The sequence below is a fragment of the Durio zibethinus genome, chromosome 9 (genome assembly GCF_047325235.1).
Source record: "Durio zibethinus cultivar Kanyao isolate XHJ-2024 chromosome 9, ASM4732523v1, whole genome shotgun sequence".
Classification (NCBI taxonomy): Eukaryota; Viridiplantae; Streptophyta; class Magnoliopsida; order Malvales; family Malvaceae; genus Durio; species Durio zibethinus.
Window position 1 is genome coordinate 23,228,220 of NC_143170.1, and position 144,179 is coordinate 23,372,398.

Consider the following 144,179-nt stretch of genomic DNA (forward strand, 5'->3'; position numbering starts at 1 on the left):
ATACCTTAAACCCTAAAACCAACCCTTAATCCCATTCATGCATTTACATTACATTTTACTTTGTTACATGTATTTTTAAATTACCATGCATTCCTATTATGTCATTTATGCATTCATTCATTTTGTTATGTCCATACATATCATGCACTTGTTTTCAAAATTATTTTTAAAGAAAAATGTTTTTAAATAACATCTTAATTAAATATAGTCACTGAGACCTGGTCTAAATATAGAGAAGCCATTGGCGATTATTATTTATGCAAAGTATTATTATATTTTATGGAACAATTTGAAAATCCCTAAGTTAGAAATATTTTTAAAACTCTACCAAAATATAGGAAACTGGAAAATGTATGTTGATGCTTAGGAAATTTTCATATTGATCCAAAAATAAATTGTTTCACTTTAAAAAAAATTAAAAATGTTTTGTCTTTCAAAAAAAAAGAAAATGATTTTCTTTAAAATTAAAAAAAAAAAAGAGGAATTAATCATAAATGTTAGGACAGGACTATTTTTAACCAAAATTTAAGGGTAACATATAATCAATTGGTATTATCTTCAACGAATATTATGGGGGTGCTAATCCTTTCTCATACGTAACTAACTTTTAGACCCAAACTTTATTTTTGCAAAACTTAAATTGTTATTTTATAAAACTTTAAATCTATTTTAAAGGTTTTATGAAACGGATAAAAACTTTTAAGTGACCAATCACACCTTAAAAAAGATTAATGGTGATTCTTTTTTTTTTTTTATCAAAAACACTTTTTTAAATCCCTTATTTTTTTTATTTCCCATTTGTCCGATGCTCAGAACACTACTCCTAGTCCTTAAACATCACACAAATATGCATGCTTGCATAGTATACGTGTTGACTATATATGTAAAACATATACATTTCTTACGTTATCCAACCTTTCATCATCAAACTAAAACTTGAAAAGTCAATTTACCACCTTCAATAACTTGAGATTAATTTAAAAATTTTGATCAATTTACGAAGGATAATGCTTTATATATACATATTTCATACACATAAATTACACACATATACATGAATTTTTTTCAGCTTAGTTCTTATGTTGCCAATTTAGTCTTTTATGTAGATTAGATTTATGTAATTGTTATGTGTATATAATTTTTTTATTTATAAATTATGATATATTAATTATTTCAAAGTTTTTTATTCAATTTGACAATTTGTAAGTTAAAATATGTTATTTTCTGTCATAAAAATTTTCAACATAAGTTGATATATACAGCAAAACATTTAATTCAATAATAAGTATGAACAAAACTAAGTATGAACTTGTAAGCGATCAATTTGATTCAATAATAAGTTCTGTAGCTTACTTCAAATCAGCATACTTTGTTTCAAAACCATTCTTCTTTATCAAAATAACATTATATACCAACAATGAAAAATGAAAAATCTAGCTTCAACTTCACGGCGGTACCATGCAATATATTTTTGTTGGTTTATTTATTTATTTTCTTTTTAATGATCAGCCTAAAGTTCATCAATCTCATCCATACAATAAAACTTGTAGGCTTTTGAGGATTCTAACGATGTCACGCCACCCCAACTGTTTTGTTTCCTTTCTTTCTTGATTTTTTTCCTTTTTTTACATTTAATTATTGATGGGTGCCTCTCTTTAAAAAATTAAAAATTATGTATTATAATAAAATTATTTATAAATTAAAAAATCCAACTTAGAATCAATAAAAAAAAGTAATTTCATTTTTATCTTAATATTTAATTAGATATAAAATTATGATATGTATAGAAAATATATATTATATATACATTTAATCAAATATATATATAATTACCTAATAATATTCATCCATTCATGCAATCAAATTTACAATTGTTCTTTGCTCTTTTAAATTTTATTCAAGGAAACTTTTTAAAAAATAGATTTAATAAAATTATTATTATTTGGTGTCAAAATTAAAAAAAAAACAATGAATTAAAAATGACATATTAAATTAGTAAACAAGAAATGAAATTTTCATGTATGACTGTAATGTTTGTTGGTATCAAATGATGATTACCAAATAATTATCATACGTATATACAAATAAGGCATATATGCACCGCACAAATATATATATATAATGATCTTAAATTATGTTGACTTCAATAAAACTTATATTTGTAATTTTAAAATGTATGCATAATTATTCATTATAGAATCTATTTTTTAAAATATTATGAAAATAAAATTTTCATGATTGCCTAATTTTTTTTAATTTTTTTTCATATTTATTTATAAATATAATATTTTAATTTTTATTGATGTACATTTTGTATCAATTATTTGAACATCTTTTTTCAAAATTTATGTCACGTTGTGTGATAAAGATAATCTTAATTTTTTTATCAACTTTTTATAAAATGATTTTATTTCACTTATTATTTTATGTCATAGTGTTATGTCATAATTATTTAGAGTTAACTATCTCATTTTGTAATTTCTACATCTAATAAAAAAAATTTTGATGGAGTACAACGTAAACGGGGTAGATAAAAAGAAATGCTTTGACATTTTCTTTTGTTTCTCTTTCTATCATCTTTATTTTTTTTTCAACTTTGTCTTCATTATAAAAATCTATTCATGCAATAGATTTTTTTTCTCTTCTTTTTTTCTTTGAAAATTCTTCTAAAAACTTAAAATCTGCTTGTACAATAAACTTATCCGACCTACTTTTCCATTTCTTCACCCCATCTCTAATCTTAGTTTAGGTATAGAAAAAATAAGAAGTGCTCTCTTAGATTGAGTACTAAAATGTTCCTCTGTTTTCTTATGTTCTCTCGACTCTTTTTTCCTCTTTTCTTATTTGATTTTCAAGAAAAATTAGGTTGATTTTTTTTTTTTAGTAATTTATATAATGGCATTTGCTTTAATCTCAATTCACCAATTTGTTTTTATTTTTATAAATGTTTGTTGGATGCTTTAAGAACTAGAAAGATATTTTCAAGTGAAGTTTTTCCAATAGTGGCGTTGACTATTTGGGGGTTTTCTTCTCAATTCTTGCTTTTTTTTATAAATTTATATAAAGAAATCAGTTTCATTTTTTCTTCTTATCATTTTCTTTTTTAGTAAAAATAATACTATGTTTTTTAGTTAATTAATGGATAGTTAGTTTTTTTTAATATTACTTTTTTATTTTTAATTGTGATTTTATAGAATTAATTGTATGAGTTTTTGAGATGATGTAGAATTATGAACAAGTTAAAGATCATTTATGTTGAAATTTTTGTGATTTTTTTTAATTTACATGTGTGAATTTTGACAGCTTGAATACCTTTTGATTTTCTTCAACTACAAAAAATTGAAACCATAATCTATTAAGTTTTGCAATGGTCTAACCAACTATCTCACCCTCAAAGCTTTGTTTCATGCAATCCCCTTATTTTACATTTCTTTTTCCTTAGCATGACATGGAAGTTTCATAAATTTTCTTAATGATTTGAACTTTATTGACAAAATATCCAAAATAATAAGATCATGGGTAGTCCCATCTTTACTTAGTTTTGTGAACATATAATTATCTACAAAAAATAAAGCGAGAAAGAGACGAAAATTTGGTGTTGGAAATAGATCATTCTGATCCATTTTTTTCTAGCAACAATGTGATGCAAAATAGATAGTTTTCATTTTAATTGTTCATGGTGTATGATGTTAACAATATAGTAACAATATTAATGGCATCAAGAGCTAAAGTAGATGGTCTCATCAAATATTAAATGTATGACATTTTTTTTATTTTCCAAGGCTTTAATTTACAAAGGATTTTTAACAAGCTAGGATTATGATCACCTTTTTACTTTGGTTAGTAATGACTTTATTTTTTAATTTTTTGAAGAATTTTTATTTAGTTTGAAAAGATACTTAGGTAAAACAATAATTTCTCTTTATTAATGTAAGAGAGAAATAATGTTACTTGGTTATTGTGTCCACGTTTCATTTTTTATGACTAGAATTGTAGAATTAAAAGTAAATGGAATGATCTCATTTCTACCTGGTTCTATTTTTTATGAATTCTTTTGACTAAATTAAAAGTATATTATTTATTTAATTAAATCTTAATATAGTTTTTAAAGAAAGGATAAATATATGGCTTTAAGAATTATATAATAAACTTTGAAACTCTAGAACTGTTTTAAACTCAACAACAATTATAATCTCCAAAGCTTAGCACAAGTTTGATATATTGCCATTGTTTACTGTTCTCATGGAGACTAAAGAATGGTGCCTAGGAGAAATTAGCTTCTAGATTACCCAAAATGTAACTGCTTTGAATTTATTGCCAATTATTTCACCTACCACTTGTTCAATTCAAACCTTAATATGACCAAATATGCTAGATAGTCTTTCATCACAACAAAAAATTTTCTTAATGCTTTCCACTTGTCAAATTGCTTTAATTTTTACATGGATTTGAGCTATATTAATCCTAAGCACAAATGACAAAAATGTAAGATTAACTTGACTGTCTAAAACTCTTGCACTATTATTTCATAGATATATATATCCCATACTTCTGCTTTTATTGTAACAAAAGATTCCCTTTTTATATGAAAAAGTCTCGTATCAATAATTATGATTTTATGTATGGATAATTCCTTAATATTTTATTGTGACTTGTTCATTCGCAACAAAATATTTTCTTTGTACGATGGTAAAAAAACATGTTTTTTAGGGGAGAGATACTATTTCACCTTCACTAATCGAGTCACAAGTATCTAACATATTCATATCTAATGATTTTCTACAAAATAGTGACGAAAGGTATAACTTGTACAAATCCTTCCTGTTTGCAATTCGATTCGATCCATTAGTTTGTAAAGCTATTTACTCGATTGCAGACATTTCTAAAACAACTCTAACAGAGGGACAAATAGTCAAATTTGAAAGAACTTATTGCCAACCTCTTTTAGATATGAATCCATCTGACGTAGAAGAGAATAACTTGCACCAGTATCTCAATTTCAATTCAAACATGGGTTTGATTCACACTCTATGTTCTGAGAAAGATTTAACATTCGAAAAATGAAAAAGGTAGAAAAAACCAAGTCTTTGTCTAAAGAAAAAAGGGTGGATGTATAGAAAAGCTAGTGTTTTCTCAATTCTCTCAAAATAGAAGCTATTCCAAACATATATACCATGGTTCTTTACTTCGATAAGGTACAAATATCTAACTTTTTTATTTTTAGATACTTTTGAAGATGTATTGTCGATACTAAGTAGTAGTAAATTTGTATCCCATTTTCATGATATTATGGATGAATTAGATATACCATGGCAAATTTTTAGAAAAAATTGCATCTTCCAAAAGAGAATCTGATAAGTGAGATTTTGAGCAAGTGTTTACATAATTTTCTTCTGTTCGAAGAAATGATTCCTCGAAATAATGAGTTACATTGCTATCGACACATTTGAGATGGCCAAATGTTCAGGAGTTCCTCTATTCAATCAAGCTATGTTTTAGATATTATATATATATATCTATGAAATAATAGTGAAAGAGTTTTAGATAATCAATCTAATCTTACATTTTTGTCATTTGTGTTTAGGATTAATGTAGCTCAAGAAAAAGTAATGTAATATTTTTTTTTAATTTATGTATTTCATGAGAAATTCATACAATCAAAGTTATAGATTTTTTAGACCAATGACCATGTGGCACCCACTTTCCTATCCATTTTACTTTTTTTTGCCCAATTAGATTTTTAAAAAAAGAAGTGAACAATTTTACCTTCTCTTACCTTACCGATCATATCTATCTCTTCATTTTTTCCTTTTTTTACTTTTTGGCTACGTTCATTTAGAAAAAAAAAATAAAAGAAGAAGAATAATAGAATGATTGAATAATTTTATAAGTAGAAGGTATAGAATTTTTGCTTTACATTTTCATTTTCAATTTAAAATTGATGATAAAGAGTTTATTTTTTCTTGAATTTCTACGGATTTAAAATTTATAGCTTATTTATAGCTTTTTAGTTGTTTTTTTTTTCATGTTTGTGTTTCTTTCTTTGACTTTATTCTCATACAATCTTGGATTTTTCTTCCTTTTTTTTCTCTCCCAGTTCATGCCCTTTTAATAGTTTTTATGCCTTTTACCTTTGTAAATGAATTTGAAGGTGTTTCAAGCACAAGTTTTAATGCATTGAGTTTGAACTCTATTATCATAAAACTTAATTTCCATTTATGAACTTAATGGATCTTATTGAACTTATTTAGCTATCAATTGTTGTGATATTCTACTTACCAATAATTTGACATTTACAAATATGTATTTATGAATTAGCATATGTGTTACAAGTCAACAATAAAATTTGGAAATTTATTGATTTGGACCATGATTTCAAGTACTGAGACATTTCAATATCAATCCATAAGGTAAACTTTCCTACCCTTCAACCAACCTAATTTGCTTTCATTTTTCATTTACTTTTCCTTTTCACCTACTAATAGTGTTAATCAAATCACTACTAATGGTAAAATTGCAACACAAGTTTTTTAGCTTTAAACACTACTAGTTCAAATGGCTCAAATATTTTTAGTGCTACTATGCCTTTACACCCATCTCATCACTAGCCTTTGTCACCAAATTAAATCTAGGAATCCTATTTTCATCACCAAGGCATGCCTCATGTTACTGTTGGCCATATATTATCAATAGAAAAATGAATAAAAGAAAACTTTATTTTACCTGTTTTCTTCTTATCAAATCATAGTGCAATTTTCTTGTTTAGAGGAATAGGCATCATAAAAAAAACCATAAGCATTTCCCTTGCATTGTGTTAGTCAAAAGTTTGTATTATTCTTATATTTAGTCATCGCATATTTGCTTTCATTGTTTTTATTTGATTTATTTTTAATTTCTACTACTTTATATGGGCTATTTGCTTTTGTTCAATGTTATATGTTCTCTTTGTTTTAAGTTACTATAAGTTTGAAGTATGAGTTGGTTTTTTTCTTAAGCATCACCAATACCCACATGCAATGGATCACAATTTTGTGTTTTAAGTGAATTAAGTAAATATATATTGACCTGTAGCAATTATGTGTTCAAATTTATGTTTTAGGAGTTGTATTTCAACTGTATCTATATATTTATTTTTCAAATTTATTGTTTCATTTATTGAAGATTAAGTAACTATTAACAATATATAATATAATATGGAAAGCATATGTGATTTTAGGGTGTAAGAGAGACTACTAAATTTTTACGCAAAATTTGAATTGGGATTCAAAACTTTAAAAACATTTTTAGCCTTGCTTTTAGGTTCTTTTCATTTTTTTAGCATGAGATTAATGGTGCAATAGTTGTATTTTTTTAATATTTTAATGTGCCTTGCAAAATTTTTCATGTATGAGGTTAATTAATTAATCATTTTGTGTAATTATTTGTTGATGTTAATAAAATAATAATTAATAATAAATGTATGATGATAGTATTTTTTTTAATCTTGTAACAAAGGTTGGGCATTCCGCTAGTTCAATTAAAAGTTCAATTTTTTATCCCTCACTTTAAATCCATGTTGGAAAAGATAATAACACTATATTATCTTATCATTGTTTAGGCTCAAAGGTGAACTCAAAAATAAATTGAGGGAGTCATTGAGGAATGTCCAAAATCAGATAGATAGTGAAAACTTTCAATTTTAAAATTAAATGCAGGTGGCCTTGTACTTTAGTGATATACCATTTTTATACAGAATTAAAGCAAATTTCTCAATACAGATGATAAATTTCATGAGACTCTAGTGTGGTTCTCAAGATGACGAATGATGAAAGTGGGATTGTGGTCAACAATCCAATATCATAAAAAGTGTAGTCAGTCTTAGTTCTCTTAGGGCCGACCTTAGAAAAAAAAGGACAAAGAGAGTCTTATCATTGTTCCTATGCTTTTTCTAGGCCACATGGAAGGTAATAACACACCCTATCCAACAAGAAGTCCTTCATCAAGTGCGTTTTAGGCAAAGGCGAATCTATTTTTAGAATTATGGTGCTTATGTAAGGATTAGAAAAAAAATTTAAAAGAAAATTTTTAATATTAAAAAAATTTCACGAATATATCAAAAAAATATTTTAAATATTTTTTAAACATCTCAAAATTTTTACATAAATACTCTTTTTATGTATAATTGATAAATTTATTATAATTATATATATTACCTTGGTAGTTTAGAATGTGGTATATCTTACATTGAAAAGAAATATTTAATTATTGATATATAAAATTAATATTTATATTAATTTTATTCATATTTTAAATACTTATGTTGAACAGAAATAATTATCGTATGACAAATGTCAACTATTTAAATATAAATAGATTTTTGTTGATAAAGGTCATGATTACACAAAAGGTCATAACCGTTTAAATAAATCTTTGTTTATATTTGTTCATTCATTATAAATAGATCTTTTGGAATAACCATTTTCACTACTCTTGATTGGAAAGTTTAATGTTTTATTATATTCTAAAGGCATAACTGCCCTTAAAAAAATATTTTTCACGCCACAAAGCCAAATTTCTTTTCTATTATTTCTATTCTCTTATTTATTTTTTCTAACAATTTAAAGGCAATTATGAAAATTTCCCATTTTGCATGAGGAATATACAAGAAAAAGAAATTGGCAAATTTGATAAAATCAACTTTTTGAAATATACATGGAAAGCTTCATTTGCCCAAATGATTTCTTGGTGAAATAAATATTAAACATAAGATAAATTTCTTATTACTAGCTTTCTAGTTTTTATATTCTTCTAAAAAATTTATGATTCATAATGCATTATAGACTTTAATAATTCATTAGAGATCTTGAGTCTCATTGAAATTTGTTTCTTTATTAACTATTCTTCTAATTTTTTATTTTGAATTAAATTATTTAATTATGATTTATGATTTTATAGTATGTCATATGTGGATTTTCTTAATCATGGCATTGAATGGTCATGAGCATAAAATGGATAAGGAGTAGTTGCTAGCTTTGGTTATGAATATTTTATAGTCTTGTTATATTTTGGTAAAAGCATGGTTATGAAATCAAAATGATAAATTGTTGAGATTTAATTTAAGGTATAAAAGAATTTATAAATTTATAAATTTTTTCAAAAACGAAACAAGTATATATGTTTTTATCATAAAATCATATTTTATGGTCTTTATTCCATAATTGCATTTTATTGATAAGAGAATAACGTATAATTCATTTCAATAAGAAATAAACATATTAGCTAAGATAACTTCAATTCAATTGGAAAAGTTATAAAATGTTTTATAACTAGTTAAAATGCTTTCTTTTTGTTAGGTGAAAATTTTTTATGTATTTTATAATTTGAATATAAAATTTATAGTATTGTGTGGTTATACATGAAATTTTGACTATTTTTAATAACATGAACCATGGTGGATATAACTTTAGTGTCCATGATCAAATAAATTTAAAGTATCCAACAGTTGGAATGAAGTCTCAAAAGGAAATTATAGAAAGCATAAGTTGACTAGTATTGAGGGTGATTATATTTGGTATCATACTTATTGATGCATACTCTCATATTGAGTTGAAATTAAAGTTTTGAAACTTTTATGAGAAGGAAACAATAAGATATAGAATATTTACTAGTTATCTTTTACTAAGGGAAAATTTGGAGGCTTTTTACTAAAACAAAAACAAACACCAAATAGTGAAAAGATAAATGAAATGGTAACTTGATTAAGTACATATGATATCTTGATAATTGAATGGGACATTCTTTGATAAACGAATGCAAATTTCCACATAATGGAGTGCTAATAATCAAAAGAAATAAAAATTCCTATCATAGTATTGTAAGATTTTAGTATAATTTTATAAGCAAATTATATAAGTTAATAAGTTTAGTACAACTTATTAAAGCAAAATCATAAAAGGTCCTTAAATATCTTAAAATGACTAAAATGGCATGGTTTATTCATTAAGTTTATCTAGTTATAGTAGAAGAATAATTGTATTAAAATATATCAAAGTGTAAAAATATAATGGTTGAAATTTTATATTAATGAATATAGAGTTGTGACCACAACCTATACCATCTATTTCTTAAAATGACAAGAATGAGGCAACAATGTCTAGAATATATAAATGATATGCAAAATGAAAATTTTGGACATATTAGCTTGAAATGATTATATTAGAGATTCAATTTCAAGTGTGGGTAGTTGCTATAAAAGAAAATTAAATTTCAAGATATTTGGTTACTAGTACTACAAGTAGAATGAGTTTAAACCCTTACTATTAGACACCAATAATGTGAACCCAACCTTAAATTTGTAACCTCTAATTACAAATTTTAATGGGTAAAAATAAATTATTATTATATGTCTATTAAGCAATAGTAAAATCCATTCAAATTTTAGAAACTAGTGTGATCCATTGCGTGGGAAGGATGAGTTTTTATACTCTTAATAAAATTTATTATTTGAATCTCTAAAGTAATGAGAAATAATGAAAACTCCACTTATATAAATATAGAAGTGGTGTCGCTTCAACAAGAAGAATTGTGGTATCTCTTGTAAATATTTACAAATAGGATAAGTACAAGACCATAATAATATTAAACCAGTTATAAACTTCTATTAAAAGAATAAATAAGTATTTTGTGTCTTGTATCATTAATTCTAACACTAAAAGATGATGTTTAATCTGTGGATACTATCAACTTTATTAGAATTCTAAGATATATATGGTAATAGAAGGTTTAAATCGAGAGATTCTTTTTTATATTCACAATATTTATTTGTGTGAAAGGTTAAAAATTAAGCACCAATATTTCAAACAAGTTAGGGATTGTTAGTAGTTTAGAAAATGGTGCATCTCACATTGGATAAAAAAAATTTAATTATTGATGTATAAAACTAATTTTTATATTAATTTTATTCATATTTTAAATAATTATGTTGAACAGAAACAATTATCATATAACAAATTGTCATAACTATTTGAATGTAAATAGATTTTTGTTCATAAAAGCCATAATTATACAAAACGTCATAATCATTTGAATAAAAATTTATGGTTGTTCATTTATTATAAATAGATATTTCAGTATAATTATTTTCACAGCATCTGATTATAGAGTTTGAGACTTTATTATATCCTAAAGGCATAATTATCTTTAAGAAAGTATTTTTTATGTCTCAAAACCAGAAATTTTTTTATTATTTATCATAATTAAAGATCCGAAAACCTATTATCAGACATAGATTTAGGAGTTACCACCAATATTTTTTGTTTAGGTGTGAGACAAAATCTATCCTATTTAAAAAGAGGTCCCAAGATTCACTCAGGTATCTTTAAATAGTAGATTTTAGTCCACAAAACCAAAATTTAGATCCGAAAATATGGTTTTACGTGAAGAAGATTATAGCACCCTTACAACACCAATCCAAAAGATAGTACATGTCTGATTTCAAGTTATCGAAGCCTTAAAACATATTTGAAATTTATCAAATAATTTAATATTAAAAATTTTCTTTAAATTACTCTAATATGTTGGTAATAATTTAAGAATATTTCCTCACATTAGGATTATTTAATAAGAGTATTTGTCACACTTTGAAAAGATAACAGCATCGGATTTATTTAATTTTGCTTCTAAAAATAAATATTTATAAATCAAGTTTTATAGTGAGAAATGTTCTCCAATCTATTGGTAAAACTTTTTTGTTAAAAATTATCTTTCAATTTGTTAGTAGGATTTTAAGCAAAAAACATTTTTTAACAAAATTCATTAAGTCCTCTAATAATTTGGTAATACTTAATTAAAAATTTAAATCTTTTAATAGATTGATAAGATTGCAAAATATTTTTTTTGTGAAAACATTTTTTAAATTTGAAAGAAAATAAAAAATTCAAATTAAAATAAATAAAAATTATCATACAAATAATATCATGCAATAATATAATATATCAATTACCATGAAATTAATATAAATTATCATGCAATTAATTAATAATTATGCAATATAATAATAATAAATAAATAAATAAAACATCATTATCAAATTTTCTTTTTGTTTTTGTCATTCCTTAATTTAATTAGCAATAACAATAATAATAATAATAATATAATAATAATAATGTAACACACAAAAAATAAAATAATAATAACAATAAACAAAAAGAAAAAAATCAAAATCAAAATAAAAAATAAAAAGAAAATGAAAAAAAGATGGGTTCCAACCGAGTTACATGTGGACTCCATATGGGTCGCCAGGTTCATATGGATCCTAACTCTAAGAAAAGGTGTTGTTTTATCTCAGGTATAAAAGAAACTTTTCAGCCTTTTTCTTCATAATCAATTTCTACCTTTTCTCTCTAAAATCTATTGTCTTTCATTTCCTTTTAAAGCCTTAATAGAAATTTCATACAAACCCAGACCCTAATCAAAAACTCAGTTTTTATGCCGTGAAATTTAAACAACAATTGGAAATTTCAAAATTTTTTAGAAAACCCTATGAACCTAGAATCTGGTCACCATAAAAGTCTTCCAACCACCGTAAACTTCAACAAAAAATTCATATTCAATTTTTAAAAAAAAACCAAAAAAACATAGATTTTTAAAATTTAAACCAAAAAAACTTAGAACCAAGAATAAACCAAAAGTCCTAGCACCAAAACTAGTAGAAAAATCCCAATAGGAATCCAAAGAACCAACAAACAATGAATCAAACTCATAACTTAAAATCCAAACTCAAAAAAAAAACAAAAATTCAAATCACACCCGAAAAAAAATAACAGGAAAAAATTGCTATAATTCCTTAATTTTCTTGAATGATTCCTAAAATTAAAAACCTATAAAACTTTTTTTCCATAAAAAAAATTTATAAGAACTTGGAAAACTTTTTAAAACCTTTTATTGATTGCCTGCCCGTCCTCTTTTTTTTTTTTTATGTGTGACTTTTTGTTCCTAATGCTTTGTTCTTACAAGGATTTAATCTCTCTTAAATCTGAAAACTAGTTATTGATTTGATTTAACTATGCCATGAATTGATTTTGTAATTAAGTCCCAAAATTTCCTAAAAATCATCAGAATTTTGTTCAAACATTCCAATTTCATTTTTTGACCATTTTTTTTTTTTTTACTTTTTTTTAAAATTTTTTTACATTGACTTTTTTTTTTACTTTTTGAAAAAAGAATAAAATTAAACTAAAAATCAAATTAAATCAAATTAGGACTAAAAATTTTCTTGTTAGGCCCTAAGCTTCCCAATCGACCTTAACTTATGGTCAAATGTCCATTTTCATTGTCGAAGAAACTTTTGGACAGAATGGAGTGTCTACAGCTATCTCTCGTCGCACATTTTTTTATGAAACAAGAATTACGAAAAAACATAAACAACCATTATATCTAGTTCAACTTAAGAATCCTTTAAACAGAGACATGCAATTTTTTTAAAAAAAACTGAATAAAAAATAGGCTTCTCTAAATAGAGGCTAAAAAACTTTAAGAACTTTAAATAAGAAATGTTAAAAGAAATCCATTTACCTGGGTCCGAAAAAATTTTAGCTTGAAATCCAAAGATTCATAATTTGAAAATTCAAGGGTTTACTAATTGCAAAGATTAACAAGGTTCCATAAGAAAATTTGAAAAATTCCAAGACTCCCAGTTCGTAAAAAAATTAATAATGATTTCTAAATTTACGAAGATTCAAGATTCGCAAAGGTTTTAAAAATCACAAAAATTTCAACTTTTATAAAGGTTCTAAAAGTGCATAAACGATTCAAGATTCTCAAAGATTCTAAGATGCATAGAGGTTTCAAGACTCGTAAACAATTCAAGTTTCATGAAAGTTCCAGATTTTCAAAGATCTCAAGTTTTGCAAAGGTTTTAGATTCATAAAAATTTCAAGTTTTCAGTAGTTCCAAATTCGCCAAGGTTTTAGTTTCGCAAAGACTTTTTAACTTCACAAGGATAGAAGATTCACAAAGATAGAAGATTTGTAAGAATTTAAATTCGCAAGAATAAAAGATTCGTAAAAATTTAAATTCACGAGAATTTTAGATTTATGAGGATGAAAATTCTTAAGCTTTTTAGATTCTAAAGAATTCAAATATTTGAATTCCAGATTCGCAAGAACAAGATTTGCAATAATTTTAGTTTAGTAAGAATTTTCAGGTTTGCAATAATGGAATATTCACTAGACAAAGATTCATAAAACAAAGATTTGCATTCAAACGATTTTTGTTAGTGATTCACATCCAAAATTTTAAAGCTTCATATTTGAAAAATTCATGAATTCTTATTAGAGATTTTAAGGCTTATAGCCATATCTCAAATATTCTTCCTAAAAAATTTTAGGGTTTCATATCTAAAAGTTAAAAATTTTCCCTTCAAAAATGTAAAGATTCACATCCAAAATTTTAAAAATTCATATGTGAAAAATTTTAGAGATTCACATCCAAAAGTTAAAGATTTTTATTTGAAAAATTTAAGGATTCACATCAAAATTTTCAAAGATTTACATTCGAAAAGCTTATTTAAACAAATGCTTTATAACATTAAATGTCTGAAAAATTTTCCCTGTCCAAAAATGAAAGTTCTTCCTCATTCAAGGAATTAAAAATCCAATATTTTCTCTCAACAAAGACAAATGTCATGTTAATAATGCAAATGCCTTCTAAATGATGCAAATGTAACAATCCATATTCTCATTAAATGATGCAAATGCAACAATCCAAATTCTCACTAAATACAAATGCAAATGTCATACAATGATTTAAATGTTCTCTACATGCATGCCTCAATCATGATGCAAATGTAGTTATCAAGGATTTAAATACAATGTAAACACAATGTATGTAATGCGAATGTTACTAAATAAATGCAAATTGTGGTAATAAGGTTTTTAAGACTCCAACATCTCATATATTCCTTCTTAGCTTCTTAGCATTAACGATCTTAGAACAAATTTCATCATTTGATCCATGTTATTTTTCTGACCTGGTCACAACTCATAAGTTATGTTGACCAATCTATCATTGTATTCACCCATAGATCAACTTATTTACCCCTTTCAAATCATCTTTTTGGGTTTCTTTCACTTTTTTCATCTTAGATTCTTTTAAAAGAATAGAAAAATCTTTTATGAATATTGTCATTCATTTATTTATCATTATTCTAATTTATGACAAACACTATATATTTCTTCAATTCATTCAGGGGATGTACACTTAGTAAAGAATAAGAAAAATGAGTTATTATTATAAAAAAAAAGATGGTCAAAAACAAATCAAAGATCAAAGTAAGATGCTATAATTATTTTAAATGGGATATCAACATATTGATTTAGAGAATTTTGAACTCTAACTTAAAATTTTTTCTCAAAGACATATTCTATTGATCTTTTCGATCTTTGAAACAAATATTATCTATATTCTTGAGATTTTCAAATGAAGCTATTTTTTTTAGTCAATTTTTACTTAAATCGCCCTTTTAAATTGTCAATTTAAGTTTTCATTTTTCCTCATTTTTTATTTTTTTAATTTTTTTTGCACATCTCCCCCTTATTTTTTATTTAATTTTCACTTCATTTATCAATGACACTTTGATCAAAATCCTAATGACAAACCTACCTTAGTTCAATTCATGATTCTCCAATTCGAGTATTCAAATTCGATGAAAATGAACTTTTAAGGGATAAAACATAGCTAAGGTGAGGGGTCATGAAAGAAATAGATAAGCTCGAACTATATTTGAAAGGTAATCAAAACCAAAGATAATTTCTTTCCATATAGGGTGTCTTAAAATTTTACCCCATCAATTTCTTCTTCTTGTTTCTTTTCTTTCTTTCTTTCTCTTTATCTTTTATCTTTTATCTTTTATTTTTTTTTTCCCTTTTCATCATTTTTCAAAAAAAATTTGAGTACAAAAGGGTTTTGCCCTTGAAAACACTAAGAATGAACAAAATTTTCAAACTTTGCCTTCAATGTGGGGTGATCTTTGTGTAAGGTTGCTAAAGAAAACTTTTAACAAGCTCAATGGGGTAGTAAAAGAGAATTTTACTCCTTTTGTGAACGATAGAAAAAAATGACCATTTATCATTTCAAACATGAATACTCTTAATAAATAACATTTATTGACTAAAAATAAACTTGTGAATAAATCATTGTAAAGATCATGTATTGTATTACTTTCACCTTTCAATAAGCAAAATTCTTCATTGGATTTATCTTCTTTTATTTGGTAGTTCCAATGAATCAGCAATCTCAATTTATCATCCTATTATCATGAAAGATGTTTTTAAAATCAAACCCTAAATTATTGCCATGATTATCTGAACATTCATTATTTGCAATCAAAAAATGGATATGGGAAAAAGACATGAGAAGGTAAAAGTATATAACAATAATTCACACAATAGAGAAACTGTCATGAAAATGCATTATATCCACCATTTTATTAAAATGGTAAAAAAATAAGATAAAATCCAAGCATGTAAAAGAGATCCATATAATTAAAAAAGTCTTAAGATGATTAGCAATTCCAATAAGCCTTCCTAAAATTATGCCCCTAAGTGATCAAGCAAAGGCCTTTGCAAACATTCAGCTTTCGTGATTCGTTAAAGCTCGTTGAGCATGCTCAAATCAAATTTTGCACCTTATGCTTAAAAGTAGGGTAAGTTTCTATAGAGTGACCTATATTCCCATTATAGTAATCTCATTTGGCACTAACATTGCACCATTTGGGATAGGGCAGCTTTAATGGTTCCAAAAAAATTAAGGATATCAGGTCATTATTGACCAATTTTAAAGAATAGCTCAGTATAGGTTATAGAGATAAGATCAATGCAAACTCTCCCTTAATTGCCTCTAGATCTTCATAAATCACTCACTTGATTGTTAGACCTTAAAACTGGTGTAGTGACAAGATTTGGCCCATATACGATTACTTGAAAGGTTGGTTGATAAGGACTTAGGTAGATATTATTTGTGATTAGGTAATGAGGCTAGTAAAGGACTTGTGCAAAATTATTGACTGTCGAATAATAGGTAGGATGAACATATGGTGGATATGGAACATAACTTATAAATTGTTGCATCTCAAAACTCACAGCTTATGTTTTAATTTTTTTTAGGCATCCCATCTTTTTTAGTACTACTGGCTTCTCATTCTTCAAGCTTGCCATTTTTTATGGCATTTTTAATAATCTCCCCTGAGATTACTATGTCAGCAAAGTTCTTTATTACATTTCTATCATCTTCTTATAATAAGGTGCTTTTAAATTACTAACAAATAGGATAGTTGTTTTCTTATCAGTCAAAAAAAGTTAAACTTAAGTAGTCATATCCCTCCATCGTCAAATGTATTCTTGGAAAGATTCTATTGCCTTATTCTCCATACTTTGTAAAAGAAAGGCAATCAGAGGCTAAGTTAACGATGTGGTGGTATTGATTAATGAAGAATGAGTCAAATCCTTTCATGATTGAGTGCAAGTTTTATCCAACTAAACATACCACCTTAAGCAGAATCAATCAAACTGTTTTGAAATACATGCATAAATAGTTTCTCATTACTGGTGTAAGTTACCATCTTACAACAATGCATTATAATATACGTGATAGGACATTTTATATCGTCATATTTCTTAAACTTTGGTACCTTAAATTTTGGAGATATAATTACATTTGAAACTAGACAAAGCCTAGCAACATCCATGGAATTGTAAAAGTCTATACCTTCAACAACTCGTAGTCTCTCCCCCAGTAAGGTCATCTTATATTCAAACTTTAAGTCCTTGAAACTTTCAATTGCTAGAAAAATGTTTGGATTGAGAGAAGGCATCAATCAGAGGAGTTTTGGTCTGGTTGCTAACAACCTATCAAAAATTACAAATTTAACAATAGTTGTGATCATGAAAACTTTGTTTCCATAAGTATAAACACATGATGTGAACAAAATTGTTTTCCTATACATTATATTCCTTACATTCATCACATATATTGCATGAAGAATGAACTTTATTTTTTAGAGAAAATAAATACATTTTGAAGAATGAATACCTTTCAAGAAGAAACAAAAGAAGGAACCATAGGAAAGAAACAGTCTTTCAAATAAAATCATTTTCAAGGTCTCAGATGCAACCTAATTTTTCAAAGATGAAACTTTCAAAACTTTTCAAATTGAGATTTTCTTAAAAGCCACCTATCATGTCTACAGGAGCACTTTTTAAATTGAGATATTTTAAAGTCACTTGTCTATGTCTATAAGAGCACTTTTTTAAAGTCACCTACTTATGTTTATAGGAGCACTCTTTAAATTGAGGATTTTTTTTTAAGTCACCTACTTATGTCTATAGGAGCACTCTTAAAATTGAGGATTTTTTTTTTAAGTCACCTACCTATGTTTATAGGAGCACTTTTCAAATTAAGATATTTTTAAAGTCAGCTGCCTATGTCTATAGAAGCCCTTTTCAATTTTGAGATTTTTTTTAAAGTCACTAACTTATAACTATAGAAGCACTTTTCAAATTAAGATTATTTTTAAAGTCACTTGCCTATGTCTATAAGAGCACTTTTCAATTTGAGATTTTTTTAAAAGTTAGTTGCCTATGTTTATAAAAGCACTTTTCAATTTCAGATTTTTTTTAAAGTCACTAGCCTATAACTATAGAAGCACTTTTCCAATTGAGATTATTTTTTAAGTCACTTGCCTATGTCTATAAGAGCACTTTTCAAATTTAAATTTTTTCATGTCACTAGCCTATGTCATAAGCACATTTTTCAAATTGAGATTTTTTTAAAAGCCACCAACCTATATTTATAGGAGCATTTTTCCTATTAAGATTTTTTTTATAAGTTCCATGCCTATATCAATAGAAGCTATTTCAAAAAAAAAAAACTCCAACATAAAAATAAATAAATAGCACATAAGCAAACTCACAAACTTTGGTCTCGGACAAAATTAGTCTATTTGGTCTTTACTTTATTTCTTATTCTCAAATATCTGCAAAGAGTAGCAACTATAGATACCTAATTTTGTCCGTGCAAAATCTAGTCATTTATGAAGCTCTTAAAATTCAACCCATTCCAAATCCAACATTTCTTTAATTTTGACAAGTTTTTCTAATTATAATTGAGATGAATTTGACCTAAATGCCCTAAAGTCATGGTTAAACTTGGTCAAAATTGATCAAAATCGATTAAAACAGATAAAACTCATATCAACTTTCAAAATCCATAATCAATTGGAATCAATATGGCTTGGAATTGAAATTCATGATTTTAAAGCATTAAAAAACCCGATTACACTTCGAAAAAGATAAAATTACCGAAATGCTTTTGAAGGGTATTTTCATAATCTAGTTTTCTCGAAGTTGGATTTTCATATCGTAATTAAATATTTATTAATGGTTTTTGTTGCATTAAAAACCTTGATCATACCTTGAGAGGTGTGAAATTATTAAAATACCTTTAGGGATATTTTTGTAAATTGACCTTCCCAAGGTTGAAATTTTAGTGCAAAGCTCTAGATCACGACTTAATAGTATTTGGTGATTTTTGAAATATGGAAAGCATTGATCGTACTTTAGAATGTGTGAAATCATTAAAATACCATTTAGAGATTTTTTTTAATTCCACATTCTCAAGGTTGATTTTTTACGAAATGTTTCAGATCATGTTTTTAAATTATTTAATGATTTTTAGTGCATTAAAAACCTTGGCAGCACCTCAAAAGATATGAAATTACTAAAATATCCCTTATAAGTAATTTCGTAATTTGACCTTTCCAAGGTTGGATTTTCACAAAAAGTCTAAATCTTCATTTCATATTATTTTATATTTTTGGTGCAAATTCATGACCTTGGACATCTATTCTTTTAATCAATATCATATATCAATCATCAATCCAACTCAATGTGATACCAAGCATAGACATGTTTAGTTAGCACGGTCGAATATGTCTAATTATTATTTAAGAATATGTAATTTGCAATAATAATATCCTAAACAATTAAAGAATTATAATTTTACTTGAATTTTAATGTAACACAGTCAACATCACTCTAAACCATTTAGGAATGGCAATCAATAAAAATCAAGCCAAATTACATGCATTGGAAATTTTCTAGTCCAACCAGATGTTGTAGTGAAATAATTTCTTGTTAATTATAAGTTCTAAACAATTTAGAAAATCCAATTCAATTTGGATTTTATATGAAATCTTATTTCTCAAACCCAAATAATTTAGGAATCCAAATTTAACAAAAATTAGCACCAATTTAGGGCTTGGCTGAAAACCCATTCAAGAATTAAAGCAAGTTGCGAAAGGGGTAGTTTTTATGGAAACTAGGTTGTTTTGGCCATCGTTTGCTATGCTGTATGTACTAGCCACCATACAAGAGTTCTAAACTCTTTCTGAGGCTTTCTCACGCATTTCATCATGATTCTTGAATGACCAAATCAACTCCAAAAATTTCGAAATTTTTCAAAAATGATCACCAACATTTGTATTTTCATATGTTAAAATTTTAAAGCTAAATAATATCTCTAGAGTGAGAAACAATTTTTGCAATATTACTATAGTAGAATTTTCTTGATATGGACAAATTGCAAATAAAAAATTCATTGAGTATGCAAACAATATCCATAAATCATAAAACTAATTATCCTAAGACATCATGCTTTGATATTCTAAAAGAATTCAATCAAAACAATACAGAAAAAAATTTCAGCCTTTACATCACAACAACAAATTGCAATTAAAATGGTTTTGATATTATGAACAACCAAACAAACTTCTAATCGTATAATCTATATTGACAAGGCTCTGATACCATTTGAAGGGAATTATGCATCAATATACAAAGTTAAAGTAGTAAAATTTTTAAAATTTTAATTCTCTAAAGCTAAGATCAACCAATAAGATTATACAAACATACAACTTTATAATCATACATGAGTTTCAACTTAGGTGGTTACCTTGGATGTCGAAATTCCTTTGATTGAATTTAGTGACCTTCTAAATAGCTTTCCAAGCCAAGAAGCTGCCCAAGCTTTTAGCATCTAATGATGATCCACATGAACTTTTATGAAAGAACATATTTAAGGTTTGGTAGAACTCAAAGCCATACTCTATCTAGTAAGTGTTTTCAAGATCTCCTATAGTCTCTTAAGTTTTTTTTTAGACACTCTTAGCTTATTTTTACCTTGAGTGAATCTTTCTTATTCTTAGAAGAATAGTGTTACAAGAGAGGCGGCTTGATGTTCCTTATTATAAGGGAAGCATTCGGCCACATTAAGTTTAATATTATTAGCCTTGAATTGATAAAAACTTTTGAATTGACAAAACAAAAATTTTCTTAACTTAAATCAAATTTACTTTATCTCAAATTGAACATTTTTTTTCAGCCATCTATCTTGTCAAAAATTATTTTTGAACTAAAATATAACATATTCTAGAAACAAAAATGAATTTTTGACATTTTAGGATAGAAGGGATAGATCCCCTAAAGGGAGGGATCAATCCCTTCACATACCCGATTGATCCCCTAGATAAAACGATTGATCCATTTTTCTTCTAGTAGCTCATCTTTAGTAAATTTTTCAAAAATTAATCGATCTCCACCCTGTAGGGATCGATTGGTTGGGGTTTGAATGTGCCCTAATCAAGCCCCCTTTAAAGAGATTGATCCATTTTTTATACAGAAAGATTATTGGGTTAAAAACTTGCAAAAGGGATCAATCCCCCTACATAGGGGATCAATCACCTGGGTAAAAGATTGATCAAGTAACCTTTGTTCAACACAAAAATTGGTCTTCTTACAATAGATACAATCGATCCCCTAATGTTCAAAAAACCCCAACGGCTATTTTCTTGTCTAAAATTTTTTAGGTTTCAAGAATTAAATGTAAGCAATAGCTATCTCTTTTTTCAATATATAAATGAAGGTTTCCTATTGCAATTGAAGAGCATGAAAAGCCAAGAGAACTTATTGCTACTATCTATCATTTTCTTCAAGCATTAGAAACTAGTTTAGTGAGAGAAAAGTGTAAAAAGTTTATATTGCATCAGTTTTTCTCTTAATGTTCTTCTCAATATTGATTTACACTTCAAATTAGCAAACACCCAACCTTAGAGAAGTTTTTTAAGTTTGTAAAACACTTTAAAAATTTGTATTGTGAGATTGTGAGCATAAAAGGAAGGATAACCCTTAAGAAATTATGGTGTTGATTGTATAAAGGTTTGAAGAGCTAGGTTGTAACTTTCAACATATATTGGATTAAACTCCTTGGCAAGTGGCTAAAGGAGAGGATATAGGTTCCTAAAGGAATGACTGAACCTCTATAAATCTTAGTGTTTAATTATCTATCTTTATCTCTTATTTTTAATATTTTTAGTATACTTACATTTATTGTGTTCACTTGCTTAAAAAAATTGATTTGTAAAATTTATGCTTATTAAGTATTGATTTTTCAAAAATTTATTATTACCCGATTCACCCCCTTATTGGTTTATTTCAAGTCTTTAAGCTAACAATTGGTATTAGAGCTAGTATTCTTTTTGTAGGTCAACAACTTAAAAGTGATATTAAAAATAGCTTAAAGAAGTATAGTGATCAATGTGAAGCAACCATCTTCAAGCTATAACAAATACAGTGGACAACAAGAAATATGTCTCATGGCAAATAAAATGATTAGTACATCTCTTGGAGGTGAAGGCTATTCAATTGCAAGACATTCTCTCTTTGTTGGCGACAACTACATATATTGAAAGACTATGATGAAATTATTTATTCAAGCCAATGATTATGAAGTTTGGAGAGTCATTATAAATGGTCTTTAAATTCTAATGAAGATGGTGGATGGTAGAGATGTGATTAAGCAAAAGAATGAATGGGATGTCAAGGATATAAAAATGGCTTAACTTAATGCCAAAACAACGCATACACTCTTTTGTGTATTAAGACCTAGTGAGTACAATAGAGTTTCTTTGTGTGAAAATACAAAAAAAAAAAATTGAGACAAGTTGGCCATCATGCATAAAGGTACTAATCAAATGAAAAAGAACAAATTTGGTATGCTCACTCATGATTATATTTATTCAATATAAAATCAAAAGAAACTATTAATGAAATGTCAAACTACTTAATTGATATCAATAATAGTTTAAAGGCTCTTAGGAAAACTTACTCAAATGTAGAGATAGTGAAAAAAATTTTAAATAGTCTATCAAAGAGCTATAAAGCTAAAGTAACAGGCATTGAAGAATCTAAAGATCCTAACTCACTTTCTTTCAAGAACTCATGAGCTCTCTCATTACCTATGAGATGAAACTCAAAAGAGGATAAAAACTAATAAAAAAAAGGTGGCATTGCTCTTAAATCAACCTTTCAAGAAGATAAAGAAAATTTTAAACAAGATAAGGTTGATGAAGATGAAAAAATGGTAATGTTTATGAACAAGTTCGAGAAGTTTATGAGGATGAACATGTTTTCTGATATAAGATGACCACAAAGGAAAATGATCAAAAAAGAATCAAGTAAAAGAAAAAAAGATTAAATTATTTACTATGAATGTAATAAATCGAGTCATATCAAATTCAATTGTCCTTTGTGAAAAAAATAAAACATAATGAAGCCAAAAAAGAAAACAATGGTTGTAACATGGAGTGATAGTGATTTCTCTAATGATGAATCAAATGAGGAGGAAGTAGCCAAACTATATCTTATGGCTCTTGATGAGCCCAAGGTAATTTCTAATCTACATGATTTAAATTTATACACATTTGATGAATTATAAGATGCTTTTGATGAATTACCATAGAATTTGAAAGCATGAACATGAAATATAAGAAAATGATTTCTAAGTTGAAATTAAAAAATGAGCTCTTAACTAAAGTAAAGAATGACTTAGAAAAGAAAATTGAGTTTTTAAAATTGAATGTTAATGATTTGACTAAGAAAAATGAGAATTTGCATAACTTCTTTTTTAGATTTTATATGGGACATAAAAAACCCAATGACATGCTTGAAACACAAAGAGCATTCATTGATAAAGATGTATTAGGCTATAATATTGGTAACAAAGAGGCTATAATACTGGTAACAAAGAGACTCATTTATAGAATTTTTTTATTAAGCCAAAGGATTCATCTAGCACATGTACATATTGTCATAAAATTATGTTATTTTATACAATATTATTCCTTGAAAAAAGTCACTTATAAAGGTAAACTAATTAGGAATGTATGGATTCCAAAAGGAGTTAGCACATCTCAAGATAAGATTAATAAAATGAAGTGGATTCTAAAAGGTACAAAAATTATAAGTACTAACATTCAAGGACCTAAAAAAGTTTGGGTACCCAAAAAAATTTAATTATGCTCTTATAGGTGGATGAGTATTGTTACAAAGTAAATTCAAGCAAAAACGATCCATGGTACCTTAATAATGGATGCTCAAGACATAAGACTAGAGACAAGACTTTTTTTGAGGACTTAAAAACCAAAAGTGGAGGAGATGTTACATTTGGTGACAACTATAAAGGCCAAATCGAAGGGATTGGCTCCATTGGTAACAATTCTTCTAATACTATTGAAATTATTTTACTTGTGAGAGGACTCAAGCATAACTTACTTAGTATTAGTCAATTATGTGACAAAAGACATAGAATTATATTTGAATCTATATGATGTCAAGTGATTGATATCAAGACTAACAAACTTGTTTTTGTTGGACAACATCAAAAAAATATTTATATGGTGCATTTGGATGATCTATCCTTTAAAAATGTTACTTTATGGCTAAAAAAAAAGTGAAAGTTAGATTTGGCATAAAAGACTTGGACATGCAAGCATGCATGTAATTTCAAAACTTTCTCAAAATGATTTGGTTGTTAGTTTACCAAAATTGAAATATGAAAATGACAAGGTTTGTGATGAATGTGCTCCAAGAAAACATAGAAAAATCTCTTTTAAAACTAAGAATAGCATTTCAACTACTAGACCTCTTCAACTATTTCATATTAATCTTTTTGGTCCTATTAAGACAATGAGTCTTGATGGAAAATAATATGGGTTTGTTATTATTAATGATTTTACTAGATATACATAGGTTTTCTTTTTGCATTCAAAGAATGAAACTTTGAAAAAATTCATCATTTTTAGCAAACAAATACAAAATGAGATTCAATTTCTAGTATTAGAAGTGATCATGAAAAAGAATTTAAAAACCTTGGCTTTAATGTGTTTTGCAGTGAAAATGGTATTAGCCATAATTTTTCTGCTCCTATAACTCCTCAATAAAATGGGATATTAAAAAGGAGAAATAGAACTTTAGAAGAAATGGCTAGAACTATGTTTTGTGAAAATAATTTACTTAGATATTTTTGGGGCAGAAGCCATAAATATATCTTGTTATATTATAAATAAAGCTATAATTAGGTCAATCTTGAAGAAAACACCTCATGAACTTTTCAAAGGAAAAATGCCTAACATAAGTTATTTTCATCCTTTTGGTTGCAAATGTTTTCTTTTGAACAATGAAAAAGATAATCTTGAAAATTTTGATGTAAAAAGTGATGAAGGCATTTTCCTAGGGTATTCCTTGAATTCAAAATCCTATAGAGTCTTTAATGAAAGAACATTAGTTGTTAAAGAGTCTGTACATGTTATATTTGATGCATCTAATCCACCTCTGATAAATGTGTCTTTTGATGATGATGATATAGGTATATTTTAAGAAAATATTAATGATGCATCACATGCCATTAAGGAGAATATTCAAGAGAAAGATGATGAATTTCTAGAGGAACCTCAACAAATAGAGCAAGAACCAAATCATTGTAAAGAAAAAAGATATGTCAAGGATAGTGAGATCATTTGTGATCCAAATCAAGGGGTAAGAATTAGATCTTCTTATAATATATGTAATTATATTGCTTTTCTCTATCAAATTAAACCTAAGAACATAGATGAAACCTTAGAAGATGATCATTAGATATTGGTTATACAAGAGAAATTGAGTTAGTTTGAAAAAAGCCAAGTGTAAAATCTTGTACCCAGACCTAAGATCATCCTACTATGAGCACCATGTGATTTTTTAGGAATAAAATGGATGAGCATGGCAATGTTATTAGAAACAAAGCTAGGTTAGTGGCTCAAGAGTATAGTCAAGAAGAAGGAATTGATTATGATGAAACCTATGCCTTGGTTACAAGGCTAGAAGCTATTAGAATGTTGCTTGCATTTACAAGTTTTAAATATTTCAAGCTCTTTCAAATAGATGTCAAGAGTGCATTTTTAAATGATTTTATAAATAAAGAGATGTATGTAGAGCAACCTTCTAGTTTTAAAAATTTTAAATTTTCAAATCATGTTTATAAATTGACAAAAGCTTTATATAGTTTAAAACAATCTCTTAGAGCTCGATATGAAATATTGTCAAAATTTTTAATTGAAAATGGTTTTAATAAAATGAAGTTTAATACTATACTTTTATTTAAAAAAAGGAAAGAACATTCTCATTGTGCAAGTTTATATTGATGATATTATATTTGGTGCTACTAATGAAGTTCTTTGTCAAAAATGTGCTAAGACTGTGCAAGGTAAATTTGAAATGATCGTGATGGGAGAGTTCACATTCTTCTTGGGATTACAAGTAAAATAAACAAAAGATTATACCTTCATTAATCAAGCCAAATACATCAAGGACTTGCTTATAAGGTTTGGACTGAAAGAATCAAAGCCTTACTCAACACTTATGAGCTCTTTCACAAAACTTGACAAAGATGAAAGAGGTAAATGTATTTATTCTAAATTATATAGGTCTATGATTGGTTCATTATTATATCTTACTACAAGCAGACTGGATATAATGTTTAGTGTGTACTTATGTGCTAGATTTTAATCATTACCTAGAGAATCACATTTACTGCTATTAAAAGAATTTTTAAATACCTTAAGGATACTCCTAACATAGAATTATGGTATCCACAAGGTTCATTTTTACTTTGCATGCCTATTTTGATACGAATTTTGATGGTTATAAAATTGATAGAAATAGCACTTTTGATACTTGTCAATTGTTTGAGAATATGCTCATATCACGATTTTACAAGAAATAAAATAGTATTGCTCAATCTACAACCGAAGCTAAATATATAGCAACTGAAAGTTATTGTGCTCAAGTTTTATGGATTAAACAATAATTGAAGGATTTTGAAATTACCATGGATCATATTCCCATTAAATGTGATAATACCAGTGCCATTAATCTCACCAAAAATCCAATTCAAAATTGAAGAACTAAGCATATTAAAATTAGGCATCATTTCATTAGAGATCATATTCAAAAAAATGATATTGTGCTTGAATATGTTGATACCTTACATCAATTAACTGATATTTTTATAAAACCTCTTTATAGAGATAGATTTTATACAATTAGAGGTGAACTTGTTATGATGAAAACTCCTTGAAATAAAATTCTTGATGGTATGATGAATGTTGATACCTTGTTTGACTAAATGTGTATTTATCTTGACATATTTTTGAAATCTTGTATATGATTATATTTGTAATTATATGATGCGTATTTAAATGTTATGTTGCGTGGTTTTAATTTTAAAAAAATTAATTTTTTTTTTGTTATAGGTGAACCAATCGATCCCCTTTTGATCGAATCGATTGGTTTTCTATCCAGTAGCTAAATGAAAGGGGAAAACATTGAGACTAAATCGATCCTCATTTAGACTTAATCGATCAGTCTATGGCAAGTACTAACCCAATTAATCCCCTTTGATACCTAATCGACCAGCTCATGAAAAACTTTCTTATGCGCACAGTTTTGTCCACTTAAAATCTGGACTTTCTCATTCCTTGGTTGACTATAGCCTCTTCTTTTTCTCTTTATCTTTTTTTTAAAACACTTTCTCTTAAAATCGTAGGTATTCTTGCTCCATTTTGTCTTAAAATTAATCACTTTCAACCAAAATCTTTTACAAATTGCTTCATTTCTATTTGATTTCTTGCAAAAAATCTTTTTTAAAAATCTTTCAAATCACACAAAAATCTTCACTCATACTTTTCACTCTAAAAATTTGATCCCCTTTTGTGCCTTCATTGAAACTACCTTATTCACTGAATTTTTTTGCCTCTCTTAAACATATTCTACTACTTATATTCATAAATTTCTTCATAAATTTCACATAAGCCTACCTGTGTCCATTATCCCATTGTTTCCATGGCACTTAAAATTAAAAGAAATGTTGGAACAAGGAGGAATCCTCCAAGGGAGGCTTTTAGTTCATCAATTAAGCCTTCATTCAATCAAAATTTTACAAATTTTGATGCTAAGAAAAGATATGAAGCATACTTTACTCATAGAGAGGTTAAGCATGAAAGGGTAATATCTCTTAAATTTCTCCAATCTATTAAGTTTCCTTGTTTGTATGTATTTGAGAATTTTTGTTAGATTAACTATATGTGCATAGATAGAATAATTTATGAGAATCTTTTTAAGGTGTTCTATAGTAATGCGACATGTATTGAGATTGAAGGGTCTAAAAATAAATATTATGTTGATAAATTCAAAACCTATGTGATAGATAAAGAAATTATGGTTAATAAGCAATTATTGGCTAAAATATTTATGCTAGATGATGGTGAGGATATAAACACTAAGTGTGAAATGCTGGATTTAGCTCAAGATATCTTTAGGAATGAAAATTTGAAAAATGCTCCTACATAAGTCACTAAACTTTCAATGTATGATAGATTGTTGCACTTTATGGTTACTCATGTATTGGCACCATTTGACACCTAATATTTAACTATTGGGAGACAAGATTACTGGTGAATGTACAAGATCAAACATGAGAAAAAACCCAATCTAGTGCACTTTATCTTTAATGACATGATGAAAGTACTATAAAACAGATATTACACTTTAGTCTATGGGTTTGCTATCAATAAATTATTGAAAAAATTGAGTATTAACACTAGGGATGATAGAGAAATCATGTTTAATAACCTATTCGGTATTCTTAAAATTTATACTCTGCATAGTAAAACTATACACAAAATGCAATTGGTTTATAAGTTCGAAAGACTAAAATTGAGGCTGTGTAAGAAGAGCAAGAAGACTATGATATTTCATATATTTTTTATGTACCTTAATGAGAACCTCCTAGTCTATCATTTAATACACAAAGTGCCCTTTAAGTTATGATTATTTAAATAAATGGCTTGCACTCCATGGTTGGAAACCTAAACTTAAGGCTTACAAAATTGAAGTTAAATCAAAATGTCATGGCTGAAGAAATCCACCAAATAAGGATCGAGATGAACTAGCACTTTCACCATTTTCACCTTATCTTATTCTTTAATGATCTATCTTAATGCCATCCCTCATATGTTTTCCCTACATATCTATATTTTCATGTTTTGCTTTTCTTACAAATACGTTGCATTATGTTTTCTTTTAAAACCTTAGTATTTGATGTTTATATTAATGATATATGCATTTCATCTTCATAATGACATTTGCTATATTATTTTGAAATTAGTTTACAATTGATGTCATGTAGAATTGGTATATTGATTAATGGCTATATGACATTAAAATTGGTATAACATTGAGTTGTGGAATTGAGTTGTATGGCATTTGAACATATATTGAGCTTCTTATTACCTTGAATTAACTGCCATATTACTTTCATTGTTTTCATTCTTTTGCTATGATAGAAAAAGTGAAAGGTAATGAAATGAAAATTTCTTATTTGATGATCTTGATATTGATGGTTATATCCTTGTTCTTAGTTTGTTTTAAATTTCTTTATGCTTAAATTTAGGGAGAGCCTATTTTTCAAATGAAAAAAATATTTTTAAGCAAAATTTTCACTTGGTTTTGTCATATCAAAAATGGAAAGATTGTTAGCCTTGAATTGATAAAAGCTTTTGAATTGAAGAAACAAAAATTTGCCTAACTTGAATCAAATTTACTTTATCTCAAATTGAATATTTTACCAACTTCTATCTTGTCAAAAATTATTTTTGAACTAAAACAAAACATATTCTAGAAACAAAAATAAATTTTGGACATTTTAGGATAAAAAAGATCGATCTCTTTACATCTTGATCAATCCCGTAGATAAAGGGATTGATCCATTTTTCTTTTAATAGCCCATCTTCAACAAAATTTTTAAAAATCAATTGATCTTTTCCCTATAGAGATCAATTGGTTGGGGTTTGATTGTGACCCAATTGATCCCCTTTTAAAAGGATTAATCCATTTTTTATATAGAAATATTGTTGGGTCAAAAACTTGTAAAAATGATCCATTTTCCTACATAGGGGATTGATCACCTGGGTAGGAGATTGATCACGTCTCTTACTTGATCGATTAGGTAGCCTTTGTTTAGCATGAAAGTTGGTCTTTTATAAACTAATCTAATCGATCCCCTGATGCTTAGAAAGCCCCAATGGCTATTTTCTTGTTTGAAATTTTATAGGTTTCAAGCATTAAATGCAAGCAACGGTTATCTCTTTCTTTCAACATATAATTGAAGGTTTCCCATTGCAATTGAAGAGCATGAAAAGCCAAAATAACTTATTACTTCTATTTACCATCTTTTTCAAACATTAAAAACAAGTTAGTAAGAAAAAAATGCTGAAAGTTTATATTGTATCATTTTTTCTCTTAATCTTCTTCTCAATATTGATTTGTACTTCAAATTAGCAACCATCAAACCTTAGAGAGGTTCTTTAAGTTTGCAAAACACTTCAAAAATTTGTATTTTGAGATTGTGAGCTTAAGGGGGAAGATAACCCTTAAAAGATTATGGTGTTGATTGTATAGAGCTTTAAAGAGCTATGTTGTAACTTTTAATATATAATAGATTGAACTCATTGGTAAGTGAGGCTAAATGAGAAGACGTAGATGCCTAAAGGAAGGGTCAAAACTTTATAAATCTTGGTATTTAATTCTCTATCTCTATATCTTGTTTTTAAGATTTTTAGTATACTTACATTTGTTGTGTTCATTTACTTAGAAAAATTGATTTTTAAAATTTGTACTTGTTAGGTATTGATTTTTCAAAAATTTATTATTAATCACTTCACCCCTCTCTTAGTTTATTTTAAGTCTTTGAGCTAACAAACACATATAATTCAAATTTTTACAATTAACCCTATGTTAGCTGAATATACTAAAACAAGAAATACTTTTTTTCTTGTTTTTATTTTGTCTAATTTTTTGTCATACTAAAATCAAACTAAGTCTAACTTAATTTGTCTCAATTTTAGTCTTTTACAATTATCCTATTATGTGTGACCCATTAGTTTTTTTAGTATGTTAATAATAAACACAAGTATTGTAACCCTTAGTATTCAGTTATGGATGAAACAAAATCTTTGCCTTTATCATCAATTCTTCAATTGCCTAATCTTATGTTTATAGATCATGATCAATGCTAGCTTCATTGTCATGACCCCCAATTGCTAATGAAAAATCAATATTCCTTGACAATCTACCAGTGAATGATTTTAGTGTATAATTAATATATTTTCATCACATAGTATCTTAGTTTGAACATTGAATATAGTCTAGTGTCTACTCAATCTTGTTCAATCATGTTAAATATTATCATTGACATTAACTCATAAATAAGCTTTAGAAAATTTTAAACTCTCATCTCACTTTAGCAAAAGATTTCTCAAGTTAATTCAATTAAGATTAGTTGAGATACTCTCTTAATCAGACAAAGTGATGAATCCAATCTTAATTACTTCATGTGTTTTTATTTTTTTATGTTATGCCTAACAATACTCAACTAGAGCATTCTTGATTAAAATTATAAGAAAAGTAAAGTCAAAGTATCTTTCTTTCGTCATCTTTTCTTACCTATCCCTTTACACTCATTCATCGTATTTTAGCTGACCCATCTCATTTTGCAGTATCTGATTTTTTTTTTCATTTTTTCTATCTTGGCCTCAAATTTTATTTTAACAATCTCTAATTCAGATAGTAGTGGTTTGACCTATAGATTAACTAGTTGTATTATCTTTTGATCGATGGTGCATCAAATCATTACCTCATTTGGCCCTCCAAACTAGATATCCTAGAGTCATATTATCGATATATCTTACTAATTCTAACCTAAATGTGAGCCTCTTAAACTTTTGTGATAACATGCACTCTAGCCATATAACCTTCTATGCCATAATCAAATTTCATCTGATTCAATTCTTGAGTCATCAAAATAAATTGTTAAGACCCATACTGTCTTATGACCATCAATGATGCATAACTAATGGCTTTTCAAATACCAGACAATGAAATTCAAGGTTGATTGCTACAACTGTATAAAATTGAAACTCGAGGCATCCACGGTGCTTTCTAAGTCACCCCATATTTTTTTAAACTTCAAAAGAAAACTATCCCTTGATCATTGGAAAGATTCATAGGTCATTCTTTAGCATTGAACTCATTCAACGATGCTAAAGTCTTCATGTAGGTCAATAACGAGGCTCGATTAGTATCCCAAAAATGATTTTGAATCTACACATATAATAGTTGAATATAACCAATTAACCTTCTTTCTCCTTTTCTTCGGTAATAGTTCAAAAATATAATGGTTTTCTCCAAAATAGTTGGTGAATGATTGATCTCTTGTTCCAACTGTATGAAAAAGTCAACCATGGAGGCCTCTATATACCTTAAAGTTTTCGGGAAGATCACCAAATTGTATATAAGTAAGGTAAACATATCCATAACTTGATCCTCGTTGAAGTTCTGAAGCATAACATATCGTAAGAAATTCCATGATACTCTTTTGTTGGTTCCTTTCTTTTTTCCAATCTCCTGAACCTCAACCTTAATGATATTTACTAACTTTTTCTTATATCTGGTCAACTTTTGTGCTTTTTAGTATACTTTTATCAAGCTTGAGGAGCTTTAAACATAACAAAACACAGTACTCTTCTATAATAGGCGTTAAGTCAAATTTTAGAATCTTATTGCAGCTTTCAGCATTTGATCATTAGGTTTTACTAGTACCAACTAGGTAATATCTCCATACTTTGCTATGAAAGTTGCCTTCATTTACGAGCTCCACTGACTTTGAATTCCTTCAAAATCCAACAAATCATTCCTCATTAAATCAAAATATACCAACTTTAGAAGGTTTAAGACATACCCATTCATTAAACAGTCTTCTTTTATCTATTGCTCGATTTTTGACTTATCTTTAACTTCCCAAAATGACTTACTTGCCTTTCAAAAAATTAATCTAATTAAAAAAAGAGAAAATAAATAAAAAAGGAAAAAAGAAAAAAAAAAGAAAAAAGGTTAAGTTGATATGTGATTTTGTTGATGATGAGATTTTTTTACAAAATTTATGTTATGAATTATAAAAGCAAATACTAAAAAAGCAATAAACTAAAAATAAAATGTTGAAAAAAGAAAAATATAAAGTCCAAATGTCATGTAAACACCTCTATTAATATATTTTTTTAAAATGATCTAATTAAAAAAAGACCAAAAAATTATATGTTTTACTTAATAATATTAAATAAACACCAAAAGATAAAAAATTGTAAAAGGTTTTATTAAATTTTTAAGAAGGAAAGAATAAAAAAAAGTAAAAGAAAAAAAAGGAAAAAGAAAAAAAGGGGAAAAAGTGATGGATCATGACATGGCACTTCAAAGGGTATGAGTTATATTATATGGATAAATACAAGTATGTGGATACCCATGCGTTGGTGTGGATTAGTTTTTTTTTGTCATCCCTATTTATCGATTTTTTGTTATAAGATTTATTTAATGAAAAAAATTACAAAAGGCAAAAGGTTAAAAATAAACTGGGTGACAAGTAAATACCTAAATTTATTTTCTTTTTTTGTCACAAAATGTATTTAATAAAAAAACAAAAAGTAAAAACAAAATTTAAAAAAGTAAAAAAATAAAGAAAAATAAAAAAGTTTATAGAGATTGCCACATAGACATCTTTGTTAAGTTTAGAAAATTAAAATTTTAAATTAAAGTATCAAATAATAAATTTATTTATTTAATAAATATACATATAAAATTAAATTAATAATAAATGGGTCATGACAATGTACCTTAAATACGTTTATACTTCGATCTCGTTTTTGTTAAAAATCTCGACCATTCTCAACTTGATTCGATTAAAAAACAAATAAGTTCTTATTGGTTCGAGATGGACTAAAACCGTATAATATAAATTATTTTGGCACTTCTATCAATTGGCACATGTTGTTGTAAAATTTATCTAATTAAAAAAATTTAAAAAAGGTAAAAGGGAAAAATGCCTAATGGGCTAACACATGGACAACTTCATTGACGCCATTTTTTCACAAAATTAATTTAATAAAAAGGCATAAAACAAAAAATAAATAAATAAAAGAAACAAAAAAAGAGATAAAGAAAATCATTGGGGCATTGCGTGGACATCCTAGTTGAATTTAAAATGTTAATCTCTTAAATTAAGGTAGCAAAGAATAAATTTATTAATAAAAAATTAGAAAAAAAGAAAAAAATAATAATAATAAAAAAATAAATAGAGATGCAAAGTAGGCACTTCCATTATTATTATTATTTTCTTACAAAATTTATTTAATTTAAAACATAATAAAAGAAAATATAAAAAAGGAAAAAGGAAAAAAGAAAAAAAAAGAAAAAAATTTGCCTTCTATCTAATTGGGTTGGGTCAAAACCTGTTTGATATAATTTTTTTTGCTATCTCTATCCATCGACTCATTTTTTTACAAAATTTATCTAATTAAAAAAAAAACTAAATTTGTGTGTCACATGAACACTTTCATTTTTTTTTTATAAAATTTATCTAAATTTAAAAAATAAAAAAACCAAAAGTTAAAAAAAAATACAAAAATAAAAATAAAAATAAGTTATCATCTAGACATCTTGAATGAGAGTAAAACAAAAGTCAAAATGAGTAAAATTTATATACCGGATAGATGGATGGATATATTATATCTTAATTATATATAAATATAATATTTTTATTAAAGTAAAATATTAAATAATAATATTATTAATATAATATATATAAATATAAAATTAAATAAATAATAAAAAAATATAATTATATATATACACTTGGTGTAAGAGTAAATATCCTAAATTTATCTCCAGCTTAATCTTAATTTAAAAAAAAAAACTTTGACCCTATCTAAAATTTTTTAAAATCTCGCACATATTGGATTAAGACAAATTAAAACCCATAAGATATAAGTTGTTTTATCGTTCTTACATTTATTGATTTTAAAAAAAAATTATCTAATTAAAAAAATTAAAAAACGAAACAAAACAAAAAAAAATGATGGAAAAAAGAGACAAATGGAAAAGCAACGATGATTTATTAAATTAAGATATTGAATATTAATTTTATTATAATTATATATAAATATAAAATTAAATAAATTATAAAAAATATATTTATATATATCTAGGTGAGACAAATCATTTTAAATTTGTATCTAAATTGACAATGATTTTCAAAAAAAAAATTCGAATTAGATCCAAATTAAAAAAATACCTTTATTGTATCTGAACAAATCAAAATTTATTAGATGCGGGTTATTTTGTCATTCATAGTTTTATTGATATTTTTCTTAAAAAGTTTATTTATTGATTTCTTTTGATATAAAATTTATATAACAAAAAGGTAAAAATTGAAAGTTAAAAAAAAGTAAAATAGAGTATCACATGTGCATATCATTTGACTTTTTTTTTAAATTGAACTAATTTAAAAACAGTAAAGAGATAAAGAAAAGAAAAGTTAGGTCTTTTATTAAAAATAAATTAAAATAATTATTAAATATAAATAGAAATAAAAGCAAATAAAAAAAGCATTAAATATAAATTAAAAAAATAAAAAATGAGAAAGTGACATGTGGTATAATACATCCCCAAAATTTATCTTTTACATTGGGTGCCACGTGTATACAACATATGACTTTTAAAAAAAATTGATCTAATCAAAAAGAAAAAGACTAAAAATATAAAAAAGTTGAGTTGAACAAATACATTTAAAATATTTATTAATATGAATTAAAAAGTAAAAGCAAATAAAAAAGAAAAAAGAAAAAGAATTAAATATAAATTAAAAAAATGAAAGAACAAAAAAGTAACATGTGATATGGTACATATGCAAGATTTATCTTTTAGATATTTATCTTTTCTTTTAGATTTTAGATAGATAAATAAATTATTAGAATATAAACATATATTAAAAATATAAAAAAGAAACATATAAATTATAAGTACTTTTAAAAATAAAAATTTATTTAAAATGAAAATTTTATGAAATCGTGGCAAAATATAGCGTTTTTATTACTCAATCGCACCGGCTCCGCCCTCTCATTGTCAAGAAAACCCTTGTTCCCGGTTAACGCAAATAAAACGACCCGTTTCCACTCATCAGCAAAACCGACTCACGAAAGGGTGGGTCTCTTTCATTCTCCAAACCACTCCCGACTCCCGACTCCCGACTCCCTCCTTTTTCCTGTTCATATTTCCACTTTCCCTTTTGCTTTGAAGTCTCTTCCCTGAGTCGGCCATGGTTACTTCCAGTGATGTTCAAGAGATCGTCTCCAAGCTCTCCTCTGATAAAGCCAAAGCCCGTGAAGTAAAACCCTTCGATTATCTACTTTCTTCTCGTTCCCTTTCCTCAATAAAATGGTCAAAACTGAGTAAAATCGGACTGGAACTTTGTTTTTATTTCACTTCTTTTTTGTTATTTGCTCCGGATTGATCGATGAAAGTACGGTTCATTTTCAAAGTTCCGACTTTCGTGCCTAAAAAAATACGTTATATATATTTACTTTCTTACCTTTATTAGGGAACTAAACACGGTTTTCTTACATTCTCACATTTCTACCAAACAAAAGCTTCTTTTTGTACTTGTATTTTTATTTTGATCCAGAAAAATAATAGAAACATTTTAAACAATGTGCGTATATTGTAGTTTATGTTTTATCTAGCACATTTACTTGATAACTAACTGAATTTCTTTTTGTTTTTCGGTTGGTTTTGTGTTTTTATTTTTTGCAATTTTAGGAAGGAATAAAGTTGTTGAATATGTGGTTAGAGGGAGAAAGATCAATCGGATTTTGTAAATTTATTGGACAGAATACTGCAAAGCTTAAACCAAACGAGATTCCTCAGTGTAAGATCTATGTCTGTTTGTTTGCTTGTATCTTTTCGCATGCTTTCTTTATGTGTTTTTTAAAACATTGTCCAAAGGGAATTGACATTTCACTATGTTGCTATCTACAGCTGAAACATGGCCATTTCTTATTAAATTGCTCACACAGTGTCTATCATTGGAGATATCAACAAGCAAGCGGAGATTACCTAAGTTAATTTTTGCAAAAACTCTTCGAATTGTCATTCAACGTGCGGAAGATACTAAGTTTCCGGGTTAGTGACTGAGTTATTTGGCTACATATGATTTATATAGGATAAGAATGTTTAGTTGCATCTTTGTGTTATCAACAGCTGGGTAATCTTGGATTCCTTTTCCTTAACTCATGGGTTGAGATTTTCAGTCAAGTATATAGACTCTAGGGAATTTCTTGGTGAGAGAAATCCTTCTTATTAATGCCAGCCAATTAAAACGTGGTCATTTCAACCAAAAATAGAAACTACCTTGCAATTACTTATTACTTAATAGCCACTGAAAACAAAGTCCAAAAGTTATTCCTAAGACTTCAAGAGACCTCTATTAAGGCCCTTGCAACCCCATATTAACTTTGAAAATCCACATTGATAGACTAACTAAAAAGTTTTGTGCAGGTTCCCTGCAATTTGTGCTTTCACCTTTTTTTGAATGCTTATATTGATATATCAACCATTTCCTTCTGTCAGGAAATATGCTTCCATTGTTGTCTGTGGTTAAAACACTTTTTAGTCACATGCTGGATGTGTTAAACAATGTTCCAAGCTTTCAATCTGAATATGGGATTATATTACGAAATCTTTTGGCGGTCAGAGACTACCGATTTCATATGAGGAAGAGCATTTACTCTGGTGAGTTTTATATTGTTTATGCTGGTGGCACATATCTTTTCCCGTTTTTATGTTGGCAATCCTTGTTTGGAACTGTTTGGTGATCTCAATTTTATTTTAATACTTTTGGCTAGGTTTTATGGTTTTCTACATGGAAAAGGTGGAAACAACCTTGTCTGAGAAAAATAACTCTCAATATAGTCAGAAAGAGGAGATCTTCCGCAGCATCCTAACCCTTCAGTCTCTATTAGAAAATCCTCCTGGAGATTTCCCGGATAACCTTAGGGAAGACATTGTGAAGGGGTTTGTTAAGATATTTTCTTATATAAGGTACACATCGGTGGAGCCTAGTTGCTTTCATTGTTTATTTTGCCTTAATCTGCTGTTTTAAATCATTCTTGTATCGGTTCCTGATAATGATCTAATAATTACTGCTTTCCCTTGCTGTAAATGTTCAGGGATGAGGGAAAAGTTTCACGCAAGCTAATTGAGTGTATTAATACATACTTGTTGAAGGATGGTCCAAATTTGAGTTGTCAGTCCTTAGAGATCCATAATGCGACACAGCAATTTGTTTTTCGTTTTTGGCTGACGACACATGATAAGGGTCTTAAGGTTAAAACTTCTTCCAAATTTTGAACTAAATTTGAATTTATGGGTTGTATCTTATGTATTTTTTTCTTCTGTAGGATGCACTTGTTCTTTATGCAAGGTTACAGCTAAATTTAGTTAGAGGTGTAGTTGATGGGAGTTTCTTGGTTGAACAACTCTTGGACGTCATATGTAAGGAACTAGATCAGAGCAATTTATCTATTCCTGTTACTTCTTGGTGAGTGCTTTTAATCTTTATTCTGTTCCTTTTCCAGAGCAAATTTGTTTTTATTTTCTCTGCTAGTTGCTTCTTGTGATCTGATGGATGGTCATGCAATAAATGTTAGGAGTGATGGAGCCAAGGATGATAAGTTTGGAACCTTGAGTAGTTCGCAACACAATTTGGTGGAGCTTGCAGCACTCATATTGTATCGGGTATTCTGCTTTCATGCTTAGTATCTAGTTGCTTCTTTTTACTGTTAGAACTGATGCTGTGCTGCACTTTGAAGTATTTATGTTTGGGTATTTCCTTCTTATTCAAAAGTTGCAAAATAATTTCAAGGTTGCTGCATTTTTTTGTTGAATTTTTAAATTGAATTTTCAGTTTGGGTATTGTTGATATACATTCAAATATTTGTCTGTTGAAATTGCCAACTTTTTTTAAGTTTTAGTGGTTGAATTCTTCTAATTTTATTATCTTTGTCATTCTTAATGTAATATGACTCAGGCATGTGTCAATACAAGCAGAGCAACATTGAATGAAAAACGCGTTAAAAGAGAGAGTGCTGCTGCCTGTCTAAAGGATGCACTTATGAAAGGAAAATGGTTATGGTATGCTTAACCTGAAAAAATTATTTTTGTACCATATATCCTTGACCAATTTGCTATTTAATTACTTTTCCTTCATTATAGTTCCATATTAGATTTAGCATTTTTAAATAATTTCCACTATAGCATATGTTTTCACATAGATATCCAACTTGATATGCCTCTGATGCTTCTACTTCTGTGAGAATTTTCCCAATGAAACCATTGTGAGCTTGTTATTGACTGTTCATTTTTAGTTGATGCCATTTGTTTTTAGTCCCTCTTTCATATATTATTATGGGTTCCAATTATGTGTTAAAAAATGTAATGCTGCTGCAAATCTGGCAATCTATTTTTAATTCTTTGAGTCTTTTACTTTTTATACTTGGGAGTGTTATTGTTTCATACTTTAAATGTTGAGATGTGAATATGCGATTTGACTGCTGTATCCCTAGTGACACCTTACTACTGCTTTATCGTTCTATTTAGAAAACTGTCTGACAGTATTGTTGTAAAATCAGGTTACAATCATATCTATTTTTTGTGATGCATTTTTGCCTGAGTTCTTTTGTAGATGTCCTCTGTTATTATCATGGAAGCTTTTGTTCTTTGTATGGTCAGTGTTTTTGCTCAATTTCTCAATAGTGCCACTAATTCCTCTTATTCTGTTTTCTATGTAAACAATTTTGTTAAGTTAATCTGCATGGGTGTTACTGCAGGCATGTGTCATTTTGTTATCTCATTCGTAATTACTACACTCGCATAAGTAAGGATCTTTTTGTCTACTGGTTTGAAGGCATTTGTGCAAGCTTTGAAAGGTATAATCAGACATCTTGTAAACCTTGTCATGATTGATTGGCTCTAGTATTTTTTTGACTTTCCTTTCTTTACGGTAGCATATTGATGCATGAAAAAGTCATGCCTTCATATAGTTTCTTTATCATTGTTCTTTTTGAGGGCACCTTGAAAGCAGTGTGGGAAATTTTACTTGCATTATTCTCAGTGCATGTGCAATACAAACATACGTGCAAAAACAAGTGCATGCTTGCAGTTATGTATTCACATGTGTAGAGATGTATGCTTTTGAAAATTTCTGAAACTTTAGTGTACAACATTTTATTATATTAATTATTGGATTTGCTTTCTTGAGTTACTGCACCATTCTGCAAAACATTCAATGTTGTCCTGAAGGGTACACCCCATCGATTAGACTCCATCTTGAAGGTCTCTGGTTCAAATCCTAAGATGGAGGGGTGGAATTTATGGATGGGAAAGGCTACCTCCGGTTATGTAACTAAAAATTCTTATGTATAAAAGGAAAAAAAAAAACCATTCACGTTGAGATACCATCTACTGAAGCCTTCCATGTTGAGATGTATGCTTGCATATTTAGGAATTTTCTGGTAGATGTTGATGAAAGTGTACAAGCTTGAGGAAATAATTTGTAGTATTTTTCTTGTATTCTCTTAATATTTGTGAAACACTGTTATTATTGTTAATTCTTTTGTTGGATTAACATTTTTATATTGCAGAATCTTGAATGATGCTAATGTGGGGCATGCTTATGATGGTTTGCTGTGGACTTTGCGGTACACCCTTCTAACAACAAAATCTGGAATTGCTGTTTCTTTAACATTTTCTTGATTCTATGTTGTCTTTAAAATTTTTAGTGCATGCTTGATTCAACGGTATCAATCATATTTAACTTGGAATTAAGTTTCTCTCTTTCTCTCTCTCTCTCTCTCTATATATATATATATATATATCTTTCCTTTGAGCTTATATTTGTAGTTACTTGCATTTAAAGGAGTCTGCAGGAACTCTCTTCCATGTTGCTGCTTTCAGATGCTCAAGTGGAGATTTCGTTGAGCTCCTCTTTTACCTCAAAAGAGGTATATGTTTCTTCTTACGCTTTTCTTTTGGGATAATTTTCTGTAGTTTGACATGCACACATTTAGGTCATTGATTTATTAGAAAATAGATCCTCATAATTTCAAGTTGTCTTATATGTACCAAATGGGAATCAGGCGTCTACTCCTGGCTCCATTGCTTGTTTGTGTTAATCGGTGTTACCTCAATTTTTTTAAGTTTAGAATTTGCTGCTGCTGCTTTATATTCAAGTCTGGTTGTTTCACCTATTGCCAATTGGTTTTAGTTTGGATGCTTAACATTTTTACCTTGCTTTTATTTTGTTTGTTGCCCTTTATTTATTCTGCATTCATTAGAACTGCTTGTTTCAGTTTTTTAGTATTGGGTCTACACAGGATGACACTAAGTTGTGTTGTTCCATATGGTTTAAATTTAGCATATTTTGTGGTTTCATATTCAGGTTAGGCTTCAACTATTTCCAATCAGCTTTAGGTTGGTTGCTTTACATATTCTAGGCATTGAATTGGGTCTGGTGCCACATAATAACAAGCATGGAGTTGTAGAGCTTAACTTAAGAGAAACTCTATCCTTAATTTTGTGGATGGTTATGTTTCTCATTCAGAATTTATTACTTGAATTTACCTTATCCAGAAAGCTAAACTAGAGGAGGTTTCCCACAAATTTGTGCTGTTGTCATCCATCATGAGGTATATAATTTGAGTTTCATGCTGCAGTCTGAATAAAAAGAGAGCTGATCGAGATTGACCGGAAATGGTTTATGCCAACATTCTAGTTGTTAAGAGTTATCTATGGGAACCATGCCCATTTTTATAGTTTGCCAGGAATTTATTGTCTATAAAAGTCAGAAAACGCTAAAATGACCGAAAAGAATGTTGTCAGAGAGATGTAGCTGAATTTTTTCTAACTTTATAGATGGAGACTATAATTGCACAATGTTATATTAAGTAGTCAGTCTATGTTATTGATAAATTGCATTTATGTTTGACCTATCCAAATTCTTTATGCATTAATAATATGCTATGCCAAAGTACAATTCTGAAAAGACTATATCATTTAGACTAGTTGGCTTCTTTCGTTAATTATATATCTTTTGCTTGAAGGTCCTTGTTGAGTGAATTCACATTTTAAAATTGTTTGACAAACAATGCAGTTTGATTGTGGTTGGCAATTAATATGGAGCCATCTTATGCATGGATTGCCAACATTTAGCAACGTAATTCCAGTAGTAAGTTTTGTTTATGCCTTTCTCTCTTGAACTTTTTTTGATAAGTAGTTTTAATCATTTGTTTTCCTCATTATGCACTAAATATTTGTTTGGAAAAATGGCATCTCAATGCATTAAGGTCTCCTTCTGTTAGAGAAATTTAAGGTGACTTGTGAGCCTGCTATAACATACTGATATCGGGGAATCTTTGGAACTGTTGGAATCAAAATTTGTTTTGAAAGGCTGAACAATTGAAATCAGCAACTGATATATTCATTCATTACTATGTATTTAATTTATCAATCTTGGAGTTTTGTTCTTAGGTCCATATATTTGTAATGATTGAGTTTCAGATTCTGTGCTATTGAGGTTAGAGTGAGCATTCCTTTTTGGGAGCAATTTTAAAATTTTCAAGAATTAATGGTCACTAATTAGTTTTTATACAGCAGGAGAATGGTTAGTTAATCTTTATGGTTTGGAGGCAAGTCTTTAGAATCCAAGATCTTCACTTTCAAACTGATTCAGTAGTATTAATACCTAATTTATGCTCTGTAAGTCTGGGTCTAGTCTACTGTTGAAATGCTAGGATCTAATCCCAAGATTAAGGTGCTGCTTGATAAACTGAAAAATTGAGTGCTGAAAAATTAAGTGCTGAATTTTTGTTCTGAATTTTATAAACAATGAATTTGAATTACAAAAACTGTTTGATATTTTACTGAAAATTAAATGCTGAATATAAATATATTGTTTGATAATTGTAAATGTTGAATTCTAAAAATATTCATTTTACATTTCAAAGTTATTTTCATTATATTATTCCAAATAAAGTCAACTTCTTAGTTACATATTTTGATTTGAATACAAGTTTGAAATATGTCATTAAATAGAACTATTAAAAATATAGAGTTATAAAAACCAACGTTTGGGAATCAAATGGATGGTTCACGTATGGTTGTATGACAGAGGTTGGTAGATGATTGTAAGTTACAACTTCCCAATGACTTACCAACCTTACCAGACATTGAATGCAATCCAAAATGCAATCTTATACTAACTCTAGTATCAGAGTTAATTACACATGAATTTGTTTTAGGAATGTACTTTATTCTAAGCCAAAAATCTCTTATTCACATATGATATTTTAAAAGCATGACTTGCTAACTTTACAACAATATCAAAATTCAAGATCATAAGATCAACAGAGTAGATAAAAAAAGGCAGATTTAGGAATTAAAAATCTACTAGAACAAAACCAGACAACTTATAATAATATTACAACCCATAACAAATGCTTGGTTATTCCCAAGAAATCACAATCAACTACAATTACAACTTCTAGTGAAACATCAGATGCCAATTCTTTAGACATAAGTTTTAACAAGCAAATCCAACAACATCAACACTCATGGAAGGAGTAGAAACAAATATGCGTGCACCTTCACTAACAACAAAATCTTTCATAGAATATCTGATGGAGTTGTTGAAGCTCCATTCCAAGCCTGTTGGATTCATCAATAAAGTCTTGCTTTTTGATGGGAACATTAATGACTCTTAATATGCATAACCATAATATAATAATTTCAACTATATGATATACTTCATTGGTTGGCTTTGAGGTTTTCTTTTTGTATCTGATACAGACATGACTTTTATCAAGGGAGTAATGCAAGGGATCCTGCAAATTTATAGGACTTACATCTTGCTTTTTCTTGCAAATCCAGAACAACAATTCAAATTAAACAATTATACAATTACCCATTATGCAAATTTGAGAATTTCATCGGAAACCCATAACAATAATTCAAAAAAATCATTCAGTTACTTAGAATGCAAAATTGGAATTTCATGTAAACCCATAGCACTAATTTAAATTAGAGAATCATACAATTACCTAGATCACAAAATTTGAGTATTTCATTGTAAACCCATAACAACAATTTGAATTGTTACTTGATATAAAGAAGAAAGAAGAAAGAAGAAATGAGGGTTAGAGAGTTCAAAGATATAAAAAAAAAAAAGTGAAAGAAGATGAGCTATATCTAGAAACAAACCCAAAAATTAAAATAGAAGTAGAAGAAATTCTCGCATGGAATAGGATTTGATCAATCAACTTGTGGTTTAGTATTTACAGAGAATCCAGTGTAAATTATAAAGATGAGAAGAACTAGACTTTGGAGAAAATGCAAACTATTTATTTAGGGTAATTGTTTTGAAAGAAAATATTTTGAAGCGATATCTACAATAAGTGATAAATAAGCCCTGTACCTACTTATTCATCATTTTTTGTTAAAAAATTCTATTAAGTGCTTTCTAATACGAGTTATTAAACATATTGAATAAATTAAACTATTAAAACTTTTAATTTTCAATGCATTGAAAATTTTCAATGCTTTATCAAATTGACCTTAAGTTTTCTGCCTTGCTTAAGTTGAAAGTCCTCTGTTTTGTAGTCTATTTTGTTGCATGGATGCCTTCTAGTTTTTCTTCCTAAAAGTTAGTGGTTGTACATTTGTTTACAAATCAAGATAGATCTTGCGATTTAAGGAGGGGGTAGGACTGGATGTCTGGATGGGTTAGTGGAAATCAATAGTAGCCTGCTCTGTGCGGGCACAGACTATTGCAGTGCTATTCCCATTGAACCTGTCATACTTAGTTATGTCGCTAGTAGAGGTAAAAATGTGGAAAAACTAAGAGTAAAACTGAATTTATATTGAAACTCCTCTGAAGAATTATATAAGCACCTTAGGTTTATATATAGGTAAGTAGAGAGTAAACTAGGAAACTAAGTCTTTCTAAAACTGATCCTTATAATTGAGGGATTGTTTATCCTAATTTTCTATCCTTAATTCTACAGATACATATACTTAATTTTAGGGATACAAACATAAATATACAGAATACAACCAACTATAGCTAAGTGTTTTCCCACACTTCCCCTCAAGCTAGTGAATAGGTGTTTTCTATTTCGAGCTTGGAAATAATTTCCTGAAATGTTGCACTGCTAAGACCTTTAGTTAACACATCTGCAAGTTGACCCTTGGTTGATGCATACGGTGTACAAATCAACCCACTATCTAGTTTCTCCTTTATGAAATGCTGATCTACTTCATTGTGTTTTATTTTGTCATGTTGCACAGGATTGTGTACAATGCTTATTGCAGACTTGTTATCACAGTAGAGTGTCATTGGTCCATCCCACTTGATCTTCAAGTCGTCTAGGATAATCTTTAACCATAGTAGTTCGCAAATTTCTTGAGTGATTGCTCTAAACTCTACTTCAACACTTGATCTTACCATCACATTTTTTTTTACTCCTCCAATTCACAAGATTACCACCTAGGAAAGTGTAGAAACCTAAGGTGGATCTTTTATCAGTTACCAAACCTACATAATCAGCATCTATATGTCTCTAGAACCAGCCTCAAATTTCTTTTGAGCAAGATACTTCTCCTAGGATTCGCTTTCAAATAGTGTAGTACATGGTAGACAGCCTGTAGGTGCACTTTTTTAGGTCTATGCATAAATTGACTTATCACACTCACAACATTGCTATATCAGGTCTAGCATGTGAGAGATAAATGAGTCTTTCAACTAATCTCTATTACATCTCTCTATTTATAGTAGCATTTTCATTAGCTTATCCAAGTTTATGATTAGGATCTATAAGGGTATTTGCAGGTTTATATGTGAGCTTCCCAGTTTCCTTCTAAAGATCCATCATATATTTTTGTTGTGAGATGAACATACCATGCCGTGAGTGAGTTACTTCAATTCTTGGGAAGTACTTCAATCTTCCTAACTCTTTAATTTCAAATTCTCTAGCCAAACATTGTTTTAGAAATTCTCTCTTTTTGTCATCATCGCCGGTTACAATTATATCATCAACATACACTAATAGAACTATGACTTTCCTTGAATTCGAGCGCTTGATAAACATTGTGTGATTTCCTTGACTCTGTTTATATCCCATTGCTAGCATCATTTTGGTAAATTTCCCGAACCAAGCCCTAGGAGATTATTTAAGGCCGTATAAAGCCTTTTTCAGCTTGCATACTTTGTTTGCTTATAGATGAACTCTAAATCCCGATGGAACCTTCATATATATTTCTTCTTCCAAATCACCATGTAGAAAAGCATTCTTTACATCAAATTGTTGAAGCTGCCAATTGTAATTTGTAACCAAGGATAGCAAAATCCTAATTGTATTCATCTTGGCAATTGGAGCAAAAGTTTCTTGATAATCCACTCCAAAAGTTTGAGTGTAACCCTTAGCCACCAACCTAGCCTTATACCTTTCAACAGTACCATGTACCTTGTATTTTATAGTGAAAATCCATTTATACCTAATCAGATTTTTCCTTTTGGCAACACTACAAGTTCCCATGTTTTATTTTTCTCTAAGGCTTCCATTTCTATTTTCATGGCCTGCCTCCATTTTTCACTAGATAATGCCTCGAATAGTGTAGTTGGAATGGAAATAGTGTTTAGGCTCTTAAGGAATTTTTTGTGGATGATGAAAAATTTTCAAATGACACAAAATAGAGATTGGGTATAGTGGATGCTTAGTACATTCTCTAGTTCTTTTCCTAATGGCAATAGATAGATGATAATCACTAGTTTTAGTTTTAGGAGATTCATGCTCATTTTGAGAAATAGAGTCAAAGATTATATGTAGTTTGGTTGAAACAGTCTCTTGCATTATCAGACCTAAATCTCTTGATTTGCACTCCAAATTGGTTTTGGATCATGTTTTGAAAGCTTAAAAACACACTATTTACATCTAATTTGAATTTAAGTAAAAATATCCATGAGACTATGGAACAATCATCTATGAATGAAACAAACCACCTTGTACCAGAAATATTAAGAATTGTAGAGGGACCCCATTGTCACTATGAATCAAGTAAAAAAGAGTAGAACTTCTTTTGTTACTAATTGGAAAAGACACATGTTTATGCTTTGCAAGTTCACAAACATTACAATGAAAATTTTCTACATTTAATCCTTTGAACATAGAAGGAAGCATGTTTTTCAAAGTTCCAAAAGAAGGATGTCCAAGACGAAAATGATAAAGCCAGATTTTGTTTTTATTGGGAGATTTTTCAGAAAGAAATGACAATGGTAAACTGTTCTTGATATTACTTGTGTTGTTTGATATCTTAAGATAGTATATTCCATCTTTCTCCTTAGCAAGTGCAATCCTCTTCCTCGAATTTTGGTCTTGAAATTCACAATAGGAGGGATAAAAAGTCACTTTGTAGTTCATGTCTCTAGTAATTTTTTGTATAAATATCAGATTAATAGACAATCGGAGAACATGAAGAACATTTTTAAGAACAAGCGAGGGATTAATTTGACCATCTCATAATCTTGCTCCTGTAGTAAGTAAACCATTTGCAACAATAATTTTCTTATTACTAGGACATAAGGTATATGTACTAAACTTCTATGAGGAATGTGTCATATGTTTTCTGGCTCTTGAGTCAATGACCCAAGAACTCATAATAGTTTTAACTGAGACATTTAATCCATGAGAATCAAACACTTTACCTGAACTAAAGACATTTTATCGGTGAGCTATGAGCCTCTATAAAAGTTCTGGTTGGTAGTCATCATGATCTGTTCTTTATTTATCAAGTTTTGACAAGATTTGAGTTTTTCAACTAGGATTAGCTAGCGATGAGGTTGCCTTCTTTGTTGATTACATTGAAGCTCTCTGAGTTGGGATTTTCTGAACCATAAGCTGATGATTGCAAAAGAATCCAACCACATTTGCCTTCACACATGTATTGGGTCTTGTAATCTCTCAACAGTTGGTTAGCAGGCAGTTGTTGCTTGAAGAATTTGGGTGGTTTCATTGTTTTATTTTGTTGAACATACTGAACAGAATTTGGGTGGACCACCGTATGGGTTTTGAATTGTGATGGAGATAGGGGAAGAAAGAAAATGTTATGTTTTCAGTTGAAACAAACTCAAGAAAATATTTTCTCTAAAGTTACCCAAACAAGATAACTTCTTTTCTTGAAAATATCTTCTAGAAAATCTTTTATTTTCTGGAAGTTGTTTTCATGATTACCAAATAGAGCCTAAATTTTGGTCTCGTTTGGTTTCCTAGGAGTTTTGAACTAGAATTACATGGAATTTATACATCCTTCTTGTCCAATGGCTTGAACTAGAATGCCATGCAGGAGCACTTACCGGTGTCTGATGCATGTTCTACATGGACAAGTTTCCGACATGGTGGGACACGTATTAGACATGCAGAAAAAAAAAAATTGGAGACGTTGAGACATGCCTCTGACACGGCTGGACACGGAACATAAGTCTGCTAAATTGAGATATGCAATTTTTGAAGTCTGCATACGATTTTCTAGGTGGCTTCAAATAGATAAATGGATGGAAATAAAATACAAGCAAAAAAATTATAGATAAGATAATTTTAGGTATAAGCAGATCAACAACAAACTTATAAAAGAAAAATATGTAAACCGTAAATTGATGATCACAAAACAAATTAATAGTTTTTTGGAGAAAAAAACTAATTCATCCTCCTTTATGTATAATTGAAGACAAATAAATGATAATTGAAGGGTCCCTTCTACGGGTGTAGCATCACCGACTTCGTTCTTATTGGCCCTGACCCAAAGATGAATACATAGCTGGATGTAAATGGTTAATTCAGTACACGTAGACATGTGGGCTTTAAAGAGTTCGGTCAAACCATCTTTTAATCCAAGTAAATTTGGGGCATGATGATTTAGGGCCTTTGGGCCTTTAAGTTTGAGCTATTTAATCTTTAATTGGTTTTTAGAAGTTCAAAAATTTAAACTTATAACTGATTTAAAAAAAATTATTCTCATATAATATTTGACTGAAAATATCAATATTTACATTTTTATTGTATTTACATTTATATTGAATAGTTTATATAAAATATATAAAAAATAGTTTTTATTTCTGCGTCATGCCTTACCCATGTCCTCAATTTTTATAAATTACTGTGTCGTCATGTTCATGTCATGTCGTACCCATATTGCATATCTGTGTTTGTGCTTCATAGCCAATGGCCTTTTAGGAAAAACGGCCTTCAAATCCATCTAATCCTTTAATTTCAAAATTGAAGTGCATGCTAGAAGGTAGAGAATTAGCATTTGGATATCTTTTTTTTTTTTTTTCTTTTTTAAATTCTAAAAGATAATGTCCCAAAATAAAGTTACTGGCTTTCTGAAACTATCACTTGGGCTTTACTTTCTGTTTAAGCTTCTGCTTGGATATTAAGTTGCATGTATTTATACAGGTGGATGCTGCTCTGGCTCTCCTTGGAAGCATTATTGCAAATGTGAGTGCTATTCTACATACCAATGGCCTATTAGTTAGTAAGAGAGTGCTATATTTTAATTTAAATGTTCTTATGTGGTTTACTTATTATACCCTCCTTATTTAAATGTTCTGTCTTTAGGATTTAACAAACTCATGCGTTGTGCCTCATGATGTATGGGATCTTAGGTTATTTAAAGGAATGCCTTCACTGTAAGTTCTCTTTACTTTTAACTTAATGAATTATTTGTCATTAGGAGAATTTAATGAAAAGGTGAATATGTTCTAGCTCAAATTGTGTTTAAAAAAGCTTTTTTAGACAATTTTCTTTGCTAAAGTTCTTCGTAACATATGGTAATAGTCACCATTTAAAGAAGGTATGCTGGTTGGGTACAAGTTAAATAAAATTGGGGAGTTCTAAATGCACCCCACCTGTTTTCTAAATATATCCCACTTTTTTTTTCAAAATTTTTTTGTAAGTAAAATTACTTAAATACCTTTTTTATGAGTTTTAATATTTTCATCATTTCTGGGAAGTCATAACACTTCACAGAAATGTATTTTCGGAAGTGAAAAAATAAAAATTTATGAAAATTTACAAAAAAGGGAGTTTTGTTAAAATTATATATAAATTAATGTAATGAAAAAAGTTATTATTAGAAAAATAATAAATTTTAAAATTAATAAAAAAATATTTTTACTATTTTAAGTTTAGAGAAAAAATAAAGTCTTATGAGGTTTTAATTAAATATTTTATCTCTTGATGTTATGAAGAGTGATGAAAGAATTATCAAGTCTGATCAACATATAAGAGCTGTAATTCCTTAAAATTGTATAAATAATATTATTGAATACTACAAAATTTTTTCAAAATGCTACAAAATCACCATTGTCATGTCCTCGGCCTCATACGAATTTGAGAATCAATAGGAAGGATGTTGGAAGAATTAGAACTAACTCAAAGTTGAAGATTTTCTTAACCAGTATTGCATGCTTATGAGTAAAGAGGCAATATTAAGTAATATTACTGAATACTATATAATTTTGTCAAAACTTAATATGCTAATTGGAGAAACCTATCATGATAAGTAGATGTAACGATTTTTTTAAATAGCTCAATTTAATTAAAATTATTATAAAATTTTAATAATTGATATAAAAATATTAATTAAAAAATGATAAATTTTAAATTTATAAAAAAATTATACTTGCTATTTTATCTTTAATTTAATTAGAGTCTCATAAGATTTTATTTTTTCTCTACGATGAAAATAGTAAAAATAAATTTTTTTTATTAATTTTAAAATTTATAAGTTTTTAATAATAATTTTTTTCATTACACTTATTTATAAATAATTTTAACAAAATTTCTTCTTTTTGGAATTGTTCATAAAATTTCAATTTCAACACTCTTGGAAATACATTTTCGAGCAGTGTTATGATTTCTTTGAAATGCATTTTTGAAATGTGTTATGACTTTTCGGAAATGGATTTTTGAAAGTTATAAAATTTGTGAGATGGGTATTTTAGTAATTTCGCTTACAAAAAATTTTGAAAAAAAAGTGTGGTGTATAGAGCAAAAACATCAGTGCATGTAGAATTCCCCAATAAAATTTACATTCTTGACAGGTAAACTTCATTTTTTTTTTTTGGCGGTAAGGGTAAATTTCAGAATGGAGGGAACTTAATGCTAGAGCATGTAAAATTCTCCAGCTCTCATAGTTGAAATTAACTAGGAAATATTGAATTTCAGCTGAAAGCAATGATATGGTTAAGATGTATGCTTATTTGTCTATATATGGTGTTGCATTGCAACTTTTTCTACTGCATATGGATGTATATAACTGCCGGCAGTGGAAGGTTATCATTTTTTAATTAAAATATCAAGTAAAATAGAATAGAGCTGCAAAGTGTGAATCTTTATGTGCAAGTCATAAAGCTGAACTGCTGAAGTGATGAGTAAGGGACTGGTTAAAAGTTACCAGTTTATACTTGAAATTCTCATCCTTTATCTTTCTCCATTTCTCTTTTTGAGGAAACCTGATTTCAAGCCTACATTTGATGTTGTTATTCTTTTATCTAATTGTTTGGATTTGATGTCCATCCAGGTGTTCTCTGTACTTCATCGCATGTTATTTTTCTCAGAAGGGTTCTCAGGTAACTGGCTTAGACTTGTTTCTTTTGGATTTTGAATTGTTACCTCACAATTGCTTTTACTGTCTCCAAATGCTGGTTGGCATATTTCTTTGTTATTTTTCATATGTCTCATATTTTTTCTTTCACATGCCTACTAGTTTCTTTTTCTCTCTAATAGTATGCATGGGAGTTAGCTGTTTTTCTTTTCTTTAAAATTATAGAAATAATGATTTTGTCTCCATAACTCTCTTTTGGAAAGAAACAAACTAATAGAAGAATCTTTGTCAAATATCCTGCCAATTTTGGTTGAATAAACTAGAATTGATCACCATTCTTTTTTTTAATTCAAGCTTTTGTAGTAGCCGGCATGGCAAGTTCTTTTCTTTTTTTTTTTTTTTTTTTTTTTTTTTCTGTACTAGGAATGGGAGTGAGATTTTATATGGCATCTGTCTTAGTCCCTTTTCTTTTGGGTGTTGGGATATCAATGAAGTGAACTTTGAAAAAGTGCATATCATGGTGTGAAGTATAAGTTTTTTTTTTTTTTTTTTTGTATTATTTTGGCTGTCTTCTGATTTTTTGCAGGGTGACCTTCGGGACATTTTACATCTACGGAAGTATCTTCTAAGAGCAACTTTGGGCTCTCTCAGCTGGAATGTATGTTTGCTCCTGATTCCTATACCACCACTGTCCTTTATTTGGCATGATTTTTGATGTTAGTTGTTGCCCCCTTTTGAGTTAATATGGAAGTTAGAACATTCAGACTGCGGTTTATGTGTTTGTTTCTTTTTTTTTGTTTTTTGGTTTTAGGTCAGGATTAGAGGGTTAAAGGGGTCTGAGTCCCTTTTGGGACAAAAAAAGGGGGGGGGGGAGCTATTATTCCTTTCTGGTTGTTTACAACCAAGATTGATTTCTTGTTTAATGTGGTGGCAGTGATTTGTGGATTTGTTGTCAGAGTCTCCTCTGAAAGAACCTTCATTCTTAGGAGTAGGAGAAGTACATTTTTATCATCTGAAGTCACTCTAAAGTTAAATTTCTTGATTTCTTGTGGCTGGGAGTCTCATCTTTTAAGAATTTTGCTACTTGGAGCTGGAAGGAATTATATGCTTGATCTTCTTCCATACTGCTTTTTGACTTTCTTTGGTTTATTTTAGGTGAGTGATTTTGTGTTTGGTTTCATCCTCCTTAGGCCATTTGTCAGTAGGCATAATGGCCTTAATGTTTTGAGGATTCCCAGAAGCCTTTTTTTTTTTTTTGCCTGAAATTTATTGACTGCTGCAAGTCAACTTTCCCTACTTCCCTTGGATCTTTTTTGGGTTATGCAAGTTGTCCATCTATAGAGCTCAATTACAATTTGGTTATTGACTGTGCTCCAGTTTTATGCAATCTAAGTCTTTTTTGGGGTTATGCAAATGGTCCATTTATAGAGTTCACTACAAGTTTGTTTTATGAAGTTTGAACTGCAACTCAGTTTGGTGCAATCTAGTTTTCAAGTCTGTGCTTACAAGAAATTATGAATTGAGAAGAGGTTTGTTTAGGTGGAATTTTTTGGTGGTCGTATATTTTTTTGGCTGTTGAGAATGAAAATATAATCGGGTTTATAACCATGATCGTTGTTTCTTTGGCACCTTTTAAGTTTATCCAGCAAGATAGACTGTGTTATTTAAACTCTCAAGTTTTCTTTATTTGTTGAATGCAGGAATCGTCCTTACTGAATAACCGTATGGTATTATTGTTACCAGCAGCTGTTTATGCTCTTTGTGCTGGTTGTGAGCCTTTTACCCAGTGTTACAAAGAAATTCTCCGGTTACACTCTTTTGTGGATGCTATTGAGGTTGCAGATGATTGGATCAAGGTATGTCTCGATGGTTGATATTCCTTGTTGTGGCTTGATATTTGAATCTTATATTATAACGTTGTTTCTTCTGATACATCGAATTTGGATCATGTTTGTAGATTGATGAATATGATCACGAAAGGCAGCTTGAAAATTTTGAATGCTCTGTTGAAGTTGTTGCAAATATTGATTTGGATTCAAATGTTCAGGTGCTGGGCTGTTATTGTCAAAAGCATTCTTCATATTCAGGTTTATATGATTTGGTAGTTTTGTTAATTTTGATAAACTTTCAGGTTTCCCCATCTCACTTCCATCAAAGTGTAAGTCTTCCTCGACAGTTGAGAGAGCCACTTATGCATGAAATGGAGACCTATATTTTGGGAGTTTTAGCAGATCACAATGTTGAAAAGAAGCGTCTGTCTGATGTCTTCTTCATATGTGCTTTACTGTGCAATTTAATATATGGATTATATTTAACAAGGTTTGTATTATTTTCTTAAAACTAGTCTTCATCAGCTTTTCTTTGCTGCTTTTTTATTTGTTCAAGATGCAGCCATGGAAGTTGAAATTTCCTTATTCTATGCTGTGTGTTGCAGAAACTAAAACCTATTCTTGGTTGTTCTCCTAGTATCATATGCCTTTAGGTCCTCTGATTCCTTTGTATGATATCAAAGGCCTTTATACCTAGCAGCAGGTTCAAATCATGTCTTCCTTTATATTCTAATTAATAATTAAATTTCTGCACAACACATGTGATGGACTTTGCTATGTCAAAGTGATGTTTATGTATGGACTGTGCTAAGTCCATAGAAACCGAACAGGCTTGCCTTGGGTGTGACCTTCTTGAGATTAAAACTTATTAATAGGTTCTCATGTAAAATATTCAAGTAGTTATCTGAGTTGATTTTATTTAATGCAATGTTAGTTCGAGCAATTTAAGTTACTTTTCAAGGGGGGACATAAAATTCTGGAAGGGATTCTTGGTAATTTATTTGAGGGTAGTGTTTCTAGGAGAATGTAAGAGTATTATGTGTTAGGTAGTTTCGTATTTAGGAGTCTAAGTACTTGCAAGTCAAGGGATTCCTCAAGAGCTTGTCTAAGTTCCAATCTCTCATTTTCAGTTGGTTGGCTTATGGTTAATGAAATCACAAGTTATTTGTTTCTTGAGGGCGTGGGTTATAACTCTTCCAGTTTATTTTATTTCTCCAATCGTTCTCATTCTTCTTTATCAATGTTCTCTATAGTCTCACTACTGTTGCATTCTTCAAATTAAGCCCTTGCTAAATCTCTGATTTCTGAACCTATTCCTCAAAATCCTAGAAACTTTTCCTACCAACTATTCTGCAAAATCTAGATCCCTGTCTTACCATTGAGCCAACAACCTGAGTCCATGACCTATGACTATAAAAATAGATTTTGCCTTGATTTTCCTGCAACTTAGTGTCTAGTTTCACCAAATAAGGAGGCCCCAAAATTTTGGAACTTTCCTACATGTAGGGGCCAGAAGAAGTGGTTGAACTTTAAGCTTTCATCCCTGCAAGTGGAAATCTTAATATCTCAACAACAAACTAAGTGGTTTTCCACTATCTAGGATTGGCTAAATGGGTCATTGTCCACCAATATGTTCTGTTCAAGACAATATCTTCAGTGAGCTTGGTAAAAGTAGTGTCCTTTTTTTAGTTTTGGTCTATGTCTCTTCGGTCTGAATGTATATAATTTTCCTAAATTTAGCTCACTGCAAACAAGGTTGACAGAGACACTTGTCCTAATTCAGTTAAGTGTCTATTTTAACTCGTTAACCATGGTAAACAGAGCTTACTTGGTGTGAAACTTGCGTTTTTTCCAGTAAACCTTTTTGTTTGACCTTGTATATTGTGGAGATGACCAATTCATTTTTAACATTTCTTCTATTGAGATGGTTGATTATGTGCTAGGTGAGTTAATACTTTGATGCTAACCAGTCTTATCAGTTAAGTTCTTCTGTTGAGTGAATAATTGCGTGATGTATTCCCTGATTGTGTTCTGGTCAATTGTTTTTTTTCTTTTTCTAAATTTTCTCCATGGCAGGTGCCATCTTGCTTGGACTTTCACTCTGTTGGAGTGTAGACTTTTTGGTTGCTGACATGTTATGTTTGAACAATGAAAACTACATTTGAATGGAATTTGACTGAATTGATTATAGCAAGAGTTTTGGTGATGGCATTTCTTGCACCTTTACAAGTTTATTCCTATTTTTTTTTTATTTGCAGTTCAGGGGTTTAAACACGGTTATTCTATTACAAACTTTTTAGTCATTTACTACTGATCTTTCCCCATCATTTATTCCATTTTTCCTTCGCTCTTTTATTAATTGCTTTATATGGATTGTTTATGCCAGGAATAGAGAAGAAGTTTCACCATTTCTCTCAAAATTGGGCCACTATTTGTTGGAATTGCTGAATGATGCTATTAATGTAATTCTTAAAAACATAAATGACTCCAGATCTCTTGGATCCTTGGGTTTTACCTCTGGCTTTAACCCAAAAAGTGCTATTGTTGCTTCATTTAAAAGCTTTGTTCTTGGCCCCCTTTTCACACAAAGGAGAGATGGAGATGCTCCGGACACTGTACTTTATGATGCTATAAAACAATCCCTGCAGAGGCTTCTGAAGGCATTTGCTAAACTGTATGATGAATATATTGAAAGTGTAACTAACCATCGGTCTGAGATGTTCTCATCAGATTCTTCTGGATCTGGTTCTTCTATACAAATTTCAAACCATGTGGATAGCAATAAAAGTAGGATCATGGACATGGAATTGGATGTGAATGAGGATGGTAAAGATGTAGATATTCAGACATCTAGTGGGAACATTTCAACTTGTGGATCTTTCTCTGCAATGAAGTGGAAGTTGGGTATGGTATCACTAATCTCAAGTTTTTTCTCTGTCGTCCACAATCAAACATGGGATGTCCTACTGAATCTCATGGAAAAAGAACTTGACTTGAAGGTATGCAAGTGTATAGTATTCTTATGCTGTATGTGATCCTGCATCATCTGCATTTAAATAGTTCTATCTTTTGTATCATAATTTCATTTTTCAATGCAATCAGGTGTATGAGATAATTTTGTGCAATCTTTGTCGCCATCTCGACTCATTATCTTCTTCAAAACTGACAGATCTGGTATGAAAATATCTCGCTGATGATTGTGTAGAATTTAATCTGGTTTTCCGGAAATGTACTTGTAATACAAACAATAACAGCCTGTTTAATGCTCATGCCTTTTCAGTAATCCTTTTATTTTGTCCACTGGTCTAACATTCCTTTTTTCCTGTAGGTCAATTTAATAAAAAACAGGACAAGAATGCAAGTTAGTCTGAAGCTTGATAGTTTTAATGTTCTAGCTGCTATTGGTTGTTTGCTTGATACCCTACTATCTTTAGAAGTTGGAAAGGATAAACATGGTGCCATAGCTTTGGAAGAAAGAGAAGCTAAACAGGTACTTCACAATGTCATTTTTTGTTTGTTTGTTGTTTTTTCTTTATAATTGGACTTTATATGCTTGATTTGAGAAAGAATGATGATGGTTGTTTTAATATCTGTGTAGATTGGGTCAAATATGACACAGTTTTCTTCATATCAGCCTTGTATTATGTTGAATTTCAGATATCTTAAGCTGTTCTCTATCCAAACTGAACTTGAACTCTGTTGTCCTAAAAACAAGACCTAGCTGGACTTGAACTTGATTTCTGTCTACTAGCAGAGTGGTAAATGTGGCAAAAAGTCAATCCAAATTAACTTGAAAAGATTATGAATTGAAACCTCATCAACCTCAAGTAATCTGAAAGTGAAAACCTGAAATGAGCCAATCTGCCCTGCTGCTCCTACTACCACCTCTATTGTTGTGGTAAGTCCAGTACTAGGTGTCATCTGGTGCATGAAGAAGGTGGTTGGTTTCTGCAGAAAGAAAAACCTTACTTATAGATGGTGAGAAAACTGAAAAAGTTGAAAATTTACAGAATTTTCAATTTTTTCTTGCCATTAATTGCTTAAAAGGGAAATCATCATTTTATGGTTTCAAGGCATTGATCTAGTGATTGGGGATTTTTCAGTTATGATGAATATATCTAACTTTAGATCAGATTCTAAATGCTTAAATGTTGTACTAAATCAAAGCTAGATGAATGAGCTCATTTATTTTTGGTTGCCAGCTATGCTCTTATTAGGTTGTGTGTGTAAATTTATATGTATCATAATAAATGAGACTTTTACATTGTATCAGTTGTTCACAGTTTGGATGAAAAGTTGTCATGTGAAGGTATTCTATGCTAACAAACTGGTTTCTTCATCTTTTATAGTGCCATAAATCCTGATTGTAGCAATGTGCTCTTTTCAAGTGGCTTGAATACATTGCATATTGGGACATGCTGCTTTGACAAAGTTTCCAACTTCATGTCTGTAATCGTGTATTCAAAGATGTGTTTCCTTTGCTACAAAACATAATATATCATTGAACAATTTTCTTCGTTATGTTGATGATGAGATTGGCCAGGAGATCATGTCCCAACCATTATGTTTTTGCTTGATATTGCATTGCAGTCCTTGACATATCTCGGGGAGCTGGCCAGCAAAGTCGCAGAATTTGAACTTCTTGATTGGTTTGGTCGCATCAAACTAATTGACTGCATATGCAATTTTATTTTACTCAGTCCCGTGATCGGCCAGGTGACTATTTTTGGATCCTTACCTTATCAAGTGCCTCTCATGTTTCCCATTCTCAGATTGGACAGAAAAGTACATGCACTGGCTAACATAAAATCTTAAAAGTAGGAGGGAAAAATGTATTGCTGATATTATTTTGTTTACTTATATATTATGTGGAAAATCTAAAAACTTTCGTCATTGAGGACACACTCTCTTCTGGATGAGAAACGTTTTGAATCACTTTAATTAGGCATTTAGTCAGCTACTTTATTTGAAAGGAAAGCCATATTTAATTATTTTCATTCTGAGACATCTACATGTGCCTCTGAAGTATTTCTGCTTCCTGGACACGTTATTTTAGGAGCAGTTCAATTCCTTTTTCTATCTTTGTAGTTCTAGTTTTCATCACTGTCTCTCTTAGTTTTAGGAAATTATAGATAATATTTTGTTCCTATGTAAATTATTTAAATTGGACAAACTGATTCAGTTTCTCTTTCTCTCTTTACATGCCGCTATATGGGGCATTTTTGCTGTTTCATAACTATTTACAGACAATGATTGAAAAGCTGCTTTGCATGCTCCAAGATCCTGATTATCGAGTTAGGTTCTTTCTAAGTAGACGAATTGGTGTTCTATTCCAGACCTGGGATGGACATGGAGAGCTCTTTCATGATATTTGGTGAGTTTTTTGAAATGTATTTGGTTCTGTGAGAGGCTTAACTAACCACAAGCTTTTTTAAGTTTGTATGTTGGAATATGTCATATTAAGATGGTTAGTTCTTATGTTTCAACTTTGTTCTAATGCACATGCCAATAATTTTGCCTTCTATTTCTGTTATTTTGATTCTACAAATATTAATTGTTTTCCTTTTAGTTGAAAAGTAAAGGTTTCAATGCTTGTAAGGTTTTCTATTGTTGCAGTTATTGATGTTGTTATCTTCATTAGTATATTATTATTTAAACAACATAATGATATGATAGACATCATCATTTTTATATTTTGCCTGTGTTTTTGATGCAGTGTAAATTTTCTCAATGTTTTCCCCTTCTTTTTCTCCTGCATGGATATGTATGCTTATTTAGTTACTATTATGATCATATTTAACTTTATATTTTATCTTTTCATGTTTGTGCCAAGCTAGTAAAAGGTGCCTTTTCGTTATTATCAATAATGCTGTCTTTTTATTAATTCTTCAACTTAAGGTAAATTATGTTTTGGACCTCCACCCACCATCTTTTTGGCCTGTGTCATTATAATTATCTTCTACATCATTAAACTTTCCTGCATTTGTGCTTGGGTGATGCGGGCTTTGTTGAAAACTATATTACCATAGTCATCATGCTTTTCGGAAATCTTCATCTTTAATTTTCTTTTAGGTTTTTGAGATTGTCTAACAATGTTTACTTCGAACTTTCAAGGGATATTGAAATTGAACATAGATGAAAATTCTAAAATTGTTTGAGACTTTGGTTAGTCATCATTGTGATGTTAATTAATGGAACTTGAATTATCCGCGGTATTAGGTTTTACTATAAATTACATGGGGTTATAAATTTATGGAACTTGAATTTAACCTTCTGAACTTGCATGTTTGGTGGATATTTAAGCTTGTGTTGACAACTTTTGTTGCTTACTGCATGGATAATTCAGGGGAAGGTTCATTTGCTTCCAATGTTTTTGGGAGATGTGAATGATTGGGAAGTGGAGTCCCTGACTTTGTTCTTTATGTGATGTTCACTAATAAATCCTGGTGTTGTTGGTGAGATTGATAAGGCTGTTGTAAATAGTTAACAGTTTCAGGTTTTTTTTTAGGCATTGACAGGAACTAAACAGGTGTTTCTAATGGAAGAATCTTTGATTTTAAGGCACATTCTAAACTTTCTATGTTGCATCTCTAGGCAATTGTGCATTGTAGAATCTTCTTTTGCAAAAATAGAATCATGACTTATGTTGTGCGCATGAGCGATGACAAAATCGTGGACCATCTGCTGCAGGTTCTTTAGCTAGGAAGATGCCTCTCGAGCTTTTTTTCTGTTTAACAATTAGCTTTTTCTTCACTTGATGATTTAGTCATATGGGACCTTTTGTTCCATGGTTGGAGTTTTACCCAGCCTTGGATTTGTAGTTTCTGAAAATTTGCTTGGCATTTCCTAACGAGTTTTTCAGAGAAATATCTCCATTCAATGCATTGGAAGTCATCACATTAAATTTCGCTAGTCAACTTTTGCATGTAATGTGAAAATATTTTCATAAATAGCACCTTAACAAGTGCTCTAAGAGCATTCATTAGCAATATCCATTTTCCTTTAGGGTTTTTCTCTTGTATAGTATTGTATTCTAGAGTTCTTTTGCCCCAAAATTGATATCAGTACAAATTTTCCATTTGAAGATATGGGGTTGTTTATGATGGAGCAAAGGCTTGATAAAGTTTCAAGTTGACTAGACTTGTTCTCTGGAATCTACTAATAAAGGAATGCTGTTTAAAACTCTGTCTTTTGAAGCATCTTTGTGCCATTCTGAATATTAGCATTACCGTAAAAAAGTAATTTTTTTATGTAAATTAATTAAAAGGAAAAAATTTTCCCACACACTTTCGAGTTCTATCTTATATTATGATCTATCAAGCAATTAGTGCAAAGGGTATGTTTGTCTCATTGTATTTTATAATTTTAATTAAAACATACTATTATATATAGGTTTTCTGGTTCTCTTCAATCTATCTTTCCCTTATTGTTAAATGTATAAAAGTTATCCTTACTAATAAAAAATTAGCACGTCAAATCTTAACACTTCCTTGATTGTCTTTGCAGTTCCAACTTTGGCATGGAGTTGGTGTATTACTCCAAAGAAAAACTTGTTACAGCTAGGGAAGTCCTTGCCGCTGGTCCACAGCCTCGCTCAAAAGTTGAAACTGTCATTATTACCCTTATGCAGCTTGCTTTGCATAGTGAGAAAATTGAATTAGAGGTGTGATTTGTGATTTTGGTCTGTTACCATAACACTTGCACTGGTTGAACCATCTATATAGGATTGAATAGGTTAAATGTGCAATTTAGAAAGACTTAATGTTTGTATTCATTTAATATGCAGGCTGTTTTCATGATGTGTGCAGTTTCTGCCATTGATTCTTGTCAGAGGTACAATATTCTACCTTTATTGCAATTTTTACTAATCATACTTTTGTTCCTTTGACTGGTAATCCTTTTGCTGCAGGGAATTAGTAACTGCAGCATTTGATAATCTATCGAGAAAGCTACAGTATATTTCAAGAATGAAGGTGAAGAATTCTCCTTCCTTTTGATGAATTATGATTGTTCACATGAAACGGTGATAACTGCGATTTATATTCCCTGAGGTTTTAGCCCTTGCAAACACCTCTTTGATGGACCCCGTTTCATTTAAAGTATTTCAGTGGAAAGATTTATTAGGGTTTTATCTGGGGTTTGTTTACTAGAAGTTATTGAATTACGCACTATCTGGACCTTCGTTTGTCTTTAACTTTTCATAAATTTTTCCTCTGCAGTACTTGGAAGAACTTATTGGATCTATTCTATTCTGCTGGGTTGCTTGTGGTGTCAGCATAGCTGCTCTTGTTGAGGTAACTTACCTGTTAGCTTCTTATTGGATTCTGTTCTGATGTAACAAGACACAATAAGTGGTGCCTTTTGTATTGAATCAAGTTTGTGTGTTGTATTGGTTTGTTGTTTTAGCAGCATTTACTCTTTTAGACACTGTCCGTTTAAAAAATCTTTAAAATATTCAAAGCAATAGTTTTTATGTTATTTAAAAATGTTACTAAATGTTACTCGGTCAGCCTGGTTTGAGTTTTCTCTCTCTCTCTCTTATCATGTATGTTAATGCTGATAAGCTATAAAAGTTGCTGACTGATTTGAAGTTTCATCCTTTCAAATAATTCGTCCAGTTGCATGGCTAAATCAGTTACATTGCTTTTGTGTTGTAAACCTAGCTAATATCTTGCTATTAGGATTACTTTATTTGCTTTAAATTATTAAACTCGAAAAGCGTGTTGTGGATTTTATTTGCTTATATTCATTTTTTTTCATATATAATAATGATTCTCTTCCATTTTTTTTTCACTTCTTTTTTTCTTTCTGAATCTAAATCTTCTCTGATCACTGGTAGCTATTTTTTGCAGATACGACAACTTTTTGTATCAGATACTGAACCTAGTTATTTCTTGCAATATTGTTTCCGTTGGCTTCTTCCAGCTCTACTTATCCATGAGAACAACTCTAACCTCAATTGGGTTGCTAAGGTAGGAGCGAATTCCTTGTCCCATCATCTTTCTGGTTTGAGTAAATAAAGACCTTTTAATGATTATGCTTACATCTAAGTAGAAATCTTAGGGAAATGTCACTAATATTTTCTTCTTGTTAGCTAGAAATTAAGGCTTATAGATGCTCCCTTGTGGGGTCAATCTGGTTGTGTTTCATTTTATAGATACTGGTCTCTTAATGTCATCTATTCTCTTTTCTACTTACACACTATATTTTGTTTTGCTGACATGTTTAGTTTATTTCAGATTGCAGGGCAACCTTTGTCTGTTATTGTTATGGATCATTTTGTGCCAATTTTTTCAGTTTGTATGACACTGTATTGCAGTAAGAGCTCTGGTTTTGAGAAGGGAACAATGGTGCTTCAGAATTCTATTTTGCATTTGGCTGAGATTTCTGAGAATGAAAGAGATAAACTTATCAAGAAAAATATGGTAAGTTACTTGTTGGTTTATGATAAATCCAATGGTTTGAGTGTGATGACAAAATTAGGTGGAGAACTTTTCTAAGTTGGTTTTGGCATATGACTACATTCCTCTGTGAAGGATCATTTCAATTTTTTTTTTCTTAGTTTCATAAACTGTGTTACAGAAGTAATATGTATGCATCAGTAATGTTTTCTCTAGATTTTCTTGAAACCTAATGATGATTCATTGTACAAGCTGATTGATTACCATAGCAAAAATTTAAGCTTTCAATCTAGCAATTGATAAAAGGTGGACAGGACCAACTTGATTACATGGCCACAACAAATTGAAAACTTACTTGATGTGGGATAACACCCTTTAACGCTCATCTGCATATATTGGTCTAACAGTGACAATTGAAACCCAAATGGGTTTACCATGTGGACAGTGGATACCGAGTAAACAACAATTAACATAACAAATAGGCAACAAGCAACCCTGGCTGTGATACCATGCCAAGCACTCAAAGTAAAACAAACTGATAATGAGTGGAGAGTTCCAACTTGAATAGAAGGCAATGATAAACTGCAACCACAAGTGATGTAGGATAATGCCACTTGAGACAACTGAATCTTGGAGAGTACTCTTCTATGAAAGGATAATGGTATGGTAATGGTTTAAGTGTATTTGACTTTTTTTCTAGGAGAGTTTATAAGTAGCATATACATTATATGTTTTGAGGACTTCAAAGAGCATTTTCAAATGCGGATCAATTAAGTTACATTCATTTGGACAGTATTTTCCAAGAGTGTTGGCATCTGATTCAAACACTTAGTGGATGTAGCTCCATTTATTATACACATAGCATTTGAATCATGCATCCATTTATGCAGAGTTCCACTTAAATGGAGCCTTAGTTATCATAAATGATTTTATATTTATGGACATAGATTTTATAATTGTGTTTGATCAGGACCACATCAACTCTAATGTTTGCCTTTTTTTCCCTTGTTTATGCATTTGTAGGTGTCTATCGTCGGCCATATTCTTTCTCTTGCATCCTGTGCATCAGATCCTTTAATTCCTTTTTTCTCCAGGGATACTGTTGCATGCGCAATTCAAACAGTAGTTGATGGATTCTTGGAAATGTGTGTTACCTTCAGTTTGCTTTTTATTTATTATGCATTATGGTAACTTTTCTATGTTTTATGAAAATTTTTTTTCTCCATTGACTCGTGTAGGGATGATTGCTGTGCAAGTAGTAGTGTTATTGACAAGATTAACATTTTTCGCCCGAACAGAGCTTTCATGGTGATGTTGCACTCTCTTATAATAAGGATACTATTTAAGGATCTTCCAACAAATGGTCTTTAATTTCTGTCATTTTCTCACATTTATTGTGATTTTGCAGTTTATCATAGAAATGCATTACAAAATTGCGGCGGCAATTCATCACAGGCATAGATGTCATCGGTTAGCTTCAGTAGAGGTGCTTATAATTATTCTTGGACATAGAGCTGCCCTTTCAAGTACTTCTAAGTGAGTTGCAATCAGACTTCATGACTTAATCAAAGTTATGCATGTGCATGTTCAATTAGAAGAATTACGAAGTTCCATTTTATTTATAATAATTGATGACTGTGTTTAGTTGTGATATTGTAGCGTATAAGAGTGAGCTATAGAAACAAGAATGAAGATCACATTAGGAGTAGGATGGAAGTGGGGGACAAGTTTGTGTGGAATTCCCTTTTTTTGGTAAACTATTGCATATCACCAAAGTAAATATTCGATGTTTGGTTAATTGTGGATTGAGGATGTGTCTTAATTTTTAGGGTAAAATGCACCATTGGTCGCGCAACTATGCTCTTGTTTTTAAAATGGTCATATAACTATTAAAATTTTCGATTGAGTCACTAAAGTTTGAAGAAGTGTTTTTTTGGTCACCTAGTTGTCTCTAACGGCTTGCTGATGTGGTAATGTCACATCAATTGTTGGGTGCCATGTTGCATTGCATTGTCATCTTATATGCAACTTAGCATTGTTGACATAGCATTATATAAAAAATTTTGCTGAAGTGGCAATGCAACGTGGCACCTGACAGCTAACTTGTCATTGCCATGTCAGCACCTCGTTAGAGACTAATGGTTGGGTGACCAAAAAAAAAAAACTTATTCGAACTTTAGTGACTAAATTGAAATAGTTTAGTGACCATCTTGTAATGTTTGGGTGAGAAAAAAAAAAAAAACTTGAACTTAAGTGACTAAATTAAAAATTTTAATAGTTTAGTGACCATTTTAAAAACATAATTGAGTTACTAGTGCTGTAATTTACCTTAATTTTTATGTTTTTTTTTCTTTTCTTTTCTGGACATGTAACTTTATCTTTGGATTTAAAGTGAAATACTTGTAGAAAACTTAGAGAGCAATTGTCTTTTTCTCTTATTATATTTCTAGAATGAAGGAGTACATCGAAATAAATAGGAACAGTGATGCTCATTATTAGGAAACAGCTTACATGAAACATAAAACAAAGATAATAAAAGGAAAGAGAATTATTCTATTCTAAAATGGAAATAAATCCCTAAAAACTTGACAATTAGAATAGTTGACTAAATCAGAGGAATAAATGAGAAATATTCCCAAGATAAATTAGGAAACTGAGCTGCACTAATGTAGGAGAATTGGATTTCTGCACTCCTCCTTTAATTGGGTTATGAATGTTAATCATACCCAGCTTGGATTTCATTCTGTCAAAAATGCTTCTAGGAAAAGCTTTAGTAAGAACATATGCAATTTGAGAACTTTTACGGATATAGGCTAGTTTGACCTACCCATTTTCTATCTTTTCCTTTGTGAAATGTTGGTCCAGCTCTATATGTTTGGTCCTATCATGATAAACAGGATTTTTGGCAATACTTATAGTAGCCTTATTGCCACAAAACAATGTTATAGATGTCGCAGTCTGAACTTTTAAGTCTCCAAGTAACCTCATTAGCCAAATTCCTTCACAAATGCCATGGGACATTGCTCTAAACTCAGCCTCAGCACTGGTCCTAGCTACAACAGCTTGCTTTTTACTTCGCCAAATGACCAAATTGCCCCAAACATAAGTGCAATATCCAGTAGTGGACCTTTTATCTCTTACTGATCTAGCCCAGTCAGCATCCATGTACACCTTGACTACCCTGTCCATTGACTTCTTGAAGTCTAGACCTTCACCGGGACTTTTCTTTTAAGTACTGTAGGATGCGATGAATAGCCTTGAGGTACTCCTTGGTTGGATTATTTATGTATCTACTCACCATCCTCAATGCAAACCCGATGTTAGGTCTTGTGCGGGAGAGGTAAATAGGTTTCCCAACTAGTCTGTATCGCCCTTTGTTCGCGAGAGAGCTTCCATATTCACTTCCAATTTTATTAGTTGAGTCCATGGGTGTATTGACAGTTTTGCATCCAATCATGCTGGTTTCTTTAAGTAGATCAAGTGCATTGACATTCCATTCTTAGACCGAGCCACTTCCATCCCAAGGAAATATTTAAGGAACCCCTAGTCTTTTATTTCAAACTCCTTTGCAAGTAGTTTCTTCAAATCATCTATTCCTTGTGGTCTTTGGTTATTATGATATTCTCCACATAAACAATAAGAACGACTCTTTTTCCTTCAGTAGTGAACTTGACATAGTATAGTCAGATTGCATTGAAGGAATCGACACCTTTTCACTGCCTTGGTCAGCTGCTCAAACCAAGCTAGAGTAGATTGTTTAAGTCCATACAAAGATTTCCGGAGTTTGCACACTTTGCCAATGTTGTTTTGCCCTTCAAAACCAGGGGGAATTTCCATGTAGACAGCTTCCTCCGAGTCACCATTTAAGAATGCATTCTTGATGTCAAGTTCTTGGAGAGGCCTATCCAAGTTGGCTGCTAGTGACAATAGAACTCTGATTGAATTGAGTTTGGCTATTGGAGCAAATGTCTCCTCATAGTCTACCCTGTAGGATTGAATGAACCCCTTTGCAACAAGTCTAGCAAAGGTCTCTTGGTAGTCTACCCCATAGGTCTGTGTATAGCCTTTTGCAGCTAACCTTGCTTTATATTCCATCTGCTTTAAACTTCACAGTATAAACCCACTTGCAGCCAACTGTTCTCTTGCCTTTAGGACGTGAGACAATGTCCCACATCTTATTATTTTCCATAGCCCTCATCTCTTCCCTCATCGCACATGTCCAATTTTTGTCTCCTAAAGCTTCTTGTACTGTTTTTAGAATTTCAAATGAGTTCAAGGTAGAGAGAAAGCTTTTGTGTCGTATGGAGAGATGGTGTGAGGAAATAAAGCTGGATATGGGGTGTTGGTTGCACTTTCGTCTCCCTTTTCTCAAGGCTATGGTCTCTAGGATAGGCTGGTTATCACATGAAACAGAATCATTAGGTTCAAAAACAGGTATATTTAAAGTGCCTTCATTACCTGTGTTCAAGTTAGGCTCATGGATCTGTTTTGATACTTGTGAGGGCTTTACTCTCCTTGAATATTGTTGTAGCTGCTTCACGGGAGCTTCTGAAAGTTGGTTTTTTGGATCCACACTAGGTTCAAAGCTCTGTAAGTTTGAACACTCTACAGGAATGGTCTCGGTTTCATCTGCTGAAGCTGTAACTTCTACTGTAATGGTCTCAGTTTCATCTGCTGAGGTTGGATTGGTCTCGGTTTCGATGTTTTCAGCAGTTACTGTAGGTTTGACATTTGAATTTTCATCAGAAGAGGGAAATGAGAAACTTTCCAGAAAAAATCTAGAACCTGACCACACATCTTCCTTGACTATGTTCTCCTCCTAAAGATGAGTAGGAAGGGGCTTGTAGAATGGTTCACTTTCTTGGAATGTAACATCCATGGATACAAAGATTCGATAGGTAGAAGGATAATGATTTTGCATGAGGATCTAACTTGGACTGGTTGGTTTTGTGAATGTGTAAGTAGGCTATGCAACCAAAAACTTTTGGGGAAAGACTTTGAAGGGAGACAGAATCAGGAAAGTGCTTGAATAGGGTGGACAAATGGCTCTTATTTCTCAAAACTTTTGAAGGAAGTCGATTGATGACATGAGCAGCTGTAAGGACTGCTTCACCCCAAAGAAATTTTGGGACATCTGACTGAAATAACAGGGCACGAGTTACTTCTAAAAGGTGGTGATTTTTTTGCTCAACAACCCCATTTTGTTGGGGTGTGTCAACATAGGATGACTCATGAATGATACCCTCCTTTTTAAAAAATAAGGAAAGAGTTTGATTAAAATAATCTCTGGCATTGACAGATCAGATTCTTTTGATTTGTTCCCCAAATTGCGTAGAAATCATTTTGTGGAATTGAGGAAAGATGGTACTAAGTTCTGATTTTTCTTTCATGAGAAACAACTAAGTTGTGGGAGTGGAATCATCAATAAAAGAGACAAACCACCATGCCCTATTAACATTAGGAAATTTTGAAGGATCCCAATTATCAGAGTGGATTAGAAGGAAAGGTTTATTGCTCTTTATTGATTTTGTAGGAAAAGAAACACAATGTTTTGCAAATTGATAAACATCACAATGAAAATCAGTAATAGGAACATTTTCAAACAAAGAAGGAAACATAGACTTTAACAAAAGAAAAGGGGGATGTCCAAGGCGCAGATGATATGCCCAAACTTGAGATTTATTTGAAGAATCTGAAAAAAAAAAAAAGAAGGTGGTTGATAAGAGGTGGGTTGGTAGTCTAGTCCATAGCTTTGCAAGTCTTCCAGGTAGTACAACCCATCACGTTCTCTAGCAAATTCAATTGTCTTCCTCGAGACTAGGTCATGAAAAACACAATGAGAAGGGAAAAAAGTTATTTTACAACAAAATTCTTTGGTAATCTTATGAATGGAAATGAGATTAGTGGACAATTTAGGGATATGTAGGACATTTTAAAGGGAAATTAAAGGTGTTAAGTGAATACTTCCCTGGCAGAAAATAACAATAGGCGGTCCATCTGCTTCTCTAATTTTTTTATTTCCAAAGGTGGATTTATAAGATTAAAAATTAGTGGCATTATAGGTCATGTGATCGGTTGCATTGGAATCAACAACCCATGAACTCAAATGTGCAGTACTTGAAGCTTTAGAAGTTTCAGTTAAGAGACACGTACTGACTTGGGCAAGAGAGCAAGAACTTGAAGATTTTTCGAGTGATTCTAGAAGGCACCTTAGCTTTTCCATCTCCTCCTGATTAAATTCCTTGAACTCTTCCTTGTTTTGAGCCCCTGTTTCCAGATTTGCCTCTTCCTTGGTGAGGTTGGCTTGGCCTTGTGTGTGACCCTTAAAACACCCAATTCAAGCCAAAACTTATGCCTTACCGTGTAGTTTGAAACAGATATCTCAAGTATGGTGTGGTTTGTTACAGTACGAACACCACAGCCCTTCTCTGTTACACTTTTTTCAAGTCTAGCCAAGTATTGTCACCTGACTTATTTCCCTTATTTCCTCCATCTCCAATCTTTTGAGATACCATAGCAGTAGCTTCAAATGTAAGGGGTTCCAGTATAACTCTTCATCGACTCTCTTTAGCTCAAACGATAGAAAAAATTTGACAGTCTTGGACTGGGTCCTTGCCAAGAATCTGCACTCTGATTTGATCATACTCAGCATTCAAACTTGCTAGGAATTCAAACACTCTATCGTGCTCCAAAAACTCCTGGAATATCTGAATGTCTTCATTATTTTTCATCTTCAGGTTGCAGTAGTGATCAATTTCCAGCCATAAACCTGTCATCTTATTGTAGTATTTAGTGATGGATGTGTTTCCTTGTTTGGTGGAAGCAACCTGCACCTTTAGTTCATAGATTAGTGCAATATCCTTCTTCTTAGAATAGGTCTGTTGTAGTGTTTCCTATATGACTTGCAGTAGAGAGAAACATCAGATTCCGACTAATCCCTAGTTTCATAGAGTTCCACAACCACAACATAATAATAGAATCTTCTGCATCCCATGTCTTAAAACCTGGGTCTTTAAAGCTTGGGCCATCACTGGTCAGGTGATCTATTTTCCCTCGCCCCTTGAGGAAGGTTTGGACAATTTGACTCCATTGTAGATAATTTGTTCCATCAAGACAATAAGATGGATTCATACTTTGTAATAAATTGTTTGAACCGATCAAGTGATGATCATTCACATTGGACAGCGAAACAGCAGTAGGTTCACCCGTAGCCACAGATGGCATATCAGGTAAAGAGCCAGTGGAGGTTGTTGACATCTTCAGGTCAATTGTTTTTTTTAAGGAAAGGAGATATTGCAATGAAGGCAAGAAGAAGGAAGAAAGATATAAGGCAATTAAGGCCACAACAAAAGAAAAAAAAAATTCCTAGACGAAGGGCTTTGATACCATGTAGAAATTCTGTGTAAAATTCCTTCTTGTATAATTTACAAGAGAGCTGTATGATATACATAGACAGAGGACAAAACTCTAATTACAGGAAAGTATCTATCTAAAGAAAAACAAATAAAGTAAATAAATGAAAATAAAGGGCAATCAAATCAAATCAAGTCAAAGGATCAAATCCCTAATTTCTAGCTATTTGAAATAGGAAACTTAGGAATAATTTTAGGAATCTTAACAAGTAGGTCTCCCTTGCTGCGTCCCAGATCTCCTTTGTTGTCTTGTAGTACATAAAATTTTCACTGGTTTCATTTGTCATGGAATTTATTAGTTAAGACATCACCATGCTATTCTCTAGCATCCAAACTTTGAAAGTAGGGTCATTTTTTCAAGGAGTTCCTGCAGCTCCAGTGAGATAATCTTCCTTGTGTTTTCTGCAAACAAGCATCATCACTGACTGTGACCAGTGAATGAAGTTTTGGTCATTGAGTTCATGTCCGGTGATCTGAAGGATTGGTCCTTCAGAAGCACTGGGAACAGCAGTGGAAGTTGTTCCTCCATGTGTCGGCGTGACCTCTGAGAAGAGTTCTAACTCCTATTTGCCATGATGGAAACTTGTGTAGCTACAGTCTAATGGTTCTGGTTGACTTGCTTTGATACCGTGTAGAAAACTTGGAGAACAATTGTGTTTTTCTCTTATTATATTTCTAGAATAAAGGTGTACATCGAAAACTTACATGAAACAAAAAACAAAGATAATAAAAGGAAAGAATTATTCTATTCTAAAATAGAAACAAATCCTTAAAAACTTAACAAGTAGAATAGTTGACTAAATCAGAGGAATAAATGAGAAATATTCCTAAGATAAATTAGGAAACCAAGCTGCACTAATGTAGGAGAATCTGATTTCTATAATACCTTACTAGAATTATTATGTTGAGTTGATTGCCATTTTAGGTTGTTTGGACAAATGCTTTTTACCTTTTAGATTATTGCCTTGTTTCCCATATTTCTATTTGTTTGTTTAAAGTGTCCTCCCCTCAGAGTTACATTGCAGAATAGTTGTGCACTTGCTCAAATGCAATTTAAAAATAACTGAGCTTATTGGTGATTTTTTGGTGCTTGGCTTTTCAGAAATGTCTTTGAGGTTGTGGAAGAATTTCAGTCTGTAATATGTACTAATTTGAGCTTGTATAGTTATTATTTAAACTCCTGTCCTGTAGTTACTTGAATCCTCATATGAATCGTTTCTGAGTTAGTGCAGTTATCTTTTCAATTTGATCGGGCAATTTATTGGTTGTCATGCTTTACAAGATCAATGCTGTCGTATAATTTCTGCCTTACTCAAAACTTTTAAAAGCAACCCATCTAAGGAAATTGTTGGTGTGCTTGGTGAACAACTCCAGGTATTTTATTTTCTGAACCCTTTAAAGCTTACGATATATTAACTTGGTGAATAATCTCTGTTCTCAATTCATTTTCTTTTGCAGTTTTTGGTATCAAAGTTAGTAGCGTGTTGCATTCCTCTTGAAGCTGATGGGCAACCTTCTGCATCTGTATCATCTCAAGTTTTATCTTTGCTCCTTGAGCTAACTGTGGATTCGGATCCATTGCTTTATGATTATATAAGAGTATGTTTGTTTGGCTTCTTACTGTGGAGTGGAGTTTCTTGTAATTGTACTTTAATTGGACTTTTGTGCTTAGAAGTTTTCCAGATGCATATGTGATATTGTTTTGTATGATATCTTTGCTAAGTGAAGAGAAGAGGCAGACAGTTTAATGGTTCTCTTTTGAACTTCTGGAAGCTATATGCTTTATCTTATATATGGAGTTATCCTATTTCAGGAATTGGAACCCTTTCCTGAAATAGATATTTTTGAAGGAATAAGAAACTTCCACCAGGATTTGTGCCGAGCGTACTCTCCAAGAGACCATTTATTGAAGGTAAGACTGAATTCAAATTAAATTATTTGTATTATTGTATGACTGGATAGTTTCTCACTATAGTTTTCATGTTCTTCTTCTCCTTTTTTTTTTTTTTTTGCTTGTTTACAGTTTGTGAAGAGATCTTGCTACCTTCCGCCGAGGTTACTTTCATGGAGGTGGTTGTCCTTTCAAAACGGACATTTCTATGTTCTTGGTTTTTCAAATGGAAGCTTATATAAGTACCTTTTGGTAGTTAAGTTAGCATGGAGATGCAAAAAAGAAAGAAACCTCTTAATACTAAAGCACTCAGTCGAATTTTGGATGTTAGACTTTATAAATTGGTTGTTTTCAAAACTTTTAAAGTTGTTGTACTCTAAATTGAGAATGGAATTTTGTGATCTTATGCTGCTGCTAAGATGCTTCATGTTTCTTGGCCCTTGTAGTCTACAAGCACTGCACAAGAAGCTACTTGCAGGGGAAACATTTCAGGCGGGAAAGAGTGCTAAAGAACTTGTGGATGATACATATTGGTATGGTGACAGTGAAATTGTCCATGCAGTTTGGACACTTGTTCGCATGTGTTCCTCTGATGACACAAGCATGATTAGAGGATTGGTGTCTGATTTCATATCCAGGGTATTTATATTAGATTTGCTTGCACCTTCATTATCTGATGCTTTGTGTCAGAGTTTACAAGATTTTCCCCTACTTGATTGTGGTTGTAGGTTGGCATTGGAGATCCACACTCTGTTGTTTTTCATCTACCTGGAGACTCTAACAATATGCATGTTTGTGGACCCATTAGTCATAGTGGTTCTTCTGAAATAATTTTTTCTATGGATACTGGCATATCTGAAGAACTTCTAATTGCACTTTTGAAAGTTTTGAAGAAATACTTAATGGATGATTCTGTTAAAATAGTTGATATAACATCACAAACTCTTCAGGTGAGTCCATACAGATCTGTTTGCCTCCTTATGGTAAAGTTTACCATTTTTAAGTCCAATTAAATGGCTTTCTTTTCTTTCTTTTTTTATTAGTGAGCATATTTTTTTTGACTAGGTAAGCAGTAATGACAACATAAATGTTATAAACTCGGTATGTTGCCTATAAAAATAATTTAAATCTTAACAGAGTGAAAATTATGTCTTTTGTTACTTGAGAATATTAACTGCCAATGCACTTATAGACTATGACTAAAAGTAATTTTTGAGTGGATAAGATCAGTGAAAGGTGTGTGGCCTTGTTAAGATAGTAAAATCCTTGGTGATGGTGAGTTCATTAAAATGATTGTCTTGGGCCTAATTCTCAAAAAGTAGTTGCATCTCTTATTTTGCCATTTTTTTTTTTGTGGGAATGAATCACTCTGACTTATTATCTTTCCTCTCATATTTGGTTTTCTGCTTTCGTTAATAATATTTTATGTTCTCTCTCTCTCTCTTTGTCAAAATGTTACTTTAAACTTCTTTGATAGTAAAAAGAGAATCTTGTTGATTTCTTTTCCGGCATCCTTCCCTTCCCCTATAGGGAATACTGTCAACTGAAAGGGGTCAAAAAGCTATGTTATCATTTGATTCTTATGAAAGATCTCTGATTGAAGTAAGTATTCTATTCTTTTTTTTCTTTTTTGTTTGCTAATTATGCTGTTTAATTCTAACATTATAAGTTCCTTAAAATTATGATTGAGGATAGGAGGAACATGTTTAATTCTAACATTATAAGTTCCTTAAAATTATGATTTGGAATCTTATCATTGCAGTGTTTCCACATGGATGGATGACTTCTATAAGATTTCCATCTACATTAGTTTTATTCTCTTTTTTAGGTTGAATATGGCATGTCTTATATGGTTGAAAGTTTTGTCCAAGTTGAAAATTCTGTCAGATTAGAATGTTGTTCTTTTTTGACATTGTGTAATCCCTAAGCTACTGTGAACAACCTCCCTGCCCCATCTAACTCCACCTGGCTGGATGAGGATGTATGGACTTGAATCTGATCTGTATCTCCTATGTCTCCTAGTTAAATAGTGGTACCCAGTATTTAATTAGGAGGCAATGGAAAATGCTGCTGAGCCAAGCTCGGTTGGCTTCTGTGAGATATGATTTGTGAAATTGCTTTTGTTACAATGCATGTAGATTGAATATTTGCATGTCTTAGATACTGCACGATATATAGATGTTACCGTTGTGCATAATTTAGCTGGAATAGAATAACGGAAGCATCATGCACAACTGAAGCATGCTTAAGTCAGATGTATGACATATATGGTCACATGTGGCTGAGTCAGATAGAAATGATGCTGCATCTGAATGGAATCTGATTTTGCCTTCTTGCACAGTGATGGAATCGCACTTGTTGATGTATATTTAGGAAAAAAAGGTTTAGCACAGGTTTTGAATGCTCACAATGCTTCCTATATTGCATATCTGTTGTACCTAACTGGCTGCTGCTAATAATCTCTTGCTAATTATGATATGTCCCTTTCATTATCCTGATAAGTATATTTTATTTGATGAAAATTTTATTTAGATCTTCCTCTCTCATAGGTTCAAGTAATGATCTTCCTCTCTTGCAGGTTCATTCTAAGGGCATTAACTTTGAGTTGGTGGAAAAGTTGTTGATGGATCTAGAAAGGAAGTTTAAAGGTAGTGCATTGCTAAATGAATGAAGATTGTTTCTTTCTGTTAAAAAATTTTATGTGGGCTTTGCATGTTGAATAGATCTTGTCTCGTAGGTTTTATTATTATTATTATTATTATTATTATTATTATTATTATTTGGCTATATTTTAGATTTTCTTAGACATGAAGAAATTAATTATTTTGTCATCAGTGTAAACTTTTATTTGGGGGTATTGGGTGATTAATGATCACTTTTCCAAAATGAAAACAAACTTTCTTTTTTCATCAAGATAAGTAAAGAAATCTCTAGAATAAAACTATTTTATTCTATATATATTTTTTATTACAGTGCTAAAATTGCATGAAAATATATAAGCTAAAGACTGAATATTCTCATTTTTAAAACCCAAGATTTTCATGCATTAAAATAGCTAATCAAAGGAGTAATTTACTCTTTACACCTAATAGGAAAATATCTAATGGATTCAGTGTAATTACCGAAATCACTTCTTATTCTAAAAAGACTTAACTAAAATAGATAAAGTCAACTAATCAAGTAATAATGAAGATTAGATTTCCACACTCTCCCTCAAGCTTGGTGGTAGATGTCAATCATGGCCAGCTTAGACTTCAGATTCTCAAAGTTGTTTCGAGAGAAAGCCTTAGTATGTCTGCAGTTTGGAGGCATGTGGGAGCATGAATTAATCTAACAATTCCTTCCTCTATCTTCTCTTTGATGAAGTGACGATCAATCTCCACATGTTTAGTCCTATCATGATAAATGTGATTCTTTGATATACTTATGACAGTTTTGTTGTTGCAGAATATCTTTACGGATTCTTCTGCAAAGACTTTTAACTCCCTTAGCAATCTTTTCAGCCAAATTCCCTTACATATACCATGAGACATAGCTTTAAACTTAGCTTCCGTGCTACTTCTAACCACCTCAGGTTGCTTCTTGCTTCGCCAAGTAACCAAAATTTCCCACACATAGGTACAATAACCAATAGTTGATTTTTGGTCAATAACGGATCCAGCCCAATTAGCATCAGTGTAAATTTCAACTTTTCGGCGTGAGGTCTTAAAAAATAATCCTTTTCCAGGACTCTTCTTTAGGTACTATAAGATTTGACACATAGCCCTCAAGTGTTCCTCAATAGGGTTGTTCATGAATTTGATTTCTCTAGTTTTACACTCAATGCACTAAAAAATTATCTTGTTGTGCTAAAGAACATGTTTGAATAGGAGTGGTAATGTTTTGCGGTGATTGAGAAATGCTAGCTCCAGGGTTCGAGGTAACCTCCAACGCTGGGCTCTCCTCTCCGCTGGCCATGTTGGACTCCGAGTGAAAATTTTCAAGGGTTTAGATCGTGCTCTGATACCATGAAGAAATCTCTAGAACAAAACTATTTTATTCTTCTATATATATATATTTTTATTACAATGCTAGAATTGCATGAAAATATATAGGCTAAAGACTGAATATTCTCAGCTTTAAAACCCAAGATTTTCATGCATTAAAATGGCTAATCAAATGAGTAATTTACTCTCTACACATAATAGGAAAATATCTAATGGATTTGGTGTAATTACCCAAATCACTTCGTATTCTAAAAAGACTTAACTAAAATAGATAAAGTCAATTAATCAAGTAATAATGAAGATTAGATTTTCACAAGAAGTGTTATTAACAGGAAAAAACGAGTGTAATTATAAAGAAAACAATTAGGGGAGTATGCATTAGGTCAGGTAGATCGAAAATCATGCTATTAATATGTTTCTGGTTAAGAGTAGGACAGATACATTATTATGCCTTGTAGGGACCTAGCATTTGTGGTGCCTTCTGTTATCTTTAGCTCAAACTACTATGTCCAATTTTTTTAGACCATTTTGCTTGATTTTGCTTTCCAGGATAAATAATATAAATTTGCTTTTGGTTTCCTATATCTATGTTCTTTAGCCATTAAATGTCTAATGATTCATTCTAAGTTATTACAGCTGAAGACATTTTTCTGGAGAAGTCTACCACTTGGGTGACGCATGGTAAAACATTTGAAATGTGGATATGTCCACTTGTTTACTCATTGGTTGGCTACTGCAATGATGTGATCCTAAGGTACTGTTTTCTTGTATCTAGAGAAATGTTTTATGATACGTTTAGGAATATGCATTTAAGATATTTGGATTATAAAATCTAAATATATGGTTGGGGAATGGTTTAAAAATGTAGAATTTGATTTTGACCCGCTAGGACTTTTAAAAGGGTCCACATGTAGGGTTTCAAATTACTTTTTAGGTATGCATTTGTCTGATTGAGCCCAATTAAAATCTTCTTTCTTCCCAAATCTAAGATTGTTTTAAATCTTTTTCAAATCCTATGTTTATCCAAACAAAGGATTTTAAATTCATGAATTATATATCAAAGGGTTTGAAAATCTTAAAATTGATCCAAATTTATCATTATAATCCATAATTCTGATTTTATTCTCTTGCTTGTGTGCTTGAATTTTCATTTGCTTAAGGTGCTATGTTTCAGATTATGTCAGGATATTGTACTGCTGAAACCTGAGGTTGCTGAGCTTCTGTTGCCCAGTATTGTTGTCAATTTAGCTGGAAGAAAGGATATTGATGTGGATATTCAGAAGTTGATTTCTTGTCAGGTTTCATATTAAAGTTTTAACAGAAGTTTTTCTTAAACGAGATTGATTTTTACTAGTTTTCCTTTTTGCTTTTTGTGGAAAAATGAGAGTATATTGAAAAACTTGTATATTGAATCATACAAACACCATAGATTTAAATACAACTAACTAGAGAGTAAACTAGGAAACTAAATATTCCTAAATCTAATCCCTATAATCAAGGAATTGTCTATCCTGATATTCTGTCCTTAATTCTAGATATACAAATTCTCAATTTTAGGGATGCAGATATATACGGATTACAATCAGCAGATTACAAAATACAATCACTTGTAACTAAATGTTTTCCCACAATTTTTTTTTTTTTTATGCCAGGGTTTTCCTTTCTGCTTGGCTCGTACCTTTTTACTGCATGTTATTGTATATTTTCTATATTTCATGTATTTGCTTTTCTAATTCATTCTGTCATTTTTGGGGAGGCAATAGCTCAAAGAGCTGATTAGAGTAATAGAGTATGAAGAATCTGTACACTTCTTTGGAGAGACCATTAGAGTATGAAGTAGGCATGCTATGTTTCTATCTAGTAAAAAATAAATAAAAAATATGAGAACAACAAGGCTATGCATGATATGCTATCCTTAGTTCTCAATACTCAAGCTCAAGCATTTTGATGCTGTTATTTATAATAGTGGATGAGTTATTACAAAAGCAAATTAAGGCTTAGTTTGGTATTGTTGTTGAAGTTGGAAAAAGCTTGGGTTGGAAAAAAGTGCTTTTGAAATTGCAGTGAGAAAAAGTGCGGTTAAGAGTTTTAAGTGTTTGGTATTGGTGTTAAATGGAGCTGTGATGAATTAAAATGTCCAAAAAGATGTGCATGGAATAATAAAATATCAGAGATATATGGATAAAAAGTTAATTTTAGTCACAAGCTACTGTTTTTGACTAAAAAACACCTTTTACGTTGCTGCCAGGACACTAATTTTTTCTTATTCAAAATCCAACATTATTACCCGTTTGGCATTGATGTAAGGGTGAAACATGGTTTTTAGGCCAAAAGCCTGTTCTCACCTTAATGCCAAATGGGGCCTGAAGGTGTCAAGTAAAACCAGTTTGAGTAATGTGGCATCTTTTAACAGCAAGATGAACACAAGATGAAAGCCTTTTGCATATGCTTTGCCAGAGGCGCAGTTATAATTCATTGGATTTTCATGAGGACTAGGAAACATGAGTTATACAGAATAAATGGCAATTAGATGAAGTGTCATTGGATGCTAAAGTATGATATAGATGGATGCTTGTAACTTGAATGCATGAGATATAGCTTTTCTCTGTGCAATTGGCTGATCATCATTCATCACTGATGAAAATAAACTACAGGACTATTTTGCTGCTTTCATTTTGTTTCTATGCTATCTTTCAGTTATAAATTTCCACTGACAGTGTCTGACTCTTGATTCTGTTGCATATAGCCCATTAAATTCTTTCAGTTTTAGTTATGATTTTACTGATACTCTATGTTGTAATGGTTTCTAAATTGACCTTAGATTAGTATTAGTTGTTAATGCTGGTATTATGATGTCTTTGGATCTTTTTTGCCTAAGTTGCAATGTATGAACTTAGTTGTAAACAAGAAGTTGGACCTTTTGCTTTGTTTAATGTGCAGGTTCAGGAGCATATATTTGTGGAGTCTAATAAGTTGATAAAGTCTATTCAAGTTTGGCTTAATGCCCTTAATGAACTTCGATTTTGTTATGTTCTGGAAAGATCTTCAGGGCCATTAAAAAAGGAAAAAAAGGAAAGTTCTAAGGTGCATGTATCAGATTTCCTCTTTGGTTGTTTGGATGTGATGCATGCTATGCTTTTGTTGCCTCAGTTACATGAAATTAGATAGAATTAGTGAATAACGTAATTTACTTTTATTTGTATTATTTATAATTATTTCTATACTGCTTCATTCAAGATATTGTTATGGTAGCTTTTTTACTTGTCTAATCTACAGTTGATGAGGGCTGAGAGGGATAGTTTCTTATGCTTGATGGAAAGTCCTAGATTGAAAAACATTGTCACAAAACTTTTAGTTTTCTGTAAAGAGTCAAAAACATGTGTAATTATTTGATCATATATTAATTTAAGAATTTGTATCATTCATTGTTTAGTTGTGGATCCTGTAAGACCAGTTTAGGAGGGTGTGAATTTTGGTACATAACTGCCACTAAGAGTCAAATCTGAGCAGCCGTGGTTGCAAGTGAAGTTTTTTTTACTTCATACACACGAGATTATCCAATAGCATATCTGTACTCAAATGTAAATGACCCATCAATATATGACATTTTAGTGCTGGTCAACATTAGTGGTTTGGTTGGCCAAAATAAAAACATTAGTGGTTGGGGACCTATTAAATTCTTCAATTTATGGCAATTTATCTTATGTTTGCATGCTTACCAATGCTATCTATAATCTAATGTGAGTTTTGTGATGATTTTGCAGCATGCTAAGCCCTCTAGTTATAGCTCAAGATCCCTTTTCTCCATGAAAACTAGGGATTCAGCAGCTACATTGAGTGCAATGGCCATGTCAACGTCTTCATGGAACAAGGTTTTCTTTCTACTTTATAATGTGCACAAACATATAATGAATACATTTGATGCCCTAGCACTTTGAGTAGATCCAAATACAACATGGAGAATTACCTGATTAGTGAGTCATTTTGTTCAGTTCCTGCTTGTGTAAAACTTGTATATAATTCAACTCTATTAGGTTCTGTTTATGGAAAGAACCGTGTCTTGTAACCTTGGGCATCTTGAAAGGGAATTAATAATTTTCTATTTGGCTTAATAAAATATAAGTTTGATCTAAGAAGTGGTGCACAAGCGTTAAATATTACTTGAACTTGTTCATTGTTGCATGCTTCGTACTGAAATTTTCGTTCATATATGTGATCATTGCTAAGTTCTGGTAGTGGATGTTATGGGTAGTGCTAATGGAAATGTTTACTAAGAGCAATATACTAATGTTTTTGTTTATTATTGAAAGGGATGGTTAGCTAGAAGTTTACTCCGGTGGAGGAGAAGCATTTCACTGGTAATGCATGTGGTGAGAGAGAGAGAGAGAGAGAGAGAGAGTTTAGACCTTATTTTTAGCTTTGGATTTCATTTAACTAGTTGGAAAAGGAGAAAATTGGTACTCAATTGGAAAAATATTAGAACTTATTTGTGGTAATACTTAATAGTGTTTCTGGGAGCTCATTAAAATCAAGAAGGAAGGACATAAAAGTGGAACTTTTTAGCTTTCTTGTCTGGATCTATTTTTTGCTTTTTCCCTCTATTGGTGATGTTAAATAGCTTCTACTTAGTCCTACCTGAGTGTGCATCAGCTGCTATCATTACTCAAAGTTTGAAGATCGTTATATTCACACGTAAGGAGTATTGATTTGTTGAGAGGTCCAAACGGAGATTGATAAGCAGACAATAGAACTCAGTTAAGGTGCTTCGAATGCACATCATTGTGATTTAAGGGCAGTTGTTACTCTACCTAGAGTTGATTGTGGAAATTGTTTGCTCACTTGACCATAAGTTGCTGGGGCCTCTAATTCTAGAATCCGGATGTGTTTGGTTTATTTTAGCCTTGCTTTGTTGCTCCCTTGATTTTTCATTTTGAGATGATGTATTATTTGGCCAGGTGTATTGGCTTTCTATTGATTATCTCGTTGCTGCTAGGTCAGCGATTGTGAGTATCTGAACCTTCACACTCCGTTTCCTTTTAATGGTTTCCATTTGTTTTTATGCATTTTGGAATTATATTTACTTTTCTCTGACAGAACGTTTATGTTTTATAGATTTGTGGCTCGTACTTTACATCCATGATGTATGTGGAGTATTGGTGTGAAGAACATTTTCATAGCCTCACCCTTGGGAACCCTGATTTTTCCAATCTTGAGATGGTAACTCATGGAGAAAGTCTGTGCTTTATGTTTTTAAACTTGAAAATAAGACACTAACAAAGCATATATGCTGCAAAGCTTAGGTCTGTTTCTGGCAGTTATTTGTAGAACAGTACAAAGAACAATGGAACTCATAGAGTCAATTTTCTATTTGGTTCGTGTTTCTCTTATTTAGCTGCCATGGGTCAATACCTTTTCTAACCATTCCGCTTTTATTGTCATTCCCTGCAGTTACCACAGCACATTGAAATTCTTATCTTGGCAATCACTCAAATCAATGAACCGGACAGCTTATATGGGATTATCCAGTCACACACAGTTAGTCTACATAGTCCATAGGCTGCTCAATTAGTTCGTATGATTTTTTTCTACGTAGTCCATGCAGTGCTCAATTAGTTCCTATGATTTGTTTCTAGCTTTCTGTTCGATGTATATTGTATAATTCATATCCTGTGTGATGGTTTTTGCATCTAATTTTTGTATGCTTACACTATGCTTAGCAAATTAGATTAGTCAAACTACATAGGATATGTCTAGATTTGTAACATGTCTTAATGTTATTTGTCCATTTTGTGAAAAATTATGTTGGAAACTAATTGCTTAGTGAAGTTTTCTGGAATATTATGAATAAAAGTGAATCAAATTTGTGTATCAGACCAACTAACCTTTTGCCAACTTACTCTAGAAAATTTCTTCTCTGACTTTGTTTTTGACGTGGAGAAAATTTTTTGAATTGTAGTGTTTGTCAACTCAATTTTAGGAAATTTCCTGTGGTATGCATCCTCATAAGAAGAGTCTAAATGATGTTGAGTTTATAAATTTGTTGTTTGCATATACATTTAGAAAAATTGTTAGCCTAAAAGTTGTCTAAACCCTCTTGGTTTTTTTTTTCTTTTTTTTTTTTTTTGTTTGGATTTTGCTTTAATAGCTGACCTCCCAAATAATTACCTTCGAGCATGAAGGAAACTGGAACAAGGCCCTTGAATATTATGACTTACAAGTGCGCTTGGAAGCCACAGCTCATGTGGATGGCAGTTCTAGAACTTTGTCATTGGCAGAGATCCAATCGTTATCTCATTCTTCCCTTTCCACATTGGAAGATGAGACAAACAGGAAACCTTACAAAGGGCTGATTAGATCTTTGCAGCAAATTGGTTGTAGGCATGTGCTGGATCTGTATTGCCAGGGATTAACTTCTGGGAGGGGTCAGTTTCAGCAGGATTTAGAGTTCACAGAATTGCAGGTTTATAACGATATTATCTAGTTTGTCTCCCTTTGTTTGGATGGTTGATTAACTATGTATTTGCTCTCTGTCTGGATGTAATCTTTTCTTACTCTTTCCCACTCTTTGTCTGAGCAAATATTTGCAGTATGAGGCCGCTTGGCGTGCAGGAAACTGGGATTTCTCTTTACTTTATACAGGAGCGAGTTCTCATTCTACAGGTCAACATCCTAAAACTCATCATTTCAACGAAAATTTGCATAGGTAACTAACAGTTTCCTTTTGAATATTTTTCTTTTTCCAAATTGGATTCATAAATTCTATACCGATATTGTTTTTACATCTAGATACAAGATCTGGATGCATTGTTAGTGGAGATACATTTTCTGTACTCAAACTTTGTTTTCTTTCTTTTCTGAATTATTGAGTTCTGTTTTTTCTGAAGATATAAAATGAACAATTCTTGATTGATCAAAAACTTTTCATATGAATATTTGGGATATATCATTGAGTACAATGATTTAAAGGTCCATAAAGGAATTATTAATTTCACTAAATAATATTATTTAAAGGAGACTGAATGAGATGAAAGTAAACTTAATAAACTTTTTGATGACTACTCCTTAGCTTTAGAGACCTTAACAAAAGCCAAGTTTTAAGCATGAGCATCTGAGAATGTTTGCCAACAGGTTTACATGAATATGATGGTTTGAGTGATTCACCTTGACAAAAAACAGAACCAAAAGAAAAAAAAAAGGGTAAAAGTGGGCTAATATGGAAAAAGAAAAAGGAGTAAAGGGGTACATTACTTTTTTGATAGGCTTTTACACTGAGTAGTTGGTTGAAGTTCTTTTTAAATGTATCATATTAACATTGAAATTAGTTCTCTTTCTTTTTCTTTTTCTTTTTTCTGGTTAATATGGTAGAAGAAAGCAAAAGGCAAGTAAACTTGTTGATGCCTTGATATTTTATAGGTATATTGACATGTTACTACTAATAGATATTTAATACAGAGTCAGCTGATTTTATTTAAAAAAAAAAAAAAAAAGAAAACACTGCTAGCTGATCTGTATCACGTTGGAGAAGCTGCAGCCCTATATATCTGAGTTGCTAGGTTGAGGCTGTCAATGTTTTGTTCTCTTGCACTTTTAACATCCAAGTTTATTGAGGTTTAAATGTTTTCCAAGTGTAGGCTTTCCCCTATGTGCTTTGTTTTCAACTAATGACAATCGAAGTGTCTAGATTTTAAAACTGAACTGCTACATCAAGTAGATTTTTTATGCTATACTATAAAACTGTTAAACCTAATTGTTTCTGCCCATAGTGTTGAGCTTACCTATATTGTTATGCATTTGTTTCTTATATAATGTTTTTGTTTCCACTTGGTGGAATGTTAGTTGTCTGAGAGCATTGCAGGAGGGAGATTCTGATGAATTTCAGAGAAAGTTGAAGCATTCAAAAGAGGTTATGCTAGTTTCACATATGTTTTGATTTTCAGGGTGCTTCACATTGATGATCTATTGACAGTCATTTGTTGGTTTTTACAATCTAAGGAGCTTGTTTGGTCTGTTTCTCATGCAAGTGAGGAAAGCACGGAGTTTATCTACTCAACAATAATAAAGTTTCAGGTACCTCAATATTGTTACACTATTGATATGGAAATTTTCACAAGCGATAGTTTCTACTCGTTGCCCAAAAGGCAGTCTAATATTTTCCGTATACTAGATTTGGGCTTTGTAGCAATATTACTGTACCCTGATAGTATCGTCAGTTCAATAGATTTTTTTTTTTTTTGATCAAATGGCCTGACTATTGTTGCCTGTCCCTCCTCAAACTCTTCCCCATCCAGTATGAAGAAAAAACATCTCTCATAGGTCAATTATGGTAGCATGTGAAAAGCTAAAACATCTACTAAGTTTGAATTGCTTTGTGCACAATCCTGTGTTTCTATGTGAGTTATTTAGAATTTTACTAGCAGAAATATACTTTTATCTGTCAGTTCTATTCCTTTTTTGGCCAATATAAAGTTCAGTTAAATCATGTGCAGAACTCTTTGTAAAGCTTTGACATGCTTTAGAAACTGAAATCCTGAATCAGTGCTGGGCATATGTGGTCCCCATTTGTTGACTTAAACGAGGGGAAAAAATAAATCTTGCAGTTCATCTTTATTTTTTATCCCTTTAACGTGACCAATCCTTTCTTACAGATCCTGTATCATCTTGGTATAGCATGGGAAATACGCTGGCCAACATCTTCATATGAAAGAATAAAACTCCAGAAACATAAGAAGAAAATGTTTTCAGATCCTATAATCCCTACAATGGATCAGGTATTGCTTCTGCTACCTTATATACCATAGCTGTGGCAATCAACTTATGAGTTATGAATGGCAACTGTCTGCTCTCCTTTCATTATAAAATTCAACTTTTATGATTAAAAATGATTTGGTCCACAAGTGTTTGTTATTTACTGTATAGTCTTGTTTTTACCCATATGTATCTTGGTTGCACTACTTTTCTTCTATAGATGAGGGCTGGAAGGAAAGAAGAAAATGAACACTGTTACAGTAGTTTTTGTAGGAAACTTAAAGAACAATTGTCCTTATTTCTTCTTATTCAATCTACAATGAAGGAGTACATCTAAATTATTCTATTTTAAAATAGAAACAAATCCCTAAAAACTTGACAATCAGAATAGTTGACGAAATCAGAAGAGTAAATGAGAAATATGTCCAAAATAAATTAGGAAATCAAGCTGCACTAATGTAGGAGAATCAGATTTGCACTATGAATGTTAATCATACTCAGCTTGGTTTTCAATCCATCAAAAGTGCTTCTAGGAAGAGCTTTAGTCAGAATATCTGCAATTTGTGAACTTGTAGGGATATAGGCCAGTTTCACCGACCCATTTTCTATCTTTTCCTTTATGAAATGTCAGTCCAGCTCTATGTGCTTCGTCCTATCATGATAAACAAGATTTTTGGCAATACTTATAGTAGCCTTATTGTCACAAAACAGTGTCATAGATGTCACAGTCTAAACTTTAATTCTCCAAGTAACCTCATCAGCCAAATTCATTCACAAATACCATGGGACATTGCTCTAAACTTAGCCTCAGCACTGCTCCTAGCTACAACAGCTTGCTTTTTACTTCTCCAAGTGACCAAATTGCCCCAAACATAAGTGCAATATCCAGTAGTGGACCTTCTATCTGTTATTGATCCAGCCCAGTTAGCATCAGTGTACACCTCGACTGCATTGTCCATTGACTTCTTAAAATATAGACCTTCACCAGGACTCTTCTTTAAGTACTGTAGGATGTGATGAACAGCTGAGATTCTCTTTGGTTGGATTATTCATGTATCTACTCACCATCCCTGCTACAAACCCGATATTAGGTTGTGTGTCGGAGAGGTAACTAAGCTTCCCAACTAGTCTTTGGTATCGCGCTTTTTCTGTAAGAGAGCCTCGATTTTCACTTCCAATTTTATTAGTTGACTCTATGGGTGTATTGGCAAGTTTGCATCCAATCATGCTGGTCTCTTTGAGTAGATCAAGTACATACTTACGCTTAGACACTGATATTCCATTCTTAGAAGGAGCCATCTCCATCCCAAGGAAATATTTAAGGAACCCCAAGTCCTTTATTTCAAACTCCTTTGCAAAGAGTTTCTTCAAATCATCTATTCCTTCCTTGTGGCCTCCGGTGTTTATGATTTCATTCACATAAACAATAAGAATAACTCTTTTTCCTTCGTTAGTGAACTTAACAAACATAGTATGGTTAGATTGACATTGAAGGAATCCATACCTCTTCATTGCCTTGGTCAACCGTTCAAACCAAGCCCGAAGAGACTGTTTGAGTCCATACAAAGATTTCCTGGGTTTGCACACTTTGCCCATGTTGTCTTGCCTTTCGAAACCAGGGGGAATTTCCACGTAGACATCCTTCTCCAAGCCACCATTTAAGAATGCATTTCTGATGTCAAGTTGGTGGAGAGGCCAATCCAAGTTGGCTGCTAGTGACAATAGAACTCTAATTGAATTGAATTTGGCTATTGGAGCAAATGTCTCCTCATAGTCTACCCCATAGGATTGAGTGAACCCCTTTGCAACAAGTCTAGCTTTGAATCTGTTTATACTTCCATCTACATTGTGCTTTATTGTGAAGATCCACTTACATCCAACCGGGTTTTTCCCTTTGGGCAAATTTGAAATTTCCTATGTCCCATTTTTCTCTAATGCCTTGATTTCTTCAAGAGCTGCTGCCTCCTCATAGTCTACCCCATAGGATTGAGTGAACCCCTTTGCAACAAGTCTAGCTTTGAATCTGTTTATACTTCCATCTACATTGTGCTTTATTGTGAAGATCCACTTACATCCAACCGGGTTTTTCCCTTTGGGCAAATTTGAAATTTCCTATGTCCCATTTTTCTCTAATGCCTTGATTTCTTCAAGAGCTGCTGCCTTCCAATTTGGTTCATTGAGGGCTTATGGAATATTTTTTGGAATTTGCACATTGTCAAGGTTAGTAGTAAAGGCTTGAAAGTTTGGATTTAACTGCAGATAGGGTACCGGGTGCATAGTCTAACACCTTTTCTTAATGCAATAGGAATGTCAAGGTCACCAGTTGGCTCACAAGTTTCAGTTTCAGATTCAATATGGACATTACCTGTGTTAGTTTCAGGTTCTTGGAGACTTAGATCAGGTTGATTTTTATTGTTGGGCTGTGTACAGTTGTCCACTTTTTCCTATAGTTTTTGGTTCCTTGATTAGACTATCCATTCTTTTGTTTTTTCTTGCATAACCTTAAGGTATGAAGAGTCAAGAGTTGTCTGAAAAGGTTGGGTTTTGGAATCTGCATGGCTAATAGGTTGGGTAGGTTGAGAATCTAGTTTTGAAGGGGCTGGTTGGGAATCTGGTTTTGAAGGGGTTGATTGGGAAATTGGCAAGTCAACAACTAAGAATTGATGTTCCTGAGTAGTATTCTCCCCCTGAATATCATTTTTGTCGTAGCATGGAAGATTCTCAAAGAAGGTGACATCCATGGAGCTATAGAATTTTTTTGTGATGGGTGAGTAACACCTATAGCCCTTTTGGTTTGTGGAATAACCAAGGAAGATGCATTTTAAGGCTTTGGGATCAAGCTTGCTGCGGTTTTGTTGGCTAATATGAACAAAGGCAATGCAGCCAAAGAGTTTGATGGGAATGGAAGAGATCAACTGAGTTTGTGGGTAGGAAGCAAGGAGAGTTTGACAAGGTGTTTTAAAACCAAGAACTCGAGAAGGCATTCAATTAACCAAATAAGTTGTAGTGAGGACAGCTTCTCCCTAAAAATATTTAGGCACATTGGAAGTCAATAAGAGGGATTTGGTCACTTCTATCAAATGTTTGTTTTTGTGTTCAGTAACCGCATTTTGCTGTGGAGTGTCAATGCAAGAGCTTTGATGCATTATGCCATGCTTGGTGAGGTAAGGGCCAAGAATAGAGTTGAAGTATTTCCTTCCATTGCCAGTTTTTAGGACTTGGATTTTGGCTTGGAATTGGGTTTGTACTATGCTGATGAAGTTTTGAAAGATTTGGATAACCTCTGATTTTTCTTTCATAAAGAATACCCAAGTGAGTCGAGTATGATCATCGATGAATGTAACAAACCACCTAGAACCTTTGATATTGTTAACTCTTGATGGTCTCTAAATGTCACTGTGAATCATTGAAAAAGGCTGAGATGATTTATAGGAAAGGCTAGGGTATATATTGAGTGTGGTTGGAAAGTTGACAAATTTCACACTGAAAATGTTTAGAGATGTTATTGAATAATGAGGGAAATAGCCTTTTTAGGTAGGAAATATTTGGATGTCCTAATCTATAATGCCATAACATGATAAGGTCATCCTTACTAGTAATAGAGGCTAAGGTTGTACAAGAGTTTTATGATCTCTCAAGTGCATCATCTTGAAGAAAGTAGAGCCCTGCACGCATCCTAGCACTGCCAATAATCCTCCTCGAGCCCAATTCCTGAAATTCACACAAGTCAGGAAAAAAATTTAGTGACACAACATCTATCCTTTGTAAGCTTACTGATAGAAAATAGGTTATAGCTTAAATTAGGGACATGGAGGAGAGAGTCGAGTGTTATGTCTTTTGAAACTACAATAGAACCTGTTCCTGCCACCTTTGAGAGAGAGCCATCAGCAAATTTAATAGCAGAACTATCATAGCAGGGTCTATATGTGTTGAATAAGGATGCATCTTCAGTCATGTGATCTGATGCTTCTGAATCAACAATCCAAGACTGTGTATTTCCTCGTTGAACACTTAAGGCGTTTAGGAAATTACCTTTTTGTGCTAGTAAACTAGTTCCAAAGGTTGTAGACTTGTTTGGAAGTTTGTGTTGGAGTATCACCTCTTTGTGACTTGTTTTGAAAGCGTTTATGAAATCAAGCTGCACTAATGTATGAGAATTAGATTTCTACAGTTTTGGTTGTATCATTGGGCTTTGAAGGAATGTGGGTTGTTTGCATGTAATATAATTTCATACATTGCAAGATTAATGCATCATCTATCAATGAGATGTTGTGATATGATAATAACCCAATAGCCTAGAAATGAAGGCAACAAGAACTTATTGGTGTGAATAGTTTTTAGTGATTTAAATTTGTTGGTCTCATAAGATTATGTGCCTTAGAAGTTCTATTTTGACAAAGTTGTTGGGATTGACCTTATGTGTCTTATATACCTTAGTGCATGGTGGCTTGTGATGTTTGGAAGAAACTTTAAAAACATTTTATGATAATATACTTTCATGGTTCATCACATGATGCTGTAAAAGATGTTGCATGACTCCTTGCTAGAAGAAGATTGTAGCCAATCTTGCAATTTATTCTATTAATAGAGCACTTCTACCTTTTTTGGGGTCAAAATTGAAGGGAAATTTTGTTTCCAACTTTGTCTTACACGTTTTTTATTTTTCGATGTAGTTGTTGTGGCTGAATAAGGACTGGAGCTCCATGTTGACAAAATCACAGTTACATATGAGTTTATTAGAGCCATTTATTGCATTTAGGCGAGTTCTACTTCAAATCTTGAATTGTGACAACTGTACAATGCAACATCTTTTGCAGTCTGCTTCCACTCTTCGTAAGGTATGGTAACCATTTGGAGTACTAGGCAACCATGCTGTGTTCTGTTTGTCTGATTGGTTCAATGTGGTATAGGGCTCTCGATTTTCTCAAGCTGCTGCAGCTTTGCATGAATTTAAGTTTCTTTGTGTGGGAACTGGAGAACAGGGTTCAACTCCATATTGGCTTGGAAGGGTAATTTTTTCCTATTTCTTTCTGTATTGCTTTACAGTACAATTTGATGAAAGATATTTATATCACCATGGTGTTGTAGTTCATGTTGCATTTGGTTCTCCATAAATACACGATCTTATTGGTTTTTGGTAAGAGTTTTTGCCTTTTTTTTTTTTTTTTTTTGCTGTGGCTTAGGTTAAATTTGTAATCTAATGGTATTATTATCTATTTATAGGTAGGCTAGATTGTAAACAACAGTGGCTTTGCTACCTAAAAGTATTTTGTTTAGCGTTTAGGTTTACCACATGTTATTATCTAACTTTCTATTAAATCAGAAGCAAGCTATGAAAGTCTTTTAACCGGTCTTATCTTTTGGTTATCAATAAAAATAGGCAAAAGGGTAAAAAATGTCCTTGAATAAAAATTTAATAATCATTTAAGTCTTTGACATTTTATTGCAATCATTCAAGTCCTAAAATTTCTACTTTGAGTCAATTGATCCCTTAAATATTTATTTTCACCCAATTGAATCCTTAAACATCTATTTTCACTCCAATTGAGGTTTTGACTAAATGGAAATTGATGTGATGGTTAACTAATTTTTGTCTAATAAGAGCTCAATTGATGAAAATAGATGTTTGAGGGCTTAATTGATTGCAATAAAACAATAAAGGCTTGGATGATTACTGAATTTTTGTTTGAGGGCTTTTTTTACCCTTTAGCCATAAAATTAATGTTTTGGGTTTTCAAAATTGGTTCAGTTGTTTATTCAGCATCCAGTAGAGGTTTTCCCTCTGTTTCTTTAATATACTTAGGATGCATGATACCTCCGTTTAGATTTTGCATCTTTGCTGCTAATGATGTTATCCCTTCCTTTATGACCTTTTTTGTCATGTGAAAGCTATGGACTGCAACTGCTTGCCTTATCTCACATTGTTCTCTTTTACCTGTGTACCTTAATGCTATTAACTTAAAAGCTACTTGCTTATTAACCTCCGGCCTTTATCCCCCAAAGTAGAATAAAAGAAAACAGAAAGAGGGTAAAAGGAAAAAAAAAAAACATTACTTTTCATTCTGGAGTAAATCATTCAATGCTACCTTCCTTTTTCACTTCACTAGGTGAGTGATTGAGTTGGTTTCTGTAGAATTCTCTGTTATAAATGGTCTTAATGTTATATTTTGGATGATAGCATGCCTCCATATCGGGTGACCATAGATGTGTTTAAATAAAATGTGGAACCAGGCTTTGCTGAAATATTTGTGTGACTGCAGCTTGAGGAAGCAAAGCTGTTGCGTGCTCAAGGTCAGCATGAAATGGCTATCGGCCTTGGAAAATATATCTTGCAAACTTATCAGTTGAATGAAGAAGCATCAGATGTATATCGATTGGTCGGGAAGTGGCTGGCAGAAACTAGATCTAGCAGGTATGACTGTCCCTTCTGACCAATTGCTCTTTCCTTTTTTTCTTTTTTCCTTTCCATTTTATCTATAGTAAATGCTGATTATTTTTCTTCATTTAATGTTTGCCATGAAAATATAGCTCAAGAACTATTTTCGAGAAGTATCTAAAACCTGCAGTGTCACTTGCTGAGGGTCACAAGACTGCTGACAAGAAGACTGCAGAAAGACAAAGTCAGACTCATTTCCACCTTGCACATTATGCAGATGCACTGTTTAGAAGTTACGAGGACAGACTTAATTCCAATGAATGGCAAGCAGCAATGCATTTAAGAAAACATAAGGTAGCAATTGAACACATGCATTTATACAAAGAGAGCTTCTCTCTGAATTTTGTGTAACTTTTGACTTTGTAGAAATTAGAACTAGAAGCCCTTTTTCGGCGGCTAAAAGGTTCAACAGAGGTACGTTACAATGTTGTTTCCATTCAAGGCAACTGTATGGAATGTTATGTAATTGGTTGTTATGATGTTTAAAAATTCAATGCTTTCATTTTGCTTGTCCTGGATGATGGTATATTTTAGGGGGACAAAATTGACTACTCGGTGAAAATACAAGAGTTGAAAAAGCAGCTTGCAATGGATGAGGAAGAAGCACAAAAATTGCAGGTACTGATTTACTCTTTTCATTTTTAGGAAGCATGTTCTATCTAAGAATGAATTTCTGCATGTGCTCTGCGGAAAAAGGCATTTGTTGAGCCGACAGATATTGCTACTTATAAGTTATCTGATGTAGCTTGCTTAGAGAGAGACAAAAGGATAAAATATTTGGCTTTGCTCTATAATCATGGAATATCTGGTGTACTTTTTTATTTGGTACTGCACAGGTGTAATTTGTCTTTTGACTGACATAAAGCTCTCTAATCCAGTATAGATAATAATATTTTATATCCTTCTCTTGACCTTCCAGGATGACAGGGACAATTTTCTCAGCCTAGCTTTGGAGGGATATAAATGTTGCTTGGTCATAGGTGACAAATATGACGTAAGAGTGGTATGTGCTTCTATCTAAGTATTTTGTGCATAAAATAAAACAAAAATTTCTGATTCGTGTCCTTGAGAAAATATAGAGCCAACTTACCATAATTAATATTAATTCCGATTTTCAGGTGTTTCGACTTGTATCATTGTGGTTCAGTCTTTCATCTAGCCAAGATGTCGTCAATAACTTGCTTAAAACAATTGATGAGGCAGGGAGTTCACGGCCAATATTGATGTAGATGTAGTTGATATGTAGCCCATTATATTCTCAATACAATTTTTATCTTATTTGAGCTATTATACTTGTGACTTTGCAGGTTCAGACTTATAAATTTGTTCCACTGGTTTACCAAATTGCTTCAAGGATGGGAAGCCTAAATGGAATTGTGCCTAATAATTTTCAGGTTTTACATTTCTTGGAGTGTTCAATTTTTTATGAAGTCGAATTTAATTCCTAATCTGAATTATCCGTTTGCAGTTTGCCTTGGTGTCTCTTGTGAAGAAAATGGCCATTGATCATCCGTACCATACAATCTTCCAGGTAAGTTTAACAACCTTGCTGCCATTTTTTGGGAAAATAAAGTTCCATTGCACAAGACATCATTTGAGTAACTTAAAAAAAAAATAGAAAGGAAGAAGCTTATAAGAATTTAAACTGGTGGTTGAAGCAGAAAGAGACGGCTTACCTAACCTTTGAGTCCTAGCAGGACATGCAGAGAAACTTTTATGTAACATTTTAGTGCCTATGTATTTTTATAGCTAAATATATTTTACACATTTTTGTTTAAAATATTTTATTTTTCTTTCCATTTTGATGCTAGCTTCTAGCTCTTGCAAATGGTGATCGTATCAAGGACAAACAGCGTAGCAGGAACTCTTTTGTTGTGGATGTGGATAAAAAGCTTGCAGCAGAAAACCTCTTAGGGGAATTATCAGCATATCATGGGCCTGTTATCAGACAGGTGATTAGATTGTTGTTTTATTTTATTTTTGGTTCTTCTCAATGGTTGTTATTGTGTTAGTTTATACTTGTCATCATTATTTTCAATATTTGTCAGATGAAACAAATGGTGGAGATCTATATCAAGCTTGCAGAACTTGAGACCAAGAGAGAGGTTTTATCAGATACTCCAAATATGTAGTGTTTGTGTCATTTCTATTCTTTAGAGCAAGCTGTAGTTCAATTTCACTCCAATAATTAATTAAAATTCTCTCGATAGGACACCAGTAGAAAGGTACCACTGCCGAGAGAAATTCGCAGTGTACGACAGCTGGAACTTGTAAGTGCTTATTTCTGGTTCATTACTTTTGAATTGTTGGATTTTATACAAAGAGGTCTGTATGTTATCAGTTATGCTCTTTCTGTGCTAAAAATATTGCTATCTATATCTGTTTCAGGTTAGTTTTTTTTCATTAATCACAAAGTCACAAAATTAAGGCAGAATATGTTTAGACAGCAATTAATAGATCTATTCTCCTTATATGGGCTCAAATACTTGTTTATGTATATTTAATGAGTTAGAATCATGCCCTAACTTCACCATGCAAGTCTGAACATACAGCCATTAATTAGGCAATGGAAGGACACATGTTTAGGTACTTTAAATTTGCTGTAGTTTCTAGATGCTTGTTTATTAATGATCTTGGTTTTAGGCACTTTTGTTGGCCGACTACCATTTCACTGACTAGTTAGTCATCTGTAGGTTTTTAACTATTTTTTGAAAACTAATACGTATAAAGTGTCCCTCCCACTCCATGTTTGACTGACTCCAGTTTTGGGCTTACTAAAAGGATATTGCAGATGTTGTAGCAAAAGACAGCGTGACATGACTATTAAGTAACTGCTTAGAGACAAATATGAAATTGGAAAGAATCAAGATTATGTTTGTTATAGTTTGCAATACTTCATTGAAAAGTGGAATATGAATTTGAAAGCACATTTTTTATGAGGAGTAATTAGAAAATATTTTAATTGCTCTTTTGGTCTTCTTTAACTCACACTTGGTTCATGTTGTTGTAATTGGAGCAGTGTCATCCTAAAAAGTCTCATATTCTGCTTCTTGTGACAGTTTTATCTGAATGATTTTTTTTACTTTGTTGAATCTGTGTAGGTTGAATGATATATTTCTTGAGCTGTTACCTTGTTTTTGCTTCTTGCTATGATCAGTAGTTGTTTAGTGCAACTTTCACTCTTTGAATCCTGCCACTGAGATGCTGAACCTTGATTTTTCTATTTTGATAGGTACCTGTATTGACAGCCAGCTTTCCAGTTGACCATAGCTGTCAATACCGTGAAGGCTCTTTTCCATTCTTCAGAGGATTGGCAGACTCGGTTATGTGCGTTTGGCAATATTACCTGTTTGAGATTAGATCACTATTTATATTTTTCACTATTATAACAATAGATGCTAACACTTAATTGGTACTTATGAAATAAGCAGGGTAATGAATGGTGTAAATGTTCCAAAAGTGGTTGAATGCCTGGGTTCTGATGGTCGCAAATACAAGCAGCTAGCAAAATCTGGGAATGATGACCTAAGACAAGATGCTGTAGGAATTTTCTCTATGCTTCTGTTTTAGTATCTTCTTGGTGACTCAGTTAAATCTCTAAATAGTGCTCAGACTTAGAATCTATATACTTTGGAAAGTATAACAATCTATTAGCATGCAGCAAATATGCATACCCTGACATCTACCTCCCACTGCTTTTAGCATTGTGTATAAAAATGTTTTCGCTAATGTTTTTCTCCAAGTGAATATAGATAATATATATATATATATATATATCTTTTTTGGCAACAAAACATAGGTCAATTTATTTAGGGCATACTTCCAATTTCAGATTAGAGTTGATGCTCATAGCTTTGATAAATATCATGTAAAAGTTTATTTAAACTAGCCTTAAGTCTGATATGAATAACATGCTGTGATATCTTCCCTTTTCCCTTCTAAGATTGTTGTAATAGTGTACTTTTTCTCGAGTAGTGGTAGCCCATTTGTGCATCACTTAAATTGAATGTAAACCTCGTGAATACTTTTTTCAGGTTATGGAACAATTTTTTGGACTAGTCAATACTTTCCTACAGAATCATCGTGATACATGGAAAAGGAGATTAGTCATACGTACATACAAGGTACTTTCTCATTTCTTTTATAACAAGGATGAAACATTATATCATACTTGTTTAGCTGAAGGTCATTTTCTATGTGGAATCAAAGAATTGACTTCATTTATGTTGTTTTGAAAGTTTGGTTTAAATTAAATGATGGTTAGCTCATAGATTTACTTTTCTTTTTGTGTAGTTTTCAAACTTTAGAACCGTTTAAGGGTTTCTTTTTTTCGGGATAGACTACAAGAATTTCATTTGGTCGTGAAGAAATTCATGAGAATCTTATTTATGAATTCTTAAGAAACTTTCTAGAGTACAAGAGGATATATATAGCTAAAACATCACATGATATCCTAGAGATAATAACCAATCACCTAAAAATCTTCTAACAAAAATAGAAACTACCAAGTAGGAATTTGGTCAATGAACCAAATCCTTTTTATTTAGGAAACAACCAAAATACTAAGTGAATGATAGCTAATCAAATCTGGTTGGGTGGTAGATATCAATCATGCCCAACTGGGACTTCAAATTCTCGAATTGCCACAATGAAGAGCCTTGGTGAGAATGCCGGTTGTCTGATGTTCTGTTGGAGTGTATACTAGTTTGACTGTGCCTTCTTCAATCTCCTCTTTGATGAAGTGCCGATCAATCTCTACATGTTTCATTCGATCATGATGAACAGGGTTCTTGTCAATGTTAATAGCTGCTCACAAAATAGTTTCATTGAATTTCTAGTTGACTTCATCAATTCCTGTAGTATTCTCTCAAGCCAAATTCATTCACAAATCTTGTGAGACAGCCCTAAATTCAGTTTCAACACTACATGGAGCTACCCTTGCTTGTTTCTTGCTCCTTCAGGTGAGCAAGTTGTCCGACACATATGTACAATACCTTGTAGTTAACCCTTGGTCTGGATTTTTTTTCAAGTATGGAAGGCTTTGGTATACTGCCTCCATATGTCTCTTTCTAGGATTGTTCATAAATCTACTTACCATACTTCAGAGAAGCCAATGTTAGGTCTAGTGTGCGCCAAATAAATTAATTTTCCCTCGAGTCTTTGGTATCTGTTTTGGTTTGCAAGAGGACTTCCATCTCCGGTTCCCATCTTGACATTTGGGTCCATCAGAGTATCCATTGTTTACACCTGAGTATCCCTTTCTCTTTGAAAAGATCAAGTACATAATTTCGTTGTGAAACAAAAATACCATTTCTTGATCGAGCTACTTCCATGCCAAGAAAATGTCGAAGTTGTTCCAAGTCCTTTATTTCAAACTCTTTAGCTAGAAGAGTCTTCAATCCAACTATTTCCTTTTCATAATCTTCTGTGAGGACAATATCGTCATCATAAACAATCATAATAGCAATCTTGCTATTTGGTGAATGCTTGACAAACATAGTGTGGTTGGATTGTTATTGTAAGAACCCATTCTTTTTAACAACATTAGTCAAATGATCAAATCAAGAGCGAGGAGATTGTTTGAGGCCATATAAGGATTTTTGAAGCTTACACACCTCGTCGATATTGTCTTGCTTGTCAAACCCTGGAGGAATCTTCATGTAGACCTCTTCCATGAGATCACCATTCAAAAATGCATTTTTGATATCGAGTTGAAGAGGCTAATCTAGGTTTGCAGCAAGTGATCGTAGTAACACATGGACAGAATTTAGTTTTGCTACAAGAGCAAACATCTCCTCATAATCACTCCCGTAAGATTGAGTGAACCCCTTAGCCACAAGATGAGCTTTGAATTTGTTCACACTTCCGTCTCTATTGTGTTTGATAGTAAAAATTCACTTACATCCCACCGGGCTTTTTCCTCAAGAAAGATTAGTAATTTTCCATGTGCCATTCTTTTCTAGTGCTTGCATTTTTCCATTACTGCAGCCTTCCACTTTGGTTGTTCGAGTGTTCTTTTGATGGTATTCGGTGTATAAACATTAGTTAATGATGTAACCAGTGCTCGATAAGTAGGAAACAACCCTTCATAGGAAATGAAGTTACTAATAGGGTGCTGAGTACATGATCTAACACCTTTTCTTATAGCAATGGGCTAATCAACATCACTAGGAAAATCATTGGAGATATAGGTTCAGTAATTGTGTTACCTGTATGAATTTCAAAAGTCCTCGAATTTGGTTCAAAATCTTGGTTCTGTGTTGGAGATGTATAGGTACCCATCTCCTTTTGAGATTTCGGTCTCCTTGAGTATACAATCATTTCCTTAGCTTTTGTCTTTTGCACGGTTTCAGGAGATTTTGGAGACTCAAGATGACTAGTTGACTTGGAAGAAGAAGAATAATTTTTTGAAATGGGAATTTGAATTGGCGGACGAGTAGAGGAAGGATCAGATGATGGCTCAATCTCCCAAAGTTGATATTCCCTAGAACTCTCCCCCTGAATATTGGCTTTAGGATAGAATGGTTGATTCTCAAAGAAGGTGACATCCATAGAGTGTAAAACTTTTTGGTAGTTGGTGAATAACATCAGTAGCCTTTTCGGTTAGGTGAGTAGCCAAGAAATATACACTTGAGTGATCTAGGGTCTACTTGACTGCGTTGTTGTTGGTGTATATGAACAAAGGTAGTACATCCAAACACCTTGATTGGTATGGAGGAAATGATTTGGACATGATGGTAGGTTTTGAGAAGTGTTTGATAGGAGGTTTGGAATTGTAGTACTCGAGAAGGCATCCTATTGATAAGAAAGGCTATTGTTAGGATTGCCTTTCCCCATAAATGTTTCGGGACATTAAAGGCTAGTATAATAGATCTTGCAACTTCGATCAAGTGTTTGTTCTTCCGCTTGTTAACTCCATTTTGTTGAGTTTTAGTACATGAGCTCTAATGAATAATTCTTTGATTTAAATCCAAGAATTGAGTGATAGTATTCTTGCCCGTTATCTGTTTTGAGCAACTAAATTTTTGCTTGAAATTGAGTGCACCATCTTATGGAAATTTTGAAATATTGAACTAACCTCTGACTTGTCTTTCATGAGGAATAGTCATGTAACTCTAGTGTTATCATCAATTAAGGTAACAAACCATCTACAAACTGTAATATTGTTAGCCCTCGATGGTCCCCAAACATCACTATGGATCATAGAAAAATGATGAGTTGATTTGTATGGTTGACTTGGATATGAATTGCGAGTGTGTTTGGAAAATTGACAAATTTCACATTGATAAGACTTGGAACCTTTATTGAATAAATCAGGGAACAATTTTTTGAGGTACAAGAAATTTGGATGTCCTAAACGATAGTGCCATAACATGATTGTATTTTCTTTACTTTTACTAGAATAGCACACATCCTAGTATTGCCAATCTTCTTCTCTGAATCCAAACCTTGAAATTCACATATGTTGGAAAGAATTTTAGTAGGACAATTAAGATATCTCGTAATTTTACTAATAGATAGAAGGTTGCAATCTAAATTAAGGACATGTAGAACATAGTTAAATGTTATGTCCTTTGAAATAATGACTAAACCTACCCCGGTTACCCGAGAGAGTTACCGATCTGCTATTTGAGCTGAGGTTTTCAGAACATAGGCTGTATTCATGGAACACTGATGCATCACCAATCATGTGGTCTGATGCACTTGAATCAACAATCCAAGATCTTGTTTTTCCACTTTGCACAAGTAGAACATTGAGAGAGTTACCTTTTTGTGCAACAAACGCTGTGCTTACAATTGACCCAGTGTTCTGAAGAGATTGCTAAACAATTTTTTGAAGGACTTCTAACTGCTCTTTACTGAATGGGCTTGATTTTGGGGGTGTTGGAGTTGTCTCGGTGGTGGCAAAATTTCATGACTCTCGATTTCGAGTAGAACGTGGTTTGTAGTTAGCAAGTTTCCCATGGATTTGCCAACAATTTTCCTCTGTGTCCTACCTTTTGACAGTGGTCACACCAAGGTCTGTTACCTTTCTTCTGTGGATTTTCACGAAGGACCTATTTTCTGCTGATTTTCACCACCTTGGTAGGATTTTGGTCCTTGTGTAGCAAGGGTTGAATTTTCTCTCTTGTGGATTGCATGATGTCCCTAGCATCACCTTCCTTCTACTCTCTTCACAGCGGACCTAAGAGAAAACTTCTCGAATGCTGGGTAATGGCTTGATGCTAAGAAATCTTCCACGAACATCATCAAGGCTCTTGTTTAGACCAAGTAGAAACTTATAAACTTGGTCCTTCTCTACTATTTTCCTGTATTGCTAGCTATTGTCAGGGCACTTCAATGTTATTTCTTCAAAGATATCTAATTGCTATTAATAATGAGTTAAGGAATTAAAATATTTTGTGATAAAGGAGTCTCGTTGCCCGCAGATCATGTAGAGTGCTTTTGATCTTGAATATTGCAGACGCATTGTCTACGTTGGAGTAGGCTTCTTTCGTAGCATCCCAAATCTCTTTGGCAGTTTTGTAGTACATGAAATTCTCACCAATCTCGTTGGTCATAGAATTGATCAACCACCACATTATCATGCTATTTTCCAACTTCCAGGTTCGGTACTTCGGGTCATTCTCGCTGGGTGAAATAGCCATTCTCATGAGATAATTTTCCGTACCTTTTCCATAAACAAACAACATCATTGATTGAGACCACTGGATGAATTTTGTCCATTGAGTTTGCGACCGGTGATAGGCAAAATAGGGGGCTTAGACACACCTGTGCTACTTGCCATGGTGTAGATAGAGATATAGAAAGAAAAAAATATATTGGTTTTGATGATTCAAGATGATTGCTCTGATACCATGAAAAAATCTTATTTATGAATTCTTAAAAAACTTTCTAGAGTACAAGAAGATATATATAGCTAAAGCATCAAATCTGGCAAATCCCATGATATCTTAGAGATAATAACAAATCATTTAAAAATTCTCTAACTAAAATGGAAAGTACCAAGTAGGAATTTGGTCAATGAACCAAATCCCTTTTATTAGGAAACAACCAAAATACTAAATGAATGACAACTAATCAAATCTGGTTAGGAATCGGTTTTCCACATGTTGTATCATGTATATCTGAGTTCTCTTGATTTTACTTATATATTTTTTCCTTTTCTCCTTCATTAGAGGCATCTGATCAGGGTTGTAAGATACATATATTAATGACCACATAATGTGTTTTTTAGTGTTTTTGCCATTTAAATTTGTAAGGGATGCCAGGATTTCTTGTGTGTGTTGTACAATTTCACCATTTCTGAAAGTTCTTTCAATTAGTTGCAGTGTAGTTCATACAATTTTTCTTCTTGAAAAACTTGAACTATAATAAGGTTTTGTTTAAATTTTGGCTTTATGGTGATTTCACGGAATAAGTCTTGTGAGGGTGAAAAACAATAGCAGTGCTGGCTGGTTCTGTTTCTAATAACATACATTTGTGCATTTTAATTAAATATACTTATCCTTTCAAAGTTATAAATGCTTTGTTATTGATGAATTAGGTTGTTCCTTTCACTCCAAGTGCTGGTGTTATTGAATGGGTTGATGGGACTCTTCCTCTAGGAGAATATCTTACAGGAAGGTTAGTTAACTTACTACAGTTACAGTCTTATAGCATTACCAGTTGATTGTGAGATATTATATTGAATTTTAATGACTCGATATCATCAATTTTCAGCAATAGGAATGGAGGTGCACATGGTCGCTATGGAATCGGAGACTGGTCATTTCTAAAATGCCGAGAACACATGTCAAATGCAAGTTGCCTTTTCGTTATGTTATTGCATAACAAAGAGTAGTTTAATATCTGTCAGCTGTAAATTTAAATATTAACTTAGAATACGTGCCTAACCCTTCTTCCTCTACTCTATCTCTTTTGGAATTATCAATGGTTTATTTCCGTTAGCTGTAAATATTCTAATTATCTGGAGAAAACCTGTAACCCTTCTCCATTGAGGTAGGTGGATGAAAAAGAAAATCTACCTGATATTATTTTTATCTGTTGATAGGAAAAAGACAAGCGCAAAGCCTTCCAGGAAGTTTGTGAGAAGTTCAGGTTTACATTTCAAAATTTAAGATAACTGTTTAATTGTTAATGTTTTTCAAATCCTAATTTAGTTGAGACCTTATGCAGACCTGTCATGCATTACTTTTTTCTGGAAAGATTTCTGCAACCAGCTGACTGGTTTGAGAAGAGACTATCCTACACACGAAGTGTAGCAGCTACTTCAATGGTAGGCGTACTCTGCTCTGCATTATTGTTCAAGTCCTATTAATGTTAAAGCTAAGAATTGTCTCCCCATATTATGCCATCCAACCATTCATTTTTTTTTAACCTTCTAGGACTTCATCCAGTTAATCCTAACTTATATAGATGGGAAGACAAAGAATTAACTAAAACTTAATTTCCATATCTTTTGCACTGATAGACATACTCTTTTTAGAACATTAGGCTGCCAAAAATGGGTAGTTATTCTGTTTCCAACAGTCAAAGTTGTGTTCTCTCCATATTCCACTTCAATATATACCATAACATAAATATTTAATGCTGATGTTCTAACTAAGCCACTTTTAAGAAGAGTCATAATCTATAACAGCCTAGGCAATGTAGTTCTATCTGTGCAACTTTGAGTCAAAGGGAAAATGGAAAACATTCATCCATTTGGAGAATTCTTTGACTGTATTATTTTCATTAATAATAATTCAGATTAAATCTCAATTTCATTACCTCTTTGCCAAACAATGTAGCCTCAATGAAGTTGGCTCTTGACATGAGTATTTTAATTGATCAAGCCACATGCGATAGCACTGAAGACATGAGTCTATCACCATATGTGATGGTACTGAAGACATCTTTGTTTCAGGTGGGTTATATTGTTGGACTTGGGGATAGACATACTATGAATATTTTAATTGATCAAGCCACAGCAGAAGTTGTTCACATTGATCTTGGTGTTGCTTTTGAACAAGGCTTAATGCTCAAGACACCTGAGAGGGTATGTTTCTTTGAGAATTTAACAATCTTTTTTCTCCCATCACTTATTTCAATTATTGTTATTATTTCTCACCATCCATTCCTTTAACGAATTGTGACAGGTTCCATTCAGGCTGACAAGAGACATCATCGATGGCATGGGTGTTGCTGGAGTGGAAGGTATTTTCAGAAAATGTTGTGAGGAAACTCTCTCTGTAATGCGGACAAATAAAGAAGCTCTACTGACTATTATTGAGGTATGGCTTAATTGGGTAAGTTAAATTTCTCTCTTTAATTTATCTTTGCTAATGATAAGAATTCTTTGCAGGTTTTTATCCATGATCCTCTTTATAAGTGGGCTTTATCACCCCTGAAGGCTTTGCAGCGTCAGAAGGTATTTCCTCAAATAATATTTCTTGCCCACTAATGCAATTTGATTACAGCATTTCTTTGGTTAAGAGAAATGAAGAGTGAGATAATGGGCATTGACAATCATAACTGTTTTAAGCTGTACAATTTATCAACTTGAACTCTACAGGATTGAACTGCCGAAGGCTCTACCATCTATAATAAACAAATAATAGAATCCCATACCTCCATCTTGTATTTAATGGGTGGTGGTTAATAATTCTGCATGCAACTCAGCTAAGCACCTGTTTCCCTCTACCACTTGAGGTAATACCTAAGGGCCACACTATGTAAATATCTAAGTTAAGATCCTTTCTGTTATGGACTAGTTAGTTCGTGGCTGATTCATAGAATATTCCAGCTATGGCAAAGTCAAATTTTTGGGGAACTTTGGGCTTTAGCCTAAATGGTTCATCCACTTCCTAAGGGAGGTGGATTCCTGCAAGGCTGGGGTTTGATAGCCAGCACCTGCAATTCCCTTCCCATATTCCCTAGGCTTTGGTCTCCTTTTGTACCAAATAAGAAGTCAAATTTTGGGATTACATTAGTAAATCAAACCCCAGCACTTGCAATTCCCTTCCCATATTCCCTAGGCTTCGGTCTCCCTTTGTACCAAATAAGAAGTTGAATTTTGGGATTACATTAGTAAACTTGTACAAAGATATAATATCGAGAACTATAAAATTTTTTCCTCTTTATTATTCTATTCTATATATTATCTTTAATAATTTCTGTAATACTTGATGTGGAGTCATCACCTATATTCTCCTGTATAAGTGAACAAGCTCTTTTATCTAAATAGTAAATTGGCTGAACTGCTTTGACATCTGTGTTTCTCGAAATGTTACATATTTTCTCACGGATCTAGTCTCTTTCTCATGGCCATTGACAGGAAACAGATTATGATTTGGAATCAAGCTTAGAAGGCTTCCAAGATGAATATGAAGGTAATAAGGATGCTGCACGTGCTCTGATGCGTGTCAAACAAAAATTAGATGGGTACGAAGAAGGTGAAATGAGAAGTGTACATGGGCAGGTAATTTTCAACTACAACTGCCACATTAGTGGTCCTAAATTTCAAGAAAATATTGCTAGCTTGAAAATTTTGCTTTTTTTTTGTAATCCTCTTATCAATGGATGTGCTTCTGTCTTTGTTTGCCTCAACCAAACTCCATTTAATGACCTTTTTGTTATGCATAAAAAAACTGTACACCAGTTGAATCATCGCTTTATAATCGTTTGCATCTCATGGACTTAGTTTTTTCCTTTTCCAAGATTTTTTTCTACCTGACCCGTGATGGTTCTTTCTATTTGCTTATCCTATCTAAGTTAGCAACAGATAAACTACCTGCGGCTTTAATTAAACAGTTAGGGAATTTTTTGTTCTGAGTTTATATATTTAATATAATGTTATTAAAAAGAAGGCAAATAATCATAAGCCAGCCTCCTCATGTTGCATATATTGTTGGAGTTGCTGTTTGCCACAATTTATTTTCATTGGTTTGATGGAAATTCGGCCCTTACTTTAGTTGCAATATAGCGCTTTGGTATTGAAAAGCCTACTTAAATGTTCAATTTTTATGGTGTAGGTTCAACAACTAATTCAAGATGCCATCGATCCTGAGAGATTATGTCAGATGTTTCCAGGATGGGGAGCTTGGATGTGATCCATATTCTGTTTTCTTGGTAGCCCATTACACCCAATCATTTTTGTACAAGCGTCAACTTGAATTGAGGTTTCAGGGTTTGGGTGTGTGGTGTTTGTACTTTTGTACAGGATATCTTTTTTATGGAGGCATTTATTTTCCAAAATTCAAGCATGCCTTCTACAAAATTTGAACTCTTAATTGGCTGAAAATTGAACACTAAGGATCATCACGTACAAAGAGAAGGGAAATGAGTTGGCTGTTTGGGCAGTTTTCAAGTGTTGTACGTGAACACAACATTGCACTCCAAGAAATTAGGAATTAGTTGCTAATTTCGCATTTTTAAGCTCTCCCACTGGTCACTTAAAAGAACATTTGGATCAACATCAATGTTTCAAACAATTTGCTTGACTTGAGAGGAAATCCAAAGGAGTAATTTGCACATGTGCGGTTTCAGTGAGCTGGAAGTTCTTCAACTGCTTAGCTGCTGACTTGCACTTTTGAGCACTCCTATTGGTTCATTTGGACTACTTGATGCCAATAAATAGAGGATAGTTGCTGGAAATTAAGAAGTTTTCCTTAGTTTAGTTTTAGCTCCTTAGGTTCGGTTTAGAATTCTTAGGCAACTCCTCTCTGTAGAGTTGAGTTGTTTGGATGAATTTTCTTACATTTTCTATTTCATTTTCTGTCTTAAATGTTCATTTACAATTTCATTTAAATTTCCTACAATGTTCTTTACAATTTCTAGCAATGTCATTTTTTAACAGCTCAAAATTTCACCTTTAATTTCATGTTTGATTCAAATCTGTTTCTGAATTATATTTTTTTACATTTGAGCTACAGTTTCTTTAGCTTTTCTTCATGAAATTGATGATTTCAATAAAGTATGCAATTTTTGCAATTTGGGCTTGAGTTTTACATTTCATCTTGATCTCCAAAGAAAATAGAGTTTTTAATTTATTGAAAATCAAAGTACGGCTAGAGAAATGAATGTGCGGTTCAATAATTAAAATTTAGGGGTGTGATTAGGTGTTTTTGCTTCTCTTTTGAAGATTAACACCATTTGATGCTTGTAGAGGATGATTTGAACTTGTTCCTAGCTGGATTTTCATTGAGGTAGGCATTGCACGTGATCCCTTTAATTTTTCTTGTGATCTTGATAATTTTTGAAGTTGTGTGGCTGTTTGGATCCATTGCAGCTCTGTTTTCATTTCAAATTTACTTTCATGCTTTCTTTGGTTCTTAATGTTAATTGTTTTAGTTAATATCTTGCATTGATATTGAGTTCTTGAATTTGCATTACAATTCTTTACTTTTACTTTTGCCAGTCCCTTTATTTTGAATTCATGCATTTTTCTATAAAAATGCATGAAATTGAAATAGAATGGAAGTGAGCAATCAATCTAATGCATATAATCTAAATCTTATCCATGATTTCACAATAAGCAATTAAATTAATGAACTTGAACTAGATTAAACAATGGATCATAATGCACTAACATTACATTTACATTGCAATGCCTTAAACTACATGAATTTAAACAATAGAAAATCGAAGAATTAGAATCAACAAAGAAATACAGCTTGAAACTACTAGGATAATTCAACAAGGAACGATATTTACTCGTACTTTTTTATTTGAGCGGCTAGTATACTTGCGGATAACTAACATTAAGTTTTTGAAATTGTTGTTGAGGATTAACAGTATAGTTTAGTACTAATATCAATATAAAGCATACTCGGCAGTAATTTAGCTCACCTCTTTGTAGATAGTGTAAATAGCTTTTACTTTTCCTTAATTAAATTTTCGGTTTTCATTTACTTGGAGTTCTTGTGGTCGGTCTCTGCACAAAGTGAGTAGCCATGAGTTGATCCCTTTAGACCTTGAAACTGAGCTTACACTTAGAGGATTAAGAAAGGAAAATTTTGAAAGTCCTATTCAACTACACACCATGGCCGAACCATTAGTAAATGCGCTGTGCACGAGTGGATGGATTTTAGACAAGCATTAGGCATCAAATCTACAATCATCCGAATTTTAATAACTGGTTCGAGAACGCAATTGATTAGATCAAATTGTTAAAAATTAAAATAAAAAATTATCACTAATCTTTTTATTAAGCATGATTGGATGTCTAAAAAATTTTTCTTTTTAATAAAATTTTAAAATTAATTTAAAATTTATCACAAAAACAATTTCAATCTTTCAAATCCATAATGTATTCAAAAATTCGATTATACAGTTATTATATAATTATATATTATCTTTTAGTATTGATAAAAAATATCTTTATTTTAATATTTTAAAAAATTCATTTATAAAACACCTTTGTTTTGTCATCCTTTTAAGAACTGCTTTATTTAAGAATAAAATAAAAAAAATTTGATTTTGAAATATTTTTTTAATTCTCCATTATCTATGAGAAATTTAAAAAAATATTTCTTTACTTGGTTACTTTCTTAATAATCCTTAAAATCAAGGATAATATTCCTTCATATATAATAATTAAATAATTATTGAGAATCTTTGATATTTAAGTGGAGTTTCAAGAATTATTTTACTTAAGAATAAATTTTTTTTTTAAATCATCTTTACTACTTTATATCTATTTTTGGCAACAATATAAAATGCATGTAATGTAACATGAACAAATGAATGATACAAATATAAATTAAAATATATAAATCACCAATTTAATTCATCTTATAAATCTTTAATTTTATTTTTTTTTATTTTTTCATCATTCTTTTTAAAATAATTTAGTGATAAAATGAAAATCTTTTAATGTTGAAAATTTTACTTGAATTTTTCAATAGGTAAAATTTAAGAAAATTAACCTTCCACTTATGAAATTCTCATAATTAGTTTTTAGTAAAACTAAAAATGATATTTTTTAATAAAAATAATGATTTGAATTCCTTTCAATTTCTTAGGAATTCAAAATTCATTTTTAAAAAATATTATTTTATTTTTTTAAAAGAATTTTTTTGAAAATTGTTATTTTATTATTTCATATTTATTATTTGTGCATAAAATGTGTATATGACAATATCAATATAAATTAAATGATGCATGTAATTTTTTTATAAATAAATTTTTATTTGGGATGAAAATGATATTTTTAGTATTAAAATTATTATTATTATTTTTTAAACTCCTCATATATAAATGAAATTTTAAAAAAATTGATCTTTTATTTGATAAATTCATATAGTAATTTTAAAAAGTATTTTTTATAAAAAATAATTATTTAAATTCGCTCCCATATTTAGATAAGATTTCTAATATTATTTTTCACTTAAGAATACCAGCCTATTTTATTTTCATTTTTTTAAAAATCTCTCACTTTAGAACAATAGAATAATTACAATTCATTTTCGTTTGAAATTTATCCCTTAAATTATTTTTTTATTCATTTATTGATTTTAACAGCCTCAATCATCCATAAATATTTATTTTGAAAAGTATTTAAAATATGAGAAAAATGAATACACGTAATAACAGAACAAAGTTAAAGAAAGACCAAAAAAATATACCAAATAAGATTTTTGGGATTGAACCCAAGGTGGACCAAAGCAAGAAAAAGACCCAGATCTGACAGACTCCTAACCGAGGCTGGACCTGGGCAGGTCGTGTCTGATGGGTGGGTTCTACGTCGGGTGGATTCCTGGGTAGCAGGTCGCCGGACAATTCCTCCCTCAATTTTTACCTCTTCTTGAACGCTCCGTTTTAGCCTCTCTTTAACCCATCCCTGTCCTTCTTCTTCTTCTTCTTTCTCCGTGGTTCAGCCGCTCACCCCATCCGCCCTTCAGCCGAATCCTCAGCCTTCCCCAACCGCCAGTCGCCGAATGCCGCTCCTTCCCACCGTCGTCGATCGTTAGCTTACTGATCCCTCTTCCTGTTCCTCAATTCCTCCATTCCTCCTCCTAAAACAGCTTCAAACAAAATCAAACACTGGCAGCCACCAAGCCCAGGCGCCGACTCTCGACGCCATCCCTAACCTTTCTTTTCATTTTCTCTTTCAAACCGGCAGCCTCCCCTCAAACGTATTTAAACCCAAAAACATCCCTATGCTGGAAACTAATTTATTTTGATTGATTTTTTTAATTATTTTTTCTTTTGGTACTGTTTATTGTGCTGTTGATTCTGTTGTGGTGTATTTTTTTGGGTATTACTTTGTGATCTCTGGAGCAAAAAAGAAACGATTTTTGGGAGTTTTAGTTGGTGGTTTCGGTCTAGACTGGTGCTTTTGGTTTTTTTCGGTTCTAAAAAACATGGGATCTGTTTGTGTTGAAAATGGGGACTTCAATGGTAGTGGCGGTATGACGCCTGATGATTTTAGGGTGTGTTGTTGGAAGAATTTGGGCTGGAAGGCAAAACATGAGGCGAAAGTGGGAAGCCATGCCAGAAATATGGAGGTACTTTTTGGGAGGAAGAAAGCCTGTCATGCAGTCAACTTTTTTAATTAAATAATTAAATTTTAACTAACTAATTTAACTTGGGCTTTACTTTCATCGGGCTTTTAAGCTCAAATGACTTAAATTTATATTAATTTAAAATTAAATTAAATTAGATTTTAATCGTGTAAAATAAATAAAAACTTCAAGTCTTACGAGATATAAATGAAATATATCTAATTAAAATGTCATAATACGCCAAATTTAGATTTGTTCATATGAAGAATAAAAATTGATCCAAATCAAATTATTTTCGATAAAATTAAGTATTTATATAAAATATAAAAACTTCAATTCAATTTGATGATTTGTTAATAAAAACCCTAATGCTCACCTAAGTAATTTTCTTGAAATTTGTGACACCTTTAGTCAAATTGGTTTCTCGATGATACCATTCACCTTAGGTTATTTCTTTCTTCACTTAAGGATAGAGCTAAGAGCTGGTTAACATCTATGCAAACAGGTCCTATTTTTACTTGGATGATTTAGCATAAAAACTTTTGGCCAAATTATTTTTTTTTTACCAAAATAGCCAAATTTAAGAATGAAAAAGGTAACTTTTTATAATTTGATTTTGAGACCTTGTATGAGGCTTAGGAGAGGTATAAGGAGTTGTTGAAACGGTGTCCACACCATGGACTACATAAATGGCTTGAAGTTCAAATTTTATATAATGGATTTAATGGACAAACTAGGACTATAATAGATACTACTGCAAGTGGGGTTTTAATGAGCAAATAAGTAGATGATGCTTATGATTTAATTGAAGATATTGTAGCTAACACTTAAAAATGGTCAACTAAAAGGTAAAATTCAAGGAAAGCTTTAGGGGTGTTTGAATTAGATACTCTTAATACCATAAACACTCATATAGCAAACTTGACCAAGATGATAGAATCTCTGAGATTTATTTTTGTGCCTCGTCCAAATTCATCCATACAAAGACAATCATTTGTTGTGATGTATGTAGGGGTAGTCATTTTAATCATAAATGCCTGATTAGGACCAAGCCTATTCATTACATTGATCAACCTAATAGGCAACGATTCAATCCCTATCCTAACTCATGTAATCCAAGATGGAAAAATCACCCTAACCTTTCATGGGGTAATACTTAAAGCCAACCATTCTATACAAAGTCAATCAGCTTACTAGGTTTCTTACAAACTCCATTACCATAATACAAACAACTTTAAGTATCTCAGTTTCGACCTTCAATACCTTAGTACCAGAAACCTTAATTTTAACCTTAAATGCCTCAATACCAACCACGACACCCACCAAAAGAAAAGAAAATTTCATTGGAAAATATTTACAAAATCAAGCTAATTTATCCAGAATAAGACAACATCTATGAAGAACCTCATAATGCAACATAGGCAATTAGCTAGCTCACTTACTAACTACCCACAAAAGACCTTTCTTAGTAACATTGAAATAATTTCTAAGAAGGAGAGTAAAAAGCATTGCAAGGTTATCACCCTTAGGAGTGGTAGGGAGATAGTTAAGGATTTGAATAAGGTTACACCTATAGTTGCACCCAAATTGCTTAAGATGTAAAAGGAAGAAAAAGACAATGGCAAGGTGGATAGTGGTGATGACTTGTCTCAAAAGGATCATACTTAGATAACTAGTTCCTCTAGGTATGTTCCTAAAAAATTTATAACTATATAGGCCTCCCATTCCATTTCCATAAAAGTTGTTTCTAAGAAGTTAGAACCATAAAGGCTAGCATTTTAACAAATACTTTAGCAGCATATGACAGAAAATCATTTTTTTTTAAATTTGGAAGTTTTAAAAAACTTTATATCAACATTCCTTTTTCTGAAGCTTTAGAGCCAATGCTTAGCTATGCCAAGAAGAAAAAAAGATTAATGGATTATGAGAATCTTACACTTACTTAGAGGTGTAGTGTGATCATTCAAAAGAAATTACTGTCAAAGCTCAAGGATTTGGGAAGTTTTACCATTTTCTACACTATTGGGAATTTGTACTTTGCTAAGGCATTATGTAATCTAGGTGTAGGTACTAATGTGATGCCTTTATCAATCTTTAGAAAACTTGGCATAGGTGAGGTAAAAACATATTATAGCTAGACTTTAGCTTTCTAATGAGTCTATTAAGCATTCAAAAAGAATTGTTGATGATGTGATTGTCAAGATGGACAAGGTTTACCTTTTAGCATATTTTATGATTTTAGATATACGAGATGATATAGATAGTTTAATAATTTTAGGTAGACCATTGGGTCGACCATTTCTAGCCATAGTGGCTATTTTGGTTGATGTGAAAGAAGAGAGAACTTACAAAGAAAGTCTTTGATGAAAAAGTGAAATTAAGTATTAATAAGACTTTTAAGCCACCATAAAACAATGTTGACTATTTCATGATGAAAGAAAAGATTGGTAAGGTGATAGATAAAGACAAGGATAGTGAAGAATTTTTAAGAGATATGTCATATAATGATCAAGAATTAGATAGGGTTGAAATTGATGAGTTCTTAAAAGGTAGTGTAGAAAAAGATCAATAAGGAGTCTTGAAAGAAAAAGAAAACACTGAATAACTTTTAAAAGGCATTTCTGACAAAATAGGGATGAAATATTAGATAAAGAACAAATAATTGAGGAATTTGTACAAGAACTCTTAAAGGAAGGCATTAAATAAAGAGCTCATAAGTATGAAATTGTGGTTAACAAATTTTTATTGGATTAAAAGCCTTAGAATATTTTGAAACCCATTTTGTGATGTCGAATAACTCATCTAATGCACTTCTCAATCTTAAATTAGCTTTAGATACCCCTTTGACATTAAAGCTTAAACTTAAACTTACCCACCGAAGTCCATCTAGCATGGGGATTAGTAGTACATCCATAGTGTTGGAAACATCTATCACTTAAAATATGAAACCTAAACCCATTTACCTAAGTCTTTATAGGTATGAGGTTAAGAGGTTGCTAGAGGAAGGAAACATATCTACTGTTTAGTACCATCATCACTTGACTCGATTGTGAAAAATTTGGTAAAAAAAGGTATCTTAAAAAGGTTGTCTATTGCGATTAAATGTGGAGTGATAACTATGAACATTAGTTTGAGCTTAAATTAAGATAGTGAAGCTATTGATGATAACTCAACCTTAATTATGAGGTAACCCAAGTTCTTTTACTTTTGTTATTTTTGTGATTTGTTTTAGGTTTCATGTGTTTAACGTTTTTGTGGGTTTTTTTTTTTTGTTTTGTAGGTAGCAATAAAAGTGGTGGCAAAAAACTTCAATGATGATATCTATGGAGGTAAAAGATTATCTTTTTCTTTTATGCACTTTAAATTTTTATGCTTATATATTGAAGACAATGTGTCTTTTAAGATGAAGGGTATAGAAAATTTTGCTCAAAATTTTTTTATGAATTGTTGCTTTAGATGCTTTTACTTGAGTCATTACTAGGCTACCTTTGGTTAATTCTTCAAAATCTAATGATAGGAAGATAATGAATTTGGTTATAGATTTAAGAAAAAATTGAGTATTGTGCAAATTATGAGGTGAATTATTGAATTAGTGACTTTTTGATGATGAGTTTTCATTTTTGAGTTTATATTTTGATCATTAAAGGTAAACTTAAAAATGGAAACCTATCATTTAGGTGATGGTATCATTACGAATACATGATAGTGGAGTTCTAGAATTTCGGTAGCTAATGATAACAAAGTATGTTGCGAACGATTGGTCATGTTTTAGTGGTTGCTAAATAATTTTAAAATGTTATTAATGCATCTTCTAATATAACCATACAACACTGCCTTCACTTCTAACTCTTGTAGTATTGATAGCTCTGCCATGTTGGCCTTCACCTTCAACAACAATAACACCGTCAGCTTGCCCTATATCTCTTATAAAATATCCCACTCATCCTCCATACGTCTATTTGAGCTTGAAAAAAAAAAGGACTTAGGAATTTATTGTACTTTTACACTTATATCTATTTATGCATTTATACATTATGTACTTATGATTTTTGTTTATAAGTTGAACAAACAAGTTCAATAATATTTAGTAAAATTGTGCTTAAAATTTAAAGACTTAAAAGTCAAATTGCTATTGTCTAATAATTCATCTTTAAGGGTTAAAAAAAATATTATCACATAATACAATTATTCTCACATTAATAGAATTTTCTAACATATACAATTAACATAAAGAATACATCAAAGTCTATAGTATGAACATATAATTATATGAAATAAAATATCATGGTACGTCTAGGTTAATGGATTCTTGGGTGGCCATATATGAACCTCCCATCTACAAGAATAGTCATACTAATGCCTATAGTAGTTATATACACTGAAAGATACTTGTGACATCGAATCTATTAATACATTTGCAACAAAAGTTTCGTTATACATTCTAAAAAATAACTAACAAAATTAAAACTATGATGTAACATATAATTCTCAGTACTTGTACAAAATGACAATTAATAACAAATTCAATGGCAATGACTCTGTGTTCTGGCAATAGAGGTGGTATAAGTTTAAACTGGAGATATGTTAGGCATTGTTTTATAGATATGTGGACATGCACGAGATTATATTATAAGGCTATGAAATGGCCCACATCATGTATAGTCATCAATTTATCAAATGGAGCCAAAGTCTCTAAACACAAAAATGTTTCTAAAATTTCTTAACACACTAAATGGATCTATACAAACTAACATATTGACCTTGATATTGAGCAAGCTCTTCAATCAAGTTTCATTGCACCTGTTATCAACCATTTAAACTTATACCAAGAAACTAACATGTAGATTGAAAACCACAATGTACATCTACCTTAACATCCATGATACCATGTATGTATGGATGTAGCTTTAATAGGAAACAATCAATATATCACATTTGCATTTGCTATGGGTACAATGAATGAGTAGTTTATTCCTTGTCATCACTTTCACTAAATTAGCAATAGCTAATGTTGTACCGTCTTGGCTAGATTCAACTATTTCAAAGTATAAAAGGTCACGTTGAGTAGATGTATCTACTTTTATTATTCTTTAAGCCTTTGTCTTAGCCTTTTCCTATGGTGGGACTAGAAAAGTAGTTCAAGGATCACCTAATTCTCTCAACTTTCTTTTTAATGTTAATTTACTAGACTCATCACATGTAGTGAAGTGTTTATCAATATGTTTAACCTTTGAGCCAATGATTAAATAAGAAGGAACCCTATTAACTTTGCCCTTCATTAAGTCTAACTTTGCTTGCTGAGTGTACACATTAGATATAGGAATATGGCATCCCACCTTTAAATACTTTGTTCCATGCACATAAGGCAATCCATGTGTGCCTTTGATTATACAACCATAAGTTCAAAAACTTGATTGCTAGACACTAAAATAAGAGTCACCACTAATAGTTTTTATTAAGTGTGATTGGTCATTTAACTGAATCTTTTTTCCTTTTAAAAAGATCCTAAACTTGGCTTAAATTCTTTAAAAAGGTATATTCTAGTTTACAAAACCAAGCTAAACTCGAAAGTATGATTATGTATAGGGAAAAGTATAGTGCCCTTGCATTGTACATCCAAAGCCTAATTAAAAACAAATTTTCAAAAACATCTTAAATAATTTATATATTGGAAATTGTTCTGAAATTACACTACTATTTTGGTAGAAATTTAAGAATATTCCTCATTGCATGACATTTATTTGCTCTACAGCTAAATAGGTGGTTAAAAGACATAAGTTGTATCAATCACTATTTTTAGTGATTCAAAGGTTTTTCCTTCATCAATAAGCATTAGGATAAAGAATTACCAAGGTGCTAATTGGATGAAATTAATAAAATACAATGGCCTTGCAAAGGAATTGTAAAGAGTTATAATTGTGAGATTTTTATGCATCAAAATTGTACTTATAACCGTGAGATTCTTATGCATCAAAGTTACATACCTAAACTGTTCATGATCAATGTATTATTGAGATAAGGCATCAACAATTATTAAAGATTGGTACATGTTAATCCTCTTTACTTATAAAGTAAGTAACCGATCTCATAGGTTAAAGTATAAAGATACTTGGGAATAACATTTAGGTGCTTGGTATTTCATTGACTTGGGACACAAAGTCATTTTGTATGTGAATCATCATACTTTGACTTCACCTCTATGGGTTAATACGACTAATACTTTAAAAGGGTGTTTTTGGGTATAGTTTAAAGCATGCAAATGTGGATGGGTGGTTAAGAAAGGATCCATTATCCTAAATGGTATAAGGCACCGTGTTCATTTGTTCTTGCATTTAGTTAACTTATAAAGTCTTTGGCCAACATATGGTGATGAATTTAGATGAAAGAGTTTTATGCTAAATTCATAAATGTCAACTAGAAGCTATATGAACTAATATGAGATGTTTTATAAGTAGATACTACAGCATACTCATAGCCTTATGGGATATATGGTGGAAAGATCGAATTACACAATAAATTGAACATTGAAAGGTTAAGTCGAGACTTTCTTGAATTTCCAATATTTGGGTGGTCATGATGCTTTGCTATATGTTGTTCATGAACTATGAATATACGTTGGTCATTCTTGATCAATTTGATATTGTATTCATTGCCAATATATTGGAGGTCTAGTAGGTTAAACACATAGGATGGCATTACTGAATTAATGTGGAATTAGTCAATTAAGTTGGAATTAATTGAAAGAAACCAAAAAAAAAAAAATGATTTAAAGCCTATAGAACTAAATTAAAAGGGTTGTAAAAGTTACATGTAAAAGTGAGAATTGAAGAGAATTATAAATTATTCTCTTGTTAGTTTTAGCCAAATACCTTATGACATTTGAAAAGAGTTTGTTGCAATTGAGAATTGTAAAAAATAAATAAATAAATAAAAGTCCCTATAGCTATATAAAATTCAACAAGAACCCTAATTCCATATGGATTAAACCAACCTTTTTTGATCTACAAGAAAAGCATTTTCTTTCTTTTCCTTTTTGTTATCTTGGGGCTAATAGCCAATATATGATTGGTTTTTAGTTAGGACACTTGCTAGCGTGGCTTAGGAATTCCTCATTGGAATGTTTTGGCAAAAGCTATTGTGTGGATCACCATTGAAGGCTAAACAATTAGTTAGGTTGTGTTTTAATTTCTTTGTAGCTTTTAGACACAACCAAAGACTATTTTGACTCATGATTATGATATTTTGAGTTTAGGTATGATTCTAAACAGATGTGTGACTAAAGGTTTTAAATTACAAGCATGAACACAAGTTTTGGTTTTGATTGTTTACTTTATTCCATTGTGTTTTTTGATACATATGATGTATGTTCTTGATTATTGTGATCCCATGATACCAAGAGATCCATCCTAACAAGGGGTATTCAGAAAGACTCTTGTCTCATTTGAAGATGCTTAGTTGTCAAATTCATTAATTTCTTTTTAAAAAATCTTTTTATGCAAAAAAAAAGATTTAATTTGAACATTTGATATTGAAAAATTATCTTAAATTACTCAAATATTTTGAAAATAATTTAAGAATATTTTCTCATCTTAAAATTTACATAGAAAAAATGATTTAGATTTTCTAGTAATTTTATCATAAAAATAATCAAAATTTTATACAAGATACAAATTAATTATGATTCTTTTTTTAAAACACTAATAAAATCCTCTAATATTTTGGTAAAATTCTATTCGTAGAAATTTTATTATAAAATAATCCAATATTTGGGTAAGATTTTATTTAAAAAATTTTTATTTATTCAAAAATAAATAAAACCATCTAATATTTTGGTGCTATTTATTTCAAAATTTTTATTTTTATTTTTAAATAATAAAACTCTCCAATATTTTGGTAAATTTTTATTCTAAAAAAACCTATCATAAAACCTCTAATATTTGATAGGATTTTATTTCAAAAATTTATTTTTTTAAAAAACATAAATTACTCTATAATATTTTGGTTGAATTTTATTCTAAAAAAATTATTATTAAAACCTCAAATATTTTGGTAGGATTTTATTTCAAAAATTTTATTTTTTCAAAAATAATTAATAAAACTCTCTAATACTTTGGCAAAATTTTATTTTAAAAAATTATAAAATCTTTCAATATTTTGATAGAATTTATTCAAAATTTTTATTTTTAAAAAAAATTAATGAAACTCTCCATTAATTTAGCAAAATTTTATTCTTAAAAACTTATTATAAGACCTTTCAATATTTAGATAGAATTTAATTTCAAAATTTAATTTTTTTTCATTTTTAAAACCCACAAAATTCTGTAATATTTTGACAAGGTTTTATGGGTTTAATTTTCAAATTCTTTTTAAATATAATCGCTAATTTAAACAAATCATAATAAATAAATAAATAAAAATAAAATACCAAAAGCATCTTGGTCCAAGGCTTAATTGGTTCACGGCTTAGCTAGCTAATCAACAACTCAGTTCAGTAGACATTAGCTTGGGTTACAAGTTAGATGGCTTAACTTAGCATAGGATTAGCTTGATGTTAAAGTGGACGGTGGGTTAACGTTTAGGTTGATCGGGTTAATAGGGCAACATAAGATCTTTCCCCTTTAATAAAACTATGCATTATAATGTTGTAAAAATATTGAACTTTTTGTTTTCATCTCACTTTTCTTGTCCTCCTCTCTCTAGAATATATGAACATGACCGTCAAAATTTGCAAAAGCCATCGAAAAGTTCAAATGTCATGGAAAGATCATAAAAATATGTAAAACCTATTGCAAACTACAAAAACCCATCAAAAAAATTCAAAGACTCATTAGAAAATTAGAAATTTTCCATAAACATTCTAGAAAATTTTTAAAAACCCTCCTTTTTCACTAACAACAAAGCCTAGTACTTTTTTCAATTTAGTGACAAATGTAAACTTGGCTGGATTCAATTTAAGCTGGAACTTTCTTAATCTTTGAAATAATTTTCTAAGATTGATAACATGATCCTCTTTTTCACTAGATTTAGTGATTTTATCATTTATATGTACCTCTATCTCTTTGTGCATCATATTAAGAAAGAGAATCATTATAACTCTTTGATAAATAGCCTGATCATTCTTCAACTCAAAAGGCTTGACATTGTAGAACATGCCTTAGATTGTTGGAAAGGTGGCTTTTCTTCGTGTCATCTCGAGCAATTTTAATCTGATTATAGCTTGAAAAACCATCCATAAATGAGAACATGGAATGCTTGACAGTATTATTCACAAAAGCATCATTGTAAGGCTTAGGAAAATTATCCTTTGGACATGCCTTAGTCAAACACTGATAATTAACATACTTTGAATATTTAGCCACCTTAAAAAGACCTACATTAAACTGCTTGTTCTCTTCATTTTTTATATTTAAAAGCATCTCAGGCTTTATGCACCTCAACTTTTATTGTACAATTTTACATTCTAGCCTAAAAAGCCATCTATGCTTAACAATTTTTGTGCTAAGCACTTGTATTTCTTGAAATAACCATGCAAAGACATTCATGTATTTTCAGAGTAAATATCTAATCTTTGCCTATCATTAGGTGAAAACGATGTGTCAACTTTGACTTTTTTTTTTTTCATCATTTTCAAAATTTACCAATTCTATAGCTTCTAGATAATGCTCATTTGGTTCTTTTCTTGTTCTAATAATCTTATCAAATTATACTTCTTCATTATCAAGTTCATCAACATGAATTGGATATTCAAAGTAAATCCTTAATTATTGTCATGATTATCTTCATATTCATTATTTAGGACCTAAAAATAAATGAAATTGGAAGAATATTGGCAAAAAGTATGGTTAGACAAAGAAGATGGGAAATGGAATTAAAGAAATGAAATGAAAATGAAAATGAATCTTCCTAGTCTATTATTAAAAAAATAAAAAGATAAATGGTCCATACATAAAATATCTCTTTAATGCTTTTGGGCAAAAATAAATAGGGACTTAAAAAAATTCATAAATTACTTTTCAAAAATCTAAAAAACAATAGGCATCTTTGCTTGGAATTGAATAAATAATCAAATTAAACTAGCATGAAACAAAGAGACATGGAATTGAATGCAAGGCAGGTGATTAGGGATGGCATATGATAACTAGAAAAATGCTTAAAATATACTTAAGAACAATAAATGAGTGAAAAATCTTTAAGTACTCATATTAGGCCAAATGGTAAATAGCATGGAACAAAATGTGGGTAAGTAGGACATAATCATAAAAGTACTTGCATAAAGTAAATGAAATGGTAAATGATGTATAAGCCGAGAGTGGTGAGCAAATAGGCAAAAACAAAGCCAAAAGCTAACAAAGGCCAAATGGTGCTAGTTATACTTTGAAAAATAAAAATCAAATGGAATGGAGTTGTAAATGCTAGTTGAAGTGCCTCACAAGATAATTCAAGTTAGCATTTGAGTTGGTATTATGTAACACGGACAAGGTGCAAGAATTTAAAAGAGAGTGAAGGCAAGAAAACCATAAGGTGTTTAAGAGTTTATGAAAGCAAATAGCAAAGCATAAAAACTTGGAAATGGAAGCTTGGACTTAACTTGCATGAAATTAAAAGAAAGCTTAAAGGGAGCTTTAAAACAACTTGTACTAAAAAAAAAAGCTTGAAAACAAGAGTTTAGGCCATTTGTCACTGTAGCCAAACCTAAACTAAAAATAGAAGAAAAATATCTAGAGGTGCAAAAGAAAGAAAAGAAAAGAATGGAGAAAAAATGGGATGCTCTTCAAATGAGCTTAAAGTGCCTATTTATAGTGGGAATGGGGTGACAAGGGGGATTACCCTAGACACTCCTAGCTAGGCTAAAACTCCCATTTGAATTTAAAAGTGTTCATGTTTTGTTGAAGCTTAAATGGTTACCAGGAGTGAAGTTATTGAGTTGGATGCTTATATGGCCAAATGGTGTGCTTACATTGGTCCATTTGCACTGTCTATGCCTTGTTGTCCATGCCACATCACTTACATTTGAATTTGAATAAAGAAAGGGAAAAAGATTCGACTAACTTTGAATTTTTCTTCCATGTTCTTTTCCTACTAGATATCAAACGTTTTTAAATTGAGTTTTGACTTGCTCTTGTATCAATGGTTGAACCTGGCTTGCATGATAAAGTAGAACTCTTTTAAATTTTGAAATAGCTTATTACTATTCCTCTTTCCGTGCATGGGATGTCTTTATAGGGCTTAGAGGACCTATCCTTTAAATAGGTTTTAGGTCTTGGCCAAATGCTTTTCTCACCTTTGCATAGGTTGCATGGATTTTATACATGGCCAAATGCTTTAAGACATTTGAGAGCTTGGGTAGCCAATTAAACATTTGGGTTTCCTTGGTTTTTGGTTGAATGTTAGTCTACCACCTTGGCATGGTTTCTGCACTTCGTGTAAATCATGCAAGGGATGCAAGCTTTTAAGTATTTCGATCCAAATCTTAAAATGTTTGAATTCTTCATGCAACCCTATAAGCAAAAATTTAAGCATATTACGGGACAAAGTGTTAGAAATTTAACAAAGATCACCAAGATTTTCAAAAAAAGACCTTGGGAAAACCCTAATTTTTATAGTTATCACACCCCCACACTTAGCTTTTTACTTGTCCTTAAGTAAAACAATCTCAAATTAATCATGCTAAGAATCAAAATATATGCATTCAAAGTCAAAGTCTCATAAGTTCTCAATCATGCACTATGGTGTAATTTATTGACAATTATGAACATAGATAAAACACAAAATTTGTTTAAGAGTAAGATTCCCATTTCTTGTAACTTCCATGTGTATGTGTTTAAATCTATCTCTAATCTATGCTTGCAATCTAAGTAAAGAGTATACAAAGTATGCCATCATATATTAATTCAAAGATAAAGCATACTTCATAAGTTTACTATCTTTATTCCCTATTCACTTTTGTAGACTTACATACTTAACTCAAGATCAATAGGTCTTTTGTTGGCTTTTCATATAAGGCTTGGGTTAAAGGTATAATGAAAGACATTTTACATTGAGAACCTTTTGCTTACGCATTACTCTAAGATCTTTTTTGGACTTGAGAACTTTTTAAGGCTATTTAAGGTATGACACCTTTCTTATTTGGAGTGTTTTTTTTTAATTGAATAGCCATTTTTGGCTTTTGTTTTTGTAACTCTATTTAATTATAATTTTTATCTTTTTCTTCCTTGCAACTTTTTACCTCCCAAATATACAAAGCTCTTTCAACTTTTGTCATTGAATCCATAAGAATGTAAGGTTAGGTGAAAAAGATGGATAAAACAACAAAGGCTTGAGCTTAATTGATATGGGTAATTAAACAAGAAAAGATGATATAGGCCTAAAATATGGCAACTAAGGATAAATCATGTATGGGTCGGCTTGAAAGGCTTAAATTATCTAAAGATGGCCTAAATCATATCTTTAATTAAGTACAATATAGGATTTTACCTCGAGGGATAAGTAGACATATTTTAAAATAACATTCATGCCTCAAAGTTTTATTCAACTTTGTACTTAGATAACTTTTCACAAAGAATGATGGATGTCATAGGTCAAGACTAAGGTGTACATGGTGTGGAAATTAACAATCAAAAGAAAAGTGTACTCAAGACATCATTCTATGCTTTCACTAAATTCATGCTTTTCCAAGAATCATACATAATTCAATCATGATCATATTATGAAAAGTTAACAATGAAAATATTATGATGATTTCAAGCATATCTCTAATGTGACTAATTAAATTGTTAAGTGTTAAGGGAAAAGAGATACTACCCAATCTTTGCTTATTGAGTCCGAATTCTTTAAGCTTTTTTGGCTCTAAGTTTTTTTTTTTATTCCTAGAAAAATAAAAATAAGAAACCAAATCAAAGCATACCATCTTAAAATAACAAAAAAATTGTAAAACTTAGTTGCCTCCTAAGCAGTGCTAGTTTTTGTCAAACTTGACCATTCATAAAATTCTAAGAACTAGATTCAGTGAGGTATATTGCCTATTCAACCTGATTTGCAACTTTTCCATAATAGTCTTTCAGTCTAAAACCATTGACCTTAAAAGGCTACCATCTTTTTCATCAATTATTTCTATAGCTTCATAAGTCAGACTTGTGTCACTATGTATGTTCCATTCCATCTAGACTTGAGTTTGCCAAGAAATAGCTTTAGTCTTGGATTGAAAAGTAGCCTTGTTGTTCGAGCCTAAAGTATTTTTCCAAGATTTTTATCATGCCATTTTTTAGTTTATTCTTTATACACTATGGCATTTTCATAGGCTCAAAGTCTAAATTTGTCTAGTTCATTCAATTGCAACATATTCTTTTCCCTTATTAGCTTTTGATCTAGGTTAAGGTTTTTAAGTGCCCAATATGCTTTGTGTTCTAATTCAATAGAGAGAGGGCAATATTTTCAATACACTAGTTGGTAAGGGGACATTCCTAAAGAGGTTTTGTACACTGTCCTATAAGCCCATAGAAAGTCATTTAACTTAATGGCCCAATCTTTTCGAAACGAGTTTACAATTTTCTCTAGGATCCTTTTTACCTCCATGTTAGACACTTCAGCTTGACACTAGTTTAAAGATGGCAAGTAGTTCTGACTCCATATTTGGCTAGTATCTTTTTAAAAGCCTTATTACAAAAGTGGGTTCCCTCATCACTTATGATAGCTCTAAATGTACTAAACCTTGTAATTTCTCTTTAAGAACTTGAGTACTACATTGGTGTCATTTGAGGGTAAGGCTATGGCTTTTACCCATTTAGAGACATAATCTACTACTAATAGTATATAGAGGTTTCTAAAAGAAGAAACGAATGGTATCATAAAATCTATCCCCCATACATCAAAGAGCTTAACCTTTAATATGCTATTTAATGCATTTCATGTCACTTTGAAAGTTTCTCATTTTTTACATCTATCACTTTTAGTGACAAATTAATATGCATCTCTAAAAGGGGTAGGCCAATAGAACCCACATTGTAATACCTTAATAACTATCTTTTCACCTCTATAGTGTTCTCTATATTTAGAAGCATGTAGTTTTGCATAATGTTTTCCACTTCTTCCATTGGGATGCTTTTTCTCAAAAGTTGGTTTTTACATTGCTTAAACAAGAACGGATTATCCTACACATAATATATAACATCATGAAGGAATTTCTTCCTTTGTTGAAATTAAGATTATGAGGGAAAATTTTATTGACAATGTAATTTATAAAATTGACGTACCAAGGTAGCTCTTTGATAGAAAAAAGTTGTTTGTCTGAAAATGATTCTCCTATCATTTCAGCTTCTACTTTTCATTCTCCAATCTTGATAAGTGACCAGCCACTTAATTCTCATTAACTTTTTTTTCTCTAATCTTTCAGTCAAACTTTTACAAAAGAAGTACCAATTGGATTACCTATTCTTTAGCGTTTTTCTTTGCTACCAAGTACTTGATGGCAGAATGGTCTGTATATACGATCACATTTGTTCCAATCAAATATGATATCAGCCTTTTGAAGGCAAAAATGATGGCAAAAGTTTTTTATTCATTGTGGCATAGTGGAGTTGTGCCTCGTTGAAAATGTTGCTTGCATTATAAATTGGATGGAAGATTTTATCCTTTTTTTGCCCTAACATGGCTCCCATAGCATGTCACTTACATCATACATGAGCTTGAAGGCTCAACTCTAGTCCAGCCAAGAAAGGATTGGTACTGTCTCTAACTTTTCTTTTAAGGTATGAAAAACAACTTCATAGACATGGTTAAAGTTGAACTTTACATCTTTTTCCAATAACTTGTATAAGGGGTTTGAGATTTTATAGAAGTAATTGATGAACCTTTTGTAGAATTTGCATATCTTAAAAAGCTTCTATTTTCTTATTGAAGTGGAATATAGTAACTTTTCTATCAACTCAATCTTTACTTGGTCGATTTTGATGCCCCTTGCAAAATTTTTATGATCGAGTATTATTCCTTCTTGGACCATAAAGTGGCATTTTTTCCAGTTAATTACCAAGTTTGTTTCATCAAATCATTGTAAGATTGTAGGCATTTCATCAGGTATGTATAAATATCCATATAGAGATTTCCTTAAGAATGTGTGAATCACCATTTAGAAATCTTATCATTTTCAACTATGGATCACCATGTATGATGCTGGTAATATGGGTTAGTGTTTTACAAGTTGTTTGAAGCAAAAAATTAATAAGGAGCACAAACTAAATGAGTCATAGAAAATATGAATAAAAGGGATAGTTGTTTTATTGAATGAGAAAGGATAAAAGTTCACCACCTAGATTATGATCCAAAGGATACAAGAAGACTACCTTAGGACTTCTAATTAAGGTATAGAACTTAAAAAAAAAACTCACAACCTAAGAGATGCAAAGTTTTGGATACAATCTAAAAAGATTGTAAAAATAGAATTAATACTCAAGACTTCCTAAGACCTAACCAAGACTGAAAATAAACAAGAAAACTAGGAATATCCCTTTAAATATGAGGAAAAAACCTATTAACTTCCAAATTATGTGAGTGTTGAAATTGTAGCGCTTGACTTCAACCCTTGAAAGTAGAAATTGTGCCTGAATTTAAAGAATCTTCAATTGATTTCTTGATTGTGAAAATCTACCTCTTAAATTAGGGAAATAAAGTCAATTCCTTTTAAAATAGGGATTATACCTTAATTTTAAGAAATTACAGCCAACCAACCAATCTCTTAATTCAATCTTAACTTAGCCAATGTAAACATAGCTAATTCCAGCCCATATTCTATCCTTTTTCAATTCAGCTAATATAAACCAATCTTCATAATTTAGTCAACTTGAAAACTTCATTTACTTAACAAATTAAAGTCAAGGATAAATTTTCCTTTGCTTTGGTAAATATGTCTATTGCTGGGGTCATTTTAGTGTCAATCTCCCTTGGTTGAAAAAGACATGTCCTTAAGTCTGAATCTATTTCTTTGCCAAGATAGAGTGATAAGTTAGTAACATTGAAGGTGGGAGATACTCTATAGGTCTCAAGAAGTTTATCTTATAGGCATTTGCCCTAACATGTTGAAGAACTCTGAATGGACCATATGCCTTAGGTTGTAGCTTGCCAAATTTCCTTAGTGGAAACTTTTCTTTGCTTAAGTAAATCTTCACCAAATAATTTCTTTGAACTCCTCATGTTTTCAGTGCTTGTTTGTTGCCTTTTTGCTTAAGTAAATTCCACTTGTGGTAACATAAGATCCCATTGCTTAATATTATTTCCCACATAACTCTTCAACAGGTTTCCTAAGTTGTGATTGGTAATTTTAGTTTGCCTATCGATTTGGAGATGATGATAAGAGCTGTAATTAAAACTAGTGCTAACTTCATCCAAATGGTGCTCTAAAAAATACTTAAGAACTTGGAATCTCAATTGAACACCATGGATTTTGGAACACCATGTAACTTTACAATCTCCCTAAAATACAAGTCAAAAACATGAGAAGCATTTACAATTTTATTACAAGGAATAAAATGTGTTATCTTGGAGAACCAATCAACAATCACCATGATAGAATCCTTGTTCTATTGAGTTTTCGACAATCCTAGTGCAAAGTCCAAGTTGACATCTTCTTAAAGAGAGCAAGGTACAGGTAGTAGGGTGTATGATCCAAAGTTTTGGCCATAACTCTTGGCAAGGTGACATACCCTACATTGATTTAGATGTTTTACAACATCTTTCTCTATCCTTGGCCAATAGAATCTATCTTGTAAAGAGCAAAGGTCTTATCCCTTCCAAAATGTCTTTCCAAGGCACCATCATGAGCTTCAATGATTAGGACTTGCCTTAAAAGGCATTAAAGAATACATAGGCAATTAGCTTTGAAAAGATAGCCATTATGCAATAGAAATTGGTTATGTGGCCCATGCTCGTATTCTTTCCAAATTCTACCAAAATAAAGATCCTCCAAATAAAGTTCTTTTAACACCTCAAAATCCACCACTTCTATTTACATAGTACCCAACAAAGAGTGTTTTTGGCTTAAGGCATCTATCCATTAAGCTTGTGCTGTCTATTAATAGATTTCAATGCCTCATGATCAAAATATAAAACAAATGGCTTAGATAAAAGATACTGACTCCAATGCAATAATGCTCCAAAAATAGCATAAAACTTCTTAATGTAAGTTAAATACTTCTATCAAGAATCATTGAGCTTCTTACTAAAGAAGGCAATTGGTTTACCCTTTTAAATTAAAATTACACCAATTCTAGAATTAAAGGCATCACACTTTACTTCAAACACCTTGTCAAAGTCTCGTAAAGAAAGAATAAGATATTTGGTTATCCTCCCCTTAATGAGTTCAAAATTGTGTTGAGCTTTATTAGTCTATTTGAACACATCACCCTTTAAGCATTTAGTGATAGAATTAAGAATGAAATTGAATCCCCTAATGAAATGTCTATAAAATGAAGCAAGATAATTAAAACTCCAAATCTCATGGAGAGAAATTAGTATTGGCCAATTTAAAATAACTTCCGCCTTGCTACGATCCATCTTTATTCCTTAATACAAAACAACTTAACCTAAAATATAAGTCTAGAAGTAAAGATCTTGCACTTTTTCAAATTAGCACAAAGTTTTTATTCTCATAATATGCTAAAAGTTGGTGTAGATGATTCAAGTGCTATCCTTCATCATTGTTATAAACTAATATGTCATCAAAATATAACACAATAAATCTGCTAATGCATGATATAAGTATATGATTCACAAATCACATAAAAATAATAGGAGCATTGGATAAACTGAACGGCATTATCATTCATTCATGAAGACCATCTAATATTTTGAAAGTTGTCTTCCATTCATCTCCTAGCCTTATTTGAATTTGATAGTAACCACTACAAAGATCAATCTTGGAAAGGATAGTAGCACTATAGAGCTAGTCTAAAAAATCATCAAGTTGAGGGATAGTAAAGTAGTAGTCAACTATAATCTTGTTGACTGCCCTATTATTCACACACATATGCCATGAACCGTTCTTCTTAGGCAACAAAAGGGTAAGAACAACACATGGACTCATGCTCTCTCACACTATCCCTTTTCTTAAAAAATTAACTTACTACTGTAATTCTTCATGTTTTTTTAAGTTCATCCAATAGGTTGCTTTATTTGGTAAAACCACACCTAGAACAAGGTCTATGCACTGCTAGATGTTCCTCATTAGGGGGAGTTCTATGTGTATCTCTTTTTAGACAACATTATGGAATTTCTTCAAAATTGGTGTCATAGCCAGAGGTGGTTCATTCTTGGTTTCATTCTCCTCCACCAGAACTAAAGCATATATAGTATTAACCACCTTAATCTCCTTTCTATGCCAAGCTTAAGTGAGTAAACTACTTTCCTTTCCTTTAGAGGTTTAGGAGTATTCTCTAGTTTACTTGGACCTAATATAATCCTGCAATGATTCTTGACAAAATTGTATGTGTTTTTGAACCCATTCATACAGAATATTTTGGTCATAGTGCCATTATCTCCCAAGCAATAAATGATAAGCATCTATAGAGGCTACGTCATATCATATTTCATCCTTGTAATGCTTTCCATTAGAGAATGGGACTAGGCAATGTTTGTTGACTTTAATCTCATTTCTTTATTGTAACCACGATAACTTATAGGGATGAGGATATGCAATGGTTTAAGGTCTGACTATTGTACCATAAGAGTGGACATGACATTCTCGAAACTACCACTATTAATAATCAAATAACATACCTTTCCATAAGTAGTGCACCTAGTGTGGAACATATTCTTGTGCAACTAGTCTTCATTTTCTAGCAGTGAGACATTCAAGCCACATTATATAATAAGTGAGGATCCAAGATCACCATAGGTCACTTCAACATCTTTTTCAAGATCTTGAGGTTCTTTCACATGTTTTTTTTTTACTTTTTCAAAATCTTCTTTTTCAACTAGAGTTACATCTTATGGTTTGGACACTCATAAGTTATGTGCCTAAATCTTTGGCACTTAAAACATTTTCAGATTTGAGTGTCGCAAAACTAGATTGTGGTTTCTTCAAAATAGCTCTTTTCTTCTTTAGAGGTAGCTTTGAAGGGGGTTTGGTAGAAACACTGACCTTAGACATGCTTCCCTTATTAGTGTAGCTCTCCCATGACCCAAACCTCGAACCACTGCTATGGGTCTCCTTTTGTTGCTTTTCTACCTTAAGGGGGAGCTTGCTGATTGCACTAAAAGTTTAGTATTTTTTTGCTCATTTTAATGCAATCTTGCTTACATTTTGGCATGTTCCTTGATAATTGTGGCAAAAATACTCCCAAATGTGTATATATATTTTTTATGTGAAGATACAAATACAGAAAATAAGTGTAGACATCCTATTTAGTTCAAGGTAATTTTTGAGATTTAAAATTAAATGTTTTATAGTTTAGATTTTTTTAATTTTATTTTTTTAATTGATTTTTGTTAATTTAAAAAAAAAAAAGAGAAAGAAGAGTTTGACCAAGTGGAATGTTTGGATTGAAAGCTAATTGAAAAAGGCATGTAATTAGATAGGGATTTCATGAGATCGAGATTTTGGTTAAAAATCTAACATTGAATTTGATTAGGAGATTAAAAATCAAGAAGACCTTATCTTGATTGGATTAGGATTATAGGCCTATAAAAAGATCCCCTTAGCAGTCATGGAAATCAATTAAAAACAATAAAAAAAAAGCAGAAAAAAAAATAAAAAATGTCATAAGAAAGTTTATAGGAAAGCAAGAAAAAAATCATGGGTAAAAAAAATTTAGGCAACGTTGTTTTCTTATTGATTTTGGGGAAAAGTTGTTGGTTAGATTTTAAGGTTAATTAGGAATAAAATGGGATTTAGATTTAGGAAAACAAAAAAAAAGTTCAACTTTGGTTTTTTTTTCTAAGATTTTTTTTAAGGGGAAGTTTCTAGGTTTGTTGAAGATTCTGGCAGCCAAGTTTGAATATTTCAATGACTTCTTGCTAGATTCTATTTTTTTTCACCATGATATGGGTGTGGTTGAAGTTTTGGTCGACATTCAAGGTTTCCTAGAGATAAGTCAAAAGAAAATTTTCTAAAGAGGGAAAACCAAAGTAAAAAAGTGAAACAGAAGAGAAATTGTTGCGTTTTAAATTCTTTTGAAACGACGTTGCTTTATGCTTAAAATTTTTTCAAAGATCCATGCTTGACCCATCTTTAACCTATGCACCTACCTAGGTATGACCTGACTTGTTTTGCATAAAATCCTTTTTCCATTTTCTTTTATTTTTATTTGGATTTTTTGAATTATTTATTGTAATGTTTATATTTGCTTAATTAATTTGTAGAATAAAATAAAATAAAATAATTAAGGATGAACAATATTTCATCCAATGATGAAATTTTAAGGAAGTTACAAGCGTGTAATTTTTTTAGGAATTTCTAGTTGAGAGAAATTTTTCTAAATTCAATTAAGGCATTAGAGGATTTAGAAATTGATCTTAATATAAGAAATTTTATTTATTGGTAATTTGAAAAATTAAAATTAGGAAGAAATTGTGATAATTTTAGGACTGATTAAATCATGATCACATGTTTTAAATTTTTTATTTTATTATTGTATTTTATTATTATGAATTTGACTATGTATATTACTATGTATTTATATGCATCTCTTTTTCATAAAATATTTAATAAATCCAATAAGGGAACCTCTTTAAGGAACAAGCGTGTTACTTGAATACTCTTGAGGTGAGTAATATTTTTAGAGGATTAATTAAGGTGTTGGAGAAAACTTAAAAATATATCCAATATTAATATATTTAAATTAACAAAAACAATAAATAATAAATAATTAAGAATAAGTTGGGATCACATTAATTAAAGCTAAAGATAATTTAAGATTAATTGGTACCAATTTATGGGCATTGTAAGGTTATTATAACCTTTGCTACATATAACCAGACTTTTGAACCTAGTTCTGTCTAAAAGACCAGAACCTATTCTTTTTAGAGACCTTTAATTAAGCTTAAGATATTTTCAGAAGGGATAGATTTACTTAGGTGGGCCATCACATCCACATAAAAAAGATTGGTGATGACTCCGTGTGTTGTGTCTAATGGGTTGGTTCTAGGACCTATACACATTACGACAATAAGGAATTTTGGAAAATTTGAATACATTTTGGAGGATTTTTGGTGTAAATTGTGAAGATGGCCTAAACTAATGTCATTATGTTACTTGCTTATTGGAGTTTTATTGATTTTTTTTATATTTTTTTAAGCTTATTTCTAAAACATTTTAGTGGTTTTAATGATAAATTTCTTCAATAAATAACTTGAATTCTTGGTAGCCAAATGAAGAAGGAAGATGCAAAAATAAGCGCATAAATAAGAAAAGCTTGTAGTATGGAATGAATTTACATGTGCATGTGAAGTTGGCACCATTTCTTGGAAATTCAAAAGAAGATTTAAAGGGGTGATGAGCTGGTCTTTTGGAGAGCTTTTATTGGTTATAATGTGAACTTATTAGAGTAGTAAAAACACATGAGAGAAAGCTTGCAACCAAGGAAGTTCATAGATGCCAAACAGCTTTGCATAAAGAAAGAAAGAAAGACTGAAAAATTCTCTAAAAAATCCTCATTCCTAGTTATTTTGGAGAGATTTTCTGGGGTTTAAGGCACCACTCACTTGCCTATAAATAGGAAGAGAGCCAGCCATTTTAAGAGAGATTAAGCTAGGATTTTAATTTTCTATTCCTTAGTTTATGCATTTTCCTTTACTGCATTTTTACTTTCTCACTTGCCAAATAGCCCTTGATTTCAATGTTTCTCTATTGAATTTGATTGCAATTTTACATTTCATGAAGTATTTTTAATGTTCTTTACAAATTTGGCAATGAATTTTGTGAATTTTATTGATTTCTAGCTTAATTTAATGATTTTCACTTATCTCAATTTTGGTTTTAAATCTACACACTTGACCTAGTTGTAATGTTTCCTTCAAAACTTTGTGATTTGGTACTTGTTTTTGCTCCATTTTTTTCATAATTTTGTAGTACATTATGCTTTAACATAGTAAAAAAATCAACATTAAATTCATTCCCAATCAATATAGTTAATTGTTACAATTTTCAAGTGAAAATAGAATGAGGTGCAATCCTGTTTATGCTATCCAAGCTTGAGCATGATTCTTCTCTCCACTTGACGAATTATTTGCTTCTTTCAACCCATGATCTTTTATATTTTCTTGTGATCTTGCTTATTTTCATTTTGTTTCAATTTAATTCAGGAATTTGATGGCTATTTGTATGAATTGTTCATTTATTGCTTTATTTTCTTTGTTTTGTGTAGATCTTAAATAGCTAGTTTAATGAGCTAGTTTTCTATATTTTGCTATGATTATCTTATTGGATTTTATAGTAAACTTGTTGATTAATCTTACTTTAGCTCAATTTAGATTCATTTTCCTTATAAGTCTCTAGATCTAGCTTTTTATCTCATGAACTTGTAAAATTCTACTACAATGCATTTTCTGTTTTGATTTGTTTTAGTCATTCCCTACCATTTTTCTTCAATTTTTAAATCTCAAATTAATTTTTCATATTGTTCTTAAGTTGATCTATTACATTCTAGCTTAAATTCATTTGACTTGCTTCATTTAGATTCCAAATTATAGCTCAACGATTAGTTTTTAGATTTGTAGTTAGTCACAGTTTTCATAGTTTTCACTTTAGTCTTGGTATAGGCTTATTATTTAAGTTTTTTGATTTTGTTCTTAATGCTCATTCAAATATGATTTCATTTAAATTAGGCTACTGTATTTTCCCATTTATATTTAGTTTGGTTTATTTCTTTGTATTTTACCTGGTTTCCATTTTAATACTTTTTTTAGTTTTACTTTTATAATTAGTTTAACTTCATGTTCAATTTTTTATTGAACCAACTTTAGAAAAGCATAAGGATAATAGATACTTATTTTAGAAATTTCTTTACCTAATCTTTATAAGATGATATCTTAATCAAGACGTCACTATTATTACGTATATAACCTGTGGACTTGCAGTTTAGCTAATCACTTGCACACATCATTAAAGGTCCAATATGGTTGTAACTGCATCATGTTGTAAATCTCATACTTTACGTTGCCAAGGTAGCATGCGATGGCCTATTCTTTTTGCTCCACCAATTCAAACTTCAACATAAGCTGGTCAAATCTGTTGTATATTCATCCATAAAAAGATCCAACTACTTCAAATTATAAAGTTTGAGGAAAACAACTTGGTGAAAATTATTTTAAAGGTATTTCCTCTTCAACTCTCATTTCATCTTATCCCATGTTGCAACCTTGCACCTACCTTTTCTTTTTTGCTACTTCTTCAAGTCTTCCCTCCAAAATAAGGCATGTTTTCGAAACTTGATAGCCACTAACTTGAACATATGGTGCTTTTAAGCATCATGGTGCTCAAATATGTGCTCTATCATGTCCAACCAATCAAGAAACTCTTTTTGGCTACATTTTCCCTTGAAACTCAAGAATCTCCACCTTTGGATTAAACATACTCTGATAGGGTTGGTTTTTTCAAAAAAGTAGCCTCTTATATTTTTGAGATGTGGTGGAGTGCTATCATCTAAATCTTGGCTATTTACATGGTGGAAAGGGTCAACTTCATCTTCTTAATCCCCATTCCTCTCTTCATGTTGCCTTGCCTCCTTCCATTCTTAATGAATGCATAGATCTGCTAGAGCTATATGATTTGCTATTATGTCTCCTCAATAACAACATCCCTTGTGTCCATTCTAGAGGTAGCTTCAACATCAATTACTGGGGCTTAACAATAATGACTAACTATAACTCTGATACCAATTTGATCTCAACAATGTGATTTAGTGTTTTACAAGTTGTTTGAAATACAAAACTAACAAAGAACACAAACTAAAAGACTCATAAAAAATGTGAATAAAAGGGATAGTTATTTTATTAAATGGGAAAGGATAAAAGTTCACCACCTAGATTACAATCCAAATGATACAAAAATGCCACCCTATGACTTATAATCAAGGATTCAAAACTCAATAGAAGCTCACCCTATAGGAAATCCACCTAAGTGATATAGAGTTTTTGATATAATCTAAGTAACCAAAACTAAAAATAAGTAAGAAAACTTAGAACATCCCTCAAAGTATGAAAAAAAAACCTTATTAACTTTTAAATTATGTGACTGTTGAAATTGTGGAGCTTGACTTGAGCCCTTGAAAGAGGAATTTATGCCTGAATTTAAAGAATCTTCAATTGATTAATTGATTGTTGAAATCTACCACTTGAATTAGGGAAATGAAGTCAATTCCTCTTAAAATGGGGATTGCATCTTGATTTTAAGGAATTATAACCAACCATCCAATCTCTTAATTCAACCTTAACTCAGCCAATGTGAACATAGTCCATTCCCGCCTATTTTCTATCTTTCTTTGATTTAGCCAATGTGAAACCAATCTCCATAATTCAACCAATGTGAAGAGTTCATTTACTGAACAAATTAAAGTCAATGATAGACTTCCTCTTGCTTTGGTAAATGAGTTTATTGGTGGGGTCACTCCAATGTTAAAATAAGTGTCTCATCGTATATATATAAGATCACTATATAGAGATTTTGACATATATAAACAATAATCACCTTGTATGTAAGGATCTCATCATATCTAAATAAAGGTATCACTATGTCTGAGGATGAAAACACATATTGTGAGAACACAAGAATGTCATATAAGGGGCAAGAATATGTCATAAAAAATAGGGAGCACCATTTATATGTAGAGCTCGTATCATCTAAATAGAGGATTGCATGTATGAGAGACCATAACCATGAAAAATGGGGATCACTATGTATATCTAGAGATTGTTATGTCTAAATAATGATCAACACATAAGTGTGAGGATCTTAATGCTATCCATCCATCATAACCTAGTAGAGGCTGATGTGGCTCATGATGATGAAAACATGGACCAATACTTAATTACACCAATTATTGGCCATATAACTCATTCTAAAGCTAAAAAGCTCCACATGACACTCAATTTTCTACTTTGATAGATTTCAGCTCATGTAGAGTTATTATATGGTGAGGAGCATAAGATGATCACTTTAATCACTTATGAAGGTGTTCAAGCACATTTGGGTTGTTTTATGCTATTTGAGCTTAGCGCGTGAAATGGGCCTTATTAATTGGCCCATGATTGTATTGTGCCTTATTATTGGCTTGGCATGTAGATCCAATAAAAATTTAACATGTGTGGTTATTTTAGTATATTTAAGCATTTATATTTAATTTTATTTGCTTTTATTTGGTTATGTATTTTTTTCTATTTTTGGATAGAAATTGTAATCTTTTAGATTACCAAATCTAGTAGAATATTATAAGAGTTTCTCATATATTATCTCTTTCTTTTTTATGGTAATATCTCTTAAATTTTAGGAATTAATATTAAGCCTTATTATATAAGGGCCAAAAACTTGTAATAGCCACACCATCTAATGAATTATTGTTTGGAGATTCTAGAATTGCATTCTCTTCTAATCTCTCATATTCTTATTAAAACAAGTTTAGTTTTAAGGCAAATAACCCTAGATTCTTATCACTCTTCCTTCTTTTTTTCTAAAAGTGTGTTGAATCACTTTTGTTTAGTTGGTTGTGGCATGTTAACTCATCAACTAATTAAACTTGGTTTATCATTCTTTTTTTATTTTTATTTACTTTTCTTGTTGAAAACTGAAACTTTATAAACTACTTATACATTCGTAATTGGGGCACATTATATTGGTATCAGAGCTTAGGTTTTTGTGCTTTGTGAGCTTATTCTTAATTAATTGTTGTTATTTGGAGATATGGTCGAAAAAGAAAGAATATCGAAGGGGATATCTTTGGAGCAAGCACAAATACTAAAAAACTAGAAAAGGTAAGAAGAGATGATGGAGTAACTTATTTGATTGATTCAAGCTTTTGAAATATTAGAAGTATAGCAACCCTTAAGGCAACGAGGGCCTTAAGCATAAAGAAAGACTGCCCATGATCATGATGAAGATGATGATAAGTGTGGTTTAGATGGTAACATGGATGAATACCATGGCCAAATAAGGAGATAATAGAGAAAAATAGTCACAACATCAAGATGAAGATCCCAACTTTTAAAAACACTACTTCACCCAAGTCATACTTAAAATAGGTGCAAAGGGTAGAAAAAGTGTTTGAGTGCCATGATTATTCTAAATTGAGGAAATGTAAATTTGCCGCCCTTGAGTTTACATATTATGCTAATTTATGGTGGGGAACATCAAGGCATAAAAAAGGCGTGATAAATGGAATGAAGTTCAAAGTTGTCGTGAGATGAAAAAATTAATGCAAAAATGGTTTGTTCCAAAATCTTACCACCAAGAACTCTACATCAAGCCTAAAAGCCTTTGATGAAGGGCTATGAGTGTGGAAGACTATGTCAAGGAATTTAAGATGATGATAATGAGGTGCAAACTACGTAAGCCTTAAAAGCAAACCATCGTAAGATTCCTAGGAGTGTTGAATAGGGAAAATACATATACCATGGAGTTGTAGCCTTATGTATTTTTTAAAGATGTGATTAAGCTTGCTATAAAAGTTGAAAGGTAGCTTAAAAGGGGACAAGATGAATCTAGTGTTTCAAAGTTGATTAGGAATAAGGGGAATGAACCTATGTATACACTTCCATGAGCTATTTCTAAGAAGATTCCAAGGAAGCTAGAGAAAGGAAGTTCGAGCAAGTCACTAGTTGAAGTAGATAAAGGGAAAAACAAGATGGCTAAGCCTATACCTCTAAAAAGAGCTTAAGATACTAAGTGCTTTAAGTGTTTCAGTTTGGGGCATATGTGATTGAAGGTCCAACAAAAAGGGTTATAATTGTCTAAGAAGCACAAGGTTCCATTGCAAGCGAGGATGAGGTAGATTCTAAAGAAGAAAAAGATGATGGGTTAGGGGAGAAAGCCATATAGCATGCAGATGAAGGTGAATTACTTGTTATCAGGCGAGCCTTGAATTTGCAAGCTAAGGTTAGTGATGAGTAGTGAGAAAACATCTTTCACACTAGGTTTAAAAATATAAAATTATCAATTATATCCAGAGGTCTTGTAAATTATGCCTGAAGATATTAAAGATTATGTTCGAAGGTCTTACAAATCATTTCTCTTATCATTGAAAATGTTCATTTAAAACAAAGGCTCCACAACTTAAAAATTTTGAAAAAAGATATGCAAAAGGTTTTTAAGATCATACCTAGAAGTCTTATAGATTGTGTTCGAAGGTTTTTTAAGTTATGTTCGAAAAATTTTGAAATTACGCTTAAAGAATTTTGAGATTATGCACAGAAGTTTTACAAATCATGCTTGAGAAGGTTTTAGAAATTATTATCATCTTTGAAAAACATTTCTTTTTATGTGCCAATGTAGCTGGACTTTAATCATATTTTAATGGGCTAGCTACATTGAGTTTAAATATCATCATCATATGTTAGCTAAACTAGGCTAAAAAATCTTTATCATGTGTCAGTTAAATTAGGCTTAAAAATTGGTGTAAAAATTATCATCATGTGTTAATTAGACTAGACTTAAAAATCTTCATCATATCAATAATTCTCAACAATTCTTTTAAATATCTATCATTCATTTATTTATCTTAAGGCTTGCAATAATGCAAATGCCATGTCCTAAAAATGATTTGAATATAAATGTCTTTCATCCAAGATATTAAAGCAAACGTTTATCTCACAAATATAATTGCAAATGCTTTCTATGAAAATGTAAATACAAATATTTATCCAAATAACTCTAGATAAAATATATTCATCAAGATAAAATGCAAATAACTCATTTAAAAAATACAAATGCAAATAATCCAAATAATCCAAATAATCATTGAAATACTTGCTAAATGATGTAAATATATGAACTAAACAATAATGCAAATGCAGCAACTAAACAACCATTTAAACACTCACCAAAAATGAAACAAATGCATGATCCAAGTCATCATGCAAATGCAATATTCAAAACAGTGATTCAAATGTTCACCAAATGGTGCAAATATATTATTCTAACAATGATGCTAATGAAATATCAAAGTAATGATTCAAATGTTCATTAAATGATGCAAATGCACATCTAAATCATTATGCAATTGCAATTATCAAAACATCACATTTTCTTTGCCCTAGAAATTCACTTGTCATATTGGTATGGAAATCATTTATCTTCCATCAACGAAAATCCATATATGCAACAATTAGAATTTGAATGCCTTTCAAAGTTTTCTAAAGAATGGCTACAAAAATTGCCCAAAAAGGTTCATTTCTTCAAAATGTTGATATTATTATCCTCAACATATCAAATGACAATAGAAATTGTCTTACATAACTATTTTTTCATGATCAAGATGAAAATGAACCAATTCTTCATTTTGAAAATATGTTATCAAATTTCTTGAGAAGTAGTGATTATTAACCAAAGTGAATTAGGTGAATCATAAATGAATCTTTCCAAAATGATGTAATAGCTTAACATATTAAAATTTTAGTTATTAAAAAAAAGCTTTGCCATATAATAAAAAATGGAAATCAATGCTTCTTCATTAAGGCTTACAAATGACAGTTCTTTTTTAAAACACAATCCATTTTCGCAATCTTTTACTTTCATAATTTATGAAATTTTAACAAATGCCAAGACTAGTTATGATAGGCTCAAAAAAATGAAAGAAAAAAAACAAACTCATAGCACTTTTTCAAAGTAAGTTTGATTAAAGTTTCTCAAAGATCTTCAATGCTCATTGGTTTATTCAAATTCCTCTCTTTCTAAGGCTTTTTTCTTAATCCATGATGCGTGCAAATTCATGGGTTGGTTTCAAAGTTCATCTTGCCCTAGACTACCCTTTCAGGTTTTCACCATAGAACCTCATTCATTTATTCTTTCCTTTTTCTTTCTTTTTTTTAATTGTTTCATCATTCATTTGAAAACTCTAAATTCATCCAAAACCAAATAATAATGATTTCCAAATGAATAAACTCTCAAACTTAGGTATCCACACATGATTAAAATAAACTTTTTAAAGCACATAACATAAGGTAAGGTTTAGGTTTAAAAAAAAAAAGATAAATAGGCCCAAAAAAGTATTCTATGGTAATCAAACCAATGATCATTTTCTTTTAACAAGGACATATATCATTTCCATTTCTCAAACAATCTCTTCGTTTTTCCTTTTTTTGTTCTCATTTCTTTTCCTCTTTCTTTTTTTTTCTTTCTTTTTTTTTTTTCTTGCATATTTTCATTTTTTACAAAATGAGTTTAAAATTTTTTGAACTTTTCTTACTTCAAACTTAACCCTTAACATAAGGCATTCTTTCTTAACCCTTGACATAAGGCATTCTTTCTTAACCCTTAACATAGAATCCAATGCCATCTTGATGAGATGTTTTTTTGAACTTGACTTTCTTCTAATGTAGAGAGTAATCTTTAGTTAAGGTTCATTCCAAAAAAAAAAAATCAATAAACTTATAAGTGATAAGTAAATGGATAATTTCTTATTTTGTGAAAAGAATTTGCAATATGGTCATTTTTCATTTCAAGCATGGATATTTCAATTGAAAAGCCATTACCAAAAGATGAATTTCTTTTCTCATTGATTTTGGATTCATTTGAATGTTTCACATCCATGATGTTACAATTAACTCTTTTCTTTCCATATTTTTTTCTTTTTTTCTCTCTTTATTTTTCATAATTCATGCTCAAAATGCATTATCTTAACTTTCTAATCAAGCAAAGGTCTAATGTAACAATCTTCATTTTCAAGCATACTCAAATTGTCCATGCATTTTTTGTTCAATGAAAATGAATGTCATACAAATCAAAATGTTGAATCAAAAGGTATTATGGACATTAGACAATTTGACTCTTTTGGTAAATTTACCCTAAGATGTGGGCAAAGAACAACTTTGGTGTTGGTCAAAGACATTTGAGAAAATATGATCTTTTTAGTAATTCACTAAATGAAAAAATTAAAGAGTTTAAACTTTCTCATGGAACTTAGGTAATGATGTGTTTCAAATAGTCTTAACACTTATTAGATCACCATAATTCAAAATCTTTAAAAAGTGCCTCATGTTTTTATTTTCAAAGAATTTAAAAAAAAAAACTTTGCAAATTAACAAGTCTTTTCATTATTTTTGGCCTTAATGAAGATCATCCTCTTGTTCAAGTGAAAATAGGGCTTATGAAAATTAGCAATTCAAGCTTTTTGGATGGTGTGGTCCTCAATTATATTAGACCATGAAATGGCTAGTGAAACAACAAGGTACATTCATTCTTAACACTAATTATCAATTCTCTTAAGATTGTTATCACAAGAGTTTTCCTTTCTAAACATCCTCTTAATCAAGGAAAAAAATCATGTAGATTTTTATTATCAAACAATCCAAAACTCAAAACATTGAAGAAAAGAATTTTCAATATTTATAAATCCTTTCTAATTCATGGGAACATATTGTAATACTCAAAAATAGGTTTTTCAAACAAATAAAACAAAAAATTATTTTCGACTAAACTGTTTACAAAACTAAGGACAACAAAGATTGTCTTAAAAAAATAAAATAATATATATACAAAAATATTTATCTGGATAAAAAAAAAGTTTATGTACAATCTATGTGTGTAATACATGAATGAGAATTCACTTCCAATTAGACTATGTACAAGACTAAATAAAAAAAAAATTATCCCAAAATAATGTACTTACACAAATTTTTACATAGATGGAAAAGATATATGTACAACTGCATCTATGCAATGCAAAAATTCATTTCCAATTAGATTATGTGCAATCCTAAAGAGATCAAAAAACTACCTTGACCAAATGAAATGATGGACATATAAAAATGTTTGCATGGATGAAAAGATGTATGTACAATTTCATGTATACTAATCAATGGTTCATTTTCAATTATGTACAAAAGTAAAGAGAGCAAAAATTGTCCCAAACAAATGAAATACAAAAATGCCTTCATGAATAAAAACTATATGTGCAAACACATGTATCCATTACATAATGAAAATTAAAAATTCATATTCAAAATTATATATAAAATTGAAGAGAGCAAATGAAATAATGTATATAATGAAAAACAAGATTCATTTTCAATCAAATTAAAACTAAAAAAAGGTAGAGTTATCCCTCATTGATGATTACATATTCACATCTTTTATACATACAAGGACAAGTGAAAATGGCGCTTGTTTATGGATAATGTTTGTACAAATGCATGTATGTAATGAAACAATATCATGTGAAGTAAAATAGAAACATTCCAACTTAAAATCTCACTTTTTTAAGTAAAAAAATCTTTTTGAAAAATTATTTTTTATAAATTTAAATTACAAAAATTATCTAAACAAAAACAAAAATATCAACAAATACAATGTCAACCCAAAAACATGTTCTACAAAAGGGATTAACATACTTAAGGCTAAGTTCTCTAAGTTCACTACATGCTTGGTTAGGATGCTTAACAACCTAAAAGGTTCCTAAATTGTTCCTCACTATCATACATGATAAACTAGTAAGGTAGCTCAATTCTCACCAATCATAACATACAGGCAGAAAGACATTAATTTGAGTGAAAGTATTTCATTAATCTATGTAGAGGCATCAAATGCCACAAAAGTGTGGATACTTTACTCTCTACTAAAGGGACAGAGCTCAAGTACAAAGCCCATGCATGCATATGCAGATAGCATGTGCAAAAAAGACCATTAATTACTAAATGAAAATAAAAACACTAGATGGAAGAAAAAAATCATCAAGTAAAATAGTTAAATTTGTTAAGATTTGGATAACACAAAATCAATTACTAGCCAACTCTCAAAGTCTCCAATGCAATCGCCAAACTATCATAACATATAAGTCTGAAAATATAAATGACAATAAGTCACCGTCAATCTTTTTTGTTTTGGTACGATTGGCCACCTAATTGAATCTTATCCATTTTAAAGAAAAGTCTCAAGCTTGACTTGGTTTCCTTAAAATAGTAGATTCTAGTCTATGAAATTTGATAAGGTTTGAAAGTATGATAACATATAAGGAAGGTTATAGCATCCCAAACGACCATCTAAAAAATGATACCAGTTAATTTTGTATTATCCAAAGCCTTAAAATATTTTAAAATGTACCAAATAAACTAATATTGGAAATTATTCTTAAAGTTACAATAATAGTTTGGCAGCAATTTAAGTAATCAAGGAAACTAGTGTCACTCTTTGAAAAGGCTTCATTATTGGATTCATTAAAAATTTCAAAATATTTAATATTTATTTAAAAATCAATAAAATCTTTCAATAATTCGATAAGTTATTATTTTGAGATTTAAATCTTCTAATAGCTTGGTAGGATTGAATTTTCAAAAATTTATTTTTTAAAAGATCATTAAACCTTATCATAATTTGATAAGATTTAAATTTAATATTTAAATCATTTAATAGTTTAGTAGGATTAATTAAAAATTTTAATTAATATCCTAAAAAAATATTAAATCTTCTAATTGTTTAGTAAGATTTAATTGTAATATTTAAATCATTTAATAGGTTAGTAGGATTAAATTTCAAAAATTTATTTAAACCCATGAAAATTCTTCAATATTTTGGTAAAATCTCAAAATTTTAATTTAAAAAAAATATTTTCAAATCCATAAAATCCTCTAATAGTTTAGTTGGAATTTATCTCAAAAAATTAATTTTCAAAAATTAATAATTACAAAATAAAAGTTAGATAAAACCTATATTAGAAATATGAATAAATAATAAATAAACATAAAAAATTGGTTAATTGGTAAAAAGATATTAAAATCGGGTCAAACCCTATTCAAGTTGAAGCATGGGTCAAAATCAAGTAAAAAAGATCCAATTCTTCTCAATCACAAAATGGTGTCGTTTTCTACCTGGCATATAAAAGTCTTTTTTATTTTTTTTCTTTCTTTTCTTTCATTTTTTTATTCTTTATTCTCTCTCTATGAACTAAAAGTCTCTAACCTCCCACTATATTGCAAGAATACTGGCTGAAACTATAAAAAAATTTCAAAAATCGATGACTCACTATTGTTTTCGCCGTTTTTGGCCATCACCTATTGTTATCCATTATCACAATGTGCAAGTCTAGGAACTTGATCTTAGGATAAAAAATTTTAAATAAAAAATAAAAGGTCACCACCAATCCTTTTTGATACATGTTATTGGCCACCTAAAAATATATCTTTTTAATAAAACCAAAAATGAGTTTAAAGATTATCAAAAAGTTAGTTTTGGTATTAGAAACCAAAAAGGTTTTTACTGGTCTGAATAGAAGCTGTAAAATCTCAACAATTTATTTTTCCACTTCAGCTTTCTGGTAGTGTGGGAACATGTAAGGCCTGAGATTAACTAGTTGAAAACCAAGCTTGAGGGGTATCCCATGGTCTAGATCTTTACCCATCATCTTTTATAACTTTTACCCAGAAATGAGTTGAACATTTATTGGATTCTGTTTACCCTTGAGAATGACCCGTTGACCATATTTTTGGAATTTAATTGTAAGCTCATTAAAGTCAAGCAGTAGAAGGCTATAGGCTTTCTTCTAATCTACACCCAAAACCATATCACTACCTCATATAAGTGAAACTATCAAATCATAAGAAAATACATTTCCTCGCGTTACCCAAGTCAATTCTTTACATTTAGTAATGCTGTATAGTTTCTCCCCATTAGCCACTATAATGGCCAATGGATTGGTCTATTCAAACTCAACACCATTTTTAGCCCACTTCGATGTAACAAAGCTATGGGTAGTACCATTGTTTATAATAAAGTCAAGTGATTTTCATTTAATAGAGCCTTCAATCTTTATAGTGCTGTGGCTTACATTACCAATAAGGCCATTGATTGATATTTATAGGTTTGCCAATTCAACTTGCTCCTCATCAAGTTCTTATCTATCATTATTGTCTCATTTGTTAATGAGTTCATCCTCAGCTTCAACGCCAACAGTAAGGGCATTGAGTTGTTTGACTTTGTAAACATGTCATTGAGCAAACTTCTCACTAAATTTAAAATACAGGCTGTGATCCCTCTTTTCATTAAGTAGTTTTCTAACAAGAATAGGTAGTGAGGATTATGTTGGCTTGCTTAGTGTATATGGTTGAATGCTTACTAGTTTTGGATAATTTCCTATAGTTGAGGATATAGCTATTTTGGTAAATGGCTGGTATCTTTTAATTTTAAGGTCAAAAGAGAGTTCATGCAACGTATCTTATCTATAGGCATCTATTAAACTAGTAGGTACATTAGCTTTGACCCTGAGTTTTAGTTCTTTTTTTAGCCCACTCACAAAGCTGAAAATGAAGTATTCTTTATTTAAATCAGGGTTAAATTACAATATGCATGGTTTTAATTCTTTAAACCTTTTTTGATAGTCTTTCACTGTACTTTTTTAAACTACCATATTAAAATCTTCTATCACATCTAAGTCTTATCACATAACCTATTGCATAAATCTCGAGCAAACTCTAACCAAATCACTGTATTCTTTTGTATAATGTAGCCATTGAACTTGGTTTCTACCTTCCCTGACAAATACATTGTTGTCATTTATAATTTTTGATGGTCTAAAATGAAAAAAACATCAAAGTGCTTTTGACCTTTCTTGATCCACCCTCTAGGGTTATGTTCATCAAAATTGGCCAATCAATCTTGGGTCTTGGGGTATATGCATTCACAGCAATATAAGGGTTATTACCCTAAATAAATTCATGGTTGTTACATTGTTATATTCTATCTTAAAGAATACCAATGCTAGATTTAGGTGAGAATTAGCTAATAACCCCGATTTATTGGTTTTACAAATATATTTCCCTTGGTCATCAATCATAATGATTACAACAAGAGACCTATCATTTTTTTTTAGC

General features: G+C 31.0%; 1 protein-coding gene and 1 non-coding gene across 17 annotated transcripts; one reads left to right on the forward strand and one right to left on the reverse strand.

The window, feature by feature from the left end:
• The first annotated feature begins 36,478 nt into the window (after window positions 1-36,478).
• ATM (Serine/Threonine-kinase ATM-like protein) lies at window positions 36,479-105,512 on the forward strand. 16 transcript variants are annotated; one of them, XM_089765900.1, is made up of 79 exons: window positions 36,479-36,810; window positions 37,107-37,215; window positions 37,326-37,469; window positions 37,917-38,078; window positions 38,192-38,387; window positions 38,516-38,672; window positions 38,747-38,886; window positions 38,996-39,083; window positions 39,376-39,479; window positions 40,175-40,273; window positions 40,988-41,044; window positions 41,263-41,347; window positions 42,496-42,570; window positions 49,847-49,888; window positions 50,009-50,079; window positions 51,975-52,023; window positions 52,585-52,656; window positions 53,699-53,854; window positions 53,956-54,045; window positions 54,130-54,317; window positions 56,214-56,826; window positions 56,930-57,001; window positions 57,156-57,317; window positions 58,418-58,543; window positions 59,074-59,201; window positions 61,334-61,490; window positions 61,614-61,660; window positions 61,737-61,800; window positions 62,047-62,121; window positions 62,680-62,799; window positions 63,067-63,252; window positions 64,252-64,373; window positions 64,467-64,536; window positions 64,637-64,764; window positions 71,873-72,014; window positions 72,099-72,239; window positions 72,454-72,552; window positions 72,664-72,875; window positions 72,978-73,170; window positions 73,260-73,481; window positions 74,062-74,133; window positions 75,110-75,179; window positions 77,154-77,271; window positions 77,692-77,815; window positions 79,458-79,601; window positions 80,282-80,389; window positions 81,473-81,520; window positions 81,630-81,734; window positions 81,966-82,052; window positions 82,663-82,977; window positions 83,105-83,220; window positions 84,354-84,420; window positions 84,510-84,584; window positions 85,163-85,285; window positions 89,936-90,100; window positions 90,173-90,271; window positions 91,523-91,674; window positions 91,791-91,992; window positions 92,065-92,112; window positions 92,233-92,316; window positions 92,618-92,701; window positions 92,817-92,897; window positions 93,006-93,092; window positions 93,167-93,229; window positions 93,510-93,650; window positions 93,747-93,803; window positions 93,909-93,968; window positions 94,931-95,025; window positions 95,130-95,238; window positions 95,733-95,822; window positions 101,246-101,325; window positions 101,422-101,500; window positions 101,753-101,799; window positions 101,878-101,977; window positions 102,608-102,739; window positions 102,840-102,974; window positions 103,046-103,111; window positions 104,018-104,161; window positions 104,715-105,512. In XM_089765900.1, exons 1-79 carry the CDS (start codon window positions 36,805-36,807, stop codon window positions 104,790-104,792), a joined length of 9,219 nt encoding a protein of 3,072 aa, XP_089622026.1. In that variant the 5' UTR covers window positions 36,479-36,804; the 3' UTR covers window positions 104,793-105,512. The 16 variants fall into 16 exon arrangements, with proteins under 16 accessions (XP_089622026.1, XP_089622031.1, XP_022767135.2 ...); XM_089765905.1 differs by having other exon boundaries at window positions 72,664-72,710; XM_022911400.2 differs by having other exon boundaries at window positions 36,479-36,675; window positions 72,664-72,710; window positions 77,145-77,271.
• Window positions 105,513-109,763: 4,251 nt separating this feature from the next.
• On the reverse strand, window positions 109,764-109,870 carry LOC149516882 (small nucleolar RNA R71). The gene has a single exon (XR_016345412.1). It is a non-coding gene; the product is annotated as a small nucleolar RNA R71 (small nucleolar RNA).
• Window positions 109,871-144,179: the final 34,309 nt, after the last annotated feature.

Excerpts from the sequence above, each read along its gene's own strand:
- ATM (XM_089765900.1), top strand. Across the intron at positions 64,765-71,872 it reads GCCCTTTCAAGTACTTCTAA|TTATCTTTTCAATTTGATCG; the intron begins GTGAGTTGCAAT and ends GAGTTAGTGCAG. Across the intron at positions 81,735-81,965 it reads ATTTTTCCAATCTTGAGATG|TTACCACAGCACATTGAAAT; the intron begins GTAACTCATGGA and ends CATTCCCTGCAG.